We start from the raw sequence: 144,179 nt of genomic DNA on the forward strand, positions 1-144,179 counted from the left end.
CTCGCCTAATCCAAGGCCCTAAAATCCTAAACTTGTTGGTGTAACTGACTAAAACAAAAAAAATTCTAGTGGATTTTAATTTAGCGCTTGATTTTATTAGGCTGTTCTTTAAGTCACAAGGTAATGGAGATGAAACATGTGGTGTTTTTATGGATGCAAAAGAAATTAATAAAACTTAGCTACATGCACATGCACTTTTTGTTTTCGATGAAGAGCAATTTCTATGAGGTTCAGAGGTACTTCTAATATAAACAAATTTTATTTTTCTTTTCAGACTCCACCCTCACAAAAACTAACAAAACTAAATATGCCTAAAAAGAGATGAAAATCTATGCTAATGCAAGAACTATATGTGGATGCAAGATTTAAAGACTACTTCTAAAAACAAAGAAGGAAAGTTGCTGCTTTACCAAATTTTGTCTTGCCACTAAACTACTTAGATAGAAGATGATGTGTTACCAATCATTTCGTCCAAACAATAAAAACAAGTTATAAGATAAAAACAAAGCACTTTCACTTTGCAAAAAGGAAATCAAATGAAAAGCAAGTTTAAGAAAGCGAAACTCAAAACTTTCAAAAGATTTTCTTTCAATCAAACCAAAAAGTCTTTTTCAAAGGAAAGCTCTCAAAAATACTAACACCAATGATTGATAAATAGGCAACCAAACACTTTTGTGAATTGACACCTTTCAAATGATGAAAACTCAACAAAAATAAATGTGTTTGAAATCGCTTTTGACAATCAGAAGCAGCAATGAAAGTCTAAAAGATCAAAAGACAAGTTTCAAGAAAATGATAACAAACAACTTTCCCGAAACGAAGGAGCAAATGGTCACAAAAATGATTTCGTTAAGCAAACAAAAGTGTCATCAAAGCAAAAATGGACACAAATATTGAACCCAATATTCCTACTCTGCCGAAACAGAGCAATCAAGATTCTTAAACAGAAATCTTGTGTGTCAAAAATCAATGACGCTTGCAATCAACGAAAACAAGACTGATACTCCTTATGACTAGAGAGAGTTCAGAACAAGATGCCCCATGTTAAACAGAGGACTGTTACTGGAAAATGACTGCTTGAAACTGACCCAAACCACCAGACAAACATTCGGCAAAAAGAAAATTTATAAATCTTGAAAATTATGTAATATACGCGCCTACAATTATGTGCAGAATGCGTGTACACGCGACTGTAACTAAGGAAACCTGCGTATACGCGGGTTCACTTAGTGCAACTTGCGTATATACGCTTCTGTAATCCAGAAAAAGAGCGTATCTGAAGTCTTTCAAGAAAAATAAAAAAACACAGACTGAAAAACTGGAAAAGCTTGGAGTTCAAGAACAGATCAGACAGTCAGAGCCAACAAACAGAGGGGCTGAGCCTTGATTGGCTTGAAGACTACCCAAACTAGGAACAACAAGAGTGTTGTCCCCAGCGGAGTCGCCAATTCTGGTTGAAGGGAAAGTACCCCTAGGGTCCTTTGGGCTAAGACTCTACCAGACTGAAAATTGCTTATTCAAAGAAACACACACACAGCCATCATTTTTACTTTTAAGCAAATTCTAATGTTAAGGGTACATACCTAAGGTCCTACGTTCGAGAAGGCCTTTAGGGTCCAAACCCTTCTTGGAGTTCCCTTCTTCTTCCTTTGACCTGCAAGACAAACAAATCAAAGAACACAACAGTACATGTACAAATACTTATGTATAAACCATCTTTATGCTATAAAGTTAGTTATAAAAATCTTTAAGTAACTACTTGCATAAGGATTCAAAACAAGAATCTCATAAGCATAAAGAAAGATTGTTTCGGGAACAAAGACGTGTTTCTTTATATATAAAGGAAAATAAAGTACATATAACGGAAAGATATCACCTGAACACCTTCAGCAGGCTCCAATCAAAGATTCCTCCCGGATTCGTTCCAGCCTCAAGCCTCCAACAAGAGCTCCTTCCAAGTCTTACTCAATGATGATATCAAGGATGAATGATCACCAATACACATGGAAACAAGGGTTTCCTATGCAAAATGGGGGAAGTGCAGAAAGCACCAAGGACTTCAGACCTGGTCTAAGGGGAAAATCTCAGCATAATAATCTTGCTCTCTTTTCTCTCTCCCTTAGGCCTTCCCTTTGATGTCTTTTTATACCATCTCCAAAGTAGTTTTTTAGTTAGGAGTTGGTTGGGAACAGTTGGGCCACGGGCACTAACAGGTGATCCAGCAGGTAAAACCCGCGATCTCCGCCTGAAAATAAGGAATTATATATTTTTTTAAGTGTTTTAATACATACACGCGGGTTGGGTATACACAGACCCGTGTGTACACGCGTTTAACTCAGGGCAATGTCACGTATAGGGAATAAAACACTGTTTTTTAAATTTTTGGACCAGGTCTGGAAGGAGGGGTTGCCCTAGGCCATGAGTGCAGCATCACAAACCATAAGAGTGAGATTTGGAGCTATAACACTAATATAATTTTAACCCTTTTCCAAACTGGGATAGACTAATTATGAAAAAGGAATACCCTAGTCTACTATGGCTAGGAGGTTCTCCCTTGTATACTTCTATCTCTTTTTCGGGCTTGGGGGACAACTTTACAAAAAATGGACTTTTAAAAAGAGAAAGGGAAGGGAACATTTATATCTGTTAGTCATAAAAATGGGAACGTCAATCACATCGCCCTTGAACATGGCATCCATCTACATCATTATTTCACAGTTGGGTTTTAGCTTGCCTAGGAGCCATACCATCCATATGAGTCTCTTTACTCCTCTAGTTGGTTACTCTTCTAGTCATATGGAACATGTCCTAATGCCTACTACGTTATTGCATGATATCAAATGGTGCTCATTAGTAATGCTTCCAAATCACTTTTGTGTTGTGTTGTTATGTGTTCAAGGGAAGTCTCAGCCTGTGTCAGCCATCTGCAATAACCTGTTGACCTTTTTGAGTCATCCATCCCTATGTTAGTTTTACTTCATCATCTCATGATTTCATCCATACATCACATCATCTTGGTCTGTTCCATGTTGATTAACGGGGGATACATCAAGGAACTCTATTAATGAATCTTCTCCTATCGAGTTCAGCTCATTATCCGAGAGCTTGATGTAAGAACTATTAGTACCTTAGAGATTGCAAACCTTAGTGGTAATCTTCCTTAGGATCGACAATGGGTTTACATCACTAGCTCCTGATTGGTCGAGTTCACTGGTGTTTTATATCAACTAATTTATTCACACTTGGTGAATTGTACTAGGTACCTTGGGGTCCATTTTCCTCATTGGTGGATTCCCTCACATCTATTACTAGTTTACCTCATTATCTGGTAATCAAGCAATTTCTAGCATGCTCGACGTTAGCTCATCTATTCACATGATGTAGATTTGCACCATCATGGTTATGCCAAATACCCTGGGTTAGGGACATCTCACTCTTATATGGCATCCTTCTAAGGCTATGCTAGAGTTATGTATAATTTATGTACTTTGAGGATTATCCTAGGACAATTCCTATGTCTATCATGTGTCCATAGTCCTACTGATGTATACTATGACATAGATCCACATTGTATTTGCTAGTGGCTATGCTCTATCTATTTAGTCACATGGATCCATTATGTATTTATTCATGGCCATATCTAACATTCATGTCATCGATCCATAGTGTATGTTTTGGTGGCCATGTTTAGTATTTATTTATGACCGAGAATGGGTATGTCGACCTCGGGGATGTTATCAATAGAGTTGATACTTCAGCACTTGAGTTACTTTGATGTAGCTTTGTAGTCTTGGCTCCTTCCTCCCATTTCTATCTTTGAGTATTATTGTAATGCATTTCATTCGTTAGTTTTTCTTTTGACCTCATGCATTAGGAGGCATATGTTATAACCCTATTGGCCACTCCATTATAGTGAGAGAAACCTAAGTTCAAATTACATCACTTGTTTGACTAAAATGCATCCCTTTTCACCTTTTCTTTTACTTGTGTGAGATTTATCCCATGTTAAAGGAGTGAAATTACATAATTGAGAATTTTCTCATAATTATTTTGCCAAAATTTTATAATTATGAGATAATATTTATTTCATATTTGAGATAATTGAGAAAAATCTCATAATTGTAAAGAGTTTTCCAGATTTTTCCATCCCCAAGGAGATCAACTTCACCCACTTGTGTATGAGTTGGGTAGGGGTCCGTTATTGTAGAAATTAACTAACTTCTCAAGCCCCTAGGTTTCTAGATACATTTTCCCAAACGATAGAATGAACCTATATAATCTCACTAAGAGGAAAGGGGGTTAGATCAAGTATCCACATTATAGTTCGAGAGCTTTGTTGTATTGGGAGAGGAGACCATGATACAAGCTTGAAGAGAGGATATCCTTTACTGGAAGGTATATTGAAGTACTTTCACTTATATGGTTAATAAAAATCTATGTTCCTTCCCCTTATATCAGTTTTGCAGTAATTTATATGTGTGATTTCTAGATGTTTTGTGTTGATGATCTTCTGCAAAAGATCATTTTCCATCTTTGTTTGATTGTATTTGGGTGCAGGATTTGGATCGGGAGTTGATGAAAGAGATTGCTTGATTGGAGCACAAGGATTTTTCATGAGGCCCAAAACTCTTCACCAACCTACGAGGAGGAAAGGTACTTTCTCACACTTTGTAGCATTAGAACTTGCATTGAAACTGTATGCATGGCCATCTAGATCGGGGATTGTTATTAGATTGTCTTAACCATTATTTTTTTGTTGTCTGGAGAGGTCAACCGGGTATGAGATCGCAGAGAAATATCTCCTTGGATGTAAATTTCATTGCAATAAAATTGGTGCTTTCAATGATATTGTTAGGATTACCAAAAAAGAAAGAGAATGGCTAAGGCAATCTAATAACAATCCCCAATCTAGATGGCCATGCATACAGTTTCAATGTAACCTCTAATGCTACAAAGTGTGAGAGAGTACCTTTCTCCTTGCAGGTTGGTGAAGGGTTTTGGGCATGATGCAAAATCTGTTGGCATGATGATACAAGTATTTTCCTTGATGGCAATACTACAGGTCAACTCAATTTTGATAAGAAGCTAATAGGAATATTCAGAGGTAATAGGGCAGTGGTACAGAGGATCAGGAAGATGGAACTAAGGTCTATTGATTAGGATAAAGAAGTTGAAGGAAGAAGAAGATGTAAGAGAAGTTTAAGAGATACACACAGGTTCACTTAGTCCAAGTAGCATATACACGCAGGTACTCAGAACATAAATAGCGTATAACATACACACACACTCCCATAGAAGGAAAATCACATACATGTTGAAAACCATGGTTTTGGTCTGAGGTATTTGGTCCAAGGTATCTTTGGACCATGATATTGACCCTAGGTATTTAGTCTGAGGTATTCGGTTCATGGTATTTGATCCAAGGTATTGGTCCTAAGTGGATTCGGTCCATGGTATTGAGAAAGGCCATAAACTATATAAAGAAGAGAGGATCATAAAGCTAGATGTGCAAGTGAATAAGATTCTAAGGAATACTTCTATCTGAAGTATATTTTATGTTGCAGGGTTATGTTTGGGACTAGATCTGAAATATTTATGTGCACCTTGAGTTCAATGTTGGATCAAGATCATGAGACCTGAAATGAATTATTCTTGAATGATCTAATATTGGTTGAGTCTAGATCTGATGTTTTGCATCTGTTTTATTCATGATCTGGGTTTGTCTAAAGTCTAGAATTGCAGCAAAGATCTGAGTCAATATTTGCATATCTATACATAGGTTTGTCTCGGAAAAAGAGTGTATACACGCATGTTCTGTTATTTCAAGTAGCGTATACAAAAGAAAGGCTTGAGGTTAAGAGATGACTGATATATCAAATCCGTGTTACTGATTTATTGCTGCTGCTATTTTACTGTTGTCTATCAATGAAGTCTTCTTATATCTGAATGTAAATCTGAATGCATAAGGAGGTTGATATTTGATTGATTGTATAAGTGAGAAGAAGTGTTTTATGTTGCCTGCCTGTGTATAGTTTTGTAAGTTGACAATAGATGTTCAGTACACTGCTGGTTGGTACAGTTTGTGATTCAGAGATTTAATTATTCAGAATATTTAGAGGTATACGCAGGTTTGGCTGAAGGAAGTAGTGTATACATGCATGTATTATTCATTGAACTAGCATATACAATCTGACACATGAATTTTTGAGGTTTCAGTTGGTTCTAAATGTTAATATAGGTTTCTGGGTTCAGCACAGTGTTTTGATGACAATGATCTGATTGTTTCAAATTAACTGCATGTTGGTTGATGAAGAGTTTCTAAATTTATAATGGGTTATTGATGAGTCAAGATCTTCATATGTCTTGATATGTGCCAGGAGCATCGAGTTTGAAAATTCATGAAACGTGGTCCCTGGTGGAAGAGTGGAGTTTTCTGTAGGCTGGCACCTATGTACGAGTAAACATATTGGCTAGTACAAGAGCTAGGGGGTTATAGCTCCCTTCTAGTAGAAGCTAGAGAACGAGAGAAGGTTGTAACCTTCTGCAGGTAGAAGCCTACATACTAGTATGAGTTTGCACCAGTACAAGATTGTAAACAAATTTTCTTATTGTTAAAAGAAGATAGAGATGACAGCAACATGTGCTTCTCACCCACATTGGGTTTCCACCTTAAATGTTTGTGCAGGTGTGTTGCTTATGTGTAATGGTTTATTATGTTTATATTGCACATGGTTATTGTTTAATGATTGATGAAGTATTGATGCACTGATTAAATATCAGCATATGATGAATTAACTGAATCATAACTTTACTGCATAAATGTTGGTTGCCTTAAAGACAATTTCATGTACACTCTAGTTCCCCCCCCTGAAGTAGCGTATATAAATCTAATTATTAAAAAGAAAAATTCTTGATATGATAATATTGATTCACCCCCCCACTCATTATTATTTCCAACAATTGGTATCAGAGCCAAGTTCTTCAAAAGAAGCTTGATCGCTTGAAGGAAGATCCATCAAGATGAATAATCACGAAAGCATGGGATCCATCAGAAAGCCAATCTTCAATGGGAGCAACTTTTTTTATTAGGAAATAAGAGCCACAACCTATCTACGGTCTCTTGGAGTAGACATTTGGGAAATTGTGGAAGGAGGATATAAATTTCCAACAACAATTCCTATAGACACGACAGGTAAAACGCAATATGAAACCAATGCCAAAGGTGTCAATACTTTATAGGGAAGTTTATCACAATCAAATTTTGTCAAATTCATGCATCTTAAATCAGCCAAAGAGATATGGGACAAAATTGTTTAGGGCTACAAAGGAGACTCTTAGGTAAAACATGCTAAGCTTCAAACTCTCATAATTCACTATGAAACTCTTAAGATGCATGGTGATGATAATATAGCTAGTTACTTCTTATGTATAGATGAGGTTGTTAATTGTATGAAGAATCTGGGTGAAGAAAAAAAAGGAAGTTACCTTAGTTGAGAAAACTTTGAGATCCTTGTCTGTTAAATTTGAATCAAAAGTGTCTACCATAGAAGAAAAATAGGATCTGCAGAATATCACTATGACATAGCTTCACGGAATCCTAACTACTTTTGAGATGAGAAAAGGAGGTCCATTAGATATGAGAGACAGCACATTTAAAGCTTCAACAAAAGGAAAATAAAAGGTTAAAGTTGGAAATGTTATGTTTGTAGATGGTTTAAAGCATAACCTATTGAGTGTTAGTTAAATGTGTGATCAAGGAAATGAAGTGGTGTTTCGATCAAGCAGATGTGTTGTTTGTGAGCTTGATACAGGAGAGACCATGATCAAAGGTACAAGAACTCCAAACAGCTTATACATAGTCAAACGAGGACAACAATAGTGCTATCTAGGAAAAAATGATGAAAACTGGCTGTGGCATAGAAGATTGGGACATCTAAGATTTTCTCAAATAAGAAAAGCATGCAGACTCAAGGTTGTTTGTGATCTACTAGATATCAGCATCCCAGAAAATACAATATGCAAACCATGTCAAATAGGTAAGCAAACAAGAGTTCACTTCATGGAAAAAGAACGGTCAGTTAGTAAGCCTCTTGAAAGTATCCATACTGATTTATGTGGACTAACAAGGAAAAAGTCACCTTGCGGAGAAGAATACTTTATTTTATTCATTGATGATTTTTCCAGAATGTTTTGGATATGTATTCTAAAGCATAAATATGAAGCATTCAAAAATTTCCAAGCATTCAAAGCTTTGGTTGAAAATGAATCAGATCGAAAAAACAAATGCCTCAGATCTAATCGAGGAGGGGAATTTATATCGGATGAATTATTTGACTTTTCTGAACAACATGGAATAAAAAGGGAATTCTCCACTGCAAGAGCACCACAGAAAAATGGTGTAGTAGAAAGGATGAACAAAATAGTTCAACAAATGGCTCGAGCCATGCTAGATGAATCTGGAACTACTGCAACCTTTTGGGGTGAAGCTGCATTCGTTGTCATGACTATTCTCAAGAAAGAAAATGTTTGGGTAAATAACACTCAAACTCCCCATGAACTTTGGTATGGTACGATTCCTACTGTAAAATACTTTAAATTTTTTGGAAGCAAATGTTTTATCAAAAGGATTGATGAAAAAATTGGTAAGTTTGAACCTAGAGCAGATGAAGGGATTCTTCTTGGTTATTCTTCCAGAAGTAAAGGATATAAATGTTATAATAAAAGGCTTGGGAAAATTGTTCAAAGCATTGATTTTGTAGTTGATGAAGCATGTAGAAATCCAAAATAGATAAAATCAATAGAAGATTATGACAATGAGGAAGATGGGGATTACTTTCCCACATCAAATCAAAATTATATTGAAGAAGAAACCAATGAAGCACCAGAAGAAGATATAATGGTAGAAGAAAAGACTCTGTCTAGGTATGTTAAAAAAAATCATCCAGAAACTCAAATTTTGGGAGAAAGGGAAGCGGGTGTATAGACAAGAAGAACTATTACACGAACCTCAAGCTATCTAGCATTACTATCCTCCACCGAACCTCAAAATGTAAATGAAGCATGCAAAGATGAATGTTGGGTCAACGCCATGGATGAAGAACTTGAGAAAATTGAAAAGAATGACACTTGGGAATTAGTTCCTAGACCTCATGATAAAAATATTATAGGAACTAAATGGATATTCAAGAAAAAGCTGAATAAGAATGGAGAAGTCATTAGAAACAAGGCCAGCCTTGTTTGTAAAGGGTATGCTCAACAAGAAGGTATAGATTTTGAAGAAACTTTTGCACCTATTTCCAGACTTGTTTGTAAAGGGTATGCCCAACAAGAAGGTATAGATTTTGAAGAAAATTTTGCGCCTGTTTCTAGACTTGAAGCCATAAGAATGTTTCTTGCTCTTTCTAGTTTTTGAAAATTCAAAGTATACCAAATGGATGTAAAATCAACCTTCCTTAATGGAGATTTAGAAGAAGAAGTTTATATTGAACAACCAAAAGGATTCATTCTTGGAAATGATGCAAAACTTGTATGCAGACTCAAAAAGGCTATCTATGGTCTGAAACAGGCTCCAAGGGCTTGCTATTACCACCTTCACAAATATCTGCACCAACAAGGTTTTACAAAATGTTTTGTAGATAGCAATTTATATACAAAGATTGAAAATGATAAATTGCTAATTATTATTATTTCTGTTGATGATATAATTTTTGGTAGCAATGAAGAATCCATGAGTCAGAATTTTTCTTCAGTAATGTAGCAAGAATTTGAAATGTCCTTGCTTGGTGAACTTACCTATTTTCTTGGTCTACATGTTTAGCAAACTAAAGATGGTATTTTTCTTTCACAAACCAAATATCTCAAGCAGATCTTGAAAATGTGCGGAATGGAAGATTATAAACCTGTATGTACTCCAATGGTAACAGGATGCAATCTAAGCTCAAATGATGAATTAGCAACAATACATCAACCAACTTGCAGATCCATGATTGGTAGTCTACTTTATCTAACAGGTACTCAACCTGACACCATGCATGTAGTAGGAATAGTTGGAAGATTCCAAGAAAATCCAAAGGAATCACACTTTCAGGCAGCCAAAATAATTTTCAAATATATTCAAGGAACTTAGGACTTTGGACTATGGTATCATAGAGATGCAGATCTTACTCTTCATGCATATACAGATGCAAATTGGCAGGAAGTGTTGATGATAGAAAAATCACTAGTGGTGGTGCAATCTATATGGGTTCCAGGTTAGTGTCTTGGTTCAGCAAGAAACAAATTTCAATTGCTTTATCTACAGCTGAAGCAGAATATGTGGCTACTGAATCTTGTTGTACATAACTACCATGGATGATGCAAACTTTGCAAGACATTCAGATCACTTGTACTCCACCCATCTCCATTCTATGTGATAATACAAGTGCCATCGGTATTTCAAAGAATCCATTCATGCACTCCAAGACCAAGCACATACCCATCAAGTACCATTTTCTACGAGAACAAGTGCTTGAACAAAAGGTCAAATTGGAGTATGTCCCCTCCAAAGAACAGGTTGCTGATATACTCACTAAACCAATACCTAGAGAAACATTTGAATATCTCGAACAAAAGCTGGGAGTTGTTGCTACATCATCCCGTTGCTAAATCCATTTTTCAGAGGAAGTTTACTACACGCTGGTTTCATGAAGTATATGCGTGGGTACACGCAGTATGCCTTGGCTAAAAGCGCGCATATGTTTTTCTAGCAAAAAAAAAAAAACAGTGGTAGCACAAGTTCAGGGGGAGCGTTCACATTCCACATTGTTGGCATTATGGTTGCTGAACTCAGCTATTTATTAGTTGCATCAGTCATTAGTGTGATATAACTTCTTCTGTTATGGTCTATATTTCAATAAGTTATGTTGGTCATATGATGTCATTTATTTCCCCAATATCCTTTGGATGGATGATGTAATAATTGCTGTATTTTTGTCATGTATAAACTTTGGTATATCCCCACTTGGTTGGGTGATTGATCTATGCATGAGCTCGTGGTCATAGGGAAGTCATACTCACTTTGTTGAGTTATCATGTCATGTTATTATATTGAATCATCTCTTTGCAGAGTTGGCATGTACTTAGGGGGAGTATGGATAGCATCATGCAAAGGAGGAGAGTAGAGTGGTCCGCCCTTTCCCTTGATGTCAAAGGGGGAGAGTATTTTGGTATTTTTGTGTTGTATGGTATCTCTAACAGTCCTTATAGATTGCAATATTCAACACCATCATGGTTTCCTTCAAGTCCAAAGGGGGGGATTGTTGGCATTGTGATACAAGTATTGTCCTTGTTGGCAACTCTACAGGTCAAATCAATTTTGATAAGAGGCTAACAGAAATATTCAGAGGCAATATGGCAGTGGTACAGAGGATCAAGAAGATGGAACTAAGGTCTATTGATTAGAATAAAGAAGTTGAAGGAAGAAGATGATGTAAGACCAGTTTAAGAGATACACGCAAGTTCACTTAGTCCAAGTAGCATATACATGCAGGTGCTTAGAACAAAAATATCGTAACGTACACACACACTCCCACAGAAGGCAAAGCGTGTACATGTTGAAAACCATGGTTTTGGTTCGAGGCATTTGGTCCAAGGTATCTTTGGACAATGGTATTGACCCTAGGTATTTAGTCCGACGTATTCGGTCCGTGGCATTTGATCCGAGGTATAGGTCCTAAGTGGATTCAGTCCATGCTATTGAGAAAGGCCATAAACTATATAAAGAAGAGAGGATCATAAGGCTAGATGTGCAAGTGAATAAGATTCTAAGGAATACTTCTAGTAGAAGTATATTTTATGTTGTAGGGTTATGTTTGGGAATAGATCTGAAATATTTATGTGCACCTTGAGATTAATATTGGATCAGGATCATGAGACCTGAAATGAATTATTCTTGAATACTCTAATATTGGTTGAGGTGAGATCTGATGTTTTGCATCTATTTTATTCATGATCCGGGTTTGCCTGAAGTTTTGAATTGCAGCAAAGTTCTGAGTCAATATTTGCAGATCTGTTCGCAGGTTTGTCTAGGAAAAAGAACGTAGACACGCAGGTTCTATTCTTTCAATTAGCGTATACAAAAGAAAGGCTTGATGTTCAGAGATGACTAATCTATCAGATCAGTATTGCTAATTTATTGTTGCTTCTATTTTACTGTTGTCTGTCAATGAAGTCTTCTTAGATCTGAATGTAAATCTAAATGCATAACGAGGTTGATATTTTATTGATTGTACAAGTGAGAAGAAGCGTTTTCTGTTGCTTGCCTGTGTAAAATTCTATAAGTTGACAGTAGATGTTTTGTACACTACTGGTTGGTACAGTTTGTGATTTAGAAATTTTACGATTCAGAATATTTAGAGGTATACGCAGGTTGGGTTGAAGGAAGTAGCGTATGCACATAGGTTTTCTTCATTGAAGTAGCGTATACAGTCTGACACATGATTTTTTGAGGTGTCAGTTGGTTTTGAATGTTGATATAGGTTTCTAGGTTCAACACAGTGTTCTGATGATAGTGATCTGATTGTTTCAGATTAATTGTATGTTGGTTGATGAAGTTTGAGTTTCTAAATTATTGATGGGTTATTGATGAGTTAAGGTCTTCATATGTATTGATATGTGCCAGGAGCATCCAGTCTAAAAAATCATGAAACGTGGTCCTTGGTGGAAGAGTGGAGTTTTTTGTAGGCTGGCATGTACATATTAATAAACATATTGGCCAGTACAAGAGCTAAGGGGTTGCAGATCCCTTCCAGTAGAAGCTGGAGGATGAGAGAAGGTTGTAACCTTCTGCAGGTAGAAGCCTGTGTATTAGTATGAGTCTGCACCAGTACAAGATTTTAATCAAATTTTCTTATTATTAAAAGAAGATAGAGATGATAATAGCAGGTGGTTTTCACCCACATTGGGTTTCCACCTTAAATCTTGGTGTTCATGTGTGTTTCTTATGTGTAATGGTTTATTATGATTATATTAAACATGGTTACTATTTAATGATTGATGAAGTACTCATGCACTGATTAACGATCAACATATGATGAATTAACTGAATCATAAGTTTAATGCATAAACGCTGGTTGCCTTAAAGACAGTTGTGTGTACATGCTAGTTCCCCTATCTGAAGTAGCATATATAACTCTGATTATGAAAAAGAAAAATTCTTGATCTAATAATACTGATTCACCCCCCCTCCCCCACCAAGTATTATTTCCAACAATTGGTATCAGAGCCAAGTTCTTCAGAAGAAGCTTGATCTCTTGAAGGAAGATCCATCAAGATGAATAATCACGAAAGCATGGGATCCATCAGACTGCCAATCTTTAATGGGAGAAACTTTGTTTATTGGAAAATGAGAACCATAACCTATCTACGATCTCTTAGAACAGACGTTTGGGAAATTGTCGAAGGAGGATATAAATTTCCAACAGAAATTCCTATAGACACGGCATGTAAAAAGTAATATGAAACCAATGCCAAAGCTGTCAATACTTTATTGGGAAGTTTGTCACAATCAAAGTTTGCCAAATTCATGCATCTCAAATCAGCCAAAGAGATATGGGACAAAATCGTTCAGAGCTACGAAGGAGACTCTCAAGTAAAACGTGCTAAGCTTCAAACTCTCAAAATTCAATATGAAACTCTTAAGATGCATAGTGATGAGAATATAGCTAGTTGCTTCTTACGTATATGTGAGGTTGTTATTTGTATGAAGAATCTGGGTGAAGAAATAAAGGAAGTTACCGTAGTTGAGGAAATTTTGAGATCCTTGTCTGCAAAATTTGAAACAAAAGTGTCTTCCATAGAAGAAAAATAGGATCTGCAGAATATCACTATGACATAGCTTCACAGAATCCTAATTGCTTTTGAGATGAGAAAAGGAGGTCCATCAGATATGAGAGAAGTCGAATTTAAAGCTTCAGGAAAAGGAAAATAAAAGGTTAAGGCTGGAAATGTTATGTACGTAGATGGTTTACAGCATAACATGTTGAGTGTTAGTCAAATGTGTGATCAAGGAAATGAAGTGGTGTTTTGATCAAACAGATGTGTTGTTTGTGAGCTTGATACATGAGAGACCGTGATCAAAGGTACAAGAAATCCAAACAACTTATACATGCTCAAAGGAGGATAACAACAGTGCTATCTAAGAAAAAATGATGAAAATTGGCTGTGGCATAGAAGATTGGGACATCTAAGCTTTTCTCAAATAAGAAAAGCATGCAAACTCAAGGCTGCTTATGATCTTCTAGATATCAACATCCCAGAAACACACTATGCAAACCATGTCAAATTGGTAAGCAAACCAAAGTTCACTTCATGGAAAAAGAAGGGTCAGCTAGTAAGCCTCTTGAACTTATCCATACTGATTTATTTGGACCAACAAGGAAAAATTCACCTCGTGGAGAAGAATACATTATTTTTTCCATTGATGATTTTTCCAGAATGTGTTGGATAGGTATTCTAAAGCATAAATATGAAGCATTTGAAAAGTTCTAAGCCTTCAAAGCTTTGGTTGAAAATGAATCAAATCAAAAAATCAAATGCCTCGGATCTGATCGAGGAGGGGAATTTATATCGGATGAATTCTTTGACTTTTGTGAAAAACATGGATAAAAGGGAATTCTCCACTAAAAGAACACCTCAGCAAAATGGTGTAGTAGAAAGGATGAACATAATAGTTCAACAAATGGCTCGAGCCATGCTAGATGATTCTGGAACTACTGCAACCTTCTCAGATGAAGCTGCATTCGTTGCCATGACTATTCTCAACAAAGAAAATGTTCAGGTAAATAGCACCCAAACTCCACATGAAATTTGGTATGGTAAGACTCCTACTGTAAAATACTTTAAAGTTTTTGGAAGAAAATGTTTTATCAAAAGGACGGATGAAAAACTTGGTAAGTTTGAACCCAGAGCAGATGAAGGGATTCTTCTTGGTTATTCTTCTAGAAGTAAAGGATATAAATGTTATAATAAAAGACTTGGGAAAATTTTTGAAAGTATTGATGTTCCAGTTGATGAAGCATGCATAAATCCAAAACAGATAAAATCAATAGAAGATTATGACAATGAGGAATATGGGGATTACTTTCCCACGTCAAATCAAAATTATATTTAAGAAGAAACCTATGAAGCACCAAAAGAAAATATAATGGTAGAAGAAAAGACTTCGTCGAGGTATGTTCAGAAAAATCATCCAGAAACTCAAATTTTAGGAGAAAGGGAGGCTGGTGTATAGACAAGAAGGACTATTACAAGGACCTCAAGCTATCTAGCATTACTATCATCCACTGAACCTCAAAATGTAAATGAAGCATGCAAAGATGAATGTTTGGTCAAGGCCATGGATGAAGAACTTAAGCAAATTGAAAAGAATGACACTTGGGAATTAGTCCCTACACCTCATGATAAAAATATTATAAGAACTAAATGGATATTCAAGGACAAGCTGAATGAAAATGGAGAAGTTATTAGAAACAAGGACAAACTTGTTTGTAAAGGGTATGCTCAACAAGAAGGTATAGGTTTTGAAGAAACTTTTGCACCTATTGCCAGAATTGAAGCCACAAGAATGTTTCTTTCTCTTTCTAGTTTTCAGAAATTCTAAGTATACCAAATGGATGTAAAATTAGCCTTCCTTAATAGATATCTAGAAGAAGAAGTTTATATTGAGTAGCCAGAAGGATTCATCCTTGGAAATTATGCAAAACTTGTATGCAGAGTCAAAAGGGCTCTCTATGGTCTTAAACAGGCTCCAAGGGCTTGGTATTACCGCATTGACAAATATCTAGACCAACAAGGTTTTACAAATGGTTTTGTAGATAGCAATTTATATACAAAGATTGAAAATGATAAATTTCTAATTATTATTGTTTATGTTGATGATATCATTTTTGGTAGAAATGAAGAATCCATGAGTCATAATTTTGCATCAGTAATGCACCAAGAATTTGAAATGTCCTTGCTTAGTGAACTTACCTATTTTCTTGGTCTACAAGTTCAGCAAGCTAAAGATGGTATTTTTCTTTCACAAACCAAATATCTCAAGCAAATCTTGGAAAAGTACAGAATGGAAGATTCTAAACTTGTATGTACTCCAATGGTAACAGGATGCAGTCTCAGCTCAAATGATGAATCAACAACAGTACATCAACCAACTTACGGATCCATGATTGGTGGTCTGCTTTATCTAATAGGTACCCAACCTAACATCATGCATGTAGTAGGAATAGTTTGAAGATTCCAAGCAAATCCAAAGGAATCGCACCTTCAGGAAGTTGAAATAATTTTCAAATATCTTCAAGGAACTCAGGACTTTGGACTATGGTATCCTAGAGATGCAAATACTACTCTTCATGCATATACAAATGTAGATTGGGCAAAAAGTGTTGATGATAGAAAAAGCACTAGTGGTGGTACATTCTATATGGGTTCCAGGTTAGTGTCTTAGTTTAGCAAGAAACAAAGTTCAATTTCTTTATCTATAGCTGAAGCAGAATATGTGGCTGTTGAATCTTGCTGCACACAACTACTTTGGATGACGAAAACTTTGCAAGACATTTATATCACATGTACTCCATCCATCTCCAATCTATGTGATAATACAAGTGCCATCGGTATTTCAAAGAATCCAGTCATGCACTCCAAGACTAAGCACATACCCATCAAGTACTGTTTTCTACAAGGACAAGTGCTTGAACAAAAGGTCAAATTGGAGTATGTCCCCTCCAAAGAATAGGTTGCTGATATATTCACTAAACCACTGCCTAGAGAAACATTTGAATATCTCAGACAAAAGTTGGGAGTTGTTGTTGCATCATCTTGTTGTTAAATCCAGTTTTTGAGAGGAAGTTTACTACACGCTGGTTTCATGAAGTATATGCGCAAGTACATGCGGGTTGCCTTGGCTGAAAGCGTGTGTATGTTTTTCTAACAAACAAAAGAAAATAGTGGCATCACAGGTTCAAGGGGAGTGTTCACATTCCACATTGTTGGCATTATGGTTGCTAAACTCAGCCATTTCTTAGTTGCATCAGTCATTAGTGTGATATAACTTCTTCTGTCATGGTCTATATTTCAATAAGCTCTATTGGTCATATGATGTAATTTATTTCCCCAATATCCTTGTGATGGATGATGTAATAATTTTCGTATTTTTGTCATGTATAAACTTTGGTATATCCCCACTTGGTTGGGCAGATGAATCAAATATGGTGTATCCCCACATAGTTGGGTGAATTATGTATGTATGAGTTCGTGGTCATAGGGAGGTCATACTCACTTTGTTGATTTATAGAGTCATGTTATTATATTGAATCATCTCTCTGTAGACTTCGAATGTACTCAAGGGGAGTATGGATAGCATCATGCAAAGGGGGAGAGTAGAGTGGTCTGTCCTTTTCCCTTGATGTCAAAGGGGGAGAGTATTTTGTTATTTTAGTGTTGTATGGTATCTCTAACAATCTTTATAGCTTGCAGTAGTCAACACAATCATGGTTGCCATCAAGTCTAAAGGGGGAGGTTTTTGGCATTATGATACAGGTATTGTCCTTGATGGAAACTCTACAAGTCAACTCAGTTTTGATAAGAAGCTAACAGGAATATTTAGAGGCAATAGGGCAGTGGTACAGAGGATCAGGACGATGGAACTAAGGTCTATTGATTAGAATAAAGAAGTTGAAGGAAGAAGATGATGTAAGAGCAGTTTAAGAGATACACACACATTCACTTAGTCCAACCAGCATATACACATAGGTACTCAGAACAGAAATAGCTTATAATGTACACACGCACTCCCACAAAAGGTAAAGCACATACATGTTGAAAACCATGGTTTTGGTTCGAGGTATTTGGTCCAAGGTATCTTTGGACCATGATATTGACCCTAGGTATTTAGTTTGAAGTATTCAATTCGTCGCATTTGATCCAAGGTATTGTTCCTAAGTGGATTCAGTTCATGGTATTGAGAAAGGCCATAAATTATACAAGGAAGAGAGGATCATAAGGCCAAATGTGCAAGTGAATAATATTCTAAGGAATACTTCTATCTGAAGTATATTTTATGTTGTAGGGTTATGTTTGGGACTAGATCTGAAATGTTTATGTGCACCTTGAGTTCAATATTGGATCAGGATCATGAGACCTGAAATGACTTATTCTTGAATGATCCGATATTGGTTGAGGCTAGATCTGATGTTTTGCATCTGTTTTATTCGTGATCTGGGTTTGTCTGAAGTTTGGAATTGTAACAAAGTTTTGAGTCAATATTTTCATATCTGTACACAAGTTTGTCTCGGCAAAATAACATATACACGCAAGTTCTATTCTTTCAAGTAGCATATACAAAAGAAAGGCTTGATGTTCAAAGATGACTGATCTATCATATCAGTATTGCTGATTTATTGTTGTTGCTATTTTATTGTTGTCTGTCAATGAAGTCTTCTTAGATCTGAATGTAAATATGAATGCATAAGGAGGTTGATATTTGATTGATTGTATAAGTGAGAAGAAGTGTTTTCTGTTGCTTGCCTATGTAAAGTTATGTAAGTTGACAGTACATGTTTAGTACACTTCTGGTTGGTACATTTTGGTGATTCAAAGATTTTATGATTCAGAATCTTTAGAGGTATACGTAGGTTGGGCTGAAGGAAGTAGCATATACACGTAGGTTTTCTTCATTGAAGTAGTGTATACAGTCTAACACATGAATTTTTGAGGTTTCAGTTGGTTCTGAATGTTTATATAGGTTTCTGGGTTCCGCACAGTGTTCTGATGACAGTGGTCTGATTGTTTCAGATTAACTGCATGTTGATTGATGAAGTTTGAGTTTCTCAATTTCTGATGGGTTATTGATGAGTCAAAGTCTTCATATGTCTTGATATGTGTTAGAAGCATCTAGTCTAAAGATTCATGAAATGTGGTCCTTGGTGGAAGAGTGGAGTTTTCTATAGGATGGCACCTATGTACTAATAAACATATTGGCTAGTACAAGATCTAGGGGGTTGTAGCTACCTTCCAGTAGAAGCTGTAGAACGAGAGAAGATTGTAACCTCTTGCAGGTAGAAGCCTGCGTACCAGTATGAAGCTGCACCAATACAAGATTGTAAATATATTTTCTTATTATTAAAAGAAGACAGAGACGATAGTAGTAGGTGGTTTTCACCCACATTGGGTTTCCACCTTAAGTCTTGGTGTTCATGTGTGTTGCTTATGTGTAATGGTTTATTATGTTTATACTACACATGGTTACTGTTTAATTTATTAAAGAAGTACTAATGCACTGATTAAAGATAAACATATGATGAATTAGTTGAATCATAAGTTTACTACATAAACACTGGCTTCCTTAAAGACAGTTGCGTGTACACGCTGGTTCCCTTCTCTGAAGTAGCGTATCTAAATCTGATTATGAAAAAGAAAATTTTTTGATCTGATAATACGAATTCACCCCCCTCTCAGTATTATTTCCAACAAAATCCTTATGCTCCAATCACGTTATCTCTATCATCCACTGTCGATTCAAATCCCGCACACACAAAAAAATCAAACAAAGATGACAAGTAATCTTCTACAGGAGATCGTCAACTCAAAACATCTAGAAATCACACATATAAACTGCTGCAAAACTGATATAAGGGGAAGGAACATAGATTTTTATTAGCCATACAAGTGAAAGTACATCAATATACCTTTTGGCAAAGAATATCCTCTCCTCAAGCTTGTATCATGGTCTCCTCTCCCAATACAGCAGAGCTCTCAAGCTATAGTGTGGATACTTGATATAACCCCCTTTCCTCTTAGTGAGATTATATAGGTTCATTCTACCCTTTGGGAGAATGTATCTAGACATATAGGGGCTTGAGAAGTTAGGAAACTTCTAAAATAACAAACCCCTAGCCAACCCATACATAAGTGGGTCGAGTTGATCTCCTTGGGGATGAAAAACTCTAGAGACCTTTCTACAATTATGAAAATTTTCTCAATTATCTCAATTATGAAAAAAATATTATCTCATAATTATAATAGTTTGGAAAAATAATTATGATAAATTTCTCAATTATGTAATTTCACCCTTTTATCATGGGATAAGTCTCACATAAGTAAAAGAAAAGGTGAAAAGGGATGGACTTTAGCCAAACAACTAGGGTAAGTTGAACGTGGGTTTCTCTCACTATAATGGAGTGGCCAAGAGGGTTACAATACAAGAAGATAAAATGGACCGCATGTTTATTTGTACTATGTTGGGATGATGTCTCTTAATTCTGAAAATGTGTTCGAACATTTATAAGATAAAGTCATCACACTCCAGATCAAGCATGATGTCATAATATCTAACCAGGGGCATGAATTATAGAATCTCAAGCTTCTTCCCAAATGTGGGGCCCTCACTGTTATCCAAATCCTCAAAGGTATCTACTATTAGTCTTAAGACTATCCTCATTACATCATAACTATAGCAAGGTATAGGTGTGGTCAACGTCATGATATTACTGAGATAGGAGGAAACCAGAAGTTAGACCCCTACACAAGGGTTCTCCAAATACTTCTATTCTATTAAGGCAAGCATGGCTACTTTTAGAGCCCAATTCAATTCTTCCCATCTAATTGATGCACCCTAGAAAGGAGTGAAGCAAGTGATTCCAGTTTGAGAAGGGATTTTACTGTAAACCCCATGAATCTGAAATGTGTCCCAAGTGTATAGATTTTGGGTCCCAACTCATGTTCTTCATGTGGCTACTCTTGTTGTATTATAGAAAATACTCCCTTGGAAAAGGATTTGTTGATTGTTGGTGTTAGTTTATAAATGGAATTTATGAAATTTCGAACCGTGTTTTAGTTTAATGATGATAATTATATCAATTTGACTTATACAAGACTTGGACTGATAGTGTAGTAAAACTATAGAATAAATGACCGGTTGACCCAATACATAGACTTCTCACATTTTAATAGTAGCACACTAAACCAATAGTATAATAGGGATAATAAATATGATAGTCTGTGCAACCCACAATTGTATTAGTCCTTACAATGAAAACCCACAAGTTGTCATAATCTAACAAGTTTTTCTTTTTTCTTCAACTTAGTGAAATTACCTTACTGACATATGTACTCATCTACATGGACAACAAAAACAAAAATTGATAGTCGAACCTTGGAAATATCCACAAAATACCAATAAATTTTTGAGTTTTACTACTCTGTCTTAGTGTGGTATTTTGTCAAACACGTCACAAACACACTATTGTGGGTGAACTATGTTTATTGGTGCTAATTAAATATGCATAATGAAACAGATATGAAGGACCAAACTCTAACTAGTAACTGATATGTTATTCCAAACTCATAAAATTAACAAATCCACTGATATAACTTCGTAGGAGTGATATTCTAGACAAGACATGGCATTCATCTTTAATATGTTAAGAAATAAATACAAAATGGAACCTAGTATGTAGTAGCTTCTAGGATAAATGCATGTTACAAAGATATGGTGCTCAAGCATGAAAAAAACAATTCATCTAATTTTTGCAGGTTCAAACCACCTAGAATGGCATCCCATGATTTATGACCAACATAACACCCAATGAAAGAGATGCGCACACAAGTGAGAGAGAATTCAACTTCCATAAAACCTATAAATTGTGAGTCCAATGGATTGATACTAAAAACAAAGGTATGTTGTCACTACTTTGCTTCCAACTCAACAAAATAAGTTTTAAAACTCAGTCTATTTATGAAGTGTATTTACCCAGTTGTGCTAAGAAATAATGCGTTCAGTTTTCGTCACAAACTTGGTGTCTTTGTAGAGTAAACTCGACCAGAGGAAATGTTGGAATTCCATCATTATATGAAGCTAGAAATCATCCTTCGAGAACAATTTTTTTCCCATAAACTCAGGATTTTGATCAAGATTTAGCCACTCAAAATTCAGAATTAGGCCCTAGGAATTATATTGATCTTCTACTCTTAATTTCATACTGAATAAGTAAAACCTTAGAGGAATTAAAACTTAATAAAAATTTTCAATCGATCTCTTTTATGAATGAAATTGATCTTTGAATATCTCGTGAATTCAACTTTCACAAAAAACTATAATTGTGACGAGTGTCGCCATGAGTTTAAGAAATTTCAATCCAATTGAAATTAATTCAGATGCTCTAGCCTATGTGATGGTTCGAAATCTAGTTGTATCCACCCTTAATATAACCAAATTAATGTGTCCTTATACAACTTATTCTTAAGGGATTTATGCAAATGTAGATTCTGATATTGGCTATCTTCTAGTCCTGTGGGCATTTCAACTTTGCCTTGTTAGATAATAGGCGTGACCTCCAAATATCAACCTTGGAGTTTGAAAATAAATTTTGTCTTGAATGATTCTCCCAATTAATTAATTCAAACAAATAACACATGGATTGTTTAAAATTAAATAAAATTTTCCACCCTTTCGAATTATTCATGACCCTTTTCAAATAATAGTTTTCAGGACCCCACTTGGAAATAATATTCCACGGATCTTTTTAATAGTTTGTCAAAATGAATAATATTTCACCTTTCAATAATAATATTTTCCAATTTAATAAAAAAAAATCTGAAGAATTAATATTTAAGTGAAAAAATTTCCATTAACTTGTATGCAGAAGAAAATTTGACGACTTAGCTTCAAATGATTCACACATCCTACAAAATAAATTAATCTTCAAGAAATTTGACCTTTAGCTTCTCCAACAAAATATATTTTACTACAACCCTGTCACAACTCTGACCAATTGAATAATTTTATCTTGCTTCCTTGGAAATAATTTTCTTTTGAAACCTCCAACAAAATCTTGAAGCAATTTACAATTAAAACCCTCAGGTTGGTAAGAAAAGCTAGCTTTGATACCACTGTAATGTTTCAAATTGTAAATTTTGTAGAATTTTGGTTTAGAATTTTTCATAGTTAATTTCACAAATAATTTATGCAAATCGAACCATAAATCAATGACAAACTCAAAATATAATGTTGGACAGTTGGTATTGCCTAGATGGCTAGTGGCAACAAGTGAGCTGGCATTGATTTCTACAACCATCAGGGAGATGTATTGGACAGTTGGCATTATGTAACAGTTGGAAAGTGCATTGGCATTGATTTCAACCATACTAGCATGGATGTAGGTGGACAAATATATTAATATTCTTAGTGTGTCAAGCTCAGGGGGAGTCCCATGTTTGTTGAAGTTTCTTATAGAGAATCATCATAGAAGTAGGCTTATTGGAGAAACCATAATATGATGACTATGATGATTAGGAGTCTCATTCTTTGTTAGGTCCCTATAATAATAGTGTATCCCCATTATAGTTATTGTTTTTCCCTTGTAGTCCCCATATTGTTATTGTTGTGCCCCATACAAGCTCATTATTGTTATTGTTGTGCCCTTACATTATTATTTTTATGTAGGATTTGATTATATTCTGACCCCTTAGGTTCCTATATATAGAAAGGAGACCTTGTTATTTGTATCATCCAAGAATTATTCATTTATGGATTAAAATAAGACATGGAAGGTTTGAAGGAAGGTTTGACAAAGTTTCTACAAGAAATGCTTCCTAATTGTGAAAAGGTATTCCATGAAACTCATGATAGAAAAAAGTAAATGTTAATCATGGTTTCAGAGACTCTAAATTTGGATTGAAGACCCACCATATTCCAAAGATCGATGTGAGGAAGTTTGATGGCAAGGATATGGTAACTTGGATACTAAAGATGGAGCAATATTTTTATCTCCATAATGTGAAACACACACAAAAGGCATGCATTGCATCTTTATATTTAGAACCCAATTAGTTTGTATGGTATTGATGGCTTCGTTCTCGTAAACCACTTGTCACTTGGTCAACTTTTATGGAGGAAATGATAGCCCATTATGTGGATACAAAGAGCAACACATTCTTTAGTCAATTGATAAATCTCAAACAAAAGGGTTCAATGGTGGAGCACATTAAGGACATCCCAAAATTGAATATAAGGGTAAATGATATTCCAGAGGAGCATAAGATTGATGTCTTCATAGGGACTTTAAAGGATAACATCCAACATGAGGTTCAACTTTGGGAACCTAATTCTTTGGAGAACACATTAAGGGTGGCAATAAAAGTTGATTTTTTTTTTATGGAAACAAGGAAGTCTACCACTTAAACTACAAATATGGAAGTGTTTCTTCTCCTAGCCATCCACAACCTACAAGGTTGACACCCCAAAAAATTGAAGAGAAAAGAGTAAACGGGCTTTATTACAGTTGTGATAGAAAATACACTAAAGGTCATAAGTGTGTGGAGAAGATTTTTTTACATAGATTGTGAAGAGGAGGAAGAAAAGGAACAATAAACATCAAAAGAAGATGATATACACTAGGAACCAACACCAGAGAAAAAATAAATGAATCTGACCATATCTTGTAATACATTGGTAGGTATTACCACTACTAAAACAATCAAGATAGAAGGACATATCAAGAAGAAAAAGGTAATAGTGGTAATTGATTCGTGTAGTACCCATAATTTTATTCATTGTAAGATAGCCAAGGAATTGAATTTCTTCTTATATCCAAAACCGAAGTGTCAGGTGATGGTTTCAAATGGAGGAACTATAATTTTCTCTATAAAGTTCCATAATATCAAGCTAAACATGGGGGAATATGTATTGAATAGTTCAATGCTTTCCATTCCAATGGGTGGTGCTGATGTTGTACTAGGAGTCTAATGGATACAATCTTTGGGTATGATGGCTTTTAATTTTCAAGAAATTTTCTTGATTTTTTTTTGGAAAGAAAGTAAATTAAATTAAGGCACATCACAAGGAAACTAGGAAAGATAATCATCTCTAATGGCATGACACAAATTTGGAATAAAGAACAACGGGGTGTAATTGCACAATTGTGCTCACTAGAGGTTCAAACATTGAAATCATCTATTTATCCATATCTCCAAAAAGTCTTGGACAATCATTCCAAGGTATTTGAGACTCCCAAAGGTCTCACACCTATTTGCGATTATGATCATGCTATTCACCTGATTCTAGGAAGTGTTTCTCCAAACATCAGGCCTTATAGATATCCCTATTCCCAAAAGAGTGAAATTGAACGTATGGTTGTAGAAATGCTAGAGGCTGATATAATTCAACCAATTCAAAGTTCTTTCTCTACTCTAGTAGTATTGGTGCACAAGAAGGATGGATCATGGCTTATGTATCTAGATTATAGGGAGCTCATCAAGTTCACTATTAAATATAAATTTCCCATTCTTGTCATTGATGAATTGTTGGATGAATTACATGGAGAATTTTACTTCACCAAGTTGGATCTTAATTCAGGATTTCATTAAATTAGAATGAAGACTGAATACATTCTGAAAACAACATTCAGAACTCATGAAGGGCATTATGATTTTTTTTCATGCCTTTGGCCTTACTAATGCACCTTCCACATTTCAAGGTTTTATGAATTCCATTTTCAAACCCTTTCTTAGAAAATTTTTGTTAGTATTTTTATGATATACTAATCTACAACAAGTCTTGGAAGGATCATGTTCAACATTTTGACCGGGTGCTCAAACCATTGGAAGAGAAACAATTATATGAAAAAACCTTAAAATGTTTCTTAGGACTAGAGGTGGAATATTTAGGTCATATTTTATCTCATGAGGGTGTTAAGGTAGACCCTACAAAATTAAAGCCATTAAGGAAAGGAAAATCCCCACAACCATAAAGCATATTCGAGTATTTCTCGGGTTGACATGGTATTATCACGAGTTTGTTAAGAATTATGGGAGAATAGAGAAGGAAATGTTGGAAATATGACATGCACTAAAGCAATGGTGACCTTACCTAATGGGAAGGAAATTCAATGTAAAAATAGGTCATGATATTCTTAAATATAATTTGGAACAAATATTATCTTCATAAAAGAAGCAAAAATGGGTCACAAAGATGTTCGGTTATGACTTTGAAATCGTCTACAAAAAAGGGCAGCAAAATGTTATTGCAGATACACTCTCAAGAAAGGATGAGGATGTGGAAATATTTCTTTGTTTCATTTCTATTATCCCACCAAATTGGATAACTGAAGCAAGGTATGAATGGAAGAATGATGAAGAATTGTGGACACTCATTCAATATTTGCAACAAGATCCCAGTACATCTAATACATTTAGATGGAAAAATGATTCATTATGGTACAAATATCACTTATATCTTTGTCACAATTCCCAACTCAAACAAAATATTCTTTTAAAATTGCACACCTCTCCCTTAGGAGGTCACTCTGGATTTTTAAAAACTTGCGACAGGGTGAAGAAGGATTTTTTTTGGCATGGCCTTAAATATTATATTCAAAATTTCATAGCAGAATGTTTGGCTTGCCAACAAAATAACGCTGAGACAATTAAGACCCTGAATTTGTTACGACCTTTAGCTATTCCAAGTAAATGTTGGGAGGAGGTTTCAATGGATTTTTCCACAAGTTTACCCAAGTTTGAACGAAAGAGTGTCATCATGGTGGTAGTTTAGACTTACCAAGTATGCAAACTTTTGTGCATTATATCATCCATGTAAAGCCAATAAAGTTTCTATTTCAATTATGGAAACAATTCAAAAGCTACATGGAAACCAAAAGATTATTCTAGGTGACCGAGATCCCATTTTCACTATAAATTTTTGGACAATTATTTTCTTGCCTCGGTACTCAATTAACTCATAGGTTATCTTATCATCCTCAATCTTATGGAAAAACTGAGATTGTGAAAAAATGATTGGAAGGATATCTTCGTTGCTTTGTATATGATAAAAAAACACAATGGGTCAAGTGGTTACCTCTAGCTGAATGGTGGTATAACCCTTCCTTTAATACTGTAACAAAAATGACCCCATTTATGGCACTTTACGGATATCATCCACTGTCCATCACATCATCTTTAAGAGAAAATTATAAGGTTCAAGTAGTGGAAGATCACATCAAGAATCAAAAACAAGTTATCCAACTCTTAGAGGATAACCTCACTTTGGTGCATAATCGAATGAAACAAAAGGAAGATCAACATTGCAGCGAAAGAAGTTTTGATGTAGGCGACTTTGGAATTTTTATGACTACAACCATACAAACAATGTCCCTCGAGCATGATATTAACGACAATAAATTATGACCAAAGTACTATGGTCCTTACAAGGTGTTACAAAATATTGGTACTATTGCATAGAAATTGGAGCTTCCCGCATCTTCCTTAGTGCACCTAGTTTTCCATGTTTCATGATTAAACAAGGTTATAGGTGACAAGCTCCCAGTTCAAACAATATTTCCAGAATTTTATGAAGAAGGAAAAATCATATTGGAACCTTAAAAAGTCATGGAAACAAGAACCTAACATCTATGAAGTTGATCAATTTCAGATTATCTCATCAAATGGAGGAACTTACATTTTGAAGATTCCACATAGGAGGATGATAATTTTATACAGAAGCATCCATAACTGCTCAAGCATAGAGGAAAATGTGTTTTTGAAGGAGAGGGGCATGTTAGGCCCATATAATACTAGTGTATCCCCTTATTGTTATTGTTAGTGTATCCCCCTTATTATTATTGTTGTGCCCATGTAATCCCCATATTATTATTATTGTGCCTCGTAGAAGCTCACTAATGTTATTATTGTACCCTTACATTATTATTGTTATGTAGGCTCTGATTATATTGTGACCCCTTAGACTCCTATATATATAAAGGAGGTATTGTCATTTGTATCATCCATGAATTATTCATTTATGTGATGTAAAGGATGTTTCCCCCTCGAAGAGGCTAATTCTGATGTTGTTGATCTATCTTTTCTTCTATTTTATGAGTTGGTTGCATAGTAGGATTTGGAGAAGATTCTTCCTTAGGAGATCAGCATAAAGGTTCTTGGAGATGGAATATTTGGATTTTTCTTGGAAAGAGCCTTCTAGTGGCATGTGGAAGTCTGCAAATTGTCCCATAGATCGAGAGTTATTGCTAGTCAAAGTAAAGGCCCCAAAATTAAAAGTTGTAGTGTTAAAAGTGGCTAAAGCACCCTTTAATGGCATTATAGTTTGGTGGCCTTTCCAAACAAGGAATTTTTTTTTAGTGGAGCCAAAAAATGATGACCAAGCTTACATGGGCATACATAGCAGTAGCAGGGAATGTTTTAATTAGCTAGTGGAGGTCCCACCATACACATAAGCCCATAGAAGCTACCTCAAAGAGTTCATCCTAGTGGAAGTATAAGGGAGAACAAAGGAGTTTAGAGGGATGATGGTGGTCATATGGTTAGCATTGGAAGCCAAAGGAGGAATAGGATAATGTGGCCAAAAATGCAGCAATGGGAGAGTTTTTTATTGGCTCAGGTGGATCTCACCTTGCAGAGTTACCCCTACGGATGCACCCTAGAAGTTTGTAAAGGGAACACGAATTAAAGTATCAGGATGTAATAAATCGGGATGAATTGGAGTGCCAACAATGCAGTGGAGATATTTCTTAATGGCGCAAGTGGAGCCCACCCTATGGAGGCAAGCCCATCGGTATCACCCCAGCGTAACCCTTTTGTGCACAAAAGTAATGAACTGGGAGATAGTCATCGAGACACGGTAGCAGAGGACAGACCAACGAATGTGAGAAGGATGTCCCCACTCCAACAACTCTTCTTGCTGAAGGCTAGCCCTATGGTGTCAATGTAACATCATCCTAGTAGTCATAGCCTAGAAGACATAACAGAAGTGCACATGAGATGCATCGAGAAAGAGGCAACAGGCTCATGAGGCTTGTGTAAGAATTGACTCATCCTGGGAGTGTTTCGATTGGCTCTCGGTAGCAGCTGGTGGACCCTATCGAACAACTCATATCAGAGTTATGGAGCTTGACAGTGATTAATGGTATGCAGAGAGGATGGGTTAGGTGGTAGGAAACTGTCTCACATGGTGTTGTGGTAGAGCATAAATCAATCACGAAGGTTCTAGGAGAACCTCGAAGGATAGCTAAGCCCGTAAGGTGTAGTCCAAAAGTTTATAAATAGGAACAACTCCAAAAGTGGCAGGCTTGGGAGCTCCAACCTTAGCTCTAGGAACATTTCATTTCACATAGAAATGAGACCAAGGGTGTAGAGAAAATAAGAAAGGGAATTCATTTTGTGAAGGGCGTAGAGTGGCTTAGCACCTAAAGGCTTAGCTAGTGATCACAGGGAGTGGTACTATAGTGGAAAATTGAAATGGATCTAGTGTGAAAGGGGATTAAGGAAAAAACGGTATTTGGTAGCACTGTTTAATAAAATAAAAAGAACCCGAAGAAATTTAATTCGGAAACGCAATTTTGGAAAGGCGTCTGGGTCTATAGAAAAGTGCGTAGGAACTTGGATGAATGTGCAAATAGCTAAATTTTTTAATTGAGTCAGTGGGGAATGCTGAGAGCTCTAATTCAAGATAGTGAAGGACGAAAATGTCTAGGAGAAAATTCATGGAGCCTATATTGAAACATAATTAGCCACTCTTGGTCCTCCTGGATTGCCATGAAGAATTCAAGTGAAAATATTGTTGAATGGAGAAGATATGATCATAGACCAGGTGAATAATTCTTGTAGTACACTTAGATATCTGTGGGAAATAAATAAGCATGAAGAGCCTTATTGTAGCCTGCAATTTTCTAAGAATTATCTCTCATTGTGGAGAAACATTCAGTAGCCCATTCCCAATATTTAATGTTGTTGCAATGGCCATGTAATTAGAAACAACAACAAGATGGAGTTCCATGTTGCTTGTATAGGAAAATCTCAATGGAGGTACCCCTTGAGTGTGCAAGTAAGACTAAGATTTAAACCACCATATGGAGAATGAACAAGTTCCCATCCTCATGTTTAATGTAGTTATATCGACTAGGAAAATTGATGCTACAAAAGGAAGGAAAGCCATGCATAGAGTACTCTTGGGAAGTATGGAGGATATAAGAGATAACATCATTCCCTATGCAGCAGTGAAACAAAACCAAGGATTTCCGTTCTACAATTTGGGGGAATGCAACATTGTTGAGGGAGCTGAGTGGGGACCTCTATGTGTGAGCACTGTTAAGGAGAAATTCTACAGAGTGAGGTCGAGAGATAATTTTTTCCTAATGTATGAGGGCCCAAAAAATAGAGCTACAATAGTATGGAAAGAGAGAGCATGATGCTGAGTATGAATGAAGGTTGTTGAGCATAACAACGAGCCAAAATGTAGAGGAGAATAAAGGGATTAAAATAGGTAGAGAGGTTTTCATTTACACTGAACATTAGTTCCTTATTAAGAGTGTATTGGAGACTGGAAACTAGAGAGTTGGTGCTTCCATCTAAGTGTGTATCTAAATATAGTTCGAGGGTTGGTGCCTCTTCCAAGTTGGTGCTTGCATAAATCTAAGGAGCTACAAGTTAGTGCTTCTGGTAAGCTGACCAAGTTTATTCAAAAGGAGGGGGTTGGTGCTTCCTACTGCTGGTGGATAAAAAAAAATTGATGTAATAGAGTAAGTTCTCTTATTTCCATCAAATACAAAAGAAGATTTGGTGGTTTTTCTCCTAGAATGGTTTCCATGTTAAACCTCTCTATCTCATGTCTTTACTACTCCTGATGTGTTTTTTTGTGTTGATTGATACAACTATTGTTATGATTTGTTAAAGTTTTCTCATGTAATGAATGCCAAGTTTGAATGTTGAATATAATTTGGAATAAAAGCTTAAATTAGCCTTAATATTGGTTCCCCTTCCCCCAAGTATTAACATTATCTCCAAAAATTGGTATAAGAGCCTGGTTCCTTCAGGAACAACTTAACCACTTGAAGGTGATCTAAAGGAAACAATTTCTAATCAAGTTGGCTAACACAAGAGAGAGTTCCATTTTTTAATGGATCAGACTATGAGCTCTAAATGATTAGAATGGGAGGATATTTGATGATCAATAATGAAGATGTTTGATTGTCTATATAATATGGAGAGATGAATGAATTTAATAAAAAATACAAGAAGATTATCATGAAAGGGATGTCTAAGCTAGATGTTGACAAATTAAGGCATTATGAGACAACAAAGGAAATGATGAAAGACTGTAATGTCTATATGGAGGAGAAAGCTACACAACAACAAATGAATTTATTGAACTGTGTTGCTCAGGTAGTGAACCATAACTGATCTGAAAATGGGGCACTTAGGATTCTTTTCTAACTTACAAGAACCTCTCCCACTTCCAAAGCTTTAAATATTCCCAAATCTTATTGATTAACCAATGCGGAAAAGATAATATGCTTGAAATTATAGGTGTATGCTTATATTTATTGTTGGTTATTTATGTGCTTTAAAATCTATTGTGTATGTTGATATGTAAATACATACAATAAATACTAATGCAACAATAAATACAAACACATAAGACAACAATTTAATTAGGATTTCACCCAAAACTCTTGGGCTACGTCTCCGTGAGCTCTAGTCAACTCAACTAGGCTCTCTGGGATTATGGTATAAGTCCTTTTTACAAGCTCTTGGCTTAACTCCTTTTTTTTTACACCGAAACAATGGGTTCATACACCATTTTATCCTTGGCTCTTAAAGCTCTCGGATTTTTGGCTCTCGGCTCTGGCTCTGGCTCCCGACTTCGGCTCTTAGCTTTGGCTCTTGGCTTTGGCTCTAGCTCTAGCTCTTGGCTCTAGCTTCTTTAGCTCTTTGTCAATTTACAGCCCTTTAGCTTTCCACTTGAACTCCAATTGACTCCCTTGGCTGTGTGAACTTCATCTTTTGCTTTCTATGCTGCTTGTTTTGCTACTGCCTTTTTGCACTGCTCTCTTACACCTTAGCTTCATGCTTTGGGTTCGCTTTCTACTTATGCTCAGTTTCAAAAACAACTCCAACAACAACTCTCTCTCTCTGACATTCATGGCTTTTAAGCCAATCAATGCTGGTTGGTTTGTTTTCCCCTTCGGGCTCTTCGACTCCAGGCTTTTGTCCACTCAAATCCACTTCTCAGCATTAGCAATCATTGCTAAATTGTTTCAGGGATGGTCACCAATTGTTATGGAGCTTGACAGTGATTAATGGTATGCAGAGAGGATGGGTTAGGTGGTAAGAAACTGTCTCACATGGTGTTGTGGTAGAGCATAAATCAATCAGGAAGGTTCTAGGAGAACCTCGTAGGATAGCTAAGCCCGTAAGGTGTAGTCCAAAAGTTTATAAATAGGAACAACTCCAAAAGAGGCAAGCTTGGGAGCTCCAACCTTAGCTCTAGGAACATGTCATTTCACATAGAAATGAGACCAAGGGTGTAGAGAAAATAAGAAAGGGAATTAATTTTGTGAAGGGCGTAGAGTGGCTTAGCACCTAAAGGCTTATCTAGTGATCACAGGGAGTGGTACTATAGTGGAAAATTGAAATGGATCTAGTGTGAAAGGGGATTAAGGAAAAAACGCTATTTGGTAGCACTGTTTAATAAAATAAAAAGAACCCGAAGAAATTTAATTCGGAAACGCAATTTTGGAAAGGCATCTGGGTCTATAGCAAAGTGCGTAGGAACTTGGATGAATGTGCGAATAGCTAAATTTTTTAATTGAGTTAGTGGGGAATGCTAAGAGCTCTAATTCAAGATAGTGAAGGACCAAAATGTCCAGGAGAAAATTCATGGAGCCTATATTGAAACATAATTAGCCACTCTTGATCCTCCTGGATTGCCATGAAGAATTCAAGTGAAAATATTGTTGAATGGAGAAGATATGATCATAGACCAGGTGAACAATTCTTGTAGTACACTTAGATATCTGTGGGAAATAAATAAGCATGAAGAGCCTTATTGTAGCCTACAATTTTCTAAGAATTATCTCTCATTGTGGAGAAACATTCAGTAGCCCATTCCCAATATTTAATGTTGTTGCAATGGCCATGTAATTAGAAACAACAACAAGATGGAGTTCCATGTTGCTTGTACAGGAAAATTTCAATGGAGGTACCCCTTGAGTGTGCAAGTAAGACTAAGATTTAAACCACCATATGGAGAATGAACAAGTTCCCATCCTCATGTTTAATGTAGTTGTATCGACTAGGAAAATTGATGCTACAAAAGGAAGGAAAGCCATGCATAGAGTACTCTTGGGAAGTATGGAGGATATAAGAGATAACATCATTCCCTATGCAGCAGTGAAACAAAACCAAGGATTTGCGTTCTACAATTTGGGGGAATGCAACATTGTTGAGGGAGCTGAGTGGGGAGCTCTATGTGTGAGCACTGTTAAGGAGAAATTCTACAGAGTGAGGTCGAGAGATAATTTTTTCCTAATGTATGAGGGCCCAAAAAATAGAGCTACAAAAGTATGGAAAGAGAGAGCATGATGCTGAGTATGAATGAAGGTTGTTGAGCAGAACAACGAGCCAAAATGTAGAGGAGAATAAAGGGATTAAAATAGGTAGAGAGGTTGTCATTTACACTGAACATTAGTTCCTTATTAAGAGTGTATTGGAGACTGAAAACTAGGGAGTTGGTGCTTCCATCTAAGTGTGTATCTAAATATAGTTCGAGGGTTGGTGCCTCTTCCAAGTTGGTTCTTGCATAAATCTAAGGAGCTACAAGTTAGTGCTTCTGGTAAGCTGATCAAGTTTATTCAAAAGGAGGGGGTTGGTGCTTCCTACTGCTGGTGGATAAAAAAAAATTGACGTAATAGAGTACGTTCTCTTATTTCCATCAAATACAAAAGAAGATTTGGTGGTTTTTCTCCTAGAATGGTTTCCATGTTAAACCTCTCTATCTCATGTCTTTACTACTCCTGATGTGTTTTTTTGTGTTGATTGATACAACTATTATTATGATTTGTTAAAGTTTTCTCATGTAATGAATCCCAAGTTTGAATGTTGAATATAATTTGGAATAAAAGCTTAAATTAGCCTTAATATTGGTTCACCTTCCCCCAAGTATTAACATTATCTCCAACAATTGGTATAAGAGCCTGGTTCCTTCAGGAACAACTTAACCACTTGAAGGTGATCTAAAGGAAACAATTTCTAATCAAGTTGGCTAACACGAGAGAGAGTTCCATTTTTTAATGGATCGGACTATGAGTTCTAAATGATTAGAATGGGAGGATATTTGATGATCAATAATGAAGATGTTTGATTGTCTATATAATATGGAGAGATGAATGAATTTAATAAAAAATACAAGAAGATTATCATGAAAGGGATGTCTAAGCTAGATGTTGACAAATTAAGGCATTATGAGACAACAAAGGAAATGATGAAAGACTGTAATGTCTATATGGAGGAGAAAGCTACACAACAACAAATGAATTTATTGAACTGTGTTGCCCAGGTGGTGAACCATAACTGATCTGAAAATGGGGCACTTAGGATTCTTTTCCAACTTACAAGAACCTCTCCCACTTCCAAAGCTTTAAATATTCCCAAATCTTATTGATTAACCAATGCGGAAAAGATAATATGCTTGAAATTATAGGTGTATGCTTATATTTATTGTTGGTTATTTATGTGCTTTAGAATCTATTGTGTATGCTGATATGTAAATACATACAATAAATACTAATGCAGCAATAAATACAAACACATAAGACAACAAGTTAATTAGGAGTTCACCCAAAACTCTTGGGCTACGTCTCCGTGAGCTCTAGTCAACTCAACTAGGCTCTCTGGGATTATGGTATAAGTCCTTTTTACAAGCTCTTGGCTTAACTCCTTTTGTTTTACACCAAAACAATGGGTTCAGACACCATTTTATCCTTGGCTCATAAAGCTCTCGGATTTCTGGCTCTCGGCTCTGGCTCGGGCTCCCGACTTCGGCTCTTAGCTTTGGCTCTTGGCTTTGGCTCTAGCTCTAGCTCTTGGCTCTGGCTTCTTTAGCTCTATGTCAGTTTACAGCCCTTTAGCTTTCCACTTGAACTCCAATTGACTCCCTTGGCTGTGTGAACTTCATCTTTTGCTTTCTATGCTGCTTGTTTTGCTACTGCCTTTTTGCACTGCTCTCTTACACCTTAGCTTCATGCTTTGGGTTCACTTTCTACATATGCTCGGTTTCAAAAACAACTCCAACAACAACTCTCTCTCTCTGACATTCATGGCTTTTAAGCCAATCAGTGCTGGTTGGTTTGTTTTCCCCTTCGGGCTCTTCAACTCCAGGCTTTTGTCCACTCAAATCCCCTTCTCAGCATTAGCAATCATTGCTAAATTGTTTCAGGGATGGTCACCACTTGTTCTGTAATGGAATGGATCATCAAGCCTTTGAAATTCCTGAAATGTTCGTTCTCTATTTACACAGAGAAATACATTCAAACATGGGAAAAATCCGTAGAACCAATATTTTATCAGACTTCAAATATCATGGATTCTACCTTATTTTCCACCAGGTCTGCCTTTATGTCACTTATCGCATCTCCATTGTTGATCTAGAAGATCTGGATCCAATGGTTGTGGTTCATTTGGGGCGGCCCATGCATATGGGATTTAATTGCTCGAAAAGAGTGGTTTTCTCTCTCCAGGGCCTAGACATGTGGCAGTCAATGTACGAGTTCAGGCGGAGCTCGGCCAAAACCTCTTATTGCCTTCGGTCCTCCCAAAATCCTGCTTGTTTTGTACTTGAAATAATGTATTTGCATTCCTAAACCCTTTCAAGTCCGTTTTCATCACATCGATGTTTCCCTTCGTATTTCGTTTAATAAACAAAATACATTAAAATACATAGAAAACTGTCGTTTGACGGATCTAAAAATATATCAACTATTGCCTATAGCCTTGTTTGCTTTGGCTATAGCATTGCACATATATATGTGTAGCACCGCTCCATTGTGTAGCTCTGATGCGATATTGCGATGCGACTTGTCGCAATCGCATATCACATAGACCCAAGGTTCTGTGCATATGGCATGGCCTTTGTTGACGCTGATCAACCGATTTCGGCAATCGTAACATTGCTCGGCCCGGGGGTCCCACCTTAAGCCCCATGCTATCGGCCAATGCCGATCCACTGATTTTGATGATCGAAGTATCACACGGCCCAGTCCCTTATGTTATATCACATAGCTGCCTCTGACCCGATATGTCAGCGATCAGTGATCGAGGGTGGCTTCCCTTTTTTTACTTAAATCTGCCTTGGACCTCCTTCGATGTGATTTTCTTCATAAGGCCTTTTAGGCCATTTTTTTGAGGATTTACCTCTTATATGAAGTCTTTTAGACTTAGAGGTTTATCCAAGATCCATTTTTGGATCATGCCTTCCACTAAAAGAAATTTTGGTCTCCAAAAGACTGATATATTGATCTAAATAGTAAATGAGAGTGACTCACCCTCCTCTTTTAGCCTCCCACACTTGCCTTGCATAGTGCCTCTGAACTAAAGTCTCTGACCACTTCCCTTCTTGGATGGGCTAGTCTTCCTGGTAATAATTGTCTTCCTCCTTGCCTTCCTGCAGAACTTTTACCGAAATGGTCATAGAAGGTGGTTTGAACTTCTTGCCTTGATCATTGATCCAAGGTGGCTCAAACAAATGTGAAGTACATTTGCTCTACAAAACTTTCATTTGTACCTGTTGGACAAGCTGTCAACAATAACTGTTAACAACAACAAAAACATAGAAAACAACTAGATGGCCTAAACTCCTATTTCAACAAAAGAAATAGATTGTCACATCTTGTGACCACCTCCATGTATTACATCTACATACAAATGATGGACTAGATAACAAGCCCACAAAACATGCCTTTAAACAAATGACCCTTCAAGTCAAGCATGTAGAAAAAGACCATTAGGACTCTTTTTCAAAAGATGAAACACTTCATCATTATCTCCATTTGGAGACCAAGTTAACTTCTCCCAAGTCAACATGGCATCACATGCATGTCAAAGCAATCAACCATGAAAGTTAATTACACATACATGTTCAAAAACAAGGAAATCATCAACATCCCTGTGTTCATGGATCTCCTACTCATGCATGCATTTCATACTTCAATTTTCACTTAAGCACACTGTACTTTCGAAGCTGAAATGAAATATAATGTAGATGCATCAATAGACATGCAATCTTAATCAGATAGGAACTCTACCCGTTTCTTACCAATCCCTTTCAAAGGTACTACCTTTGTTTGCACATTAGCATCATCATGTGAATCATCCTGAGACTCATCATTCATGGAATCTTCCTTTCCATTTCTGCCATCTTCTCTTTCCACTTTCTTCAACTTTTGTGGAAGCATTGCTGGATTCAGAGTCCAATATTTTGTAGCAAGATGTCCTTTCTTATGGCAGTAAGTGCACTACATGTGCATCCTCTTAACAACATGATTTGCCTTATCCAATGGACCTTTGGCTTCTTTCTTCTTTTCCTTCAAAAGTTTCCTCTATGTGGCCATTCTCTTTCAACTTCTAGAAACATTATGGTTATCCAACACACAAAAGGAACATGCAATTCTTTTCCCATACATATGTGGAAATGTATCATGCTTTGCACAATCAAAGGGAAAACGTTTAGAACCAGATTTATGCCTTTCTCTTTCACCTTTATTTCCTTCATGAGGAGGTGAATGAAATGAAGAAGTGGCTCCCTTTAGAACACCATCAATCTCTTCAAGGCTGTTAGAGTCTCTGCAACTCTCTGGTTCAAGTGTGTGCTTTTTAACACTTGCTATGCAACTCCCTCTTGGAGCTGTTTCAACGGCCTTCATGGCAACTTTGGAACTTTCTCCATAATCTTGTCCATAGCCAAGACCCAAATACTTAGGCCTTTCCTCAATCATTATTGGTTCAACAATACCTTGTGCATGTCTACCCAAGCCTTTTCCTTCATAGCCCATCCTCGACATTTGCTTGGAACCTATGCCTCTAGTATGTTTTTCAAAAGAACCAATATAAGCATCCTTAGAGGAATTTAAAGACAAACTGGAATGGTTTACCTCTTATTCAAGTTGATACTTGACTAAGGCTTCTTGGGAAACAAAGAGCTATGTCTCCAACTCATGCATCCCTTTCAGGTTCATATTTACAATATGAAGTTGCCTCTCCATTTCCTACAATTTGTCAGAAAGCAACTGCTTCTCTTCCTTCATGGAATTCAATTGCTCTCTAAGTTTGATGCTCTTCCTTCCATCCTCATACATTTCTCTCACCATATCCATCATGGTGGACAATTCTTACTTCATGTCTTCATCAAATAATCTTGTGAAGAAAGCAGAATTTGAGGACCCACTTGTAGAAGTTGTCATTATGCCAATGAACAAAAAACTTCAACAAGATAAATAAAGAGCTTATTCAACAACCTTTTGCAACAAACCTCTTGTGCTCCAAGGATTTCCTTGGGGTCTGGATAAGAAGAGTGTCTTGAACTCTCTTTCCTTCTTGTCCTTCCTGGACTGAGATACTAATAGCTTTCCCTTTACCTCTGCAAACTTAGAAAATAGTCAGTCTGCAAAACAAGCATACAATTAGTGTCTTGTTGTTCAAACACCTTTCAAATAAGCAGTCTTTGATTTGTCAATCAAGCATTCTGTTATAACCTTATTTGAAGGTGGGGTTAACCAATCTTAAGCTCTAATACCACCTAATCTAAAAATGGAGCACCTAGGCTTCTTGTCTAACTTACAAGAACCTCTCCCACTTCCAAAGCCTTAAATATTCCCAAGTCTTATTGATTAACCAGTGTGGAAAAGATAATATGCTTGAAATTATAGATATAGGCTTATATTTATTTTTGGCTATTTATGTGCTTTAAAATCTATTGTGTATGTTGATATGTAAATACATACAATAAATACTAATGCAACAATAAATACAAACACATAAGACAATAATTTAATTAGGAGTTCACCCAAAAATCTTGGGCTACATCTCCGTGAGCTCTAGTAAACTCAACTAGGCTCTCTGTGATTATGGTATAAGTCCTTTTTACAAGCTCTCGGTTCAACTCCTGCTATTTTACACCGACATACTGGGTTCAAACACCATTTTATCCCCTGGCTCTTGAAGCTCTCGACTTTCTGGCTCTCAACTCTGGCTCTGGCTCTTAGTTCTATCTCTTGGCTCTAGGTTTTGGCTCTAGCTCTGGCTGTCACTCTTGGCTTTGGCTTCTTCAACTCTCTATCAATTTACAGCCTTCTGGCTTTCCACTTGAACACTAAGTGACTCCCTTGGTTGCATGCACTTCAGCTTTTGCTTTTTGTGCTGCTTGTTTCGCTGCTGCCTTTTTGTACTGCTCTCTTATGCCTTAGCTTCCTTCTTTAACTTCACTTTCTACTTATGATTGGTTTCAAAAAAACTCCAACAAAAACTCTCTCTCTGACATTCATGGATTTTAAGCCAATCGACACTAGTCCGTTTGTTTTCCCCTTCAGGCTCTTCAACTCCCAGCCTCTGTTTGCTCAAATCCCCTTCTAAGCATTAGCAATAATTTCTAAATGCTTTCAGGGATGGTGGCCCCCTGTTCTATAACAGAATAGATCATCGAGACTTTGAAATTCCCAAAATAGCCATTCTTTGTTTACACAAAGGAATACATTCAAACACAGGATAAATCCGCATAATCAATGTTTATTGGACTTCAAGTATTATGGATTTCGCCTTATTTTCCATTGAGTCCACCTTTATGTCACTTATCGCATCTCCACCATTGATCTAGAATATCTATATCCAACGACTGTGGTTCATTTTAGGCGGCCCATGCATACGGGAGTTAACCACCCAAGAAGAGTGGTTTTCTCTCTCCAGAGCTTGGACATGTGGCAGCCAATGTATGGGCTTTGGTGGAACCCAGCCAAAACCTCTTACCACTTTTGCTTCTCTTGAAATCCCACTTGTTTCAGACTTGAAATAATTTATTTGCATTCCTAAACCATTTTGGGTTTGGTTTCATTGCATCGGCACTTCCCTTTGTATTCCGTTTAATAAACGAAATACGTGAGAATACATAGAAAATTGTCGTTTGACAAATCTTAAGATATATCAACTATCGCCTATAGCTTTGTTGGGTCTGGTTATCGCATGGCACATATATATGTGTAGCATCGCTCCATTGTGTAACTATGATGTGATAGTGCAATGTGACTTGTCGCAATCACATATCGCATAGACCTGGGGTTCTATGCATATGGCATGGCCTTTGTAGACAGCGATCAGCCAATTTCAGTGATCACAACATCGCTCGGCCCGGGAGTCCCACCTTAAGCCCCATGCTATCGACTGATGTGAATCCACTGATTTCAGTGATTGCAGTATCGCACGACCCGGTCCCTTATGTTATATCACATCGCTACCTTCGACCTGATATGTCGGGGATCGGCGATCGCGGGTGGCTTCCCTTTTTCACTTAAATCTGCCTTGGACCTCCTCCGATGCTATTTTCCTCATAAAGCCTTTTAGGCCATTTTTTTGGAGATTTACCTCTTATATGAAGTCTTTTAGACTTAGAGGTTTATCTAGGATCCATTTTTGGATCAATAACCTGCAAATTCCATTGGGAGTGAAAGAATGAACATGGAGAAAATTGTAGATCTAAAGATGATCTGAGGTCATCATTGATGTATACCCCAACAGCACTAAGGGCTACCCTGATCTTGCAAGGTAATTTTGACTTGACAAGTTAATCTATTTTTAGTCAAGGATCTTCGGGATAGATTCTACTTGTCGAGATGTTTCTGTTGATATATGGCACACCAAGTAATTCTTCACGGTTTGAGATATATTTTATATGTTTGAAGCTAGTAACCCCAGTTAGTGGGCTAAAACACTATGGGGTTGTGGCATGGCACTCATAACTAGTTTTTGTCATTGAATAGTCAATAATTAATAATTTTTCAACATTCTCTATATAAGCCCCTCTCAACACTATAAAACGAAATCTCATATATCCTCCAAATGTAGTGATCGTGGAATTTTCACTACACTTTAATTTCTGAGAAGTCTTAGATTCTGAAATTAAAACCCATTTGATTCACAATCTTGATGAACATGACCACATTTTAGATTTTATTTCGTTATATGTTGGGAGATATGATTTGTGGAAGTTATAGTTTTTGGAGGCTACCGAATTTCATCTCACAGAAGTGACCTTGGGAAAATCGTCATAACTCTCTCTCAGAGAAGAGGATCGGAATTATGTAAAAAGTGGCACACTGTGCATGGACTATAGTTTTATGTGTATCAATTTCATATCCAAAGTAGGAAACAATGACACATGGTATGTCGTACAAGTTCGCTCTACTAAACTAGTCCATAATTAGGTCATTGTGAGAGATTGGGCATAACTTTGTCTTGAAGAATCCAAATCGAGTCAGATTTGTGGCATTGGAAAGAAGACTCGAAGGGATTCTATAGGACCAAAGATCACATGTTGGGGATCTAAAATCATAGAGATACATTAGATTAAATATCATGTTCCTAGAAGGCAATAAAAACTAGATCAAGTGTTGTCAAGGGGTGCAAAGGACCAGACTTTCTAGGGCAGCAAAGAGCAAGGTGCAGCAAAATGATGCAACAGAGGTAAGCTATAGGTAAGTACCTTCTGTATATTCATGTTCATATCTTAATTGCATTAGTTTCTTTGTATTCTAATTTGTTGTTTTTGTTTAGCACTAACATATGTTATGCAGGATGAGGTAAGTTTTGCTATTATCATGTCATGGGTAATTCTTTGAAGACTTTTTGTAGGTATTATATATTCATCAAGAGAATACTCAATGCATAATCTAATGTTCTGAAGAATGAGAAAGGGTAGCATGACAAGAGCAGCAATCAAGGTGCAGAACAACAACAAGAAGTTCACCACATGAAGTCTTCAAGTGGGTAGCACTGCATACAGACATTGTAAAAGTATCATTGTACAAAGTCATTGTGAAAGCATCATTGTAAAAGTTGTACAAGTGTCTATCTACCAAGAGTTGAAGAGGCAGTGTCGGGAGGTCTAGGATCATCATTATGTCGTTGTTTCATAGTTGGGGTTATGGTCTAATGCGTCTTGTTCTTCTACATCATTTTATATCATTGTAAACTGAACCATTCTCCCTTGTATGGGAGTCCATTCTTATTTTATTCTTTTATAGGGTGGTAGGGTGGTGCTAGGCTGGTGCATGAAGTCACCAATAGGTTCAAGCCTGTGAAAAATTTAGGGCGTTAGGGTGGTGCTAGGGTGAGTTGTAGCTCATTGGGTGTTGGGGCATCCATTTAGTTGACTACTGAAGAATCTCGGGCATTGGAGCGTCCATCCAGTGGAGCTGGTGAAAAATGATTTTTTAGAGTTCTAGGAAGTTTTTGCTTTCATTTCAGTTGGGGCTAAAGATTAAATAATTTATTAGAAAAGTGTTCAGTGGTTTTTGACCTGGAGGGGGTTTTCCACCTAAAATATTTGTGCCTCTTGGGTTCTTTTAGTTACTATTATTACTGCATAAAGGTTAATAATAATTGAAGATTAACTAATGATCTAAAAAGATTTAAAAGTTCTAACTGCTAAGGAATACTGATTCACCCCACCCCCCCCCCCTCCTAGTATTTTCCAACAAAAACATCCCAGAAAAGAGATGATGACAAGATTGAAGAGTTTCCATCTAACATACAAATTTCTGCTCATCACTCTCGAGATGGTGATGGATAATCAATATGTAAGATACTTCTTAGTGATAAATGTAATGAGACAAGTCATTTTTCTTCTAGATGTTCATATGGAGTTTCTTAAGAAATATATACAAGTTCAACTAGTTGTAGTAATGAAGATAGACCCACTTCAGTAGTAGTAGGAAATGAGGGATCCTCTCAAGATGAAGGGAGTATATCCCAAGAAGAGAAAAGGAGTATCCTTGGTAGTGATAAAGATGGAATACTCCTCAGATTATAGTGAATAAAAGGATATGAATGAAAGGATATACTTTAGAAAGAAATTGATATTTTGATCCAGGTGGATATTGGTGGCCACCTGCCACGTCCACCTGGACCCCCACCATTGTCTTTCTCAGCATTTTCAGTTTCCTTAATTGTAGCACAACTTACTATTTTTAGCAGTTTTTCGGGTCCTGAACTTCCGGAGCCGTTTTGAGGCCCTAAACGACGTTTTTTGGGAAATCTGGGGGCAACATGGGTCCATGGACCTATGTTGCCCTTCCCAAAGTGGTAGTGCTCGGATAGATCTTTCTAACGAGCTATTGTACGCGTCAAACAGAGATCGTATGCCAAAGTTACGACCCCGGGAAGTTGATGTACCAATTTACCCAAACGGGGCCCACAGTTTGGCGTTTCATCTCCTAGGGTTAGGTTTTGGAATGTTAAGGGTTGTCCATTGTTTCTCAACAATAAATAGGCCTTCGAGCCTCATTGTAACACAGTTCAGAGGCATGTAGCCATCACATCTCTTCTCAGAGATAAGCTACCATCGCCCTAGCTAGTTTATTGCCATTTCTGTTTGTAAGCATATTTCAGTATTTTCCATTAATGAAATGAAGTATTATTTCCGCTGCATCTTTGTGTATATGGTTATCTCTGTAATTTGTTGCGTTCCTGTTTAAATCCGGATCAGTGGTATCAGAGGGTCTGCTTTTTCTCTGTTTTTCTTTGCATGTCCCCAACAAGGTCGGGATATAAGGAGTTAGGGCTTGAACTAGTTGAACCTTTGCAAGACCAGCCTCGCAAATCCCGACGGCCTCCCATGGCGGACGAGAAGAAAGACGAGGGGGCAGGAGATCCCATCAAAATCTTGCTCGAAGAAGCGCTCGAGCGACAACGGAACGCGATGATGGACAGCTTTGCGCAGATCCTTCAGCGGCTACCCAGAAGCGGCGCATCGGCTTCCAGTAGCTCCTCTGGAAACACCACACCCTTTAAGGTACAAGTTAATTTTGAAATCCCCATATTCGAGGGTCAGATAGACGCCGATGCCGTAGATAAATGGTTAAATCTGCTAGAGGGTTATTTTTCTGTTCATGAATTTTCGAGTCGGGAAAAGATTGTTTTTGCTCTTCTCAAAGCAGCCCCCCACGTCAAGGACTGGTGGGAAACCTACTGCGAGCAGAAGGATGAAAGTACTGGCTCACTATTTTCAGCCGCACCCACCTGGGATTCGTTCCGGGATGCCATCAAGGAGCAGTACTACCCTGTCGGAAGCTATGAGGATGAATACATAAAGTGGACCACGCTGCGGCAGGGAAGGGACCAAGACGTGCCGGAGTTCACCAATCTTTTCCATACCCTTCGCACAAAGTTGGGTATCAAGGATTCAGAGCAACATTTGATACTCAAATACCGTGGCTGCCTGCACAAGTACATCCAGGAAGAAATACAGTTCTAAACATCCCCTCGCTCGGCGCAGCATACCGGTATGCCGTCAAGGTCGAGCAGAAGTTTAAACAAAAGAAGCGAGACTTTGGATCTGCGAATCCAAAGCAGGGGAAAGGTGCCCCTAAACCACAGAACAAAGGACAAAGCCAAGGCGGGACAGCCCAAGACAACCAGCCGAAGCTGCAAGCAAAGAGCAACGCCGCGAAGCCGAGAAAGGACACTGGAAAATGGTGCGAGTTCCATAAGAGCTCCACTCACAACACAAGTGAGTGTCGGGCCAAGCAGTCACTGGTGGCTGAGCTAAAGGTTTTAGAATCAGATGCATGTTCCGACTCTGAGTCAGAACCCGATAAGGGGTATGAAAAAGGGAAGCAGATCATTGATGCGGATCCCAGCGCCACTGTTGCTACCGCAAAGATCCAGAAAAATGAACCCGAAGATCCAGAGGAGGAGGAGCGTCTCTTCCACTCCCAGATGTGGGTAAAGGGCTCCCCGATACAGTTCATTGTTGATAGCGGGAGTCAAAAGAACCTCATTTCGGCAGAGGTCGTGAAGCGGTTGGGCTTACCGACCACAGCACATCCACAACCATACACCATTGGGTGGCTTCACCAAGGGCGAGATCTTCGCGTGAGCCAGCAGTGTCGCCTTCCATACAACATCAAGCCCTTCACGGATGAGGTATTGTGTGACATTGCTCCCCTTGAAGTTTGTGATGTATTACTAGGACAACCATACTTGTGGAAGCGACATGCTGTGTATGAATCAAGGCCCCGTGCTGTTATTATTACATTGGGAAATAAGTTGTTCAGGATACCAGAGGTAGCACCACCTGCCGCCATCTCTTTGATTACTGCAAAACAATGCAGTAAGATCATTTCCAAAACCAGGAAATTTGTTTTCCTGATGATACGCCCTCAAGGGAAGAAGAAGACAGTGGCCACGGCCTCCAAACGGGGTTCCTCTGCACGGCAGCTACAGATGGACAAGATTGTGGAGGAGTACGAAGACATCTTCACCTCCCCGGCAGGGGTTCCTCTGCACTGTCAAGTCAAGCACTCCATCGATCTGACCCCAGGTGCGCCGCTACCCAATGGACCAATTTATCGGCGCTCCGTTCTGGAGAACAATGAAATCAAGAGACAGATTCAGGAGCTCCTGCAGAAAGGTCACATCCGTCCGAGTTCTTCGCCCTGTGGGAGCCCGATAGTGTTGGTACAGAAGAAGGATGGGACGTGGAGACTCTGTATTGACTATCGGGCACTGAACAAGATCACTGTCCGTAATAGGTACCCGATCCCGCGGATTGATGACCTCCTAGACCAACTAAAGGGGGCGAAATATTTCAGCAAGATCGATCTGAAGTCAGGATATCACCAGGTACCAATTGAACCCTCAGATGTGTGGAAGACTGCCTTCAAATCCAAGGAGGGCCTCTTCGAATGGTTGGTCATGCCTTTCGGATTGACGAATGCTCCTGCAACCTTTATGAGGCTAATGGATGACATCTTGCGGCCATTCACCAACTCCTTTGTAGTAGTATACTTGGATGACATTCTGATCTTCAGCCAGAGTTGGGAAGAGCACCTCCACCACATCCGACAGGTTCTCCAAACACTGCGGCAACACAAGCTATGTGCCAATTTGGAGAAATGCACTTTTGGCATGACCGAGGTTCAGTATCTGGGATACATCATTGATGAACAGGGGGTGCATGTCGATCCAGCCAAGGTCCAAGTCATTCGGGATTGGCCCTCTCCAACCACTCTAACAGAGCTCCGCAGCTTTCTAGGTCTTGCCAACTTCTATCGCAGGTTTGTGTTGGGATTTTCTCATATTTCTTGGCCCTTGAGTCAAGTCACCAAGGGCGGGGCGAAAGCAAAATTCTTTTGGTCTGAATCTCAACAGAAGGCATTCAGGGAGTTGAAGGATCGCCTCTGCACGGCACCAGTGCTCGCGTTACCAGATTTACAACAACCATTTGAGGTCGAGACAGATGCCTCTGACTATGCTATTGGGGCAGTCCTTACTCAACATGGACATCCAGTGGCATATCACAGTGAAACACTTTCAGACACAGTCCGGAAGTACCCCACTTATGATAAAGAGATGTATTCCATTGTACAGGCCTGCCGACAATGGAAGCATTACATTTTGGGGAAGGAAACGGTCATCCACACAGACCACCGACCTCTGCAGTTCATACAGACCCAAGGGAAATTGCAGAATGATCGCCATCAGAAGTGGTCTACATACCTGCAACAGTTTCACTTGAATATCAAGTATAAAAAGGGCAGCACCAATAATGTTGCAGATTGCCTCAGTCGACCACCGATCATGGCGCTAACCACCGTGCTCAACTCTTGCGGGCACGAGACTTCTGATTGGCCACTTCTCTACAAAAGCGACCCAGAATTCGGCCACACATACCAGACACTCTTGGAGGGTCGGCAAGTTGCAGATTTTCACCTCCAGGATGCCCTATTATGCCACCTCGGTCACCTCTGTGTTCCTTCAAGCGAGCGTGCCAAGATGATTTGGGAAGCACACTACAGTCGGGCTGCTGGGCATTTCGGGGTCGAGAAAACAGTGGCAGTACTGCAAAACTATTTCTATTGGCCGAATCTTCGACAGGATGTTGGGAAGTACATCCGATCATGTACTGCCTGTGCCATTGCCAAACCGACCATTAAGAAGCAAGGCCTCTATACCCCGTTGCCTACCCCTAGTCGACCTTGGGAATCCATCTCCATGGATTACATGTCAGGCCTTCCTTCCACTAAGCATGGAAATGACTGTGTTTTTGTGGTCGTCGACAGGTTCTCAAAGATGGCCATTATGATGGCCTGCAAGAAGAATATCACAGCAGAAGCCACTGCTAAACTCTTCTTTGAACGAGTGTGGGTGCACTTTGGGATCCCACAGTCTATCATCTCAGATCGGGACAGTCGGTTTCTCAGCACCTTTTGGTCCAGTCTCTGGTCAATGCTGGACACCAAACTCACGAAGTCCACAGCCTTCCATCCTCAAACTGATGGCCAGACGGAGGTTGTCAATAGGATGATTGTGCACATTCTGCGCATGTATAACTCAAAGCATCCACGCACATGGGACGAGAGCCTCCCCTACGTTCAGCACAGCTACAACCGAGCTCTTCACAGCTCCACTGGCCATAGCCCTTTTCAGGTGGGTTTGGGATTCCAGCCACTATGCCCCATTGATGTGGCCATGCCACTTGCAGCTACTCACATGAATTCAGCTCATGTCCAGTCCGAAACAGATAAGGCCACCAGCTTCATTGAGCGCATCCAACATATTCGCCAGCAGGTCCATGACATTCTTGAGAAATCAAATGCCAAGTACAAGCAGCGACATGATCAACATCGGGTGCCACACAAGTTTCAGGTGGGCGACAAAGTCTGGTTGCATTTGCAAAAGGAACGCCTTACTGGAGCCTATCGAAAATTGAGACCACTCCGATATGGTCCTTACACCATTACTAAGGCTATGGGAGACAATGCATTTGAGCTCAGCATTCCCCCATTCCTTGGCCTGCACCCAGTATTTAATGTGGACCGCCTTCGGCCATACTTTCCACCATTGTTAGACACATCCGACATTGCAGAACAGCTCAAACCCACAGAATTAAATCCAGATTGCATGGAACAAGCTGCAACTGATCGGATCATGGACACACAGATCAAGAACACTCGCCAACAGAATATCCAACTGTATCGAGTTGTCAAAGCGGGCCAACTCCTTCAGCAGGGCAAGTGGCTCACCAGGGAACAAGTTCAGCAGAAGTTTCCTCATCTCATGGAGGAGCTCAACGCAATGGGGACCATTGCTTCCTAAGGGGGGAGGAATGATCCAGGTGGATATTGGTGGCCACCTGCCAAGTCCACCTGGACCCCCACCATTGTCTTTCTCAGCATTTTCAGTTTCCTTAATTGTAGCACAACTTACTATTTTTAGCAGTTTTTCGGGTCCTGAACTTCCGGAGCCGTTTTGAGGCCCTAAACGACGTTTTTTGGGAAATCTGGGGGCAACATGGGTCCATGGACCATGTTGCCCTTCCCAAAGTGGTAGTGCTCGGATAGATCTTTCTAACGAGCTATTGTACGCGTCAAACAGAGATCGTATGCCAAAGTTACGACCCCGGGAAGTTGATGTACCAATTTACCCAAACGGGGCCCACAGTTTGGCGTTTCATCTCCTAGGGTTAGGTTTTGGAATGTTAAGGGTTGTCCATTGTTTCTCAACAATAAATAGGCCTTCGAGCCTCATTGTAACACAGTTCAGAGGCATGTAGCCATCACATCTCTTCTCAGAGATAAGCTACCATCGCCCTAGCTAGTTTATTGCCATTTCTGTTTGTAAGCATATTTCAGTATTTTCCATTAATGAAATGAAGTATTATTTCCGCTGCATCTTTGTGTATATGGTTATCTCTGTAATTTGTTGCGTTCCTGTTTAAATCCGGATCATATTTGCTCTAAACGAGATCAAGGACCTATCAAAGGAAAATCTCAAGAAAAAGGACCAGTTGCATGATTATGATCTTGAGAATGATGAGTTGAGCAAAACAATTATATATTTAAATTCTCAATAAGAAGAGGCTAGAAAGATGAATGGAATGTTAATGTCACAGTTGAATGAAAGAGAAACCCTTTGTGAGAGACGACAAGCTGAAGTAGTCTCATTGAGAGATGATTTAGAAGAGATTGATCATAAATTGTCTTAATATCAAAATATTAAAAAGGGTTGTTGGGATGGGGTCCACTGGGTTAGTTTGGGCTTAGATAACCCAAATTTTGATACAATTTTGTAAATGATGTAAATACTTCGTGATTTTTGGATGCAAAGTGCATAGATGATTAGGAGTAAAAGGGGATTAGCCCTTTGTTTTGGATAAGTTTTGAGTCGGTTTTTGACAGTCACCCATGGTCAGCAGACTATGGCATTGTATGAAAAACGTCTATAAATAGTGTCTTAGCGAAAGGAAGAGAAAAATAGATACAACTAATATATAGAATTGGGTTGAAGAATCTTGGGCAGGAGCTAAGGTAGGAAGGCTCTACTTCCTGTGCTTGGATAGAGAAAGAAAGGTTCCACTGTTGGGTGCGCATAAGCCTAGGTAGAGTCCGCAGTTGAGTGCACAGACCCTTGCAATTATGTGTGTAGGGAAATTTGAGTCTCCAATCTGTGAATTGAGATTAACAAAGACAAATTTCTGAAGAATTATTGAGTATTTTTGTTCATGTCTATTTATGTTACATGCCACTGATGAATAACTTGTTTTATGAAATATTGATTAAATGTTACACAATTCTCTTGAATAAGTTTTAATAATGTATGCAATGCATGTTTAAATACTTTTGTAAAGACTCTGGTGATTCCTCTTATGTTTATTAACGACTTAAGTATATCTATGTGAACACCAATTTAGGATTGCTTTATAATGCGCGTAAGTAGGTAAATTGACTATAAAAGGTCCACAAGGACTAATCGTAGACCTTTGTGAAGGTCTAAAGGCTATTTTAACAGAGTTGGACTAAAATGCCTTAAGCGTTTATCGATCTACATGAAGGAAGATCCAAGGCGCTGGAAGACATCACAGTAGTCTCTAGATGTAGAATTGCATCCCCCCATACTGCTTCGGGTGAGACTGCAGCCTGTGCTATGCGGGTTATTGCCGAAAGGGCTAGTAGTGTAGGGTTTTGTTGGTTGGTACAACTAACTCTGAACCTGGGTCAAGATCCCCTAGGTGAAAAAATGGTTTCGTTGCCGGGAGCAGGATCTACTTGAAAGAGATGTGTGATGTTGCATCACTAGAATTAGACTAAGAAAGAAATTGGAAGATTGTTGGATCACAAGATTCATGAGTTCGAGGCTCAAAAAAACAAGAACCCACACCTATCAAAAGAAGAGTGGTTGAACAAGTACCTGTATACATAGATACATGAGATATTCTTATGCACCTTCCCTATTGAATTGTATGAGTGGTTAAGCTAAATTAACAGATAATCAAGGAAGGTGGAAGCTTGATAGTCCTATAGTGTGGACTCCAAAATTAGTGCGACGACTAGAAATCTCTAAAAACAAGATCATGTGGGCTGTCAATCGTTGTCTTGATCGAATTCTAGGAGGATTTGTTACAGAATTTACAGTTGATACATCAGTCAACTATATCGAAGATTCTTCAAAGGACCACAAGGTAATTATTTAAGGTCATTAAATACTTCGATTAAGATGTTTTTATGTGAAAAACAAGTGATCCCATTACCTTGGTGCTCAGAGCTATGTGAAATGGAAGATTCTTTAGAAATCATGAAGGATCAGGACTAGAGTATAGTCCCTTGATTGTAGCTCTTTCAAGTGACGATGAAGTAGTGGGGCACACTATGCCGCGCAATGTTGTTCAACTAATCACTCAGGGGATTCCTAGAAAAAACAATCCATCCACCCCACCACCACCTTCACCTCCACCGCATACACCTTCGCCCACACCTCCACCTCCCCCACCACCTTTCAAAATGGAGAATGCAATGAAAATGTCGATCTTCAAGGGAATAGGAAGTGAAGATCTTGAGTAGTTCTAGTTTGTTGCGAATGCTGTATAGACAAATCAACAGATCACCGATGATAATATAAAGAAAGTGCAGTTGGCTACTACTTCGCACGATCACGTGCTAACGTAGTACATTAAGTATTGCTCTGATAATCCTCTTGTGATGCTAGCAGAGAATAAGAAAACTTTCAATAAAGAGTTTAGTAAACCTAAATCTAACTCACAGTCAATAAATTTGATTTAAAGAGATCATGATAAGGGTTAAGGAGACACCTTGGGAATTTGACCAGAGGTTGAAGTGTCATATCAGAGAGGCTAACATGCAGTTCACAGATAGCCAATATCGCGAATGGTTTATAGTGTCGCTTTTGCCCCACTTAAGAATTTCTCTATCACAACAGAAGATAGAAACACAAGAAGAAGCCATGGAGATCGTGATGAGGCTGCATGCCTCAACTATTTAGAATACAAACCTAGGAGTACAACATACCCACTCTGAGTTAGAAATTTTACACTTAGAAATACAGAGTTCGAAGAAAGACAAGGAGATTAAACTAGAAGCATGCACAAAAGTATGGTGTTTGAAGTGTAAGTGCCATGGGCATGATAAAGATCATTGTCCCATGTATGCGAATTATATTACAGGTGGTGGGATAATTCCCTTGAAGCTAGAACCCCCAACATGGCTGAGCATGGGGATTGCGCTATGGTGCGCCATTTGTCAATTTACTGGGCAACATGCGGCGAACAATTTCCATTTACTTCAGAAGTTCAGTCAGACACCCCAACATTTGTTCTATAATTTTTGAAAATCCGTGGGCCACGATGAGCGCCATTGTCGAAGCTATGAATTGATGATGGAAAGAATTCCTGCATACCAGATGCAAGTAGAAACTCGACCTCTAGATCAAGGTGCCAGAGGAGTGCGTGAAGGTTATCAGGGTCGAGGACAGGGCCAAGGAGGAGGAGGACCTGGTAGAGGTCGTAGTTAGATTATCTGCTACAACTGCACACATCTGGGGCACTATTCGTGAGACTGCCAGAATCCTACTCACCCATCATGTCAATAATGCAGACAGTTTGACCATACTATAGAAGAATGCCTAGTGCTAATAGTAAAAATGTAAGAGAAGAAAACGCACCCTCAACAACCTATGCAGAATTTACAAATGATGAGGGCTAAGCACCATGAGGAATATCAAAGCATTAATATTGTGCTAAGAAGTGGAATAATGACTGGCACTAATAAAGGTAAATAGCCTGAAGAAGAGGGACAGGTCTGTAGAGTGTCAGAGAAAGAAGTTAGCTTTGATTTAGATCATGCTAAGGAAACATTAATGGAAGCGAAGAAGAGCTTCACGAAGGATTCCACCTCAGGAATCCAGGGAAAGATATAAGAACTTAGCATGTCTGTAGCTATTCATCCTTCTATACTCACTACAATTTTGGAGAATTGCATGAAACTGTTACACAATACCAAGGCTATGGAAGGCCTGTAGGTGCTAATAAATAAATGTGCTAGCAAGGAAAAGGCCCCTGGTGAACACTTCATGGTCAGAAGGATTGGCAAGCACAAGCCATGAATAGGGCAAGAGATGAGGTTAACTGCATAGATAGGTGATTATAAAATGGATTAGTTCATCTTGGATATGGGATCTGATGCGAACATATTGTTACACTAAAAAATGTCACCATGACTATTTGTAGTTAGTATGGCTCCATCCATTGTCATACTATCCTCCTTGGCAAGTCTCATGCCTCTGCTCTCCATGTCAAACTTCAAGAAAGAGAGAAAAGTCATTTAAAGTCAAGTTATCTCTGGTACGCAGTTTCTCTTAGCCTTACCTGCGGGTACGCAACCCAAGTTCACAAAACCTGCGTACTTGTACGCTCTGTATGTAAAGGGATGGGTGCGTACTCCTGTAAAGGTCAAAAGGCGCAAGTTTCACTCCAAAAAAGTTAATTGTGGTCATTTCTAGAGGCTTCTAGAAGTATGTTTGACGTGTATGAAGCGCCTCCAGATGGTTCATGTATCCCTATCAAAGAGGAACTTATCCCATCAATAGGGGAGCTATCCCATCCAAAGAGGGACTTATCCCATTGATGGTGGACCTGAATAACTTCCTCTAGAGCACTATAAATACAGGCATTGGGCCAAAGGGAGGGGAGGTTGAAAGCTGAACATTCCTAAGGGTAGATGCTGCTGGAATTAGGACTTCCTTGTAGAAGCTTGTGAGGAGAGATTACCATCTTTACTTGTTTCCATTGGGAGGTGGGTGAGCTGATCAGAGTAAGGGAGAACTCTTGTGGACCCTGGGGGGAGCTTGCACAACACCAAGGCTCAGGTTGTAATGGTTCCTTTTGTTACCTTTTAATACAAATTAGTCCATTCTTCTCAACAATTTGTTATTAATGAGTTGTTTCATGTACTCCTTGGTCTACATGTTAAATATGTTTTATTTTATGTGATATTCAGGTGCTATTTAATCGTTTGATTGTTGGTGAATGCAGGTTTCGAAGGGAAGGAGGAGCTCATCTGGATCAACGAAGCTGGACTACTACAACAGCGTTGGATTACAGGTAGGATCTAAACACTTGATTTCTCATATTGTAAAAGCGTATTTAGGGAAGGATTGCTCTTATTTGTCTTGTTTGTCATTAGAGAGTCTTAGGCTTTCTAGGAAGGTCGGTTGTGTCCGCACTAACGACTCTTTCCGCGTGACAAAATGGTGACTCCACTGGGGACTCCATTAATGTGTTTGAGTTCTTTGTGATTTGATATTTTTGTCTGAGAAAAATTGCTTGTTTTCTGATTTTTGGTTGTCTAGCTGTGTATTTGGGTGGGTTAGCTTAGAGTCAATTTAGTTTTTTATTTTTCTTAGTCTTGCCAACAGTACGCAGTCTCTGGGTTTAACACAGTGCGTACTTGTACGCACTGCGTCTTTGTGCACAGTGCGTACCCGCGCCTGTGTAAACAGATGACCTGCGTACCCTTGTCAATTTTGAGAAAATTTCAATTTTTGTTTTTTGCTCTTTTAGATTTTGCTTTTACTTTGTTTTTACTGCCCAGATCCATCAGTTTACTGTCAAAGATCTTCACTTGAACTTGTCCCGTTAGTGTCGAGGGTTTTGGTGGAATTCATAGGGATTTTGCCTTAGGGTTTGATTTTTAACTGGTCCTGTAGTGACTTTGGCGTTAGGGGTTGTCAAACTTTGGATCTCCCTGGTTTTGATCAGTCCTCTTAGGAGTCGGACCTCTCATAGAAGTCACCCAAGTGAGAGACCTACCTTTGTGTCTTCTCTTTGCGAATCTCAAAAAGTTTGTTTGTTAAAGCCTTGAATTCCATTCTTGAGAAAAAAGAACAAAAAGATTTCGATTTTGTTTTTTGGTTAGTTTATGATTCTGCATGAACTGATCCTTAGTTGCATTTTGACTAAGTAAAACATCCGGGAATCATCCTTGTAGGCTTTTGTCCTCATTATTTTTACTCTTAGGTAAATTTGCTTTTGATTTGCTTTTGAATGAATTTGATTTGATTGTATTAGATTTGTTAAATTCGATTTGATAAAATAGTTTTACATGCTTTATTAACATAGAAAAAACACAAAAATTCTTTTGGAAAAAGTTTGCTTTGGTAGCATTTGTAGACTTTTGGGAGAAAAAGGAAATTTCGTAGAGTAATTAGTGGTCATGAGTTGTGTGTTTTGAAAAGATAAAGAGAATTGTTTCTTTGATTGTCTTTACTAAGAAAGTTGTTTTCTATAAAATTTGCATTTTCCAACTCTCTTAGTTAGGAGATTCATTGAAAAAGAAAAGTAGTGTAAATCATCTTAGGTGCATCTTTGTAGTGGTTGCGAGTCGAGTCTACAAACCACCAGTTTCATCTCCATCACCTTTTTGTCTTTAAGAAAAACCATAAAATTAACGCTTAAAGTAAAACCAACGTAGTAACTTTTATTTACTAGGGCTCTGAAACACCAATTTAGATCAGGCTAGTGTCTTGGAGTAGGAGAGTAATTAACTCTCCAAGACAACAAAACCAAACAAGTAGCTTATCTTGTGATAGAATAAATCCAATTGTCTCATTTGTACTCTGGGAAAGCTCCTCTTAAAGGAGAAGCACGAGCTCGTGTCCGAACCAGTGAGGGGATCAATCCTCCCTCGTTGGGAACGACGCCAGACATGCACGTATTACAAATGGTAAACCTCGGATTAACCATTGTCGAGGAGCCAGGGGTCACTTGTCGGTAAACTTTGGATTATTGTCAAGGAACCGGCAAGGGGATTGAGCTTGATACTCTGCCCTTACGTGCTGTCGGAGTGTAGACTGTTCCCCCAGGTGCATTTGTTGCGGTTGGTAACCTTAGTGACCATTATCTTTAGGATTCTACCGAGGTGACGGTGGAGGGAAGATCCCACTGTACCTGAAGCAGACGTTAGCTAGACTCACTTGGATTTTCCGGGGGGTTCACTTCACACGAGACGGTTAAAGTGGAGGAACTTGTGCCGGTCTATTCATTAAGCAGGTTGCCGGGGTAACTGTTCCACCCGCCACTTCTGTACTGAATCTGGCGATGTTGGGTTTCATCTCCAACTAGCGTTTTCGGTCTGGAAGGCTACTGTTTGTGCTTGGTTTGACGCCCTAGATCCTTTAGGTGTATGATTCAAATTTGTTTGGTTCTTTAGAGACTTTACGTGGTTTGCTTTGAGATTTTACTTTGTTTACATGTGCAGTAGTTAAAAGTTTTTAACTGTGGCGGAATTACCGAGACAATCCCGTAGACTTCGGGGCAAGTCTCCTGAGGTTGTTTCTGTGGCCGAATTGTTGAGAAGATCCCGTAGACTTCGGGGTGAATCTCCTCAAGAGGTCCCAAGTCATTACGAAGGTTTAAAGGTCCTTGTAACTCCTCCTAGCGGCAGTAGAGTAGGTTCACCAGAAGAAGGAGAGTCTTCGTTGGTAGTCCATCAAGATTACCAAAGTCTAGAAACAGGTTATAATCCTGAAGCAGTTGAAGTTTCTGAGCTTGCTGGTAGTTTTTCATCTACTAGTGATATAGGCGAAGAACCTGAAATATCTGAACCTGTTACTCCAACTTCTAGTGTACCAGATTCACCTAGGGTAGAAAGAGTCATCACCAAAAATCTTCCTACTGGTTTGATAGCTATTGAAGAACTTGCTCCAGAGGAAGAATTAGGCGTGTCTACCCTTGAAGATCAACCTACTATTGATCTAAGGGAGCGTGAATCTATCTTTTACAGTCCTCCTAGAAGTACTACTTGGTACCTTTCGTTAACGAATTATTTAGACAACTCAGGGGTAGGTTTTTCTCCACCTCATACTCCTTTTCCACCTGGAGGTATTTATACTCCTGTAAATATGTCTGGTCAGTCGTCCGTGTTTACTCAATCTCCTGAATCTTTCTTGCACGGTGGTCCTTCTGTTCCCACCGGGTATCAATCACTTTCTGGTACCTTTGCGGGGGCATCTCCTCAACCCATTGATCATGGGTTATTAGCTGGAAACAATGGTAATAAACCATTGGGTGTAGGGGACATTTACATGATTTCAGGTTCAGTTCCCGTTTCTCAACCTCAAGGTGGTCAATTACCGCCTGGGGGGCAGCCTCAATTAACGCCTGGGGGGCAACCTCAAGGTACACAAATCGTGTCTGGGGGGAAGCTTCAAGGTCAGTATGTACCCATGGTACAATACATGCCTCAGGGTCAACCCCAGCCTCAATATGTACCCCAAGGTCAACCTCAGTATCAATATTTACCTCAAGGGTATCAACCCCAAGGGTATCAACCTCAAGGGTATCAACCTCAAGGTCAAGGTCAACCCCAGTATCAGTATTTACCCCAAGGTTATCAACCTCAAGGTCAATACTCGAGTCAAAGTTATCAACCACCTCAAGGTCAGTCATATGTTCAAGGTATGGGAACTATGCCTTTCAGTTATCAATCCTATCCTCAATCCGGTTATGGATCTCAGTATCCTCAACCTGTTACGGGTCAATACCCCGGAATGATAGTGTGGGATCCATCACAAGGTCAACAGGTGTTGCAGCCAAGTATATAGTTGGTACCTCAAACTGGACAACCCGTAGTTTCTGGTTCACTCCAGCAACCGCAACCTGTCTAGTCAAATGTTCAAACTTTTGTAACTTCGGTAGTTACTCAGCCACCAATCGCACCTAGTACTCCATCTCAAACGGCTGCTGCAACTACTGCAACATCTACCGCACTTACTTCTGGAGTATCGACAGCTCCGGTTTCTACTGTCTCTGCAACCACTCCTCAGACATCTTTACCGTTGTCTGGATCTATGATTCAAACGACGGTCCAGATGCTTGTAGGGCAGCCTGGTTCAAGTACTGTTGTAACAACTCAACCTCAATTTACTCACCAATAGTACCAGGGACAGTATCAATTCGGTCCTGCTGTCCAACAACCGGTTTATCAGTATCAACCGTATCCTGGGTACACTTATCAACAACCTCAACAACCCCAGTACGGTCCGGTTAATCCTGGTCTTCCAGGAGGATATAATATCCCTAATGCGATTCCTGTTCCTAGTTATCCTAGATATCCTCCTCCTGGGACTGGTCTTGTGACCCAGAGTTTTAGAGATCCTAACCGGCAGTTACCGTTTATCGCAACTTTGGATTTACCAAACTTGACGCGCCTAACGAACGATCCAATTCAATATCTTCCATTCTGGCCGCCAATGCCAAATAAGTTTCCCAGTGATATACCCAAGTTCGAAGGTAAGTCTGGAGAGGATCCGTCCAATCACGTGATGACTTACCACCTCTGGTGTGCTTCAAATTCTATCTCGGATGATTCGATCCGCTTACGTCTTTTCCAGCGTACGCTCATTGGTCTCGCGGCCAAGTGGTACATTGAGTTACCACGGGCCTCTTTTTACAATTTTAGCCAGTTAGCTACCTCGTTCCTAACTCATTTTCAGTTGCCGGTCAGATACAATAACGGCACGGAGCTATTAACTTCATTAAAACAGTCGACCTCCACTTACATTTCTGATCATATTCATGAATGGAGACGTCGAAGACGTTTAGTGAAAGTTTTTATCCCCGACCAAATCTTAGCTGAATGGTTTGTAAAATCATTATTACCGAAGATTACTGAAGATGTAGCTAAGGCCGGAGTAGTTACTAAGGAGCAAGTCATTGCTCAAGCCCAGTACCTTGACTTAGTTTACACTCAGTCGGGTACGTTGCACGAGAAGATCCCAGATCTTCCTAAGTCGAATCAAATTGCTGCTCCTCCTTCGGGGTCTCATGCTGCTGATGGCATGATTGGTACGGTGAATACTAAAAGTAAGAAGAAATCCTCAAAGAATTCTTCTCCAATAATAACCTTACCGGACTCCCCGACAGGAGAATCTTCTCCTGAAATTACTGCCGATATTCATGCTGTAGAGTCATCTACCGCTAAACCAAAAAACGGTGGTAAGAAGAAAGGCAAGAAGAAGGATAAAGCAAACAAGGCTCCAAAGGAGAAAAAAGAGAAGTCGGAATCTAACGATGAAAAGCGCAAACCTCGCTATCCTTGTTTAATTTGTGAAGAAGATCATTTCACAAGAGATTGCCCTCATCGGGCAGAGGTTGTGAAAATCGTTAAAGGTTCCCCAACTCCTGCTGTTTTGAAAGATCCATTTCCAAAGCAGGAGAGTAAAATGATAGGTTCTTCCTCAAGTGCCAGTGAAGAACCCATATTGATGATGTCTCATGTACGGATTGCGATTCGATCGCAAGATTATGGTAGTAAGAATCCTGTTGACGGTAAAGAAGCAGAATCTTCTCATTCTAATCCATCAACCTCAGCTCCCGGTTCCGATCCACTACAGATCGAGAAACCTAACCCGGACTTGATAATTAAACCACCCGCCAAGGGTATACTTCGAAAGTCTGCTTTCAATCCACATGCGAGAGCAACTCAGAATTATAACATTGTTGAGGATTTAGCTGTTTCACCCTCAGCAATGTCGGCTTTGGAAGTGCTGTAATCATGCCCAGCACAACGAAAATTACTCTTGTCAGCTATAGGAGCTGTTGATATTCAGGACCCGAACCTGATAATCTTTGATCTAGAAAATAGTACACCGCGTCTCCCTCATCAAATGGCTTTCCAGATTCCAGTGATAGTCAAAAACAGGCCTATTCATCGGACTGTAATTGATGAAGGAGCTTCTACGTGTATTATGTCGATTCAGTGTTGGAGATCGCTTGGTTCTCCTTCACTGAACCAATCCTCGATGATTCTTAAGGCCTTTGATGGCCGTGGGTTCCATCCGTTTGGCATTCTACAGGATTTGCCTATAGGGGTTGAAGGAAAAACCGTTAGTCTGGATGTGGAAGTGGTTGATGCCCCTCTAGACTAAAACCTTCTTTTGGGTCGCAGTTGGTCTTATGCAATGACAGCGGTTGTGTCATCGGTCTTCAGAGTTATAAAGTTTCCACATAATGGTAAGATCGTGACGATAGACCAGCTGGCTTACTTTTCATCCGACCCAGCCTCTTCAGAGAGTATCCAGCATGTCGGTAAAACGACTATCCCTTACAGGGATGTTGGTGTAGGATTGGTTAAAGATTCTGGTTTACTGGGAACTTTTCCCTTTCCTTCCATCAATGCAGACCCTTCATTCGCATCCATTCATATGATTACTTCAGACACTATTATTTACGATGATCCTTGGATTGTCCCATCTGAATCTGAAATAGACTCCTTCAGTAATGCAATGCCTTTGAGTCCATATGAAATTGCTTATGAGGCCGTGCAGTCTTTTTCCGACTCCAGTTCAACCCAATTCGACCAAATGAATGTGGTCCGTGAAGAATCATTTTTCACATCAACCTTAGAATGGATAATGTTTCCCGAAGTTGTGTCATCTGACGAACAACTTCGCGAAATCTTAAGTGTAGACGATCTACCATGGGAAGATATTCATCATAGATCTTCATTTTTACCTGAGGGTGATGACTTTGAAAATGATTTTTCATCAATTTTTACAGCTGAATATGTCAAGGACGCTCAGAATCCCATGAAACATCCTGATTCAGAGTTGAATTTGGGAAACATTTCCCAAACTATTGCCATCGACATTTCAGTCAAAACCGGAGTTATTGAAAACATTCATATAGGTGCCTCGTGTAGAGATAACGAAATTCAAACATACAAGGTCCTATTTCAAGAATTCCGCGACGTGTTTGCCTGGTCCTATGAGTAAATGCCAGGAATTGATCCCTCCATTGTTGTTCATGAAATCAAGACCTACCCGGACGCTAAACCCGTTCAGCAACATCTGCGTCAGATACACCCTAGGAAAGCGGCTGCGATTAAAGCAGAAGTCGAGAAGCTGTTGAAAGCAGGTTTCATTTATCCGATCCCGTTAACGGATTGGGTATCGAATATTGTTCCGGTTAACAAGAAACAAGGAACAATAAGAATATGTATCGACTATAGGGATATAAATTGTGCTTGTCCAAAAGACAACTATCCTACACCCTATATCGATCAAATAATTGATGATTGTGCCGGCAGTGAAATATTTTCCTTTATGGACGGTTTTTCCGGTTACAATAAAATCAATATTCTACTTGTCGATCAACCAAAAACGGCTTTCATTTGTCCTTGGGGGACATTTGCTTATTTCAAATTACCTTTCAGACTTAAGAATGTCGGAGCCACTTTCCAACGGGCAATGTCTTACGCGTTTCACGACATCAAGCACATTGTGCAACCCTATCTCGATGATTTACCTGCTCATTCTTTACATCGAGCTGATCACCTTGTCCACTTACGCGCTATTTTTATGAGGTGTCGGCATTATCGAATTCGGTTGAACCCACACAAATGTGTCTCCTGCATAGAAGTGGGACGATTGCTAGGATTTGTCGTTTCAAAAGCCGGTATCCCCGTCGATCCCTCGAAGGTCGAAGCCATCATCAAATTGCCTCCTCCTTCGAGTTTGCGCCAACTCCAAAGTTTGCAAGGGAAAGCAAACTTTTTACGTCAATTCATTCCTAACTACGCCGAGGTTACAAAGGGTTTCACCCAGTTGTTGAAACAAAACGCTCAATTTTCTTGGGATGAGATAGCTCATAAATCTTTTGATGCACTTAAGCACGCGTTGACCCATGCACCGTTGCTGCATCCTCCCAACTACAACCAGGACTACTTTTTGTATCTCGCCGCCTCCCACTCCACCATTAGAATGGTCTTAGTTCAGGAAGATGAATTCGGAACGGAACATGTGATATATTATCTTAGTAGGATGTTAAATCCCACTGAGCTAAAATATTCGCATGTGGAGAAATTGGCCCTGGCAGCTGTTCAGGCTGTCCAGCGTTTTCGTCATTACATTCTTCTCCGTAAAACTACAGTGATTTCGGATTGCAACCCTATGATCTATATTTTGACAAAACAATTGCTAGGGGGCAAGTACTCCAAATGGATTGTTATCCTGCAGGAGTTCGATTTGGAGTTTGAGAAGTCCAAGTCTAAGAAATCCTTAGTTTTTGCGGAATTGATGTGTGACTTCCCGCGTGCTGACACAGAGACTGTGGCAGAGGAACCCATTGCAGAAGAATCTCTGTTTCTTATCAGCACTTTAGATCCGTGGTATGGGGATATAATCGTCTATCTCCAAACCCAATCCTTTCAGCCCGAAGCTTCAAAGTCGGAACGCCAGAAAATTCGATTCCAGTCCCAACAATACAGAATTATTGGAGATACTCTTTATCGTCGTGGGGCGGACTTGGTTTTTCGTCGTTGCTTAACTCATGAAGAGGCAAAAAGGGTTTTGAATGACTGTCATTCTGGAGCATGTGGTGGTCATATGTCTGGGTATGCCACAGCTCAGAAGGTGTTGCGTGCTGGCTATTTCTGGCCGTCGATGTTTAAAGATTGTATCATTGCGGTCCGAAAATGCCACAACTATCAAGTGTTTGATCGCAAGATGCGCACACCACCTGCTCCTCTCCACCCTATAATTTCCGTTGGTCCTTTTGCTAAATGGGGGATCGATTTTATTACTTGTAACCCTCACTCGGCCAGGGGGCATGCGTATATCATCCTTGCGGTTGATTATTTTACTAAATGGGCCGAGGCGATGCCTACATTCGAGGCAAGCGGCAAAACAGCAGCGATTTTCATATTCAATCTTATTATTGCTAGGTTTGGTGTCCCACAAGCGATCATCATTGACCATGGGCGCCATTTTCGAAACATTATGATGACAGAACTTACAAGCCAGCTTGGTTTACGCCATGATAGTTCTACTCCTTATTATCCTCAAGCAAACGGTTTGGTTGAATCCATCAACAAAGTTCTCGTTATCATGATCCGACGAATCATTGGTATTCATCGGTCAATTGGAATAACATGTTATTCCCAGCGCTTTGGGCGTATCGAACCTCAGTAAAAACATCAACAGGGTTCACTCCTTTCCAACTAGTTTATGGTTTGGAAGCAGTGTTGCCCATTGAATGCGAAATCCCATCACTTCAAATGGCTATCGAATTACTCCTAGCTACTTCTGAAGAGGAGAAGCGTCTGTTATACTTAGCTAAATTAGATGAGACTCGACATGACGCTGCTTTGGCAATCGAGACTCACGCAAAAAGGATGAAAGCTCAGTATGACCGTAACATGACCCCTCGTAATTTTTCGGAAGGAGACCTAGTGCTATTATATGATCAAGCTAACGATAAATTAGGTGCTGGAAAATTCGTTCCCATGTGGCATGGGCCCTACATTGTCAAGCGAAAGCTGGCAAAAGGGGCCTATGAGCTGGTAGATTTTGATGGGGACTCTTTGGGTAAGCCCAGAAATGGACTTTACCTAAACAAGTATTATGCTTAAATGGTGGGTATGGAGATTTAGTTAGTCCTAGTTAGGTTAATTTTCTTTTTAACTAGTATGTTTGCTTAGTTTAGGCTGTGTGCTTAGTTTAAAGAGTGTGTTTTTGTCGTTATTCTGGCTTATCTTGGTTTTACTCTTGACATTGCAGATGTCGACGCCTCTCCAAACGTACATTGGATTTGCTGATGGTGCTTGTCATAGTACACGGAATATCTCTTCCGCAGCTTGGGTTATCTATTCGCCCTCTGACCAGTTAGTTTCTATGCATGGGGTGAGCCTCGGTCAAACAACAAACAACATTGCAGAATACAGTGCAGTGATTGAATTATTATCTGAATCTATTTCATTTGGGATTCGGAGTTTGATAGTGAGGTTAGATTCTGAACTCATTGTATTACAGCTTAATAGAGTCTATGCCATTAGAAATCCAGTGTTATTAAGATTTTTTTTGAGGGTGTGTCTCTTGGAACGTGAATTTGATTACATTGAATATCAGCATATTCCAAGGTCTTTGAATACATTAGCAGATGCAATGGCGTCTCGAATGTTAAATAGACATTTGTAACAATCATAAATGTAAATTTATAAACATTTCATCACACATGTTTTAACAAAATAAGCCGGTAATAATGATATATATAGATAGGAGTGTGTCAAAAATATACATTGTCTTCGATCATAGGTTGAAAAACACCTTATGATCAGCAAAAATGATAAGTACAAAAAACCAAAAATGTCATATGTGTCTACAAAAGTGACTAGCCAATCACTGGTGGTGCTCTCTATATGAGACCACTGCCCGCGCTACCCTACACAGGAACCTCCTAAAAGGTCCTGGGACTGTGAGGACGTAGCGCTGAAGCCGGATAGGAATGTCATCTATAGTGGTCTCTGATATATCCGCCGTCAGACGCTCTAGATCCTGTTCCAGCTCGGCTAAGGTCTCTGCGGCCGCATCCTGTGGGGTCGATGCTGGTACAGCTGGTATTCTCCTCTCAAAAGCCCGGAGGTTGGCCAGACGCCGTGGACCTACATCTGCATTTTGAAAATTTGTGCTGTCAGTTTTGAAGCGATATATAAAAAAAAAAAAAAAAAAAAAAAATACATAATTTAAATACTTGTGAAAAATGAAATACCTCTGTCATCCCATTGTTCTCCCTGTGGAAGAACCATGTCCGGATCATTGCGAAAATCCATTCCGGCATACGGAAAATCCTGAATCGCAAAGACCTGGCCCTCTAGCCAGTGAAAGTAACCGTCAGGAAATCGAACAACTGCTTCTCCCTCATCAGGATGGCGGGCCATTACCGCAACCCATCTCGTCAACTTAGGCTCCCGAGGAGGCCCAACTGGAACTGTAAGATGCTGGGGGATCCGCATTGGAACTCGCTCTAGGGCAAAGCTCACAACTAAAGGCCCATATCCAAAGGTCTTCAGTTGTCCTCTCTTTGCCCTGGTTAGTTGGCCCTTCATATTGGCCAACACAGCATCGCACCAGTTGAAAATGGTGCCTTGGAAGCAATCTATAGCCATCCGCATTTGGGACCCGGTGGCATGGTGCAAAGCGGCTGTGCCGCAAAGTCTGGTAATAGTAAAGGCTATCACCATAAGTTCAGGTTGGGATATGTATTTGATTTCTATCCCCTTCTCCTGGTTTTGATTGTTGCACCACTCTAGCCGGAGACTAGTAAGGGATTGGCCACCCGGCCTAGTCCCGAATAGAGAAAGTTGCTCGCCCCTGTTAGGCAAGCCAGTGAGAAAATATATGTCGGAGGGCTCTATCTCGAGCTGGTGCTCTCCGATGTAGAAGCACTGATCCTGAATGTTCCACCTTTCAACCAGCCACTCTAAAAATGGCACCTGGGCCCTCATGCCAGGTATGGCCCAGTACTTGTAGAGACCGCATGCCTTTAACACATCAATAGAAGGTTGATGACCTATTGCGGCCAAATCAACGTCCTCGTGTTCTCTTTCATGCCAATCAAGCATGGTGTGCACCCTGCACATCATAAAACATCTGTTAGAGTCCATAAAATTTTAAAATTTTGGTCCATTTTGGAGAAATGAGGGTTTCAAAACGCGTTTTGCGGGGTACGCACCCCAGCTTTTAGGAACAGAGCGTCTGGATGCAGCTCCCCTTAAGGTCGGGTGCGTACGCCCGGTATTTTCCCCATTGAGAAAATATCGGGGTACGCAGGTCAGCAGTGCATGACCTGCATACCCTGAAGGGCGCATCTTGAAACCCCAAGACCTCCAAAAAATCAAATAAAAACCTAAAAATGAATTTTAAACGGATGGAAAGCAAGAGAAGGATGTTGTAGAATACCTGATGAGACGGTGTTCGGTTATAATGGTCGGATTCTCCGCAATATCCACAGGAAGTTTCTTGTCAAAAGCCCTTTTCTCAACCTCAACAGTAAAATGGTAAAAATGACATGGTAAAAAGTCTTTTTATAGGTTTTTCGGATGAATGAATGCTAAGTTTGTTTATTTTTCACCATGAAAGGATATTTTTCAATGTATTTTTGCCCATCTTAAACAGGTATGAGTAATGTGTTGTTTTTGTGCAGGACAAAAGGACTTTAGAGTAAAATCATCATTTTTCACGAACCAAAACATCAGAGTCATCTTTTAAGCTCTTTTCTGACTCCTAAAACATGAAAAGATTGCCAATCATTTCTTTTACACTCGTTAAAACGGAATTAAAAGACGGTCCCCTTATAGCTCTTTTCTGACCGTAAAAACAGGAAAAGATTGCCGGGTTTTTGTCGTTTCAAACTCGATACGGAAATAAAACGACGTGTCCTTGATCGCTTTTTACTTTTCAGGTCAGAGACACTAATCATGAAAGTACTCCTTGGTCGCAAGATCAAGCGGTTCTCTCAGGTATTATTTTATACTTTTTCGGGCTTGGGAGACACAAATTTACGAAAAAGTTCACCGTGGAGTCTTCTTTAGTTTTTTCAGACTCTAAAAATGAAAAACACCGAGTTTCTCCTATACTGGACTCGTTAAAATTTCACAGTAAAGGACCTGTTCGATTACAAACAGGAACGGACCACTGCTTCTTAGGGTCTGAATCTAAACTAAGTTGGACTCATCTGAAGGATGAGCTTACAATCAAGCATATGTTATCCTCCTCAAGCTTGTAAAAAATAAAGAGGTACTTGCCAGAAATGGTGGGGGAAAAGAGAGAAGAATGAACTGATTTGTCATCCTTTGTTACAGAAGAACCTTATCACCGCTCTTGAACACGACACTTTTCATTCACCTGGGTTGGGAAATCCTTTGCCTTAAAAGTTGATCAAACCACTTTGAAAGTCTTCAACCGTTTCCGGGAATTAACTTTGGGTCAATCGTCACCAAACCATCTGTCGTGTCGTTATGTGTTCAAGAGGTCTCTGCAAATAAACCATTCATATGCAAAATACTTGTCATCCATTTGACCATCCCTGAGTCAGTCCTTACAGCAACATTTCTTCAACTTGAACAATGATTTCTTGTTGTGGGCTTGCCTGCAACGAGTCGCTTTCTATCGACATCAGCACATTATCTAGAAAGATGACTTAGAAATCGACAGTACCTTGAAGTCTGCATGCATCAATGGCAGGTTTCTCGCCTTTGACGACAGTTTACATCATTGACTTTCGATCGACGAATTCCGTGACGTGTTCGACATCAACTCATTCATTCACATTTCATGGATTGTACTGGGTACTTTGAGAACCATTGACATCACTAGTGGTCTCTCTCACACTTGTTAACAATTTACATCATTGACTGGTAATCAAGTGGTTTCTACCATGCTCGACATCAACTCATTTATTCGCATGGATAAAATCGTACCAATTCGGGAAGTAGAAATGAAGACCCTGGATCTAGGTTCCACCATCCAGGCTGCGAGGAGTTTTGTATTCATTATACAGTAGACTAATCATAAACAAATGGCTGCATCCATACTGTGTCTACAAAAGTCTATGATTGTGATGTACTGCAAAATCATTCTTGTATCAGAGCAGTAGTTAGATTGTTAGTTAAAGTTTTCAATCTGAGTATGGGAATGCCTACCTTAGCGATGATATCATCTTATATATGTATTTTGTGTTGAATATTTGCAGGTTCTGACCAGGTCCTCCACAAGATACTCCTTGAAATGATAAAGTACTTCACCCTTCCTAGATCATAAAAACCCTAATCTACTACAGGCTTCTCACTTTAGGGGGCAATCTGTTACACTAAAAAATGTCACCATGACTATTTGCAGTTAGTATGGCTCCATCCATTGTCATACTATCCTCCTTGGCAAGTCTCATGCCTCTGCTCTCCATATCAAACTTCAAGAAAGAGAGAAAAGTCATTTAAAGTCATCTCTGGTACGCAGTTTCTCTTAGCCTTACCTGCGGGTACGCAACCCAAGTTCACAAAACCTGCGTACTTGTACGCTCTGTATGTAAAGGGATGGGTGCGTACTCCTGTAAAGGTCAAAAGGTGCAAGTTTCACTCCAAAAAAGTTACTTGTGGTCATTTCTAGAGGCTTCTAGAAGTATGTTTGACGTGTATGAAGCGCCTCCAGATGGTTCATGTATCCCTATCAAAGAGGAACTTATCCCATCAATAGGGGAGCTATCCCATCCAAAGAGGGGCTTATCCCATTGATGGTGGACCTGAATAACTTCCTCTAGAGCACTATAAATACAAGCATTGGGCCAAAGGGAGGGGAGGTTGAAAGCTGAACATTCCTAAGGGTAGATGCTGCTAGAATTAGGACTTCCTTGTAGAAGCTTGTGAGGAGAGATTACCATCTTTACTTGTTTCCATTGGGAGGTGGGTGAGCTGATCAGAGTAACGGAGAACTCTTGTGGACCCTGGGGGGAGCTTGCACAACACCAAGGCTCAGGTTGTAATGGTTCCTTTTGTTACCTTTTAATACAAATTAGTCCATTCTTCTCAACAATTTGTTATTAATGAGTTGTTTCATGTACTCCTTGGTCTACATGTTAAATATGTTTTATTTTATGTGATATTCAGGTGCTATTTAATCGTTTGATTGTTGGTGAATGCAGGTTTCGAAGGGAAGGAGGAGCTCATCCGGATCAACGAAGCTGGACTACGACAACAGCGTTGGATTACAGGTAGGATCTAAACACTTGATTTCTCATATTGTAAAAGTGTATTTAGGGAAGGATTGCTCTTATTTTTCTTGTTTGTCATTAGAGAGTCTTAGGCTTTCTAGGAAGGTCGGTTGTGTCCGCACTAACGACTCTTTCCGCGTGACACATATTACTGAAATAGACATGGGAAAGGATGGGGAGACTAGTACTGCAGTGGTCTCTGATTCAGCTCAGGATGGTGAACCAACATAAAATCATCCACATGGGATGGTTATATGGAGTAGCAGTTGATGTTGAAGGTGTGAGCGCAGTGGAAGACTTTAAAGTGATAGAAATTGTTGATGACAGTAATCCCTACCTTGCGCTCCTGGGAATTGATTGGGCTATTGATATGACTGGGGTCATTAAGTTAAAGAAAAGAATGATGTCATTTGAAAGAAAGTCACTTCGGGTTATAGTTCCACTGGATCCTGCAGAAAGGGCATGCTATACTGAACCAGTCCGCGGTAATGAAGAGAATGATGATGAACTAGAACAAATTTACAAGATAATAGTGCAAGATCAAGACTGGATCAATCTTCTGGTAGATGGATGGATTGCATGGGACCGGGAGAGTTTCTGCACCTTTGATTCAGACGAGGAGTTAGAGAATTGGCATAATCGCTTACATGAAGTCTCTACATTGTGATGCAGTATGATGAAAAAGATTTTGCACTGTGTTTCATAAGAGGTAATAAAATTACCCTATTATGATGGTTTAACTGACATAGATATGTTTTTGGATGAATTTGAGCATGAAATCCCTAATGAACACCACTTCCAAGCATTAGAGTTGGCACTACGTGCTACGCTGCACGATGGTGGGGTACGCATAATGATAGTTTTTCTAGATGGCGTGATTATATAAGAATGATGAAGCTATGGTTTGGATGTGTTAACACTAGAACAACTGAGAAGTATAATGGAAAGGATGATATGTACGATCACCTGGAAAAATGGACTAAGGCATGGGACACAAAACCGCGGCCAGAGTGGTACACATATTTTTTCATACCTTGGATACAATCCCCATGAAATGGTATCTTGAAATAGAGCTCTACAATGGCACTGCAAAATGGGATGTATTGAAGGAAGGGTTCTTATTGACTTTCAGTTTTGAGGACAAATTTGCAAGCATCAATGAAGCACTGCAAGAAATTGAAGCGGTTATCTTTAGAAAAATGACAGAACCTATGGAATGGACCCAACCATACTGGAGCACCCAACTATGCCATGCACTAGAGTGATATAACGTGACTACTGTAGAGGAAGAAGAAGACCCCATGAACATCAATATTCTAAAGGTGGAATGGCATCATGAAGTCGAAGGCCCGCAAATAGAAAACCTAGACATCTCTGCACCTTTGAAAACAAAGCAAGTAAACATTGGCACTAAGGAAGAACCAAAGTTCGTGAAAATTGGAGATTACTGGGATGACACTACCGTAGCTAAAGTTGCTAAATTACTCCATGAATACCAAGATCTCTATCCAACAAAGTTTTCAAATCTAAAGGGCATAATCGATTATTTGGGCATTATGAAGATCATATTGAAGCCAGATGCAAATCCTGTTAAACAGAGGCCTTACTTCCTTAATCCTAAGTATAAGGAAAAGGTTCACGAGTAACTGGATAAGATGTTGGAGGAATAGATCATAGAACCTATCAAAGAATCTAATTGGGTGAACCTAATTGTGGTTTAAGAAAAGAAACAAAAGGGAGAAATAAGGATATGTGTTGATCTACGGAAGCTTAACAATGCATGTGTCCATGATTCGTTTCCAACGTTGTTCATAGAAGAAGTACTAAACAATGTTGGAGGGTAGGAGGCCTATAATTTTACTAATGGGTTTTCAGGGTATCATCAAATCAAGATTGTGCTAGAGGATAGAAGAAAAATGACCTTCGCAATGGAGTGGGGTTATTTCCAGTACACTATGATGTCGTTTGGACTAAAGAATGTGCCTACAATATTTTCCCGAGTAGTCATAACAATGTTCAAGGAGTTCATTCATAAGTTTTTGGAGGTATACTTTGATGACTAGATGGTGTTTGTATTAGTGAAGTGCCATGTAGCAAGTATGCGCCTGATGTTGGATACATGTCGCAGATACCAGATTGCGTTGAATTTTAAAAAATGCATATTCTATGTTCCTTTTGGGATCTTGTTGGGTAATGTTATGTGCAAGAAAGGATTGATGGTGGAACTTACAAATATTATGTTAATTGTAAACTTGGAGGCCCCTAGGAATGTCAAGTAGCTGCACAAAACGCAGGTACATACAGGATACTATAGAAAATTTATCAAAGCTTATGCTCAAATTACTGTGCCCATGGAGAAATTGCTAAAGAAGCAAGTGACATTCTGTTTGGGGGAAGACTTTTAGCACAAGTTAGATGTGTTGAAAGAAAAGGTGGTCATTGGGCTGATCTTGGTATTTCCTGATTGGAAAAAGGAGTTTCATGTACATGTGGATGCCTCTTACATTGCTAATAGAGGCCGATGAAGGAGAACTTGACCATCTTATGGCCTTTGCAAGTAGGAAGTTATCGACAGCCAAGAAAAATTATTCAATGACTGAGCACGAAGGGCTGGCAATGGTGTACACGTCGCAAAAATTCAAGCATTATCTGTTTGGTGGAAACTTCAAGATTACACAAATCATTCTTCCTTGAAATACCTGGTCAAATAGCCTATGTTGGGGGGGGAATTTGCAGATGGATTTTATTATTTCATTAGTATGACTTTGAAGTTATTGTGAAGCCAGGGAGGTTAAATTATGAACCTAACCATCTATCATGAATCGAAACAGGAGAAGAACCTAATAATCTAGAGGAAGGGTTTCCAAATGCAGAGCTCTTTGCAGTACACGTAACGGATGACCATTTTGCAAACATTATTCACTTATTAACTACGGGGATGGCACCAAAAGGATATACAAGTTAGCAGAAGAAGGAATTAGTAGTGTGAACGACAGATTTTTTAGTTATTACAGTACATTTATATAAAATGGGTGTAGAGGAAATATTGCGACGATATGTGCCAGACTTCGAGAGGGACAACATTCTCACTGAAGCTCATGGGGGAGCTACGGGAGGTCATTATGCAAGAAAGGAAACTTCGTAGAACATTTTTCACATAGGTATATGGTGGCTAACATTGCATAAATATTTCATGGCATACTGTAAGGGGTGTGATGCATGTCAAAGAACTGGGAGACCATCACGAAGAGATGAGATACCACTACATCCTTAGGTATCGTTACAACCCTTTGAGAAGTGGGTGATTGATTTTGTGGGGCCAATTCATCCCCCCAGAAAGAAACTAGGTGCATGCTATATTATCACTATGATGAAATATATAACAAGATGGGTAGAAGCACAATCAGTTAAGGATTGTACAAGGGCTACGAGAACAAAATTTTTGTTTGAGTATGTCTTAACTAAATCTGGATGCCTAAAAGTATTGATGAGTGACAGGGGTGAACACTTTCGGAATGAAACGATTAGTGCATTGATTGATGAGTTTCAAGTCTATCATTAGAAGAGTATACCATATCACATGTAGGGAAATGAAACTGTTGAAGTCTTTAACAAGATTTTAGAGATACTACTAACGAAGATCTGAAATACGCAGTGAAATGATTGGGATGTGTGCATACCTGCAATACTCTGGGCTTATAGGACTACTTGTAAGAAGCTAACAGGGAAAATGTTGTTTAAATTAGTATATGGGGTCGAAGCCATAATACGGTTGGAATACATTGTGCCTAGTTTTCACATTGCATCTTTGATAAATATGGCGGGTCACGAGGCCTTGGAGGAGCTGTTCATGTAGCTGATGGAGCTCGAAGAAGATCGCTTTTTGGCGGATTCTTCCAACAAGTACAAAAGGAATGCAAAAAATCATGGCATGATCGCCATATCAAGCTTCGCACATTCAAGGTAAATGATCTTGTCCTATTATATGATAGTAAATTCACTAAATTTCCAGGTAAATTCCAGATGCATTAGTTAGGGCCATATATTGTCAAGGAAATTATAGATGGAGGTGCAGTTCAACTCACAAAGCTGAATGGGGAACGCTTCCTGGGAAGAGTGAGTGGGAGTAGATTGAAGTTGTATATAGGGGATCCTACACATTGACTATATGGTGGTAGGATAGTCTTAGTGCTCTAGGCAGTTGTAAGGGAGCGTGAGACTATAAACTAAACTGCCCAGCTTGGTGGACAATGTAATGAGCAGGCTGCGCAGAGAGTGATGAAGATGCAACTAATGAAGTTGCACTCAGGAAGCTGCGCCAAAAGGGAAGGTACCATGCACCCCAACAGGAAAATGACCATTGGAGTTACTATTCATGAATTTACGGCCAAAAAAAAGTTAAGAGGAGTGGGGTGGTGGCAACTAAGGAAAAAATATTTGAAGATCTATTGCCAAAACAACATTTATTACTAGAATTTCGGGGGAACGGTCAGATTTGAATTCAAAACCCCCTGATAAATAATGCGTTCCGGTCCAACAAAGAACACCTCGTGATAAGACTTGTTTCTAAATTTCACTATCTGTAGCCTATGAGCTGCATGTTTTGTGAAGATTTCGTTGCGAACCTAGCATTTGCCAAATTACCTGAGATAAACCAAAAGATTATTCTTGAGAAAATGTCTTCCACAAGCCCTGGCAAAACTGTTAGTGGTGGTGATGTTGTCTTTGATGCAGCAGGCCCAGAATTTGTAAGTATGGAAGCTCCTGCTATTGTGCCTATGGTGCCGAGGTTGCCTATGCCGCAAGACACCCGTACCAAAGAAAGCCAACAAGCCAAGCCAAAACAATTTGTGAAGGACAAGCAGAAGAGGGTGTCAGTGTGCACATCACCAAGGAGGCCTACCAAAACACAAGAAAAGCATAAGAAAGATAAGCAACCAGGAAGAGTAGTGGACTTGGAGGCGGCATAATTCCAGGGAATGGAGGATATTGATGCCAAAGGGGTGGAGCCAATGACAAGGCTGCCAAAGTATATCCCTTCGTGGAAGGGAAAAGCAAAGGTAATGGAGGACCCTAATACTGGGAAGCTACAGTATCCATGCCCCTGCTACTTGAGCAGGTCCCCTATGAAGGTCCTCGCTCGCACGGATCCCATTGTTAAAGATGGAGGATTGGGACCTTGTGGACCACACTAAGTATCCATATTTGGTAACTGATAAATATATGCGACAGATCTATTATGAAGAAATGAGTGTTACAACATTGGAGTCAATGAAATGGGTTCACAATGTTGAGCAATCAAGGTTGCTCAATCTGCTGTTGATGCCACATTATCACCGCACCCCCGTTAATACGATATGGGTGCACCAAATCCTCATGCTAGTGCATAATGGGTATTTATGGATAGGAGAGCCTATCCCCATCATGGACATATTGATTCATGGAATCACACGGCTACCTTACAAATGCATGAACCCTGCCAAGGAGTTTGGAGGGAAGACTGGGGAGAAAGAGCTTGCATACAAGGTGAAGAAGGATTACGACCTCCTCAAGAAGCCGCGACGGTATTCCATTCTCTCTATTACAGACCAGGGTGTTCAATTTACTACCCAGATTTTAGCAGGGAAGGTTATGAGTAAATGCCATGCGGACGAAGTTCTAGTGTGAGCAGTTTCACTTCCTGCACAATGCGTGAAAGGCGTGCAATTCAATTGGGCTAGATACCTTTGTCATGAGTTCCTAGGAAACTACCGAGAATCCCATGAGGAAACCAAGCCATTCCACTACACCTAGTTGCTACTATCAATTGTGCTTGTTGTGTGTAGATTGTTGGAGGATAGCCAATTTCCTCCTCTCAAGGAAGGATTGCCAGAGGCAGTGCAATTCAACTCTTTATGGTCTACAAATGATGTTGTGCAGATTGGAGAAACAAAGATATTTTGGACTCTTATAAAAATGGATATCCATATGGTGCTCAATCAGTGTCCAAGGTTGTCCCCAACCTTGTTTACATAGTTTTCCACCTACGCGGTGTTCAAGGCTGACTTCCACAGAGTCTATATCCAAGCATGGAAGGATCCACGATAGAAATGGCACCGGTTGCCCTATTTGGTGTCAAAAATAGACGTACAGGAGGTCATAGGGTTATGGCCTCCATAATGGTGTGCCCCGTTAGAATTAGATGTTGGAACAAGCACGAGCGCAGAAAGTTTTGATGTGTAGAAAAGAAAGGAGGTCACTAAGAAAGTTGTACATACCCTAGCAGAACAGAAAAAGAAGGAAGCTACAGAAAAGGATCACATAGAGCAAGAACGTGTTGCTAAGGAGCAGGTGGAAAAAGAACATTGTGAGTCACAGAAAGGTGATAAGTCACCTTCACCAGAGACAGAGGAAGAAGATATTTCAGGCCAAGGCGGAGGTGGTGATGAGGGGCAGAGCACCCCCTTTATTTGAAAATACGTGGCATGGAGCAGAAGGGTGGAATGTGAAAAAATAAGAAATCTGATAAAACACAGGTTAATGCCATGGTATTGACAAAAAGTGATCTTGATGATATTGGTGACAAAGTGAGGGATACAATGACTGAAGTGTTGCAGCAGTTTGAGTAGCAATACTTGTAGATGTTGGGGAGCATCTAGAAGGATTTGGACGAACTACAGATCCAAACAAGAAGAATACAGGTGGGAATTGGACAAGCAAGCATAGATCAAGCGAGCCTGAGACCTGGGACAAGCCAAGCAGCAACACTAGTAGGGACCCTGGATCTTCGAACCATACGATTGTCAGATGGGTCCATTCACGCAGAGTCAGTCGATGATCATATTATGCTTAGTAAAATCAAGGATATAGGATTGAATATAGTGGCTCTCTCCAACAAAACCCTCCATGTGTTACATAAGGGGGTGATAGATGTAGGTTTTAACCCCATATAGAAATTACTTGCATACGAATCCTAAAACACAGAAAATAAACAATGCAAGAGCATAACACATAAAACACATATACACAGAGATTTCCCCTGGATCCCAAAACCAAGACTACCAACTTGATTTTTTATTATGTTCCTTTTAATGTTACAATACATATTTATACATTCCAAAGCATCCAATACAATGGACCGAAAACCATTACATCCAAAACCATGTGCGAAAAAAATGCACAAAATCATAGGTAGGTCCACCCAACCTAATATAGGGTCCAAAAAACGAAATTTTCTAGGGTGCTACCCTGGACCCCATAGAGGGGGGTTACCTACACCTCTCAAACCCCCTGTGACCCCCTGCTATGCAATTGACGAAACGAAGGGGGGGGATCTACCCCCCCCCCCCGGCCCCCCTTTTAACCCCCCTCGGTTAACTACGTGGGCTAGTCATGGAAAGAATATAGCACAACCCAACATTCTCCCCCTTGTTGTTTTATTTCCCTAGGGGGCCACAAGAGAGCTTAGTCAATTATCCAACCCTGCAACACCCATTGTTTCTATACACCAAGAGAACTTCTAAGAGCTCATAGATTTTGTCAATGCATCTGTGGTATTCTTTAAAGTGTCCACATTTACTAGTAATACCTTTTTGTCTTCTATCATATCCCTCACAAAGTGATACTATACATCAATGTTCTTTGTCTTTGAATGATATGCAGGGTTCTTTGCCAAGAAAATTTCACTTTGGCTATCACATTCTATCCTTATAGCTCCCTGTGCTAACCCCATACTTGAACACAATCTCTACAACCAAATTGCTTCCTTGCTTGCATGAGTGGCTGCCATGTATTCTACCTCTATAGTTGATAGTGCCACTACAGATTGTTTCTTACTCATCCAACTGACTGCACCTCCAAATAGGTTAAACACATACCCACTTGTAGATTTTCTCTGATCCAGATCTCCAGCCTAGTTTGCATCAACAATGCCATGAATATCCAACACGTTATCCAATCCTGGTCTTCCTTAGTAGCACAGACCATAATCACTAGTGCCAGGCAAATACCTGAAAACTCACTTCACTGTTGTCCAGTGATCCTTCCCTAGTTTTGACATATACTTGCTCAATACTCCCACTACATGTGTAATGTATGGTCTAGTACAGACCATTGCATACATTAGGCTACCGATTTCACTTGCATATGGCACACAGGACATGTCCTCTTCCTCTTCTTATGTCTTGGGACACTGTTCAACAGATAACTTCACACCTACAAGAATAGGAACCTTCACTGGTTTACTATCCTGCATATTAAACCTTTGCAGTATTGTCTCAACATACTACCTTTGGTTTAACTAGAGCTTCCTCTTTGCCCAATCTCTTTTAATTTCCATGCCCAAAATATAGTTTGCAGCATCAATATCTTTCATGTTGAATTTGGAGGACAATTAGGTCTTCAAATCCTGGATAATTTCTTTGTCATTTCCAACCAGCAACATATCATCCACATACAAGAGTAGATAAACAACATGGTCACCAATTAATTTAAAATACACATACTGATCTTCTTTGCTTTTGGTGAAGCCAAGTCCCCGTATAAATGTATCAAATTTCTGATACCAAATCCTTGATGACTATTTTAACGCATACAAATACTTCTTTAACTTGCATACCACTTCTTTCTTACCCTTCACCACAAAGCCTTCAAGTTGCTTCATGTAGATTTCCTCTTCCAGATCCCTGTGAAGAAATTTTGTCTTCACATCCATCTATTTTTCCTAAAAATCAAAAGCAGTGGCAACAGATAAAAGTAATCTAATAGAAGTTACCTTGGAAACAGGAGAAAAAATATTACCAAAATCAATTCTCGGCACCTGGTAATAACCTTTTGCTACCAACCGAGCTTTGTATTTCTCCACCTTTCCTTTTGCATTTGTATTGTTCTTGAACACCCATTTGTTGATAATGGGTTTCCTTCCATCCGGCAACTCCACCAGATCCCAAGCCTCACTTTTGTGCAAAGATGCCATTTCATTAACCATGGCCTCTTTCCAGAGTTTTCCATCCTCTGAATCTACTACTTCCTTCACAGTTCTGGGATCATCATCAATAATAAATAAAACAAAATTTTAACAGAAAGCAGATGGATTATACCTTTCTGGCTGCCTTCTTTCTTGAATTTATATTCTCACACCCGGAGTTTGTGGTTCTTTATCTTCTGATTCCTCCTCTATTGTAGAGTCTGATTCTTCCTCCTTAATCTCAAACTCTATCTTCTCAGGTTCCTTTGATGGGACTTCATGTTTAATAACATCTTTTACCTCTCTAAACACCACATCTCGGTTGTACACAACCTTCCTTGTTGTTGGGTTCCAAAGCTTATAACCCTTTAAACCATCCTTATACCCAATAAAGATGCACTTTTCAGATTTACTATCCAACTTGGTTCGTTTCTCATTTGGAAAGTGTACATATGCATCACATCCAAATACCCTTAGATGTGAAAGAGAAGGTTTCTTACCAGTCCATATCTCTTGTGGAGTCTTATCCTCCAACATTGATGAAGGTGATTTGTTGACCAGGTAACATGATATCTCCACCGCCTCTGCCTAGAATTCATGTCCTAACCCGGCACCACTGAGCATGCTTCTTGCCCTTTCCATCAACATCTTGTTAATTCTTTCGGAAACTCGATTTTTCTCAGATGTGTATGGAGTAGTCTTCTACCATGCTATACCACACTTCTTACAGACTTCTTCAAAATCCTTACTACAAAACTCTCCACAGTTATCTGTCCCCAACACCTTTATATTCTTCTTTATCTCATTTTCCACCAGAGCCTTAAATTCTTTAAACCTGTCAAAGACTTATGATTTTTTCTTAAGGAAATATATCCATGTATTCCTTGAGAAGTCATCTATAAATGATACATAGTAGACAGACTTAACCAGTGATGGAACCTTCACAGGTCCAAACACATCACTGTGCACAAGTTCTAATATCTGTTTCGCCCTCTTACCACCAAAGGGGAAACTCACCTGATTCTACTTCCCATATACACAATTTTCACAGAACTCAAAATCCAAAGAGCTATTACTCTTACCTTCTACCATACCTTTAGCATGAAGTATTCGAAGGCCCTTCTCTCCATTATATCCAAGCCTTTGATGCCACAACATGGTCTTCTCTCCAGAGACCACTAGATTTTCTGCTCCACTTTCAAGAACCACAGAGCTGTTGCACCCATCAATGATAATGCTACCTTGCAGCTTATATAGAGTTCCATTCTAAACTCCCCACATCAATACCAGTGCTCCCCGAACCATCTTGCAAGTATCCTTCTCGAACACTGTTTTTACACTTGCATCATCTAGCTTGCTTACAAAAATCATATTTCTAGCCAATGCAGGAATATGCAAAACACCCGGAAGTGTTCTAACCCTTCCACCTTACAACTTCAACTTTACTTTTCTGTGACCAACGATTATATTCTTCCTATCATCCCCTAAGAAGACATCACAACCATCGTATTTCTCATACTCATGGAACCACTCTCTATGGGGAATGAAGTGAAAGGATGCACCTGAGTCAATCAACCATGCCTCATGATCTACATGTGTACTTGAAGAAGCCAAGTACACATCCCCACCTTCATATGAGGTGGTTTTTGCCTTTGTAGAAGGAGCATCATCAGATCCCTTTCCTTTATCGGGAGCTTTATATTTACATTCCCTTTTGTAGTATCCTTCCTTTCCGCATTTCCAGCACACCACCTTTACAGGTTTTCCTATAGATTTGGATCTCCCACTCGATGACTTATTTTTGTTTCTATTCTAGGACCATCCTCGTACAGACAAGGCATCACCATTCTGGCTCTCCATATTTTTCCATCTCATTTCCTCCGTTAGCAAGGATGAGACTATTTCATCAAACTGGAAGGTGGTTACATTGCTACCTATTGCAATAACTAGACTATCCCACGAATCTAATAGAGAGCACAACAAACTAATGCACTTATCTTCATTTGAAGTTTTAATATTAATAAATAATAACTAACTTACCATAGTATTAAATGCATTTAGATGCTCTATCACTAAGTCTCCATCTTTCATCCTTAGGTTATACATATTTTTCCATAGGAACGGTTTATTCACTAGAGACTTAGATTGGTACAAAGTCTCTAACTTGTCCCACAAAGCCTTCGCCGTAGCTTCCCCTGATACATTCAGCAATACTGAATCTGAGACACACAATCGTATTGTTCTCTTTGCCTTTCGATCCAACTTCTTCCATTCTTCATCGAACACTCTGTTATCACAAAATCAAGCACTGAAGGGCTGCTGATCAGGTAGACTCTGTGTAACTGTTTCAGACCAATCTTTTGACTAAGGATTAGCCTCCCTAGCCTGAGAGGGCTCTCTCAAAAGGTTATTGATTTTGAATATTGATAAGATGGCTAACTCTTGTAAGGTGAATTTAACAAACATGCTGGCTGGACAGACATTACAAAGACTTCCATTGGGCTTATGGAGTTAATCACACTTCAGTAAACTATAACACTACTCATACATAGAAGTCAGGGCATGTAATGTTTAAATACTCAAAACACATCTCATAGAAAACCTCAGCTTACAAATACACACAGGAAATCAGAGCAGCATAAGTGAATTCTGAGTGATTGTGTATTTATACAACTGTAAAAACTTTAAGGATAAAGCAAAACCACATATCTTGAGCATTGAAACACTGTATGAATCCTGAGAAGAAAAGCAGCAAATTGTATTACTGAAACTGAGTTTATACACAAGCCAAAACAATACTCTGTTTTCTCAAATATCCAACCCTCATTACATAGATGATTCAGCTATATATAGAAACATAACTCTAACTACTTGGAGCTTCCTCCTCCAGCATGAGGGGAGCTCGATGACTGCCACTAATTACACCTATCTGCTTTGCAACAAACTATTTAATACAATAACCACTAACTGAAGTTCTAAAGAGTTCTAATTTAATTATAACTCTAACTCTATCTCCTTCGTAGAATGATTCCTCCTTACAGCTTTGACACCTGGTTTCCTTTTCGTTTGGCTGAGATGGCATGAGATGAGCAGTTAATGCCCCATGTTGGCTTTGGATACTGAAGGCTTTAATCTGCTCCGTGTTGGCTGAGAATATCCCTTACTTTTCGGTTCTGGTCCCCCATCACTTCGAATATGCAGCAGCATGTACTTTAAGTCTCTTTAATAACCCAAAAACAATAGAACACCACCATGTTTCCTGATGAGTTGGAGGCTTCGTTAATGGACAGGTGTGCAAGCCAAAATTCCATGTAGGCAATTCATTCAACACCCTATGACCGGCAATAAAGTGGCTTTATAACTGACAAATTTACACTAAGGTTAACACATTTCACCTTTTTGAAGGCACACCTGTCTTGATCAGAATGGCTGGGATGTCTTCATTTGATATTTTACATAACCTTTAGGTGTTCCCTTTTGAAAATTCCCGCACATATTACCAAACTGTTTATTTGCTTTAAAAACGCCACCTACAGCAGTTTCGTAGCGCGTTACGAAACTGCTGAATTTGTTAAAACAGCTTGTATTTGCCCTGAGGTATTTACCGCTTATACCTTTAATTGCTAAAACTCCTTTACATATGGTAGGGATCTAGATGTCCTCAAAATAATGAAACTAAGTAAAATTTTACAAAACTTAGAACAACACCTTTCTTTGAACAGCAACTTCATTTATCAGCTAATTGGTCTAGCTGGGCTTTTAAGTCTTCAACCTTCTTCCACTGACCTAGCTGTGCTTCCAAGTCTTCAATCCTCTTCTTCATAGCTTTGTTTTCGGCTCTTAAACATATATTTATCTTTCTGATGAATTTAGCCTGTTTGAGAGCTGGAACTGTCCATGTGTAAACATCAGCTACTGAATCCACCTGGCTTACTAGGTTTTTACTTCCTTTCAATACAGCTTTTCGATAATTTGCATACCTGACTGCAAACTCCCTAGTGGCATTCTTCACCTTAGCAATTTCATTTTTTGCTGCTTCTAACTGGTTCCTTATGGCTATAATATTACCTCCTTGGGAAATGATGACTGTTCTATTTGTGCCTTTTTGCTTGATTTTCTCTGCTACCTCTGTTCTAGGCAATTCCTTAGCTACCTCTGTTCTAGGCAGTTTCTCGTCTTCCCTTACTTGCTTTCTTGTAACAGGTCTTCTTGGTTTGAAGATGAATTCATCACCTGGTTCATCAAACCTCAGTCTTTTTGAAACCCTAGATTTCTTGGTGCTTTCCGGTGATGACTGTGTCAAATCAATGTGCACTGGTTCAATGTGCACCGGTTCAATTTGCTCAAACTCAATGGCCTCCAACAAATCACTCAGGCTGGCCTTAGATATCGGGCTTTCCTCAACAGCCAATGCTTTGCCTTTTTCTTTGCTTATTTGACTCCTTGTCCTCACTCTTGACACTGTTTCAGATCCACTTGGTCCAAGCACAATCTTCTTATGCTGAGCTTCTTTTTTTGCTGATGGCTGAGGTTGTTCTTTAATGATCAGTGGCTTCACTGATTTTCTTAACTGTGACTTGACCTTCTTTTTATCTTTTGCCTCCTTTTGAAGCTCAACTATCGTGGGTTCTTCAACTGATTGTTCTTTTTCTCTAACTGGTTGTGGAGTAAGACCTGTTTTACTTTGGAAACCCGCCATGAAAATGAACGAGTTCCAGTCTCTACCTATTTTCTGAAGACCATCCAAAACTAACAATTTAACCAAACCATGGTGAAATAAAGATGTTTCACAATCTTCCTTTCTTAATTGCACTTTGTCACACATTTTGCTCAGACTGCGAAACAAGTAAAAGGGAATGTCTATGGATGCTTTACCAGTAAAATGTAACAACAACTTGAAGTGATAAGAGTAGACCTTATTATATCTTCCCTCACAGGTCAAGTACTTCTGAATACAAGTGAGAAGAAGGGCATAGTGCTCCTTAACATAGTTTCTAGGCACTGCTTTTGTTAGGTCTTCATTCACATATGCCTCTTTTAAAAACTCTTTGCAGGGGTTCATATCAAACTTAAAATTCTTAAACCATTCTTGCCCCCTTCTTGGGATCTCAGTTACAGCAGCTATTGCCTCCAAAGACACTTGAACTTCTAACATAGCTATTTTAGAATTCAAACCGGTGAAGTTTAAAGCAAAATCTTTTGTTACCTGAGCATGGCCACCTTGCAGCTTCTTACAGAAATTCCAACACCCAGCATCTTTGAATGCCTTCTTCACGCCTTCATCTCTTAATGCGAGGTATAAACCTTCAGGTTCTGTTCTCTGACATCTTCCAGATCTATGTTCTTTCCTCTCCATTTTGCTTCTGAAATCTTCGCACAGACAATGAACAACAACTTCAATTAAAATGGTGATTCAATTCTCTTTGACTCGGCCTCGCTTGTAATCAGGCTCGCTTGGAAACAGGCTCGCTTGCAAATTCAAATATATCATCACACAGGCTGGTTACTTATGCATCATTTACGATCATCATAAAGATCCATGCACGGTAAACCCATTTGAAAAATATTTATGTGCATGTCTACAAATCTATTGGTGGAGTGATGGTTAATGAGCGTTTGGGAGGTACGCAAACTGACATGAGGGGACGGAAGTGGTGACTCATCAACAGACTTGACCCTTTGAGAAATATTCGCTACAAAACGTACGAATCTGCGATTTCGCAGCGTGGTTAGTTTCGAATTGTCATAATGAGCTGCGAAACGGCTTGATGATGACGCGCTGCGGAATGGCTAAACAATGATTACGCTGCAAAACTGACCAATAAGAGACTGCGCTGCGAAATTACGAAAAGGATCGGTGACATGGATAAGACAAGACATGGCTTATGAAACCATGATGGTGGAGGATGACCAATAGGATTAGAGTACAATTTACATCAAACACCTTTAAAGCTCCAACCCTAAGTAAGAAACATAGAACAAAAACAATTTGACACCAACTTTTGACATTGAACTTGGACAAAGGATTATATACAAATGTTTATAGTTCTAAGTGATAACACACTCCTTTTGGTTTAGTACCTAGATGTACCGCGATCCACTGATCTTTATCCACCAACATATCCTCCATCTTGAGTTTCCACAACTCAAAACTCTGACCATTAAATTTCTCGATCTCTATCCTTCCACTGCTCGCCATCTTCTTTTACCACCAGAATCGATCTTACAGATCTCCCACTGAACAGGGTCTACCACAGGCTTGAGCGAAACCCCTCAGTAACAAAGGCATACCCTTGAAGCCAAAACACCTCTAATACCAAATGTAGGTTTTAACCCTATACAGAAATTACCTACATACGAATTCTAAAACATAGAAAATAAAGAATGCGAGAGCATAACACATAAAACTCATATACACAGAGATTTTCCCCTGGATCCCAAAACTAGGACTACTAGCTTGATTTTTCATTATGTTCCTTTCAATGTTACAATACATATTTATACATGCCAAAGCATCCAATACCATGGACTGAAAACCACCCACAGAATTTAAAGAACCTAAAGGAGCTACTTGGTATCGACCCGAATTTATGCTTATAGTTAGGGATTATACGAAGGGGTAGAATAGAAGTTGTCCCCGGGAGAGATGGCCGAGTGGTTAATGGCTCCGGTCTCACGTCCAAAACCATGGACCGAAAACCATTGCGTCCAAAACCATGTGCGAAAAACATGCACAAAATCATAGGTAGGTCCGCCCAACCTAATATAGGGTCCCATAGAGGGGGGTTACCCGCGCCCCTCAAAACCCCTATGACCCTCTGCTACACAATCGGCGCAATGAAGGGGGGGATCTGCCAGCCCTCTAACCCCCCGGGTTAACTACGTGGGCTAGTTGTGGAAAGAATATAACACAACCCAACAATAGATGAGTTGAGAACCAGGGAACGACGCACCCTCAACCTCATAAGAAAGTAAGAAGAAAACAATGAACAAATATTCATTGAAAATACGTAGGCTCTGAAGGAAAAGGAGGCACTATAGGCACGTAGTTCAAGTCTGGATTCAGTAGTAGCAAAGGCCTATAAGACAGTACCTGAAGTTCACATCTTGGAGGATGCACAGCTTGAAGCCAAAATCAGAAAATTAGCCACTGGTGTGTGGGAGCCTAGAGAAGAAGTTGGACGAGTAACTTTCAAGTTCAACATGAAGATTGTAGAGCTGCGATTGAAGTTGCAGCCCATGACTCTTCCTGAGGTCCAGAAGCAGTGCAGACTCACAATGAAGAAGGGCATGGTTACCTTGGATACCATAGTCACTGACTATGCATCACTATTTGAGAAGGCTATGGAGCTATTGACCAATCTGCAGGAGGATTTGAAACTACAAACATTGAACACATAGGTAAGGGAGATGCAGTGCCAATATGATGAGGTCATGGTGATTGCACTCACCTTAGCACCAGCGCAACACCTTGCCAAGTTATAGGAAGGAAAGTAGCTACTGGCATAGGTAGGGGAAGCACAAAAGAAAGAGGCTTTTCTAAAGGCCAAGTTGTAGCCTTAGTTGCATGATGCTTATTAGATCACAATCTCCATTCAAGATAAGCTTAAGGGACTATAGTAGATGCAGTGGACGATGAGGCTGGTTTTAGACAGACCAACCACTAAAAAATTGGTCGAGAAGGTTCGATAGGCAGTAACACAAATCATTGTTGAAGTTGCAGTGATCTAGGTGGAGTTGGGTTATCTTCGCAATAAGATCGCAGAGCCAACAAAGTGACTCAAGGGTGAGTCATGATATATGTGTTGGGGGCCTTTTGAGATTGGGTCCCATGGGTTAGTTTGGGGTTAGATAACCCAAATTTTGATACAATTTTGTAAATGATGTAAAGTCTTTTCTATTTGTGGATGGAGATCCCATAGATGATTAGGTGTCAAAGAGGATTAGCCCCTTGTTTTGGATAAGTTTTGAGTCATTTTTTGAGAGTCTTAATGAAAGGAAGCAAAAACTAGATAGAACTAAGATATAGAATTGGGTTGAAGAGTCTTGGGTAGGAGAGCTAAGGCAGGAAGGTTCTACTTCCTACACTTATATAGAGAAAGAAAGGCTCTGCAACTGAGTATGTGGAGACCTAGGTAGAGTCTGCAACTGAGTGCACGGACCCCTACAGATATGTGCATAGGGTAGTTTGAGTCTGTAATTTTTGAATTCATATCAATAAAGGCAAGTTTCTAAAGAATTATTGATTATTTCTATTCATGTCTATTTATGTTACATGTTGTTGACGAATAACATGTTTGATCAAATATTGATTGAATGCCACATGATTCTCTTGAATAAGTCTTAATAATGTATGCAATGCATGTTTAAATACTTTCTCAAAGAATTTGGTCATTCCTCTTATGTTTAATAATGACTTAAGTATATTTGCATGAACATCAATTTAGGATTGCTTTCTGATGTGCGTAAGTAGGTAAATTGACTGTGAAAGGTCCATAAGGAATGATCGTATACCTTCACAAAGGTCTGAAGGTTGTTTTAACAGAGTTGCAGTAATGTGCCCTGATATTTTATCGATCTGCATGAAGGCAGGTCTAAGGCAATGGAATACATCACACTAGTCTATGGATGCAGAAACTTGGTTTTTTTCATCCCCCCATACTGCTTCAGGTGAGACTGCAGCCTCCAATATGTTGGTTGTTGCCGAAAGGGCCAGTTGTGTAGGGTTTTGTTGGTTGGTGCAACTAACTTTAAACCTAGGTCAAGAACCCCTAAGCCAATAAAGGCTCCAAGATTTTGAATTACATTCTTGGCAAGAAAAATACCTCTCCTCATCAAGGCTAGTTTGGGCTTAAATGAAGTTTGATCCTTGAAAAGGAAAAGGTTAGAGGAGAAGATAACTAGGATGATGTAATGATGAAGTCCCACATCAATAAAGGAAAGCAACATCAAAAGAGAGCTAAGAAGCAAAAAGGAAGAATGCAAGGCAACAACTCAAATAGCCATGGAAGGGATATGAAGAACCAACAAATTCCCTTCTCCCTCAAGGAAATAGACCCAAAAGAAAATGTATCTTTTATTGTCAAAAGCCCTTTTATGACTATTGTTTTTCTTACAATAATTTTGGACATAAAGGCATGGATTGTAGATTCCATGCAAGAAAACAAAATGTCTTAGGGAGAAACAACCTAAGAATGCACAAAGTGGTCAAGAAAAATCATGAAGGAAATCATAGCAACCTTGACAAGAATTTTGTAAGATATATAAATTATTTTTATGCATTCATGAGTGTAGAAATGGAAAGAAATTTGTGGCTGCTAATGAATTCAAACTGAAAATAAGATACACAAATTTCTTCTACTATTCTATAGAAAGGAAAACACATGATAGAAACACATTCAATAACATGCAACAAGAAAAAAACACAAGGAACACAATGATTTTACAGGGGAACCCAACTAGGAAAAACCCCTTCATTATTTTGCATTAATTCAGATGAGAACATGGATCAATTACAATGATTGTTTCATAGATGAAGCACACCCTGCATTGCAATTCTGATCTCTTGTTCACTAACCCGCTCTGACCAAAATTTAACCAAAATAGGCTTCAACCATCCTCTTATTTCCTTTCCCAATCCTTGAGGAAATTAGCTCCTAAAAATAACAGAATTCCCTATTTTCTTGCGCAAATCCTAAAGGAACTAATCACCTTTCCAATGCAAAAACTTGTTCACTCAACTAGTATACAATAATAAATACATTGACGCATTTTTCCTCCACTCAACTAGGAAGTTTGAATTCCATGCATGACTGGGACAATTTTTAGTAAATTGACTAGTTAACTTAGAAATGAGTGAGTTAACAACATTTACAACTACTCAATTGAACTCCTACTGACTTTATTCATGACTAGAGCTCAGATAACTATCTTTAACTAACAATAACTCCACCATATTTCTAGATTTTTGAAATCAACCCATGAAAAAGTATACTTCTAGCCTATCAACTCAAATTTATTGATTTAACTGGGAGACAAAGCCATGTCACTCTAACTAACTATAATCCAAGTCATCATGCTGATGTGGAAAATTGAATTTCTCCATTTGACTAAGGCACAAATCAAATGAAGCATTTTCTTGCTATAATTTCAACACTCCCTCTTAGCAAGAAAATTTTTCTTCCCAACCCAAATCCTACTCATATGGAGGAATGTACTATAAAAAAACTCCCTCTCACTATTTTCATTTAAACTGCAACAACAAAAACTGAGAAATATCTAAAATATTGAATCAACTATCTCTCTATGCTGGAACTATCTCTTGAGTCTCTGACTGCTCCTAGGCTACAACTATCACCTACAATCTAATTGTGTCAACTGACATTGATCCTTATGATACTGAATACTATGAGCCCCTATAGCAAGGGTAGTGATCCATGAGAAGAGTATAATGTGACTATTTCTTCTCTCCTATGGACCTTGCCTAATTATTTGCAACTCTAGGACTAAGGCTCTACATCGTCCAAACTCACTCCTAGAGGTATAGCTACATGCATGGTGAAATATACCTCTATCTTGTAAATATTTTTAACTTGAACACCAATTTGTTTTACTAGTCTAGTAGAAACATGCTCCAAAAAAACTTTCCCCTTAGTGAACATCACATCATATCCATGGCCTCGAGTAAAACTACAGAAAATAATTTTTTCTTCAAACCAGGGACATATATTACATCCTTCAGGTGAAGATGGGAGACCAAATCCCTCTTCAAGGTGATAGTTCCAATCCCTTTGGTACTATACCTCCCATCATCTCCAAGTTTTATGTGTAATTACAGGTCCTTCTCCTCTTGGCTGCTAAAGAACTCCTTACTTCCTATCAATTGATATGAGGATCCAAAGTCTAATTACCATACACTTCCTTGTATAGTACTTTCCATGCATGAAATAAGGGTGAAATCCAATTAAAATTATAATGTGAGTGAATCACATCCTACTCCTCTGGCGAGATTCTTCCTAGATTTATTGTGCAGACACTTGATTGCATAGTGTCCATACTCATGCCAGTGAAAACATTTAATTTTACTAAGGTATTTCTTCTTTCCATGGTTCTAGTTGGATTCCACCTCACCTTGGACCTTCATGCCTTTGGCCTTCTTTCCTTTACCAACTAGAGAAAAATATTCTTCCTCATTAGATCTAGATGTGACACCACCTCTAGTTTTTCTTTTGATTTCCTCCTACACCAAATTAGACCAAAGTCTCTCCAAATTTGGAAGATTATCTCTTTCATTAACTGAATCCTGATAGCTATGCCAAGACTTCAAAAGATCAAGGAGTTCTAAGCTCACAAGCTCAGATGGTGGTAAATTTTCTCCTACTCCTCCAAGTTCATCTCTAACCTAAGTGAATATGGGAAGGTACTGAACAATGGTTTCATTTTTCTGCATTCAAATGTTGTTGAGCTTACCTTTCAATGCTAATTTTCTCGCATCACTACTACTTTCAAATAACTCTATGAGGGTTTTCCACATTTCATAACTAGTTTGATTTCCATGTAAACTCGAAACCACATGGTCTTCGACTCCCTCTAGGATATTCCTCCTGGCTTTGGTAGTGTCTTTCTTCCACTATGCTAGCTGATGTGCATTTGACGTTGTTGGTTTTGGGATATCATTTTTTATGTACTCCAATACTCCACTACCATCTACCATAACTTCCATTCTATCTTTCCACGCTATGAGACTCGAAGTACCCTCTAATGCATACTCAAGCCTTAATCCATAGAAAGACATTATTCCTTCACTAAAGAGAATATGCACCAAAAAATCTGCAAATCGAAGTTTCTCTGAAAGAATATTTGGAGAAAGGTTTCTATGTAGTCTTTCTTGGCTCTAATACCATCTAGAAATGGAAAGAAATTTGTAGCTGCTAATGAATACAAATTGAGAACAAGAGACACAAATTTCTTCTACTACTTTGGAAAAAGGAAAACACATGATAGAAACACATGCAATAACATGCAACCATTAGAAAACAAGAAACACAATGATTTTACAGGGGAAACAAACTAGGAAAAAACCCTCCATTGCTTTGGATTGATTCAGATGAGAATATGGATCAATTATAATGATTACTTCACACATGAAGCATACCCCACATTGCAATTATGATCTCCTACTCACTGACCTCCTCTAACCAATACTTAGAAAAATTAGGCCTCATACATCCTCCAATTTCCTTGAGTAATCCTTGAGGAAATTATCCCCTAAAAATAGGAGAATTCCTTATTTCCTTACACAAATCCTAAAGGAATTGATCACCTGTTCCAATGAGAAAACCTGTACACTTAACTAGTATACAATTATAAATACATTAATTCCCCTTTCCTCCACTCAATCAGGAAATTCGAATTCCATGCATGAATAGGACTTTTTTTAGTAAATTGACTAGTTATCAGAGAGATCGGTGAGTTAACAATAGTTATAAATACTCAACTGAACTGCTACTAATTTTATTCATGACTATATCTTAGATAACTAAGTTTAACTAACAATAACTCCACTATATTTCTATATTTTTGCAATCAACCCATGCACAACTCTACTTCTAGCTTACAAACTCGAATATATTGATTTAACTATGAGACGCAACCATGTCACTCCTGTTGAAATATGAAAATGAGGTCAAACTCCACTTTAGAAATATCACCTGATGTAGATGATGACTGCATTGAATTCCTCTTTTCGAGAGGACCAAAACTGACCTAAAGATCACTCAAAATGGATAAGAGAATGTGTACTTACAAAGGAAATCCCGCATGTGCACATTTGACAAGGTGAACCCTAAATAAAAGTGGACACCCTTGGAATGATATAAATACAAGTGACATCTACCACATTTCGGAACCATCATGCGACACTTTTATCTTGGTTTTGTCTCATATAGGTTTGAGGCTCATTCTAAAAGAAATAGGTTCACTCTAAGGTGAAATTGCAGGGTGCGAAGCACACATCTCTGTTTTAGGGTTTTGGGCCATAGTCACAGACACAATGTAGGAAGAAATCGAGCACAATTGCTCACATAGAAGCACATTTGAGTGATTGGAGACTTCCAATTTCATGTACAACTATCCTTCCATGCAACTTGGAGTTAGGGTTTGAGAATCTCGATTGCAGACCCTAGTCACTCGCATGCTAGATTTAAGGGAGCAACTAGGAAACTATAGTTGCTCACATGACTCATCCTCTATGTGAATAGGACTTAAATGATGGAATATCAGTTGTTCAAATATTTATATCAGTGATTGTAGGGTTCGGAAATTGACTGTAGACAATGACAGTTCATTACAGACTTTAGAAACATATTGTATAAGCTTTGTTGGGTTCATTTAGGGATATTGTAGTTGTTTTTTCTAGTTAGTTACATAGATGAAGTTATGGATCATTTTACTCTCTTTTCTGAATCATTTGATGACAATCTAAAAAGAATAAGAACTTTAAATGGTTTTCCTCATAGTGAGTTTTTCCCTCATCTCTAAACAATCCTGGTGTCTTTATGTGTGAATGACTTTATTTTATTGTTCCTTTATGTTCCACTGCATTAATGATGATCATATTGTTCTTTCTACATATTTGGATATGCTATTGAATAATGATTTAAATATGAATAATGTTATGATGTTATGGGGTGAACTTAATGTGAAAATGAAGAAATGCAACTATCAAAGAAAAGAAAAATATAGCCCTATGAAAAATTAGAATGGTTTCAGAGCTAGTGTTGGGTATGGAATCCCCCCACGGATTGTTTTCAGGCTCAAAGCCCAAGTTTTGAGTTGATATTGTTGTAAAGATCCACGAATCACAGGAATGAAATATATGTTAGAATCATAGGATTGTCCACCCTAGTCTTGAATGTAAGGTCGGCCTACCCATGGTCCATAGACCATCGGATTGGATAAATGAAGTGGGCTCTATGTTGTAAAGAGAGATCCAATATATTAGAGAATGGGCATGAAAGGTACTAGAGATTAAGTTGAAATACAAAGTGTGTCTTGGGTCATAGAGTAGGAAAAGGCTCTGCAGCTGAGTGTGCAGAGGCCTAGTAGAGTCCGCAGCTGAGTGCACGGACCCCTGCAACTGAGTGCGCAGGGTGGAGTCGAGTCTGTAATCAAAGAAGAGATTAATAAAGAAAGGTTTTGTTACCAATTCTGTGTATCTATTCTGAGTTATTATATGTTTGATATCATTTTTGAATACATTTTTTTTTTACTGCATGCACTTGTATGAATTGTGAATATTGTTAAGTATAACTGAAATCATACAAATAAGCTAAGTTAACCAACTAATATCATATTACTAGTAAGGACTTGGGTAATAACACTGTTCAGCCCCCGAGTAAGGCTGCATGAAGGCAGCACCTCAGGCTATGAGGAATGGATAAGTGTGTGCAACGACGTCCATGCAGAGTCGAATTGCGGACCACTTGAAACCATCAGACATCTCCAGGGTGCTAAAACCTAGTTCTAGCACCCTCCCATACTACTTCAGGTGAGACCTCAGTCTGCGCTTTGCAGACTGTTACCGAAAGGGCTAGTAATATCGGGATTTGTTTGGCTAAATCACCTCTAAACCTGGGCCAGGCCCCAACAAGCCAACAAATGGTTCCGTTGTCAGGGCCAGGATCTACATGAGGGATGTCTGATGTCCTGTCACTAGAATTCAATGAAGAAAGAAATTGAAGGGTGGTTGGACAGAAATATTCATGAGTTCACAGAGCAGGAAAATAGGAATTTGTGAGTATCAAAGCAACAGTGGTTAGAGCGCTACTTATACATGGAAATCCATGAAATTTTATTTGCAAACTTCCCCTCTAAGTTGTATGAGTGGATCACCAAGCTAGAAGACAGTTAGGGAAGGTGTAGGCTCGACAAACGGATTGTGTGGACTCCAGAATTGGTGCACAGACTAGAAGCATCGAAAGATAAGATCGTGCCCTATGGACCATTGGCTTGATCGAATTATAGGGGGGTTTATCACCAAATTTGTGATAGATACTTCTGTCAGCTACAGTGAGGAAGAACGACACTTCCTCAAAGGACCACGAGGTAAGTACATTAAATCTTTTAACACTTGGATTAAAATGCTATTGTGTGAAAAGAAGGTTATGCAAATAAATTGATTTTTGGGGCTATGCGGAGTGGGAGGATCTATAGAAATGAAGGTAGCACAGAGATATAGAATAGCCCCGTGATTTTTCCTCAGCGAGAAAGTGAGGAAGAGATCGTGAAAGTTTCACCAAGAAGTGCGATCAATCTAATAAGACAGCGAATCCCGCGCATACCACCTCCACCTATAACACCACCAGTCTCACCATCTTCACCCCCATCTCCACCCACACCACCTTCGCCATCGCCACAATTCAATATGGCAAGTGCGATAAAATTTCCAGTGTTCAAAGGAGTAGGGAACGAAGATCCAGACTAATTTTGGTTTGTAGTAAAAGCGTCATGGGAAGCACAAGGAGTCGTGGATGACAATATAAAGAAGGCAATGCTGGTAAGCATGTTGCAGGATCGCGCATTGACGTGGTACATTAAGCATTCTAATTACCATCCAAATTTTGGGATCATAGATATCTAAGGTGCATTGAACAGATAATTTAGCAGGCCAAAATCAAAGACACGATTGATTATCGGGTTTAAGGAAATCGTGATGCTTCCAGGCAAGACCCATTAGGAGCTGAATCAGAGACTGAAGAGTATGATTCATGAAGCCAACATGACTATGATGGATGGACAACACTGTGCATGGTTTGTAGCCTCACTAATGCCGCATCTAAGGACTGTGTTGTCACAACAGAAGTTATCCACCCAGGGCGAAGCTTTGGAGGTTGCAATGAGACTACACGAGACCTCGATACAAGATCCTGGCTTGGGAGTCCAACAAATCCACATGCAATTGAAAATTTTGTGTCTAGAAATATTTGAAATAGGACAAGACAACTAGCCTAGAGGCGCGCGAGGAGGTATGGTGCATAAAGTGCAAGGGATAGGGACATGATAAGGACCATTGTCTAGTCTTCGTGAACTACTTGGCGGTAGGAGGGTCGATGCCATTAAGACTAGGAGCACAAGCAGGACTGAGCACAATGCCTGCATTATGGTGCGTGATTTGTCAGATAGGAGGAAAACATGCTACAGATAATTGTCATCTATTACAGAAGTATATGCAGGCGTCCCACCAATTGTTCTGTAATTTTTGCAGATCAGTAGGCCATGATAAACACACCTGTAGAAGTTATGAACTGATGATCGATCAGACTCCTGCCTACCAAGTTCAGATCGAAACACGAGCCCTTGATTAAAATCAGGACTGGTGTGCACTGGATTCTAGGGGCATGGATGAGGTTGAGGCAGAATGGGACCAGGAAGGGGTCGAGGACAACTGATTTGTTACAATTCTGAAGGGCCAGGGCATTATGCCCATGATTGTACAAATCTAATGTGAGCATCATGTTTATATTGTACCTAGTTTGATCATGAGACAAAGGACTACCCTACACTGATAGCGAGGTTGCGTGATAAAGGAATACTCCAGCATCCACTGACGCAAAATCTACAAATGATGAGGTCTAAGCCGCACGAAGAGGACCCGAATGTAAACATCGTGCTTCGAAGCAATATCACAAAAGGAGATGACAAAGGTAAGTAGCCAAAAGAGGGCATGTGGGTTCGCAAGGCTCCAACAAAGGAACCAAAGCTCGAATTGGAGTGCGTGAAGGAGACATTCATGGAAGCTAATAAGAGCTTCATGAAGGCCTCGAATTTAGGTAGTAAGGATCAACTAGAACTGGAGATGGATCCTTCAATGCTCACTACCTTTCTAGAGACATGCATGAAGTTGTTGCATGATAGCAAAGCAGTGAAAGGACTGCAAGAACTCATCACTAGATGTGCTGGATCAGGGGAACTGCGTGTAGTCCGGAAGCTCAAAAAGCACACATCGCTAACAAGAAGGGAAATGAGTTTGACTATGCAGTGTGGGGAGTATGAAATGGATCAAGTAATCCTGGATCTAAGATTGAACACGAATGTACTGCCAGAGCAGACATGGCAGTGCATGGGTTAGCCCACATTGCAGTGGTACCCTATTCAATTACGAATGGAGAACCAGCAAAAGATCCTACCCATGGGAAGATTGCAGGGAGTAACGGTGGATATTGAAGGTGTGAGCACGCTGACAGATTTCAAAGTGATAGAGATTGTTGATGACAACAATCCCTATCTCGTGCTACTGGGAATAGATTGGGCCACTGATATGAATGGGGTGATAAATCTCAAGAAGTGAAAGATCATTTTTGAGAAAAAGTCACTGCGCATAGTGATACCTTTAGACCCTAAGGAAGGATCATGGTACATGGAACCAATGCATGATGATGAAAGAAATGATGATTTAGACTGTCTCTACAAGATAACCACTCTAGAACAGGATTGGGTAAATCCTACAATGGATGGGAGGATTTCGTGGGAGTGGAAAAGATCCTGCACATCAAATTTGAATGAGGAAATAGAAGACCCTTACACTTTATGCACCATACCTCCTCGTGCACCTCTGGGTGAGTTGTCTTGTCCTATTTCAAACATTTCTAGACACATAATTTTCAATTACACATCGATTTGTTGGACTCCTAGGCTAGGATCTTGTATTAGGGTGTTGTGCAGTCTCTTTGCAATCTCCAAAGCTTTGGCCTGGGTGGATAAATTTTGCTGTGACAACGCAGTCCTTAGATGCAGCATTAGCGAGGATAAAAACCATGCGTGGTGTTGTCCATCCATCAAGGTCATGTTGGCTTCATGAATCATACTCTTCAGTCTCTGATCCAGCTCCTAGGTGGTCTCGCCTGGAAGCATCGTGATTTCCTTAAACCTGATAATCGACTGTGTCTCTGATTTTGGCTTGCTAAATTCCCTGTTCAGCGTAGACTGGATATCTGTGATCCCCACATTCGGATGGTCATTCAAATGCTTAATGTACCATGTCAGTGTGTGATCCTGCAATGTGCTTACCAGTGTTACCTTCTTTATATTGTCATCCACGACTCCTTGTGCTTCCCATACCACTTTTACTACAAACGAAAATTGGTCTGGATCTTTGTTCCCTACTCCTTTGAACACTAGAAATTTTATCACGCTTACCATATTAAATTGTGGTGGTGGTGGAGGTGGTGTGGGTGAGATGGGGGTGAAGATGGTGAGATTGGTGGTGGTGTACGTGGAGGTGGTATGTGCGGGATTTTCTACCTTATCAGACTGATCGCACTTCTTGGTGAAACTTTCGTGATCTCTTCCTCACTTTCTCACCGAGGCAAAATCAATGGGCTATTCTCTATCTCTGTGCTACCTTCATTTCTATAGGTCCTCCCACTTCACGTAGCCCCAAACATCAATTTATTCACATAACTCACTTTTCACACAATAGAATTTTAATCCAAGTGTTAAAATATTTAATGTACTTACCTCGTGGTCCTTTGAGGAAGAGTTGTTCTGCTTTGCTATAGATAATTGAAGTATCTATCATGAATTCAGTGATAAACCCCCCTATAATTCAATCAAGCCAATGGTCCATAGGGCACGATCTTATCTTCCGATGCTTCTGGTCTGCGCACCAATTCTGGAGTCCACATAATTGGTTTGTCAAGCCTACACCTTCCTTGACTATCTGCTAGCTTCAAAATCCACTCATACAACTTAGAGGGGAAGGATTCAAAGAAAATTTCATGGATTTCTATATATAAGTAGCAATCTAACCAGTGTTCCTTCGATACTCACAAATTCCTATTTTCTTGTGCTGTGAACTCGTGAATATTTCTGTCCAACCACCCTTCAATTTCTTTCTTTGTTGAATTCCAGTGAAAGGACATTAGACATCCCTCATGTAGATCCTGGTCCTGGCAATGGAACCATTCGTTGGCTTGTTGGGGCCTAGCCCAGGTTCAGAGGTGATTTAGCCAAACAAATCTTGGTACTACTAGCCCTTTCGGCAACAATCCACAGAGCGTAGATTGAGGTCTCACTTGAAGTAGTATGGGAGGGTGCTAGAACTAAGTTTTTATGCCCTGGTGATGTCTGATGGTTTCAAGTGGTCCGCAATTTGACCCTGCGCGTATGTCGCTACACGCACTTACCTGTTCCTCGTAGCCTGAGGTTCTACCTTCGCATAGCCATACTTGGGGGTCAAACAGTGTTATTACCCAATTCCTTACTAGTAATCCGATATTAGTTGACTAACTTAGCTTATTTGTATGATTTCAATTATATTTAACAATATTCACAATTCATACAAGTGCACATAGTAAAGAAATAGTGTATTCGAAAATGATATCAAACATATAATAACTCAGAATAGTTACACAGAATTGGTAACAAAACCTTTCTTTATTAATCTCTTCTCCGATTACAAACTTGACTCCACCCTGTGCACTTAGCTGCAGGGGTTTGCACACTCGGCTGCAACTCTACTAGGCCTCTGCGCACTCAGCTGCAGAGCCTTTTCCTACTCTATGACCCAAGACACACTTCGTATTTCAGCTTAATCTCTAGGGCCTTTCATGCCCATTCTCTATTATATTGGATCTGTCTTTACAACATAGAGCCTTGCTCTATTTATCCAACCCCATGGTCCACACCTTACATTCAAGACTAGGGTGGATAGCCCAAATATTCTAACATACATTTCGTGCCCATGATTTGCAGATCTATACAACAATATCAACTCAAAAATTGGGCTTTGAGCCCGAAAACATGCCATGGGGGGATTCCATGCCCAACACTAGCTCTAAAACCATGCTAATTTTTCATAGGGATATATTTTTCTTTGCTTTGATAGTTTCATTTCTTCATTTTCACATTAAGTTCACCCCATAACATCATAACATTATTCATTTTTACATCATTATTCAACAGCATATGCAACTATGTAGAAAGAACAATATCATCATCATTAATGCAGTGGAACATAAAGGAACAATAAAAGAAAATCATTCACACATAGAGACACTAGGATTGTTCGGAGACGAGGGAAAAACTCACTATGAGGAAAACCATTTCAAGTTCTTCTTCTTTTTAAATTGTTATCAAATGATTCAGAAAAGAGAGTAAAATGATTCATATCTTCATTTATGTAACTAACTAGCAGAAACAACTACAATATCCCTAAATGAACCCAACAAAGCTTATACTCAAAAATATGTTTCTAAAGTCTGTAATGAACTGTCTTTGTCTGTAGTCAACTGCCGAACCCTGAAGTCACTGATATAAATATTCGAACAACTGAGGTTCCATCATTTAAGTTCCATTCACATAGAGGATGAGTCATGTGAGTGACTATAGTTTCCTAGTCACTCCCTTAAATCTGGCATGCGAGTGACTAGGGTCTGCAACCGAGATTCTGAAACCCTAACTCCTAGTTGCATGGAAGGATAGTTGTACATGAAATTGGAAGTCTCCAATCACTCAAATGTGCTTCTATGTGAGCAATTGTGGTTGTTTTCTTCCTACGTTGTGTCTGCGACTGTGGCCCAAAACCCTAAAATGGAGATGTGTGCTTCACACCCAGAAATTTCACCTTAGAGTGAACTTGTTTCTCTGAGAATGAGTCTCAAACCTGTGTGAGACAAAACCAAGATAGAAGAGTGTCTCATGATGGTTCTGAAATGTGGTAGATTTCACTTGTATTTATATCCTTCCATGGGTGTCCACTTTTCTTTAGGGTTCACCTTGTCAAATGTGCACATGTGGGAATTCCTTTGTAAGTACACATTATCTTATCCATTTTGAGTGATATTTAGGTCAATTTTGTTCCTCTCGAAAAGAGGAATTTAATGTAGTCATCATCTATATTAGGTGAGATTTCTAAAGTGGAGTTTGACCACATTTTCATATTTTAACAGGAGTGACATGGTTGCGTCTCATAGTTAAATCAATATATTCAAGTTTATAGGCTAGAAGTAGAGTTGTGCATGGGTTGATTGCTAAAACATAGAAATATAGTGGAGTTATTGTTAGTTAAACTTAGTTATCTAATATCTAGTCATGACTAAAATTAGTAGCAGTTCATTTGAGTATTTGTAACTGTTGTTAACTCACTGATCTCTCTGATAACTAGTCAATTTACTAAAAAAAGTCCCATTCATGCATGGAATTCGAATTTCCTGATTGAGTGGAGGAAAGGGGAATTAATGTATTTATAATTATATACTAGTTAAGTGTACAGGTTTTCTCATTGGAACAGGTGATCAATTCCTTTAGGATTTGCGTAAGAAAATAAGGAATTCTCCTATTTTTAGGGGATAATTTCCTCAAGGATTACTCAAGAAAATAGGAGGATAGATGAGGCCTATTTTTTCTAAGTATTGGTTAGAGCAGGTCAGTGAGTAGGAGATCATAATTGCAATGCAAGGTATGCTTCATGTGTGAAGTAATCATTATAATTGATCCATATTCTCATCTGAATTAACACAAAGCAATGGAGGGTTTTTTCCTAGTTGTGTTCCCCTATAAAATCATTGTGTTTCTTGTGTTCTAATGGTTGCATGTTATTGCATGTGTTTCTATCATGTGTTTTCCTTTTTTCAAAGTAGCAGAAGAAATTTGTGTCTCTTGTTCTCAATTTGAATTCATTAGCAACTATACATTTCTTGCCATTTCTACATGGTATCAGAGCCAAGAAAGACTACATAGAAACCTTGTTCCAAATATTCTTTCAAAGAAACTTCGATTTGTAGATATTTTGGTGCATATTCTCTTTAGTGAAGGAAAAATGTCTTTTTATGGATTGAGGCTTGAGTATGCATTAGAGGGTACTTCGAGTCTCATAGCCTAGAAAGATAGAATGGAAGTTATACTAGATGGCAGTGGAGTATTGGAATACACAAAAAACTATATACCAAAACCAACAACATCAGATGCACATCAGCTAGCATAGTGGAAGAAAGACACTGCCAAAGCTAGGAGGATTATCCTAGAGGGAGTCGGAGACCATGTTGTTTCGAGTTTACATGGAAAGGTCACTATTCATGATGGGATGTGTGATCTGAGGCCAAATGGAGTGGGCGGAGAACATTTAAGACGCAATTTATGGGCAAGATTTGGGAAAATTTGTTGCCAAGAAAGCAATAATGGCCCGAAATTAGGGGGAATGGTTGAATTCGAATTCAAAAGGCACTATAAAACACAAACGGATGGCTAGCGAACAACACTTGGTCATTTGAGAGTTGGGAATTTGAGTAGAGCACTGAGCATTGAGAGTCGAGCGATAAGTGAGCCCCTAAGTTCACGAGTGATAGAATACAACCTAGATACAATGATAGCCACTAAAGATGGTTTGGGAATCGAAGAGGTAACCACCGGCGAGGCCACGCAGACCCCAATGGTGGAGGATATCCCAGAAGGTGTCGGGGTTGTGGCAGAAATCCCCAAATCACCGTGATTGCCGAGGCCTAAGAAAGATAAACAAGCAATGGTCCCCGTACGCATGTCCCTAAGGAACCCACTACGCAGTAAGCTATCAATGGCAGAAAAGGGGAAAGCTATCACGATTGACACAGATGAGGAGGAAGAAGATTTGCAGGCTCTTATCATCATAACAGAAGAATAAGAAGACATGGAGGAAGACATTCAACCTATACGCTCTGTAACAAAACTACCCACGTATGTCCCTCCACAGAAAGGGAAAACCAAAGTGCCGAAGGACTTGGATGAAACCAAGAGTTCACTCCAGACCTCGCTCCTCCCAGATGGAATAGTGTTTGAATGCGCACACCTGGGCCGTGTGCCAACCATGAAATTTGAAGACTGGGACCTCGTTGATCGTGAGAAGTTCCTGCACCTAAATACAGGGAACCTAATGAAGCATAATACTGCGAGGGAGGTGATAACGTTAGAGTCACCGAAGTGGTTGTGTGGTGTTGAAAAGGCCTGGTTGCTACACTTATTATGGATACCACATTTCCACCGTGTGCCCATCACCATTTTTGTCATTAGGTAGCTGCTCTACTTGGTGCATCATGGGTATCTATGGCTGGAGGAGCCTATCCCCATCATGGCAGACCTAATCCACCGCATTTCTCGGCTCCCCTACAAAGGAAAGGACCCCACGACCATAGCCAAAGGGAAGGGTAACTATTTGGCTCTTGCAGAAGCCATGAAGGAAAAATACAAGCTAGAGAAGAAGAAGAGGGGCTACACCATTGCTAGCATCAAGGACAAAGGGGTATACATAGCAACCCAACTCCTGGCTTACAAAGTTATGAGGGAGTGCCATGTTGATGAGGTACGGGTGATATTGGTTGCATTGGCTGAGCAGTGCATAGAGGGGGTCCAGTTCAACTGGTCTGAACTCCTCTACAAGGAAATTTTGCAAAATTGTCGCGAAGCCTAGGAGCAGGGTAAAACCTTCCACTACACGTATTTGTTGTTATCCATCATGCTCTTAGCGGGGGAACTACCAGAAGACAGTCAACTCCCAAACAGTGACAGAGACTTACCATAGGCTAAGAAGTATGCTTCAATCTGGGCCACAAAGGACGCGAAACAGATACGTGATACGAAAATCTTCTGGGTGCTCATGGAGAAGAGCATCTGGATGTGGATCAATCAGAGGTTGTGCCTGTCACCTACAATGTACAATAGTCTGAAGAGTTTTGCAGAGTTTAAAGCCAACATGCATAATGTCTACATCAGGGCACGCAAGGATACAACGAAGCAGTGGACGAAGCTCCCATTTATAGCCACCGACGATGCCATCTTCACTATCTTAGAGACATGGCGTCCGGAATGGCGTGCCCCAAATCTGGCAGAACTAGAGAAGACGACAAAAAAGAAGAAAAAGGATGATGCCAAGTTGCATGTCACCCAATTAGCTGAAAAAAGGTGGTAGGAAACAACAACAACTAAGGAAAAGGCAGCGCGGGAAGTGACACAAAAGGCCATAGAGCAGAAAAAGGTTGCAGAAGCAGCAACAAAAACATAGGTGGCAAAGGCAGCAACCGCGAAGGTGGATGAGGACCAAGAAATGTATTTGCAAGGGCAGGAGGCAGAGGAAAAAGGAAACAACAAAAGGGAGTGTGGACCCAGGGACCACATCCACACAGTTGAAGTGGCCACACATCAGAGAACGAGCAGGACCAAGGAAGAAGGTTAAGGCCTCGAAGTTGGAAATTGACCTGATCACCTTATCTGAAGGTGATATCCATGACATCAGCGAGACATTCTGCGATGTCACGAATGAAGTGCCTCAGGATTTTATGAAGGAGAATTAGCCTATGTTGGGGGCCCTCAGGGTGCAACTGCAGGAGTTACAGGTGCTGCCCCTTAGGTGGGTCTTTTCTACCTACCTCGTAGCAAGATCCTCGGCGATAGAGCAGATGCTATGCGCATGGATGGGAAACACGATAGTGTTACTGGAAGGGGCCCTAGTCACAACAAATATGACTGATAGGTTTTTGGTTAACATGTTGAAAGGCCTTGGCCTTAATTTGGCTGCCCTTCTGCAAGAAACGTTGTATCAGCTACAGGATGGGATGATGATAGAGTTGTGCACTAGGGAAAGCTGCGTGATCCAAGTTCTTAGCAAACAGAAGATAAACACAGAATAACTCACCTTGCAACATGACGAATTGGTGTCACAAAATCAACATTTGGAGAAGATGGTAGATGACGCTTGCCGACGTGTCCTGGAGCTAGCCATCCCAGCAGATCTACCGATAGAGGTGTGGATCCACCAATTGGCAACTGGAGTTCGCAAGGCTAAGGAAGAAACGACAAAGTTTCAGCTAGAGCTGAATCTTCAAATCGCTGAGTTGTGGTTAAAGGCGTAGCCTTCCACTCCCTTGGAAGTGAGAGAACAGTGTGCTAGTGCTATCACAGCAGGATTGGAAGGAATTGGGGATGCAGTGCAAGACTATACTAGCATGTTGGAACAAGCACTTGAGGTCCTCACGACTTTGCAGGAGGACCCCAACATCCAGCGCCTGGAGACAAAGGTGCAATAACTCCAAAAGAAATACGACAATGTCCAAGGAACTATGTAGACAGTCGTCCTCACTCAGCGGCTTGTGAGGATGCAGCAAGCTAGGGAACTAAAGGAGCAGGTGGACACTGTGCGACACAAGGAGACAACTCTCAAAGTGCGTGTTCAGCCATGGATTGACGAGGCCTTCACGATCACGGTGCATATAAAGGGAAAGCTTGCGCACATACAGGGGATGCACACGCAGATGCAGGGAATCACACCAGACTATTCGAGAACAGTTAGAGGGACTCCACACCAAGATCACTGCACCATCAGAGTGACTTGAGGGCAAGTCATGATGTTTGTGTTGGGGGCCTATTGGGCATGGAATCCCTCCACGGCATGTTTTTGGGCTCAAAGCCCAAGTTTTGAGTTTATTATTTTAAAGCTCCGCAAATTGCGAGCGTGAAATGTATGTTAGAATCATAGGGTTGTCCACCCTAGTCTTGACTATAAGTTTGGCCTACCCATGGTCCACGAACCATGGGATCGTATAAATAGAGCGAGGCTCTAATTTTTAAAGTGGGGTTACGGGTACCCCTGAAACCCCCTGTTAACTACGTGGAAAGAATATAACACAACCCAACATTCTCCCACTTGTTGTTTTCTTTCCACAAGGGGCCACAGGAGAGCTTAGTCATTTTTCCAGCCCTGAAATGCCCATTGTTTCTCTACACCAGGAGAACTTTTCAAAGCTCACAGATTTTGTGAATGCATCTGTAGTATTCTTCAAAGTGTCCACCTTTACCAGCAACACCTTTTTGTCTTCTATCATATCCCTCACAAAGTGATACTGAACATCAATGTGCTTTGTCTTTGAATGATATGCAAGGCTCTTTGCTAAGAAAATTGCACTTTGGCTGTCACAGTCTATCCTTACAGCTTCTTGTACTAACCCCATACTTGAACACAATATCTACAACCAAACTGCTTCCTTGCATGCATGAGTGGCTGCCATGTATTCTGCCTCTGTAGTTGATAGTTCCATTAAAAATTGTTTCTTACTCATCCAACTGACTGCACCTCCAAATAGGTGAAACACATACCCACTTGTAGATCTTCTCTGATCCAGATCTCCAGCCTAGTCTGCATCAACAAAGCCATGAATATCCAACACTCTGTCCAATCCTGGTCTTCCTTGGTAGCACAAACCATAATCACTAGTGCCATGCAAATACTTGAAAACCCGCTTCACTACTGTCCAATGCTCCTTTCCTAGTTTTGACATAAACCTGCTCAATACTCCCATTGCATGTGTAGTGTCTGGTCTAGTATAGACCATTGCATACATCAGGCTACCGACTGCACTTGCATATGGAACACTGGACATATCCTCTTCCTCTTCTTGTGTCTTGGGACACTATTCAGCAGATAACTTTACACCTACAGGAATAGGAACCTTCACTGGTTTACTACCCTGCATATTAAACCTCTGCAATATTTTCTCGACATACTTCCTCTGGTTTAACCAGAGCTTCCTCTTTTCCTGATCTCTTTTAATTTCCATGCCCAAAATATAGTTTGCAGCACCAAGATCCTTCATGTCGGATTTGGAGGACAATTGGGTCTTCAAATCCTGGATAATTTCTTTATCATTTCCAACTAGCAACATATCATCCACATACAAGACTAGATAAATAACATGGTCACCAATTAATTTAAAAATACACACAATGATCTGCTTTGCTTCTGGTGAAACCAAGTCCCCATATAAATGTATCAAATTTCTGATACCACATCCTTGGTGACTATTTTAACCCATACAGAGACTTCTTTAACTTGCATACCAGTTCTTTCTTACCCTTCACCGTAAAGCCTTCAGGTTGTTTCATGTATATCTCCTCTTCTAGATCCCCATAAAGAAATGTTGTCTTCACATCCATCTGTTCTACCTCAAAATCAAAAGTAGCAGCAACAGGAGAAAAAATATCACCAAAATCAATTCCCGACACCTGGGAATAACCTTTTGCTACCAACCGAGCTTTGTATTTCTCCACTTTTCCTTGTGCATTTGTCTTCTTTTTTGAACACCCATTTGCTACCAATGGGTTTCCTTCCAGCCGGCAACTCCACCAGATCCCAAGCCTCATTTTTGTGAAAAGATCCCATTTCATCAACTAGGGCCTCTTTCCAGAGTTTTCCATCCTCTGAATCCACTGCTTCCTGCACAGTTCTGGGATCATCATCAGTAATAGATAAAGAAAAATTTGAACAAAATGCAGATGGACTATACCTTTCTGGCTACCTTCTTTCTTGAATTGATCTTCTTACACTCGAAGTTTGTGGCTCTTCAGCTTCTGATTCCTCCTCTACTATAGAGTCTGATTCTTCCTCCTTTAGCTCAAACTCTATCTTCTCAGGTTCCTTTGGTTGGACTTCATGTTTAATAAATCTTTCACCTCTCTGAACACCACATCTTGGCTGTACACAACCTTCCTTATTACTGGGTTCCAAAGCTTATAACCCTTCAAACCATCCTTATACCCAATAAAGATGCACTTTTTAGATTTACTATCCAACTTGGTTCATTTCTTCTTTGGAACATGTACATATGCATCACATCCAAATACCCTCAGATGTGAAAGAGAGGGTTTCTTACCAATCCATACCTCTTGTGCAGTCTTATCCTCCAACGCTGATGAAGGTGACCTATTGACCAGGTAAAATACAGTATCCACCACCTCTGCCCAGAATTCCTGTCCTAACCCAGCACCACTGAGCATGCTTCTTGCCCTTTCCATCAATGTCTTATTCATTCTTTCTACAACTCCATTTTTCTAAGGTGTATATGGAGTAGTCTTCTGCCATGCTATACCACACTTCTTACAGAATTCTTCAAATTCCTTACTGAAAAACTCTCCACCGTTATCTGTCCTCAACACCTTTATCTTCTTCTCTGTTTGGTTTTCCACCAGAGCCTTAAATTCTTTAAACCTGTCAAAGACTTCAGATTTCTTCTTAAGGAAATATATCCATGTATTCCTTGAGAAGTCATCTATAAATGATACATAGTACACAGACTTACCCAGTGATGGAACCTTCACAGGTCCAAACACATCACTGTGCACAAGTTCTAATATCTGTTTTGCCCTCTTACTACCAGAGGGGAAACTCACCCGATTCTGCTTCCCATATACACAATTTTCACAAAAATAAAAATCTAGAGAGTTATTACTCATACCTTCTACCATACCTTTACCATGAAGTATCTGAAGGCCCTTTTCTCCAATATGTCCAAGCCTTTGATGCCACAGCATGGTATTCTCTCTAGAGACCATTAGACTTTCTGCTCCACTTTTAGGAACCACAGAGCTATTGCACCCATCAATAATAGTGTTACCTTGTAGCTTGTACAGAGTTCCAATATAATCTACCTGCATCAATACCAGTGCTCCCCGAACCATCTTGCAGGTATCCTTCTCGAACACTGCTTTTACACCTGCATCATCCAGCTTATTAATAGAAATCAGATTTTTGGCTAATGCAAGAATATGTAGAACACCTGGAAGCGTTCTAACCCTTCCACCTTGCAACTTCAACTTTACTTTTCCACGACCAATGATTCTAGCCTTCCTGTCATCCCCCAAGAAGACATCACCACCATCATATTTCTCATACTCGTAGAACCACTCTCTATGGGGAGTGAAATGAAAGGATGCACCTGAGTCAATCAATCATGCCTAATGATCTACATGTGTACTTTAAGAAGCCAAGTACACATCTCCACCTTCATCTGAGGTGGTTTTCGCCTTTGTAGAAGGAGCATCATCAGATCCCTTTCCTTTATCAGGAGCTTTAGATTTATAGTCCCTTTTGAAGTGCCCTTCCTTTCCACATTTCCAGCACACCACCTTTACAAGTTTTCCTAGAGATTTAGATCTCCCACTCGATGAATTTTTTTTTTTTATGTTCTAGGACCGTCCTCGTACAGACAAGGCATGACCATTCTGGCTCTCCATATTTTTCCATCTCATCTCCTTCGTCAGCAAGGATGAGACTATTTCATCAAAGTGCAAGGCAGTTGCATTGCTACCTATTGCAATAACCAGACTATCCCACGAATCTGGTAGAGAACACAACAAACTGATGCACTTATCTTCATCTGAAATTTTAATATCAACAGATGCTAACTGACTTACCACAGTATTAAACGCATTCAAATTATCTATCACTGAGTCTCCATCTTTCATCCTTAGGTTATACAACTCTTTCCATAGGAACAATTTGTTCACCAAAGACTTAGATTGGTACAAAGTCCCTAACTTGTCCCACAAAGCCTTTGCCGTAGCTTCCCCTGATACATTCAGCAATACTAAATCTAAGACACACAATCGTATTGTGCTCTTTGCCTTTCAATCCAGCTTCTTCGATTCTTCATCGGTCACTCCCGTTGGTTTAGTACCTGGATCTACAGTGATCCACTGATATTTATCCACCAACAGATCCTCCATCTTGAGTTTCCACAACTCAAAACTCTGACCATTAAATTTCTCGATTGCTATCTTTCCACCACTCGCCATCTTCTTTCACCACCAGAATCGATCTCGTAGATCTCCCACTAAACACGGTGTACCACAGGCCCGAGTGAAACCCCTCAGCAACAAAGGCGTCCCCTTGAAGCCAAAATAGCTCCGATACCAAATGTAGGTTTTAACCCCATACAAAAATTACCTGCATATGAATTCTAAAACATAGAACAATAAACAATGCGAGAGCATAACACATAAAACACATATATAGAGAGATTTTCCCACTAGATCCCAAAAACAAGACTACCAGCTTGATTCTTCATTATGTTCCTTTCAATGTTATAATACATATTTATACATGTCGAAGCATCCAATACCATGGACCAAAAACCATCGCATCCAATACCATGGACCGAAAACCATTGCGTCCAATACCTTGGACCGAAAAACCATCGCATCCAAAAAGCATGTGCAAAAATCATGCACAAAACCATAGGTGGGTCCGCCCAACCTAACATAGGGTCCAAAATCAAAATTTTCTAGGGCGCTGCCCCGGACCCCATAAAGTGGGGTTATGGGTACCCCTCAAACCCCCTATTAACTACATGGAAAGAATATAACACAACCCAACAAACACAACCAGTGTCTACAACATCTACATCATAAACAGGTACATCAGGTGATGAAGCAGCAAAATTGGTTAAATATATGGAAGAAATGTCCATACAAACCACAGAAATGAATAATCTCAAAGAGAATGTGACAAGCTTGGAAACTGATTACAAGCTTGCCAAAATCATGCACAAAGAAGAAGTACAAAAGGCTGCTAGGATGAGTGAAAGATTGAAAGCCCAAGAAAAGGACTTAACACTAAAAGAACCCCTTGGGTAGGCTAAGGAACAACTATGGGACAATATCATTGACTCTGTCAATGATATTTGTGTTGGGTTGTGTTGTATTCTTTCCACAGCTAGCCCATGTACTTAATCGAGGGGTTAGAAGGGGGGTGGAGCCTGGTCTTCGTTGCGCCGATTACATAGCAAGGGGAGTCACAGGGGGTTTGAGGGGTGCAGGTAACCCCACTTTATGGGGTCTTGGGCAGCGCCCTAGAAATTTTTGTTTTTGGACCCTATATTAGGTTGGGCAGACCTACCTATGGTTTTGTGCATGATTTTTCGCACATGGTTTTCGATGCGATGGTTTTCAAACCATGGTTTTGGACGCGATGGTTTCTGGTCCATGGTATTGGATGATTCGACATGTATAAATATGTATAGTAACATTGAAAGGAAAATAAGGAAAAATCAAGCTCGTAGTCTTGGTTTTAGGATCCAAGGGAAAATCTCTGTGTATATGTGTTTTATGTGTCATGCTTTCACATTGTTTATTTTCTATGTTTTAGAATTCATATGTAGGTAATTTCTGTATGAGGTTAAAATATACAGACACAGGAGGGTTACAACAAAAAAATGAGATAGGTAGCAAGAGATCAAGTAAATGCATCATCAATGAAGGCATTGCCAATAGGCAGAGTACTCTACCAAACTTTTGAAAACTTGTTTTACCTCCAGCATGAGGTAAAACACTTGTTTATCAATAAGCTTACTTTTTCCAAATACACAGAGGCAGATGAAACATATAGAAATATGTTGAAAATCCAACTACCTGATGCTGAAACATGGGCAAAATTAACTGATTTACTATAGTAAAATGCAGTAAAAAGGTTAATGTAAAGTAAAAATAAATCAGCATGGTAAAAGGATGTTGATAGATCATCAGAGTCAAAGCATATTAGAGTCAAAGTGTATTAGATGAAAGGCTAAATTAAATGAAGCATCCAGCATGAAAAATCAAACAACAAAGCAGATTAAGGAGAAAAATATCAAAGCCAGCATAACCAAAATAAAAGGGACAGCATGAAATAGTTCAATAGCTATCTCTATCTTCTTGCAAGAAGATATTTTTATTCCCTAGATTAAATCTTAAATTAGTTTGAGATATTTTGTAATAAACTTATGTATAAATACTTCACAATTCGAAGTATGTAGGGTGGATTCTATTAGACATTTCTGTAGGATTTTTTATCAGAAGACCCATAGGGTTATTTTATCATTTCCTAAGCCGGCAAGTTGGATTGATAAACATAGATCAGAAATTTCCAAGGATTCATGTGTTGAGCGAATTTCAAACAATTATTTTCATGTGTTATTGCTATTTTTCTCAAAGTTATTCATAATCTTTAATGTGTTTCTCAAACTAAATGTTATAACGGGAATAATACTTCAGAACTTGTTTAATTACACTCCATCTTAATAGTTATGCATTTAAATGTTTTCTTCTGATATTTAAATTAAAGAATTCTTAATATCTCTTTAGTTTAGATTGATTTCTTCATGTTGGGTACCAGAGGGCCCGTGAAATAGTTTTGGGACTCAAAGCCCGCAGTTTTGGGAAAAGGTATGGTAAGGACTCTGCGAAGTGCGTGGAGGGCGAATTGTAAAGGAGTCAAGTCAAAGGGTTGTCCACCCAGTGATAATGTAAAATAATAGGAAGTGAGTCAGCCCACCCATGGTCCACGGACCATGGAAATGTATAAATAGATCAAGGCTTTAGAGTTAGAAGTCAATTTTTTTTGGTATGTACTTTTGGATCTGGAATGTAATGGGTTTTTGAAGAGAGAATTCTTGGAGTGTCTGTAAGTCTGAGTCAAGGGTGTTGGTAGGTAGATAGAGGCTCTGCAGCTATGTGCACAGAACCCTGTAGCTGAGTGCACAAGGCGGATCTAGATGTATTGACAAAAGTATTGAATAAAGCTAAGTTGGTTCGGAAATACTGTGTTAAATCTGAAATATTGTGGATCTGGTTAATTTGTGATTAATATATCTATTTGATCTATGCACATATGCTTATATTATGAGTTTATGCAAATCTATAACTTTTCTGGGTGTGCGAACTGGTTATATTTATTAAATGTTAGCTTAAAGACCGTAAAAGGTAGATCTGATCTATAATAACTCATTAGTAATAAGTATCAAGGAATTGATGTATCCTGGATCTACACAGAAATAGAGTAGCGCAAGGCCATAGAACGACGCGCGAAACCTCAAGACCACATCAGGATATCCCAAGGGTGCAGAAACCTAGTTCCAACACCCTCCCTTGCTACCTCGAGTGAGACCTCAGTCTGCGCTCTGTGGGATGTTGCCGAAAGGGCTGGTAGCTGCGGGATTTCTTTTGGCTAAATAACTATTCTGAACTTGTGTCAGGCCCATATAATCCAACACTTCAATATCCAGGTTAAAGGATTCTTAATTTCCCTTTGACCTTGATTATCCCTTCATTCATCATTCATTGTGAAAATCAATTTGAAAGAAGGATATAATTTTTCTCTTTGTTTTCAAAATGGTCTTTTTTCCCTCTTATTTTTTTGGATCAACTAGATATTTATTAAATCCTTATGAAAATAAGTCACTGGTGATCGTATCAATACATGACCCAACAGCCCGATCCGAAGTGAGCTATGGGATCGGAGGGAATTGATGAAGGTGAGTGGAAAAGTTTTTATCTGAGTATATAAGGTATCTTAATTTGGTATCATCAGGTGGAGCAAGGATAGAACTTCTGTCACAAAAAATGGAAAGAGTTATACAAAAATTGGATCAATGATAGCAACCCAAAAACATGAAAAAGAAAAAGGGGGATACTTTTTATCGAAAACTTATAGCAGCTTTCCAAACAAAGGCTAAGAGAAAAGAGAGTGTTGTCGCCACAACCACCAACCTATTAAAACCTACTCTGGTAGCATATTTAAATGGACCCCCTAGAAGTTTGATCTTTTATTTCTCATAATGATAACTCTTTGAATGCTTTATTTTTATCCTAGGGATTTTAACTCTCTGCCGAGTCAAATCTTCAATTCTTAATGGTTAAGGCCCTCTTAATAAATCCCTACCGAATGATTCATTGGTAACCCAGTCTAGCCCTTCATTCATATATTTCATTGGGACATTTTCAACCCTCATAAACCATCACCAACCCCCCACTCTCTACTTGCTTGTTTTGGGATCCAACCTGCAAAACCTTCTATCGCATCTTTATTTCTATCTTAACAGTTTTGCAATGGAAACACTGTGCAAACCTCCTTAATTTACCTTTTCCATGCTTTTTCAGTCTTTAAACATTTCCCTATGCCTGCCCTTATTGCTATCGAAATATCGCAATTTCCGCAGTCACACTACGCATTCTCCTCTTGCATCTGATATGCGATGACTTTCTGGACTCCAAATACAATTAATCACATCTATATCCTTTTGGGTCCACTGTTACATCACTTACCACAATCGCTTTCCCACCCTATCCCATATCACGGTCACGCTTCAATGAAACCCAAGGTCCATTCACTCACCATTGAAACATTGCGATGCGATACGGCAGACCCGCCAACAGTGTTAACCACAACGCATATATATTTGAAGTCCAGCCTTATGCTCGGATCCATGTTTTCCTATGTATTCCCATGGTTTCGATAAAATGTTGTGGTCTAGGTTTTCAAAGGAAAATCCCATATCGCAGACCCACCGGTGGTATTAACCATAACACATATATGTTTTGTGTCTGGCCTATCGCTAATCGCAATCGGCGGAGCACATGGCCCATACATAAAACATGATGTGATATGGTTGACCTGCAGGCATTATTAAATGTGGCATATACATTTTTTGGGTCCGGCCTATTGTTAATCACAATCGGCAGTCGACGAAATTGAAGCCCATGTAACATTTTAAGGGGTGATGAGTGGACTCGGTGATAATTATACGCTAGGTACATAATATTTGGAGTCTGGCCTTGTGGTCCGGTCGTGGGTTTTCTCGTGTTTTCCCGTGTATTTCGGTAAAGTGTTGGGGTTCGGGTTTTCAAAGGAAAGTCTTATATGGTGGATTCGCCGGCACTATTAACGTGGCACATATATTTTTTGGGTCCGGCCTATTTCAAAGCACAATCGACAGAGCCCAAGGTTTAAACACAAAATGTGATGTGATTGGTAGACCCGTCGATGATTATATATCCGAGGGTATATTATTTGAAGTCCGACCTTATGGTCCAGCCGTAGGTTTTCCCGTGTTTTCCTGTGTATTCTAATAAAACGTTGTGGTAGGGGTTTTCAAAGGAAAATCCAATAGGGGTGATATTGCATGTGATTGCCCATTGCAGTGTGCAATTGCAACTCGATCGCATCACAACCTTGGCTGAACCAAGGCTGATTCTTTCACACTCACTCCTTTTGATTTCAATTCACTTTATCATTTTGTAAAGTTTTAATGAGGGAAATATTTGTTCTTAAGAGTTTCTACCATATGTTTCATAATCATAAAATTAATGTTAATTATCTCTGTAGGTGAGGAGTAAAAGATGCATGAGCGGATCCGAAGAGTTCATATATGCGAGTGTGTTTTGTTTAAAGATCCGGCCTTAGGTGTTCTCGGTCGGGGTTCCATGCATTGCCTGTGTATTCTGAAAGCAAAGTTGTCCTAGGTTTCATCATGGGGAGATGACACACAGTCACCCTTTTTTAATCAACATCTATTCATTTTCCCCAGGAAATGAAGTGCTCTAGCAGTTATGCCTTCTACGTGTCAGCGGTTACACTGACGGTTCTATCTCTGTATATTTTGATTTGCATATTGAAAACAGTGGTGAGGGGAAAAGTTAAGGGAAGACCGAGGGTCATTTCCTCCTGCATAAGTATTACCTTCGGAGATGAGGGCAGGACTTTTTCTTTGGCAGAACAACTTTTAATTTATTGTGAATAAAGAAGACTGTTTGGGTCAAGAAGGAGCCTTTTGTTTCAGATTTATTCTCCTCTTTTCTCATGTCTTTAGAATCAAAGTGTTGTTTCTAGCATAAATATAAATGTGTTTTTATTTGTGCATATTGATAACATAGCATTCATCATTATTCTTGGTTATTCGAATATAAGTCAATAGCATGGTTAACTCATGAGTGGTTGTTGATTCAAAACCATATTAAACATCAGTTGCAAGTTTTATTTGTATGGAAAGGAATGTGTATTCCTATATGAGTAATTAGATTGCAATTAGGATTTGATGCAGCCATGTTCAATTGTGAACCAGTAATTAATTCATTCGGACTTGGAATCTTTATATGATATTTGATCTCTTTTGTTATGCTCCTACAAGATAGATTAGAGTAGTTAGAATTAGCATAGATAGGATTTAATATACATAGGTTAGTTGTTTCTCTTGTTGCTTTAATTGAAGGCTTCCCCCAGGGAGCAATCTTTCAACACCTATAACAGTTCACGGGATCCTTTAAAACTCGTTGGAACTAGCCACTTTGAATGAAAGCAGATCTAATTAGGGCCTGCGATCGGGTCAGCTCCCCTCATTAGTATAGCGAAAATTCGCCCTGTCAACAAATTGGCGCTAGAAGGGCCTAAACCACCGCCCATAGCTTTTCATGATCTCATCTATACATGTCACGTATGGATTCAAAAAGATTAATGCATGGATCATAAAGGTCTAAAAGATCCCTCCTCCCATTTGGAAAAGCCTCATTTCGAAGAAGCAAAGGAAGGAAATCTAAGTCCCGTGTTTGGGTCACCCAAGGAAGAGAGAATGTGGGAATACCTTGTCACTCAGGAACAACCAGTCAAAATACTTAGTCATGCTTATTCTCGTTCCCTATCACAGCTCCCTATCTTTCAGTCCTTACCTCTGACAGCTAAAAGAAAGCCAAGGATCTATCACATAAATGAAGAGACATCTGCAGCCCCTTCTCTTGAAGATATTGTGCTAGAGTCTTTGCAAAGTATCGACTCTCCTTGGGAAGAAATTCCTGAGGATCCCCCTTCTAAAGGCAATCCCTGGCCTGATTTGGAAAATCCTAACAAAGAACACCCAGGGGAAACCTTCAACTAGAACCTCCATATCCATAATATGGCTAATGTTCCCCCTCTAGGTGGGAATCCACCTCTACCACCTCCTTCGGGTGGGAATCAACCCCCACCTCCTCCAGAAGAACTCCCTCCCTGGCTTGCACAGGATGCTGTAGCGGAACCTGGGCAGCAGCATGCCTTACCCAAGAATGCAAAAATAGTATTGCCTAAATTCGACCCTGAGCGGGGGGACACTGCTGATAACCATATTCACTCTTTCTTCCTAGCTGTGTGCATGTTGGGGGTAGCCGACGAGGATGTGGCATGTCACTTATTCCCTTTTACTCTGATTGGTGCAGCCTCCACATGGTACTTTAGCTTGAGAATAGGACCGATCACCTCATGGGGTACCTTTCAGCAGGCATTCTTAGACAAGTTTGGTGATGACAAAACACCTATGGCCTTAGTTTTAGAACTATCCTGTTTGAAAATGGAAGCCAAAGAAAAGGTCAAGGATTTTAACATCCGGTTCAACACTTCATTCAATAGAATCCCAGCCAATGATAGACCTACTGATAAGGTGCTCATGGAATTCTACATCACTGCTCTCCCTGTCCCTACTGTGATGTGGGTCAAGAAATGTAATGGACAAACATTACAAGGTGTTATCGATGAAGCAATAAAATTCGAGAATGAAATGATCAGTCTCACAACATGTCATCATACGACCGAAGGAAAGAAAACCTCTCAATCATCCAAGAAGAATAATGGGAGTGATAAAAAAGTGGCTAAGGGCAAATAAAGGGACACCACAGATGTGGAAGGTTTGCATCAGATCATTAATAAATTGACAAACATAGTCATCGATATGAAAAGGAATTTAGGAGAGAGTGGAGGAAAGCATAACAACAGAAAACCCTTCAATCCTTTCTATCGTAAGAGGACAGAAGGTGGTCATGGTCAACTTGTGTTGCCTACTCCACCCAATGAAGGGAAATTAAATATGGAAGAGTTGGCTCTTATCGGATCGCTCCTTAACAAAGAAGAACCTATAGTGGAACTGGAGCCAAAATAAGAAAATGAGGAAGAATACGAAGTAGAAGAGCCCTTGGACGAAGAATCTCAAATCAATGTACTGTGGGATTTCTATACAAATGAGAATGATGACAACACAGAAGATAATACAACAAAAATCCACACTAATGAAATACACACACGAAGTAAAGGGCCACTTGTGGGCATAATGAAGCCTGTAGACCAGACAAATAAATATGTTCACCCTGTGAAGGAATCCACTCCCAATGTTCCTGTTGAGAAAGGTAGACCTAGTGGTGAGTCCACAAATACTCCAGTTGCAAACTATCCAGAGAATGGTAACACATCTCCAATAGCAACAAAGGCGACTAAAAATGGTAAACCCCCACCTAAGAATGGAAAAATCGGCATGTTTACTCTACCCTACCCAGTTTATAACATTGATTACAACATTGTGGATGATCTTAAGAAATCTAGGGCTAATATCACATACTTCGATTTGCTAAAATTAATGCAACAAAGAGATCTACTCTTGAAAGCTATGAATGAGTGGAATTGCAAAACTCCCACCATCTCGAGCAGCCAAACCAAGAAGTCAATGTCCAGACCTATTAGTACCTCCAGTATAGCCCAAACACCATCAGCTATGGAAGCCACTCTTTCAAAAATGAATTGAACCCCCCAAGATGTCAGTGCGACCATGATAGGAAGGAAATCAAAATCCATGGCTCCACCTTTCCTTATCACATTTGAAATATTCAACATGAAAGTACACAATTGCTTGGTAGACTCAAGTTCCTCATCCACGGTGATGCCTTATGCTGTTGATAATAGAATTCATGCGATACCCGAAAAAACTGGAACTTGAATTATGCAATTGAACAGAATGAATGTGAAAGTAATTAGGGAATTGAAAGATGTGTTGATTCGGATGGCTACCAAACCATAGTACTCACAAGTCATTGACATAATGGTAGTCAACATACCCGAGGCTTATGGAATGTTGTTTTAGTAGGGACTGGTCAGCAAAACTGAATGGATATTTCTCAATTGATTGGTCCCATCTCTTGTTGCCTCAGAAGGGGAAGGGTGATATGGTGAGAGTTGATCGATAAAGATACATGAAGTATGTGGTGACAGAATTAAACAACCCTAATGAACCTATAATGTCTACCAACTCTATCCTTGGGAATTATAGTTTCAATGTCTGTGCCATGGAAACCTGTCTCCAAGAATTCCATGTAGAGACAATTGAAGAAATTGTAATAAACACATAGTTGGAAGCTCTCCCCTGTAGTCCAACTGATGAGCCACCATGTAATATAGTAGATTATAGGACTAATTTCGTAGAAAGTAGTTCAATTGATGTAAAATTAGGTTCTATATTTTGGACACTCTATTTTGATGGCTCTAACTGCTTTGAAGGTGCAGGTGCTGGGAGCATTCTCATTGACTCGCAAGGGAACCAACATCTGATGGCCAGCCGGTTAGAGTTCACGTGCACCAAAAACATGGCAGAATACGAAGGCTTGTTGTAGGGCCTAAAAAAAGCCATTGATATGAAGGTAAAAAGTCTTAAAGTTTTTGGTGACTCACATATAATTGTGGACCAGGTAAGGAAAAGGATACACTGCAATTCGCCACACCTGGTAAGATACCAACTTGAGGTATGGAGCTTAATTGACAGTTTTGATTCTTTTAATATCACATACATACCTCGAGGGAAAAACGAAGATGACGATCTGATGGCTGGTATGGATGCAAAACTTCTGCTTGATTTTAGATTAAAGAAGAATAAATGTTATGTTGAACTGATTTTCGGACCATCTGTGTCTGATAACATCTCAAATTGGTAGGTGTTCGAAGATGACGAGCAAATCCTTGAGTTCTTGCACTACGAGAAGACACTCAAGAATGCAGTCATTGATGAAAAAGAGCATGACAGGTTTATGAATGAGAGGGAAGATGAGGAAAAGGATTAGTCCAATATAATTCCCAAATCAGTTATCAAGATGGAGCACTTGTATGACCTGCATGATAAATTCAAGAAGCCAACTAATTGCAAAATGCATAGCTAATCCATGAAGTATGAGTCGGTCAACCTTGGAACCAAAGAAGACCCAAAAACTGTTAATTTGGGCTTGGGGTGCTCTCCACAAGAAAAGGCTGCATTTTTTAAGTTGTTTAAAGAGTACAAGGATGTCTTTGCATGGACATATGGCGACTTAAAAACCTTTGATACCAGCGTTATGCAACATGTAATTCCTTTGGAAAAGGAGGCTAATCCTTACCAACAAAAGCTTTGTAAGATGCATCCAAGCCTAGAACTATTGGTGAAGAAAGAATTAAACAAAATTCTGGATGGTAAAATCATTTTTCTGGTCAGACACACTCACTGGGTAGCCAATCTCATGCCAGTAAGGAAGAAAAATGGAGACATCAGGCTATGTATCGACTTCAGAAACCTAAAAAAAGCATCACAAAAGGATAACTATCCTGTCCCTTCTATGAAACACATTCTTTAGTGTGTTTCTGGGTCTGAAATGTTGTCCCTATTAGATGGGTTTTCAGGATACAATAAAGTTTTGGTATCTAATGAAGATCAGCTTAAGACAACCTTCAACACTAAATGGGGCACTTACGCATATCGCAAAATGTTGTTTGGACTTATTAATGTGTGCTCCACATTTTAGAGAGATATGGACATAGCTTTCCGAGGGTTGATTAACAGATCAGTAGTGGTTTACATGGATGATGTTGTAGCTTATATTGTGCTTGAGGTTTATTTATCAGTTATATCACTATCAGGAGTTCAAACTCAATAAAACTACTTTATATCCTTTACCCTTCCCGAAAAGTCTAAAAGAAATGAAATATTTTGTCTGTTATATATCGACATCGCTAAAGGATGAAATGTAAAAGAATCAGATATAAAGGGTTATATGGAGCTATATGTATATATGGAGAGATATGTATATATATAAGTGCATATCGAAATGAGAAATAAATAAAGAAATATGTTGGATTTACAAAGGAAAAAGTGTTAAAACATATACAGCCGAACCCAAAAGGTATATACAACGTGGTTTTAAGTCCTGTCGAGTCCGCCATATCAAAAGGTCCCTCATATACATTATGACTACACATTTTTATATATTTATATTATAAAGGGATTATAACAGAAATAAGTGCTGATTGCAATATGGGTAATTTGGACCCGATATATATTGCGTTTTATAATTACGTCGAGTCCGCAAAGCCTTTATGCATATAGAGGTTGGCTCTGCCGATTGCGATATGCAATGGTCGGGCATGATGTTACATATATATTGTTTAAATCTCCTGTCGGGTCTGCGATATCGCATAAATCTTAATATATATATATGTGTGTGTGTGTGTGTGTGTGTGTGTGTGGCTATGCTGATTGCGATATAGGTGGGCCGGACCCAAAATGATATATAATGTGTTTAATAACTCCAGCGGGTCCATAAAGCGCCTTATTTATATGTTCACAATGCCAATTACAATTTTGGATAAAGTTTCTGAATCCGACAGATTTATTAAATTGGTTTAATTCCTTTTCAGTTCCACTTTACGTGTTTTATGTTGATTTTGTTGTGTAAACGGAAAAATTACTGTTAAAGTTGAATCCAAAGAAAATGCAGATTTTAAGTTAAAAGGAAGAATTTTGGGCGGATGCAAAGTGGTAAGAGGTTTTTAGTGGGCTCACCCGACTCCAGTTATTGTTCGACACGTAGCAGCTGGGGGAAAGAGAAAACCACCCATTTCGAGCAGGTATTCTCAGGGCTTATGTCTCGCTCGAAATCTTTATAGACTGTCTGATCCACTAAGCACAGATCTACGGTGGGATCTATCGGGAAAATATGTTGCCTAGAGAACTATGCAGAGGCTTGGAAAAGTGCAGAAAAGGTATATTATGCATGCTTTATGGATGTGTTCATTATAGATGGTTTATAATGAATTTAGTGCCGATATAAGGGTTTATAGGTGAAGATCATGATATAATTATTGTTAAGGAGTGACTTAAGCAGGCGTATATATATTTGGGTTAATAAAGGGATATTGAAGGTTTAGAAGGGTTGATTGAATCCCGATAAGTGAATGTGACTAAGGGTTAGTGTATGTTGGGTTTAATAAATCATTTCACATAGGGGTTTAAGAAAGGCGCCTTAACCATTATGGATTTAAAGTTTGACTCAAAATATCATTAAAGACATAGGTCCCGATACATGCATAAGCTCAGGTTTACACAGGTCAACATAGTTAATTACCTCTAAAGTGAATTAAACACCATTAATGTATTTACAGAGGCAGCAGATTAACGGAGCAAGCCAACAATTATCATCCCCTTTTGAATCTAGTTATGTTCTTGTTATTTCATGTTCTTTGAGGTGTCTTTTACCCTCTGTAAAATTCTGTAATAGTTTTAACTTCATATAGTTAGAAAAACAGTTAGATAATTTGGGCAGTTTCAGAAATCAACAACTGTTCCACAATGTATAAAAAGAGGAAATTTTACTAAGAAAGGGTTTGAATTTTGGAGAACCGGAGACTAGGCCACTGTATTCCTGATATCATCATTGATTAATGAAAGGATCAGAAGTTTCCATAAGTTGTTGCATATAATTTTGTAATCCTCTCTGTCATGTATCATGCGATGTTTTCTTCTTTTCAAGTATGGTAATGAAGCTGCATGTATTTATTTTCCTATGTAGATAAAGTTAAAATTCCTTAAAAGAGTGCTCCTATACTTGAAGTCCTCACTTCCTTTCTAAATTATAGATAATAGTTTCTGTGAAAGACCAGCATATTGTCTATGATACAGTTCTCATTATCACAATTCTTCTAAGTTAGAAATAGTAGTTTTTGTGAAAGATCATCATATTATCTTTAACTTCTCCTTCAAACTTTCTTCATTCATCATTTATATCTAGCAACAAATGGCATTCTGAGATATTCTGGTCATATATGTATTAAGAGTTAAAGACCAAATTTTCTAGGTCCTTCATTTGAGAATACAAGCAATAAGTGACAGTAAATAAATATTTATTAATGTCTTAAGTACAATTTCCCCACAGCCAGGAAATTGGTTTCTTAAGAAACAATAGATGGCATCACTGTGTATTCATATCACAAAAGGGATCATATTTATCACCTGAAACATATTTTTGAAAGATGTCGAAGATACGAAATATCATTGAGTCCCAAGAAGAGTGTCTTCATAGTTACAGAAGGGAAACTACTGGGTCATATCCTCTCTAAAGAAGGGATTCTTATTGATCCTGAAAGAATAGAGACCATCATGAGAATACAGCCCTATGCAAATAAAAGGGCGATGCAATCTTTCTTCAGGAATATCAATTTCATTAGGAAATTTGTCTCAGGTTTCATAGAAATAGTGCATCCCATGCAGCTAATGATGAAGAAAGACATTGTGTATAAGTGGAGTGATGAAGCTAATAAAACATTTCAGTGAATTAAGGAGGCCATTGCAAAAGCTCCTGCATTGGTTAGCCCCAATTTCGACAAGGAATTCTTCTTGTACACTTTTTCTTTTGATGTTTCATATGCCGCAATCCTCACTCAAAAAAATGATGATGGCAACAAAGTCCCTATTTCTTATATGAGCTCTAATCTTTAGGGAGCAGAATTAAAACTTCCCAGACGTGGAGAAACAAGGCCTTATGGTTTTTAAAGCCGTAAAACACTTCCTCCCTTATTTATTGAAGGCCAAGACTAAAGTAATCATTCCCCATCCTGTTGTAAGAGCCCTCTTCATGCAGAAAGAAATGGGTGAACGGAGAGGGAATTGGATAACCGCACTTCAAGAATTCGACCTCGAGATTAAGCTGGCGAAGATAGTTCAAGGGCAGGGATTGTGTAGGCTAGTAGCAGAAGCCTTGGTAGATAAAGAAGGGGTGTTCGAAGAACCAGAAGCGTAGAGCATGCAAAATGCACAAGTAGAATTTAGGGAGGAGCCCCTATGGATTAATGAGATGCTAATGTGTGAGCGCAAAACATCGAAAGCCCTTTTGGATCTTGAGTTGTGGTATTATGACATACGCTTTTATCTCACATGGGGATCATGTCTTGAACACATGGATGCATCACAAAGGAGAGCACTTAGATTGAAATCTAATCAGTATCACTTGGTCAATGACACATTATACAGAAAAAATTATAATGGAATGTGGTTGAGGTGTTTGGAAAAGGATGATGTCGATCATGTCTTGAAAGAAATGCACATCAGCCCAGCAGGTGGTCACTATGGTGGAGAGACCACTGCTTACAAAATATTAGGAGCTAGATATTATTGGCCCGCAGTGTTTAGTGACTCGCATGCCTATGCTTGGAAATGCAAGGTATGTCAAACTACCACAGGATGAGAATGAAATCCATTCATTCCCCTTAGGCCCACTATGATTTATCGCTCGTTCCAGCAATGGGGCCTAGATGTCATAGGAGAGATCACTCCAAACTCTTCCACAATAGCATAATTATATACTCACGGTGACCAACCACTTCATCAAATGGACCGAAGCCATCCCGCTTCGGAAGGTAAATGAAGACGAGGTAACATTAATTATCGAGAAATTTATTATCAATAGGTTTGGCATCCCCGATGCTCTCATATTTGACAATGCTTCTTACTTTTCATCACTGAAATTGACTAAATTTGCTATTGATAAATCAATTCAAATAAGGTATGCATCAAAAAATTACCCCCAGGGAAATGGAATTGCAGAGTCCTCAAATAAAAACCTCATTCACATAATCCGTAAATCTGTCACCGACAACCAAAGGAATTGGCACAACACTCTAACAAATGCCCTCTGAGCCGATAAGATCACCCCAAAAGCGGCATTAGGAAACTCCCCATAGTTCCTTGTCTATGGACAAGAAGCCATCCTACGTCCCAACATTACCCTTCCCTCTTTACAGCTCTCCCAAGCCTCAAGAGGGACCACTTCAGCCTTACTTCAAGAAAGGATCAACCAACTGGTGAGGTTGGAAGAATTAAGAGATAAAGCCAGAAATAAATTTAGAAATCACCAAATGATTGTGAAGAGATGGTTTGATCGCCATCTAGTAGGAGATAAATATTACCAAGTAGGAGAGCTAGTCTTGAAATGGGACAAGTTGAATGAGCCAAAAGGTAAACACACGAAATTCCAACACTTATGGCTGGGCCCATTCCATGTTGTGGAAAAAATTGGTCAGGGAACTTATAGATTGAAAACTTTACAGGGAGAAACTGAAAAACTCCCTATTAATGGCCAACATATTAAGAGATATTTCCAGTAGCCACCACATGGTGGCTACCTCCTGAGTAGGTTACAATTCATTTTATTTTGATGTTAGCTTAGTTATATTTTTGTCCCTTCCATTCTTCTTGTTCTGCAAAGTTTATTTTCCTTCTGTTTTGAATTTCAGTCCTTTTTATCCAACTGATTTTGGTCCTCCATTCTCGTTTTCACCTTTTATAACATTCTTTAGATTTCCCTCATTCACTATCTTCACTTTTTGCCTCCCTCATTAACCTGCTGATGAGTCTGCTGATCCTAAATTCATCGTTACCTTGCAAATCAAACAAACTTTCAATGAGCATATGAGAATTGGAAAATCAGTTGTGAAATTCAAATTGAAGCCACTCATTAGCATCTATTGGGAACTAGGTAGGATTTGTTGATAACCTAGATACCTAGAGCATGTAGGGGCATCTTTATAAAACGAAAAGATGTGTAACCACAGCTGGATTGGCATGGCAGAACGCTGCATTTTTAAAATCCTACTCAGAGCTAGCCTATACTTGCTTGTAAGGTTTGCAGTCATTCTTCATTAGTCCCATCCACTACACTAAGTTTTCCAATACCTGTCATCTACAAGTAAACCTCCTTTCATGGGCTAAGCTCATTGTCATATACCCTATGGCAAATCCAATTGTGCTTTAGTCCTTGTGCCTAAAACTGGAAGGACTTATTTAAAAGAAAATGAAATGTTGATTCCTTGTGCTAATCTAGAAGGACAGGTTGTTTGGGAAGCTGGTTGGAGTAGGGACTGTTGCTAGGCTCAGAGTACCAGTTGACACAGCAAACCCAACCTTGCTTGAGAGGTTTCAAAATATGGCATGATCATGACTGCACCCCATTCAACCTTATGAAAATATAGCACTGAAATTCTTATATAAGGTGCAGATAAACATATCTACATCAAGTTTGATGAGCGATAAAGAGCTGAGGTACACACCTAAATAGGTATTGACATACTAGTGATGGCCCCGAAAGGATTTTTGAAAGTAGAAAACAGGTAAAGGAGGGTCAATAAATCCCATAATACTACCATTGGAGAATGCCTGTCAAAACCCTATCAGTAAGTTGAAGCTATTTGTCTTTATCCCACCTGAAGTAATTAATGTTGACATGGAACCCATGCTTTTCCATCTATACAGTTTACATTTCAAGTTTATCTTACCACCCTGATGTTCTATTGATCCAAGGTTTATTTGGAAACACAGATAACTGGTTCACCGAGTGGTTCGCCATTTGTTGTAGCCACAACCACCACCCTACTAAAACCTGCTCTGGTAGCATATTTGAATGGCCCCCCTAGAAGTTTGATCTTTTATTTTTCATAATGATAACTCTCCAAATGCTCTGTTTTTATCCCAGGGATTTTAACTCTCTGCCAAGTCAAATCTTCAATTCTTAATGGTTAAGGCCCTCTTAATAAATCCCTATCATGTGATTCATTGGTAACCTAGTCTAGCCCTTCATTCATATCTTTCATTGGGACTTTTCAACCATCATAAACCTTCACCAACCCCCCACTCTCTACTATGGTTGTTTTGGGATCCAACCCACAAAACCTTCTATCGCATCTTTATTTCTATCTTAACGCTTTTGCAATGGAAATACTCTGCAAACATCCTTAACTTACCTTTTCCGCACTTTTTTAGTCTTTACACATTTCCCTATGCTTGCCTTTATTGATATCGCAATATCGCAATTTCCACAGTCACACTACACATTCCCCTCTTGCATCCGATATGCGATGACTTTCCGGACTCCAAATACAATTAATCGCATCTATATCCTATCGGGTCCGTCGTTACATCGCTTATCGCAATCGCTTGCCTGCCCCATCGCATATCGTGATCACGCTTCAATGAAACCCAAGGTCCATTCACTCACCATTGAAACATTGCGATGCGATACAATGGACCTGCCAGTAGTATTAACCGCATCGCATATATATTTGAAGTCTAGCCTTATGGTCGGATATGGGTTTTCCTGTGTATTCCCATGGTTTCGATAAAATGTTGTGGTCCGGGTTTTCAAAGGAAAATCCCATATGGTGGACCCACCGGCAGTATTAACCATAACACATATATATTTCAGGTCTAGCCTATCACTAATCACAATCGGCGGAGCCCATGGCCCATACATAAAACATGATGCGATATGGCGGACCCACTAGCATTATTAAATGCGGCATATACATTTTTCATGTCTGGCCTATCACTAATCGCAATCAGAAGTCGGCGAAAGTGAAGCTCATGTAATATGCGAAGGGGTGATGAGTGGACCCGGTGATAATTATACACCCAGTTGCACAATATTTGAAGTATGGCCTTATGGTCTAGTCGTGGGTTTTCTCGTGTTTTCCTGTGTATTTCAATAAAGTGTTAGGGTCCAGGTTTTCAAAGGAAGGTCTTATATGGCGGATCCGCCGGCATTATTAACCATGGCACATATATATTTCGGGTTTGGCCTATCGCAAAGTGCAATCAGTAGACCCCAAAGCTTAAACACAAGGCACGATGCGATTGGCAGACCCGACGATGATTATAGATACTGGGGTATATTATTTGAAGTCTAGCCTTATGGTCTGACCGTGAGTTTTCTCATGTTTTCCTGTGTATTCTGATAAAACATTGTGGTTAGGGTTTTCAAAGGAAAATTCAATAAGGGTGATATTGCATGTGATTGCCCATTACGATGTGCGATTACGACTTGATCTCATCACAACCTTAGCTGAACCAAGGTCGATTCTTTCACACTCACTCCTTTTGATTTCAATTCGCTTTATCATTTTGTAAAGTTTTAATGTGGGCAAGATTTGTTCTTAAGCATTTCTACAATATGTTTCATAATCATGAAGCTAATGTTAATATCTCTACAGGCAAGGAGTAAAAGATGCAGGAGCAGATCCGAAGAGTCATGTAGGTGGGTGTGTTCTGTTCAAAGATCTAGCCTTAGGCATTCTCGGTCGGGTTTCCACGCGTTGCCTGTGTATTCCAAAATTTAAGTTGTCTTGAGTTTCATCATGAAGAGATGACACACAGTCACCCTCTTTTAATCAAAATCTATTCACTTCCCCACGAAATGAAGCACTCCAACAGATATGCCTTCTACGTGTCAGCGGTTACACCAACTGTTCTATCTCTGTATATTTTGATTTGCATATTGAAAATAGTGGGGAGGGGAAAAGTTAAGGGAAGACCGAGGGTCATTTCTCCTGCATAAATATTACCTCCAGAGATGAGGGAAGGACTTTTTTTTAGTAGAACAACTTTTGATTTATTGTGTTGGGAAATGGATCCCCCACGTAATGGTTTTGGGGCTTAAAGCCCACAATTTTGGGTAATAGTGTTGTAAAAGCTCCACGAAGTGCGTGGAGTGAAACTAAAAATAGTCAAGTCAAAGGGTAGTCTGCCCTAAAATATTGTAATTTAATATAGATTGTGTCAGCCTACCCATGGTTCGCGGACCATGGGAATGTATAAATAGAGTAAGGCTCTAAGGGTAGAAGGAAGCTTTTGGGTATTGATAGAAAATATTATGGGTTGTTGAATGTGATAATTGCTCGAAGTCTGTAAGTCCGAGTCTAGGGTCATAATAAGAGTAAGAGGCTCTATAGCTGTGTGCGCAAAGGCTTGTTTGATTCCATAGTTGTGTGCGTGGACCCCTGCAACTGAGTGCATAGGGTGGAATTGGATTGTACTGGAACAGAAGTTAATAAAAAGATAAGTTGATATTGAAATATTGTGCATTTATTCGTAGATCTAAATATTTTTGTTTCTGTTATATGTTATGCATCTTGTTATGATTTATGATTGCGCACACTGATTAAATAGGTTAAGTAAGTAAATAAGAATACGGGGCCCCTAAAACTAAGTCAGATCTATAATAATACCAAATGGAGCTAGGCCTAGCCTCAATGCACTCTGCACTGAGCTACGCGGAGGTTAGATAGCTGCACAGAACAACGTAAGCACGCAGGGTAGTTCGCGATTGTTCCAAGCTTCATCAAGACATCCCTAGGGTGCGGAAAACTAGTTCCAGCACCCTCCCATACTAACTCAGGTGAGACCTCAGTTCGCGCTCCATGGATTGTTGCCGAAATGGCTGGTAGTGTCGAGATTTGTTTGGCTAAAACACTTTTGAACCTGGGTCAGGCCCCATCAAGCCAACACATGCTTCTATTTCCAAGACTGGGATCTGCCTAAGGGATGTCTGATGTCGGAACAGTGGAACCCTACGAAGGAGGAAATTGAAGAGTGGTTAGATCAGAAGCTTCATGAATTCGTGGTACAAGAAAATAAAACTCCACATATATCCGAGAAGAGGTGGTTGGATCACTACATATATACAGAAATCCACGAGATCTTCTTCATGTCCTTCTCTTCTAAATTGTACGAGTGGATCACGAGGCTAGCCAACAACTAAGGAAGGTATAAGCTCGATCATCCAATAGTGTGGACTCCAGAGTTAGTGCATAGGCTAGAGGCATCAGAAGATCAGATCACGCGGGCCGTAGACCATTGACTCGATCAGATAATAGGGGGGTTTATCACTGAATTTGCAATAGATAGAACTATAAGCTACAACGAAGAAGAAAGACATTTTCTCAAAGGACCACGAGGTAAGTATATCAAATCCTTAAATACCTGGATTAAGATGTTGTTATGTGAAAAGAGGGTGATGCGAATCCACTGATGTCTGGGATAACGTAGAGTGGAAAAATCTACAAAGGGATTGAAGGATTAGAGAACAATCCACTAATTTCATTTTTGTGAGAAAGCGAGGAGGAGCTCACTGGGTTCTCCTCGGGAAGTGCGGTCCAACTGATAAAGTAGCACATTCCGTAGCTACCAACCCCACCCATGCCATCACCCACTTCACCTACATCAACCCCTTCTTCACCCACCCCACCTCCACCACCCATGCGGTTTAGCATGGCAAGTGTGATCAAGTTACCCGTATTTAGAGGAGTAGGAAATGAGGACCCAGAGAAGTTCTGGTTCGTGGTAAAGGCAGTGTGGGAAGCACAAGGAGTTACAGATGATAACATTAAAAAGGTTACTTTGGTGAGAACATTACAGGATCGCGTGTTGACATGGTATATCAAGCACTCTAGTGATCACCCAAATGCTGGAATAGTGGAGGCCCGGGATGCATTGAACAAAGAATTCAGCCAACTAAAATCAGAAACATAGTCAATCATCGAATTTAAGGAAATCGTGATGCTTCCATGTGAGACCCCCTGGGATCTAGATCAGCGACTGAAAGGTATGATCTGCAAGACTAATATGACACTTTAAGATGCGCAGCACCACGCCTGGTTTGTGGCATTCTTCACATTGCACCTAAGGACAACATTGTCACAACTGAAGCTCTCAACCCAAGCAGAAGCATTAGAGATAGCAATGAGATTGCATGAAACTCCAATACAAGATCCTAGGTTGGGAGTTCAACAAATCCATGTGCAACTACAGAACCTATGTTTGGAGATGTAGAGTCTGAAGCAAGATAGGGCATCAGGACTAGAGGCGCGGAAAGAAATATGGTGTATAAAATGTAAAAGCCCGAGTCACGAAAAGGATCATTGTCCCGTATTTGCAAATTATTTGGTAGGAGGAGGACCAGTGCCATTAAGACTAGAGGTACAGGCAGGGCCAAGTGTGGCACCTGTTCTCTAATGCGCGATCTGCCAGGTGGGAGGAATGCACACAACAAACAATTGTCATCTGTTACAGGGCCTACAACAATTGTTTTGTGAGTTCTATAGTTTTGTGGGACATGATGAGCATACTTGTCGCAGCTATGAACTAATGATGGATAGGACTCAGGCATATATGGTGAAAACTGAAACGCGAGGCCTTGACCCAGTTGCAGGAATGGCACGCGGTGGATTTCAAGGCTGAGGATGTGGACGAGGAGGAATGGGGCTAGGAATGGGCTGAGGAAAGTTAATTTGATACAATTGGGCAGACCAGGACACTACGCACGTGATTGTACTAACCTGATGAGAATGTTGTGTTCATATTGTCAGCAGTTCGATCATGAAATGGTGGATTTCCCGACACTAATCGCACAAATGCATGAGAAAGGGGTGCTACAGCCTACCCCGACTCAAAATATCCAAATGATGAAGTTTGAACCATGCGAAGAAGACCCCAATGTGAATATGATGCTCAGAAGTGGCGCTACCATAGGGGCAGATAAGGGGAAAAAACCTGAGGAAGATACATGAGCTCACAAGTCTCCTACGAAGGAACCTGAGTTTGACAGGAAGCACGTTAGGGAAACGTTTATGGAAGCTAAGAAGAGCTTCATGGAGGCCTCTACATCAGGTAGTGAGGGTCAACCTGAGACAGGAGTGGATCCTTCTATGCTTACTACCTTTTTAGAGACCTGCATGAAGCTATTGCGCGATAATAAGGTAGTTAAAGGGTTACAAGAGTTGATAACGCGATGCGCAGGATCGGGTGAACCCCGCATAGTCTGGAAGTTGGGAAAGCATGCATTGCACATGGGGAGAGAGATAGATTGACAACATAGATCGGTGAATATGAAATGGATCAGGTTATCCTAGACCTGGGGTCAAAGGTGAATGTGTTACCTAAGCAAACCTGGGAATGCATGGGGAGGCCCGTGTTGCAGTGGTCCCCTAAAGATCATGCCCATGGGAAGATTGCAAGGAGTGACCATTGATATTGAAGGCGCTAGCACACAGACAGATTTTGGAGTAATAGAAATTGTCGATGACAGCAATCCTTACCCCACATTATTAAGAATCGACTAGGCAATGGATATGAATGGAGTCATCAATTTGAAGAAGAGGAAGATGATATTTGAGAAAAAATCCCTTCACGTAGTAGTTCTGCTCGATCTAGATGAGGGTGCGTGCTACACCGAACCTATATGCGATGATGGAAGTGATGATGAGCTGGATTGTATTTAAAATATAATTATGCGAGATCAAGATTGGGTAAATTTGACTGTAGATGGAAGCATCGCCTAGGAGCACACATGTTCCTACACCTCAGATTTTGACGAAGAAAACGAATGTTGGCACAATCGGTTGAATGAAGTAACAATGCTCTTTTGTAATATGATGACTAAATCGCTGCATTGCATAACAACCCAAGTTCGAGATCTACCGACATATGATGGGTTGACAACGGTGGATGAATTCTTGAACAATTTTGAGAGCACAGTATTGAAGCATCAGTGGTTTGATGTGTTGAAATGGGCGCTGCATGCGACACCTACACATTGGTGGGAAACACATCAAGGAAGCTTTGAAAACTGGTGTGGATGTAGGAGGATGATGTGGCTACGATTTGAGGAACCGGAACTATGGATAGCCGAGAGATACGATGGACACGATGACCCATGCACGCACCTCGCAAAATGGACCAAGGCCTATGGAGAAGAACCTCAGCTTGAATGGGTACACTTATTGTACCATACCATGGATGTCATACCCAAAAACTGGTACACTAAGACAAAACTTCAACATGGTACAGGTGAATGGTATGTCTTGCGCAAGAGATTTTTGTTAACATTCTCAATTGAAGACCCATGGTTAGATACTATTGACAACACGCTGCAAGTTGTGAAAGTCACCATCTTCAAAATACCACAGGAACCACAGGAAGTAGTTCAACTAGTATGGTCGACCCAATTAATCCATGCCCTAGAATGTTACAACTTACAGGTAGAAGAGGATGGTGATGACCCCATAAACATTAATATTCCAGAAACCGAAGGGAGTCATGAAGTTCAAGGATCATCAATTGAGGACCCTCACATCACTCTGCCACTAAAAGCCAAGTAGGTAAACATTGGTACTGATGCAGAGCTAAACTACGCGACGCTTGGGGACAATTGGGACGATGCTACGGTGGATAAGGTCATCGAGTTACTCCGTGAGTATCAAGATTTGTTCCCAACCAAAATCACAGACTGAAAGGGCATCATTGGAAATTTAGGGATGATGAAGATTACTTTGAAACCGTATGTGAAGCCAGTTAAGCAATGACCTTATCGGTTGAATTCGAAGTATAAAGAAAAGGTCCATGAAGAGTTGGACAAGATGCTTACAGTGGGAATAATTGAACTAGTGGAAGAGTCCGAATGGGTAAGTCCTATGGTAGTATAGGAGAAAAAACAGAAGGGCGAAATTTAAATCTGCATGGACCTCAGGAAGCTCAATGACGCATGTGTTCACGATCCCTTCCTGACCTTGTTCACAGATGAAGTAATGGAAAATTTTGGCAGAAAGGAGGCTTACTCATTCATGGATGGATTCTCAGGGTACCATCAGATCAAGATCACACTGGAAGATAGAAGCAAGAAAACCTTTGCAACTGAATGGGGCTGTTTTCAATACACTATTATGCCTTTTGGATTGAAGAACGTGCCAATGATATTTTCACGCATAGTGGTGGCGGCGTTCAAGGAATTCCTCCACAAATGTTTGGGGGTTTATTTTGATGATTGGATTGTATTTGGCTTAGTTAAAAGTCACATAGCAAGATTACGGTTAATGATCGATATGTTGGAAATAATACTGAGAGGGGGGGGTGAATCAGTATTATCAAATTCTTTTCAATATATCTTCCAAATTTATACTTTAAGTTATTCTTCAGATATTGATCATTAGTGTGTATGTTAGTACCATATAATAATGAGCAAGAACAGGAAAAACAGATAATCACACCAAAGAACACCAGATATAAGGTGGAAACCCAATGTGGGTGAAAACCACCTGCTACAATATGTCTCTATCTTCTTTCAATTAGAAACTTCTTTTACAGTGATTTTGTACTGGTGCAGTCCTTTACCAGTACGTAGGCTGCAACCTGCAGAGAGCTACAACTCTCTCTTGTTTTCCAGTCTCTCCTGGAAGGGAGCTACAAACCCTACTTCTTTTAAGGACCACGTTTCATTAATTTTCAGACTGGATCCAAGAAGATCAAATAATCATCAAGTGCATGTGAATCACCCAATCGCATTATACAATCAGCCAATGAATCACCCAACTTTTCAGAATGCTGTAAACAGAGAAGTAACACTAGAAAAATAAACCCAGAACGCTGTAGTAATAGATAAAATGCAGTCAATAATTATTTCAAAAGGAGACCGCAACTTCACCAATATCAGCCTGCGGATATCTGCAGCTCGTCTGTGCCTTGACTGCGTAGATCCACACCTTATCCTCTTGTGCTCTGCGTACCTCCGCACTTATCCTTCTGCTTCCCTACATACTTCTGCTCAGATCCGCAACTATACTGTCTGCCTGACAGCGTACCTCCACATTGTTCTTTCCTCTCCCCTGCTTACCTCCACACCGTGCCTTCTTGTGCGCAGCATACCTCGCACTACACCTTCTTCTGAGCTGCGTATCCCAGCACTGTGCCTTCTGCTGCACTGCAGACCCCCACACCTTCGCTGTAGATCGCCTGCGGACGTCTGATTAGGGCCAAATTAACAGTCCTCCAATGTGCCACAGAAAGTCAGATCCATAGATCTAATCATGCGCCCGAGAGATCACGTCCTATCAACAAATCCACCTTACACTTAACAAATTTCACCTTGATTTAGATCTAGCTCATTAAACCGATTACCAAAAATTCAGATCTTAAGATATTCAATTTTCACAAGTGTCTAGGCAAGTGATCTCCTCTCCTTTTTATAGGCAAGCCCTTATTCACACCATGGGACAAAACCATCGAAAACCAATACAAGGGACCCAAACCAGGGTTCAATAATTTAGATCCTATACCACGGGCTAAAACCATAGGATCATGAGCGACAGGCTAAATACTAAGGGCCAAACATAAGAAACCCCACGTGAGCGTGCTTCTCTGCATTGGAGTGAGTGAACTGGGGGACCGCACCTTCTGAACAGATAACCTGCGGGTATGTTCGCACTTCCTGAACAGCGAACCTGCGGGTCCGCACCTTTTGAACGATGCACCTACGAACCTCTTATTTTCCATCATTTTGAGAGCCTGAACATATTTTTGCCACTTGAGTGAGTTGCCATCAAGTACAACACCTGTACCATAGAGCCAAACTAGAATCATAATGCCAACAATCTCCCCCTTTGGACTTGATGGCAACCTCAAGATCCTCAACGTCATTCTCCCCCTTTGACATCAAGGGCAAAGGGTTATGCTCCCCCTGAGAACATGCTTAAGCCTTTGCTTTGCTGATCATGCTCCCCCTAACTATAGATCAGATCTACAAAAGAAAAATTACTTCAAGAAGAACCATAATCCACCATACACCATAAATGACCGTGAAAGAGATAGAGACATATTGCAGCAATATTCAGATCAGCATCCATGTTCTCCTTCTGTACTTCCTCCAAGATCTTCTACCATAATGCCAACAATGCATTATTAGAAGAATACATGCTCCCCCTGAACCTGTGCCATTCGATCTTCGACCAATCCGCAACCCAGCAAATGTACGGGTATACCCCATATGAAACTTGCGTACAACCAACAATATCTGGAACAGATGAGATTCAACAACAAGATGATGCATCAACAACCCCTAGCTTGTGCCTGAGGTATTCAAAGGTCTCCCTGGGCAATGGTTTGGTGAGTATATCAGCAACTTGTTCCTTAGAAGGAACATACTCCAACTTGACCTTTTGTTCAAGCACTTGTTCCCTGAGAAAGTGATACTTGATCGGTATGTGCTTGGTCTTTGGATGCATGACTGGGTTCTTTGAAATGCTGATTGCACTTGTGTTATCACATAAGATGGAGATAGGTGGTGTACAAGTGATTTGAAAATATTGCAAGGTCTGCATCATCCAAAGGAGTTGAGTGTAGCAAGATGCAGCAGCCACATATTCCGCTTCAGCTATAGATAAAGCAATCGAACTCTATTTCTTGCTGAACCAAGATACTAATCTGGAACCCATAAATAATGCACCACCACTTGTGCTCTTCCTGTCATCCACGCTTCCGGCCTAATCTGCATCTGTATAAGCATGAAGTGTGAGATCTGTATCTCTAGGATACCATAAGCCATAGTTTTGAGTTCCTTGAAGGTACTTGAAAATTCTTTTCGCTACCAGAAGATGAGTTTCCTTTGGATTTGCCTGAAATCTTCCAACTATTCCCACTACATGCATGATGTCTAGTCAGGTACCTATCAAATAAAGAAGACTTCCAATCATATATCTATAGGTTGGCTGATGTACTGCTGCTGATTCATCATTTGCACTGAGGCTGCATCCTGTAACCATGGGGGTACATACTAGTTTTGCATCTTCCATGCCATATTTCTCCATGATCTGCCTGAGATACTTGGTTTGAGACAAAAAGATACCATCTTCATTTTGTTGGATTTGAAAACCAAGAAAATATGTCAATTCTCCAAGAAAAGACATTTCGAATTCTTTCTACATTACCAAGGCAAAGCTTTGACTCATAGCTTCTTCATTACTGCCAAAGATAATATCATCTACGTACACAACAAGTATTAGAAATTTGTCATTTTCAACTTTTATATAGAGATTTCTATCTGCTGAACCTTTTGAAAAACCTTGTTGATGAAGGTATTTGTCCAAGCGGTAGTACCAAGCCCTTGGAGCTTGTTTAAGACCATAGAGAGCCATTTTCAGTCTGCATACAAGATTTGGATCATTCCCAAGAATGAAACCATCTGGTTGCTCAATGTATACTTCTTCTTCTAAGTCTCCATTCAGAAAGGCTGATTTCACATCCATTTGAAATACTTTGAACTTCTGATAGCTTGACAGAGCAAGGAACATTCGGATGGCCTCAAGTCTTGCAACAGGAGCAAAGGTTTCTTCAAAGTCTATTCCTTCTTATTGAGCATACCCTTTGCAAACAAGTCTGCCCTTGTTTCTAATTACTTCCCCGTTTTCATTCAACTTATTTTTGAAGACCCATTTTGTCCCTATGACATTCTTATCTTTTGGTCTAGGAACCAACTCCCAAGTGTTGTTCTTTTCGATCTGCTCAAGTTCTTCATCCATTGCCTTGACCCAACATTCATCTTTGCATGCCTCTCTTACATTTTGTGGTTCAGTGGAGGAGAGTAATGCCAAATAGCTTGAAGCTTCTGCAATTGTTCTTCTCGTTTGTACACCTGCTTCTTTCTGCCCCAAAATTTGAGATTCTGGATGATTCTTCTGAACATACCTGGATGGAGTCTTCTCTTCTATCCTTATCTGTTCCTCTGGTGCCTCTTGAGGTTCTTCTTCATCATCAGCCTGATTTGGAGAGTAGTCTTCATCCTCTTCGATATTTTCATAATTTACTTGCCTAGGAATGTATCCTTTTTCATCAACCACTACATCAATGCTGTCAACAATTCTTCCAAGTCTTTTATTGTAACACTTATATGCTTTGCTGTGGGGAGAATAACCAAGGAGAATGCCTTCATCTGCTCTAGGTTCAAGTTTGCCAAGTTGTTCATCATTGTTCTTAATATAACATTTGCTTCCAAAAATTTTGAAATGCTTTACCGAAGGAGTCTCACCATACCAGAGCTCATGAGGAGTTTGAGTGTTGTTCGCTCGGACATTTGTTTTGTTGAGAATAACAACCGTAGAAAATGCAGCTTCACCCCAGAAGGTTGCGCGAGTTCCAAATTCGTCAAGCATAGCATGAGCCATTTGTTGAACTGTTCTGTTCATCCTTTCCACCACTCCATTTTGCTGAGGAGTCCTAGCTGTAGAGAATTCCCTTCTTATTCCATGTTCTTCACAGAAATCGAAAAATTCATTTGAGGTAAATTTCCCACCTTTGTCAGAACTGAGACACTTAATTTTGTAATCTGATTCATTTTCAGCCAAGGCTTTGAAAGATTTGAATTTTTCGAATGCTTCGTCCTTGTGTTTCATAAGTCCTAGCCAAACCATCCTGGAGAAGTCATCAATGAATAATATAAAGTATTCTTCTCCTCGAGGTGACCTTGTCCTAAATGGACCACATACATCTGTATGGACTAGTTCAAGAGGCCTGCTGGCTGAACCTGCCTTCTCAGGGAAGTTGGTTCTGGTTTGCTTACCAAACTGACATGATTTGCATATGGTGTTGTCTGGAATTTTGATATCTGGGAGACCATGGACTGCTTGATATTTGCATGCTTTCCTTATTTGTGAAAAGCTTAGATGCCCCAACCTCCGGTGCCATAACCAGTGTTCATCATCCTTGCTCAAATAGCATTGTTGTTGTCCTTCTTCAAATATGTATAAGTTATTTGGAGTTCTTCTGCCTTTGATCATCGTTTTTCCTGTATCAAGATCACGAACATTACATCCATTTGATCGAAATATTACCTCAATTCCTTGATCGCACATCTGACTGACACTCAGGAGATTATGCTTCAAGCCATCAACATACAAAACGTTTCCAGCTTTGACCCTTTCTTTTAAATGAACAGTGCCTTTTCCTTTTATGACTGTAGGGGTATCATTTCCAAAAGAGACTTTCTTTCCCTTTTCTAAAACACTATATGATTCAAGTTTTTCTTTATCACCTTTCATATGCTTCGAACATCCACTGTCGATGTACCATAGATTTTCTTGTCCTTCTGCATAAAAGGCTATCCCACATCTTTCTGGTTGTGGTTCCTTCATTCTCCATGTTCTGGCATTTGGGGTTTGTTCCTTCTGAGTTGTCTTCTGAAACCTGCTCCTGCATTCAGACTCTTCATGACCAAAGTTATTACAAATAGAACATTCAATTTCACTTTCAAGGGTAGAAAAATTGTTATAGGTCCTCTTCGTGATTCCAGACATACTTCTTTGTTTTTGAGCTTCTCTAGTCATGATTGTCTTATAGGCAACACATTGAGCTGCTTTGTGACCAAAGTTATGGCAAGAGAAACATTGGCCATTGAAGAAACTTCTGCGATTATCAAATCTATCATCCAACCGATTGTAGTTTCTACCAACATCCATTCTTGAGGCGAATTGGAAGGATTTTACCTGTGGCTAGTTGTAGCTTCTATTTGTCCTTAAGGTAGTTTGCCTCCGATTTTCTTGATAGTCTTTGTTCGTTCTTGAGATAAGTTTTCCCTGATTTACCTGATGATTTCTATTAGGCCTTTGTTCGCTTCTCCTTGCTGCATCAAGATAACTTTTGGAGGTGGATGCTTGAGATGCTTCTTCATTATATCCCAGACCTGTCTTGATTAGTGGAGAATGCTGCACATTGATAATCTCATCCAGAGTTTCAGATCCTTTAACAAATTTAAGATTAAGAGCTTTTGTTTTCTCAATCTCTTTTCTAAGACCAACAATTTCACATTCCAATTTTTCAAGATGTTTTTGCCTTTTAGCTAGTTGACATTGCAGAGAATCAATAATCACATTTTTCTCTTCAAAGAAAATTTTGAGATTAGAAATCTCTTCATAAAAACCTTCTTCATCTATAGCATCCATGTAATCATCATCTTCAAAAGCCATTAGAAGTTTATAATCATTACCTCATTCATCTTCGTCGCTATTTGAAAGTTCATCACTATCTTCATGAGTGTAATATCTTTTCTTATTTGCATTCTGTTTTTTGTTCCATCTAATAGGTTCCTTCCCCTTGTCAATCTTATCCTTATGAGGACATTTGGCAGTGTAGTGACCGACTCTTCCACAAGCAAAGCATTTGAAAGGTAACTTACCTCGGAATCGTCCAGCACCCTGTTGAAGATTTCTGACAAAATTTGATTCTTCTTCTTCTTCTGACACGTGTCCTGACTCTTAGTAATCTCCTTTGCCGGAAGCCTTGAAGGCAGCTTCTCTTCTATCTGATGGTCCTCCTTTCCTCATTTCATAAGCAGTCAGAATTCCATGCAGCTGTGACATGGTAAGGTTTCGTAGATTCTGCTTTTCTTCTATTGCAGAAACTTTAGATTCAAACCTAGGGGACAAAGATCTTAGAACCTTTTCAACCACAACATCATCTTTTATTTCTTCACCCAAATTTTTCATATAATTAACAATCTCATCTACACGAAGGAAATAGTTAGCCACACTTTCATCATTGTACATTCTGACATTTTCATACTGAATCCTGAGGGTTTGAAGTTTTGCTCGTTTTACCTGTTCATCTCCTTCATAGCTCAGAACAATCTTGTCCCATATTTCTTTTCCGGATTTATACTGCATTACCTTGACAAATTTTGATTGAGATAGGCATCCTAGAAGAGTATTGACAGCCTTTGCGTTTGTTTCATATTTCTTCTTCTCAGCCAGATCTGTATGAGTTGTTGATGGAAAAGTGTACCCTGTATCTATGATATCCCAGACTTCTGTACCAAGAGATTGAAGATAGGCAGTAACTCTTACCTTCCAATATACGAAGTTTGTCCCATCAAAAATCGGTGGCCTAATTGATGCTTCCCTCTCGTAGTTGCTCATGATGATAGATATTCCTTCAAGCGATCAAGCTTCTTCAGAAGGACCTGCTCCGATAACAATTGTTGGAAATAATACTGAGAGGGGGGGGGGGGGGGGGTGAATCAGTATTATCAAATTCTTTTCAATATATCTTCCAAATTTATACTTTAAGTTATTCTTCAGATATTGATCATTAGTGTGTATGTCAGTACCATATAATAATGAGCAAGAACAGGAAAAACAGATAATCACACCAAAGAACACCAGATATAAGGTGGAAACCCAATGTGGGTGAAAACAACCTGCTGTAATATGTCTCTATCTTCTTTCAATTAGAAACTTCCTTTACAGTGATTTTGTACTGGTGCAGTCCTTTACCAGTACGCAGGCTGCAACCTGCAGAGAGCTACAACTCTCTCTCATTTTCTAGTCTCTCCTATAAGGGAGCTACAACCCCCTACTTCTTTTAAGGACCACGTTTCATTAATTTTCAGATTGGATCCAAGAAGATCAAATAATCATCAAGTGCATGTGAATCACCCAATCTCCTTAAACAGTCAACCAATGAATCACCCAACTTTTCAGAATGTTGTAAATAGAAAAGTAACACTAGAAAACTAAACCCAGAACTCTGCAGTAATAGATAAAATGCAGTCAATAATTATTTCAAAAGGAGACCACAACTTCACCAATATCAGCCTGCGGATATCCGTAGCTCTTCTGTGCCTTGACTGCATAGATCCACACCTTATCCTCTTGTGCTCTACGTACCTCCGCACTTATCCTTCCGCTTCCCTGTGTACTTCTGCTCAGATCCGCAGCTATACTGTCTCCCTGACAGCGCACCTCCACATTGTTCTTTCCTCTCCCCTGTGTATCTCTGCACCGTGCCTTCTTGTGCGCAGCGTACCTTGCACTACACCTTCTTCTGAGCTACGTATCCCCGCACTGTGCCTTCTATTGCACTGCGGACCCCCACAACTTCGCTGTAGATCACCTGTGGACCTCTTATTAGGGCCAAATTAACAGTCCTCCAATGTGCCACAGACAGTCAGATCCATAGATCTGATCATGCGCCTGAGAGATCACGTCCTATCAACAAATCCGCCTTACACTTAAAAAATTTCACCTTGATTTAGATCTAGCTCATTAAACCGATTACCAAAAATTCAGATCTTAAGATATTTAATTTTCACAAGTGTCTAGCCAAGTGATCTCCTCTCCTTTTTATAGGCAAGCCCTTATTCACACCATGGGACAAAACCATCGAAAACCAATACAAGGGATCCAAACCGGGGTTCAATAATTTAGATCCTATACCACGGGCTAAAACCATAGGATCATGAACGACGGGCTAAATACCAAGGGCCAAACATAAGAAACCCCATGTGAGCGCGCTTCTCTGCATTGGAGTGAGTGAACTGGGGGACCGCACCTTCTGAACAGATAACCTGCGGGTATGTCCGCACTTCCTGAACAGCGAACCTGCGGGTCCACACCTTTTGAATGATGCACCTGCGAACCTCTTATTTTCCATCATTTTGAGAGCCTGAACAGAGTTTTGCCACTTGAGTGAGTTGCCATCAAGTACAACACCTGTACCATAGAGCCAAACCAGAATCATAATGCCAACACGATACTTGCCGATGACACCAGATTGCGCTAAATCTTAAGAAGTGCACCTTCTTCATCCCCTTTGGGAATTTTCTCAGCCATGTGGTCTACAAACAAGGCCTAATGGTGGATCTTTTGAAGGTTGTTGTTATTCTCAATCTGGAAGCACTGTGAAGTGCCAAGTAACTACGTGCCACGTTGGGGCACACTGGTTTCTACCGAAAGTTTATTAAGATTTATGCACAAATCACAACACCAATGGAACAATTGCTGAAAAAGGACGCTACATATTGTCTGAATGATGAGTGTAAGAAAATTCTGGAGGGTCTCAAGGAAAAAATGGCATCCGCTCCCATCTTGGTCTTTCCAAAATGGGACATCGAATTTCATATACATGTTGATGCGTCGTGTATCGCGTTCGGTGCTATACTCATGTAGGAAGGTGTGGAAGGCATCGATCACCTGATCACGTTTGCGAGTTGGTGGCTGTCCAAAGCCGAAAATAACTATTCTACTACTAAGCGCGAAGGCTTGGTGATCGTATACGCACTCTCGAAATACCACCACTATCTACTTGGTGGACATTTCAAGATGTATACTGATCATTTCGCGTTGAAATACCTGGTGAACAAGCCTGTGTTGGGGGGACACATATGCATATCGTTGTTACTATTTCAAGAATATGACTTCGAGGTCATCGTCAAGCCGGGATGCTTGAATGCAGGACCAGATCATCTATCACAAATTGAGAATGGTGAGGAGCCAACAAATTTGGAAGAAGGATTACCTAATGCACAACTCTATGAAATATGTGTCAAGGATGGCTACTTCAAAGATATAATCCATTTCTTAACCACAGGGACCGCATCGCAGGGATATTCAGTCCAGTAGAAGAAAGAATTAGTGGTACAAGCGGAAGATTTTTCTGTCATCGCAGGGCACTTCTACAAAATGGGAAATGACAAGATATTACAAAGATACGTACTTGAATTAATCAGGATAAATCCTCGTAGAAGCACACGGGGGGGTTGCAGGAGGACACTATGCGGTATGCACGACAACACAGAAGATTCTTCACATCGGGATATGGTGACCAACCCTACATCAAGATTCGAAAGCATACTTTCGGGCCTGCGACGTATGTCATTGGACTGGGAAACCATCGCGAAGGGATGCGATGCCACTCAATCCATAGATGATGCTAAAGCCATTCGAAAAATGGGTGATAGACTTTGTGGGGCCGATCAAACCTTCGGGGTGGACGGGTGCGCGTTACATCATCACCACAATAGAGTACCTAAATCAGTGGGTGGAAGCACAACCGGTTAAGGACTATATGGCTACCATGGCTGCGAAATTTCTGTTCGACAACGTGTTGACATGGTTTGGATGCCTGAAAATCCTAATGAGTGACCACGGAACACACTTCCTAAATGAAACTATCAGCACACTCACCACGAAATTCTAGGTGTATCATCAGCAAATTACATCGTACCACCCACAAGCTAATGGGACAATGGAAGCATTTAACAAGATTCTAGAGATTGCGCTAACTAAAGTATGTAACAGGCATCGAAATGACTGGGACTTGCGTATACCTGCTATATTATGGGCATACAAAACCTCATGCAAGAAATTGACAGGTCAGACACCATTCAGGTTAGTTTATGGAAGAGAGGCAGTTATGCAAATGTAGCACATCATACCTAGTTTGCAGATAGTAGCAATGACAGGTATGTCAGACCGCGAAGCCTTGGAAGAGAGGCTTGCACAATTGGAAGAACTTGAGGAAGAATGGTTTCTGGTGGGATTCCATCAGCATGTACAGTAATAGGGTGAGAAAGCTTGGCATGATCACCACATCAAGTTGTGCACATTCAAGATAAATGATTTAGTGTTGCTATATGACAGCAAGTTCAAAAAATTTCCAGGAAAATTCAGAATTCATTGGTTAGGACCATATGTGGTAAAATAGGACACAGACATAGGCGCGGTCCAGCGATTCAAACTTAATGGAGAGCCTTTCCCAGGATGAGTAAATGGTAGCTACCTGAAGCCCTACATGGGTGGGCCGACTGACTGACTAACCGACCGAAGCATATCTCACCATTCCAACCAGTTCAAAGAGAGTGTGGGACTATAAAACAGACTGTTAAAGAATTGCGCGACAATAAGGGTGCATGCAGGATTGGCATGTCACATGGGTCACAACCACGCAAAAGGGGGTGCATTGCTGCGTAGGGAATTAAGGAAGTGACTGTTGGGGTCACTGTTCATGATGTTAAACACACATGGGCAGAAAATGAATATGAAAGATAAAACATGAGAATCAATTTTTATTAACAAGAGATATACATTTATAGTACATATTGTGACTGTTGGGTTTTAAATCCCAAGGTCTCTTGGACTCCTTTTGTCTATTCGGCTTCCACACTAACCCATTGAGGATTAGGTGTCCAACATTCCCCCCCTTGATCCGAAGGTTTATGTATGAGTCCAAGAAGAGAGCTGTAATACAAAATGTGCAAAAATGCATGGCAGCACTAGGCTGAATGTGCTCTCTGAAATGTTGGTATAAAAGGTGGTGGTTTAAGGATGACCACCAACACTGGAACGCTTAGTGCAGTTCCTAGAACTCTTCCAAAATTGACAAGAAGCTTAAGTCTTCTGCTAGAGGAAGTGCTCCTATTTTTTTGAAGATGGAAACCTTCAACCATGAAAGGGAGGTCTCACCCCGCATAAAAGGGAGAACTTCAACTTGAAAAGGGAAGTCTCAACCTGTGATGGTTTAAGGATGACCAACAACTCTGGAATGCTTAATCCAATTCCTGGAACTCTTCCAAAACTGGCAAGAAGCTGGAGTCTTCTGCTAGAGGAAGTGTTCTCAATTTTGTTCCTAGAATTCTTCCGAAACTGGCAAGAAGCTGGAGTCTTCTGCTAGGGGAAGTGTCCCAGATTACCAACTGAAGGCATGTTCACAGGCATCTTTGTCTCTGGCTACAACTCTGAAACTGGTGTGGCAGGTTGTGGCTCAGGCTCGCTTGATGTGGATTTGAAGCTTGTAGATGACCATCATCTCCCCCCCTATCAGATACAAGGTGAGATGATGGAGAAAACTCAACTGCAAGACTGTTCAATACTCTGGAACAAGTTTTGACATGTGTTTGGAATATCTTCTTGGCTATTGATGCCCATTGCCAAGAAGCGATCCATCCAAGATGAATCTTTGTTCTTGAAGGACGTTTATTTCTAAAGGATCTATGTGAAGAATGACTGGTTTTATGACAGTGCTTACATGGATGAAGATCAAAACAGTGATCTTTCAAATGGCCAACTTGGTCAAAGTGTTGGCATTTCACAATTTGTTGTTGTTGCTGTGAAAGAAGAGCAGAATGAATAGCAGGTGAACTGTCATGAATGAATCCAACACTCTAAAACTGAATGGGCTTTGAGTAGTTTGGAATATGAAAGGAAAAGTCCTTGTCATATCCAAGACCAGTTATGTGCTTGTTGTGGACAAGTTGTTCCCAAGGTCTGATGATGGGCTTGGGAAGTGCAAACTGAGTTTCTGCATTTGCATGTACAACTGCTGCTTTATTGGGTTCTGGATCTGATTCAACCTCAATCTTACTAATTTCATCATTTTTTGGTTGTTGATGGGTGTTTTTTTTAACCTTGAACAACATATTGTTTTGTGCATAAAACAATTTGGAATGACAAATCTGTTGAAGCTCATCTTGCTGGAACTGAGATTCTAGTTGCAAAATATCAATCTTTTCTTGTGCATCATGCAGGCAGGTCTGAATGTCACAAAGAGTGTCTTTGCTGACATTTACCATCCCACCAATAGTGGAGTGTATTAGTGCATTCAGTAACTCTAATACATCATCAAATCTAGCCATTTTCCAAAGGTTTAAATTCTTGAATCCAAATGTACTCTCAAAACCAAATAAAGAATTGCTAACTTTCTTAAAAATAAGATGTATTTGAATGTTACAGAAAGACTGGCACAAACACCAAATGTAAGAGTGGTGCAAGATCCAAATATCAAGAGAAAAAATGCGCTGCAGCGATGGATTTCTGAAATGGATCTCTTACGATTTCAAAACTTGATTGTTTCAAAATAACTCAAAAAACAATGTTGGAATAAAGCTTCAACATTCAACCTTTTCTTGCATACGATACACTGCTTCCTTCAAAGCATACTAACCAGAGGTCATATGCACCAGCAAAAGCAGGACACTGGACCATAAGACATGAGCGACTGAACCAGGCATTATGTGCAAGAAACAAGTAGATGGACCAGCGTTTAGAAAATGAATTTAATCATCTCATAGAAATGGCCATTGTTTAAGCACACCAATGTACCATACCCGACATTATGCTTCGACATGATCGCTGATAGCTTAGCAATACAGATGCGAATTCCGTTGTTCCGGCTTCTTTTGTTGATAAGCCTCAGCTGGAAACTGGTGACAAAATTATAATGCCTCTGTCAGCTGTTGATCGTTTGGCATCTCTGCACATAGATTATTTTTATTTGTCAAAGGTGACACAACACTCTGCATAAAGGTGCAGTACACTTGTATGTTTCCCAGGAGCATTTCCTTGAAAACACCCGCAACCCATTGACAAAGCATTTGTCTGGATCTTATCAAGAATCTACCTAGAAAAATATATTCTCCCGAATGTGATTATGAGTCTGCCTTTTTTTTTTAATATTCTAGAAACCCACACAAGGATTCTCGCAATATCTTAACTGAATGTCATCGTAATACTTCCCATTACCACGAAGCCCCTTTGAACTCCCCAACATATAAATCCGAATAGTGTTTTCTTGCAAAGGAGATCTGCCGCTGAATTTGACTATATGAGAAAATGAGCTGTGACGGTGGGGATGCTGATGCGCAGCGGAAGAGGGGGATGATATACCAGCAGAGGCATACTCTCTGCTTCATAAGATTGCAAGCCAATGGAATGGCATAGTGAATGTGCTTGTCAGAATCTATGGCAATAGCGCCAATCTGTTGTTCGAAAGAGAAAATGAAATTATAACGTTTGAGTGCATGTCTCAGCTGGGTCATGGGCCAAGGCTGCTGGGTCGATTCCCAAATGGTCGTCTCGAGGAATTTCTTGATGCTCGGATGCTTTCAGCAAAAGATTTACGTGATCCGGACATATCTTAAAAGATTGCTATCAAATTGAATGAATTCCATCATTTAGACATTCCTGGATCATCTCATCCACGACTATGGGAGCGCTTGAGGGATTGGCAGATTATGGACAATGCCAGTCGCCTGATCTCACATTTGAGCAATCCTTCCAACCGGAAGTTGCAGGCCCTTGGCTTTGATTCGGTGAATATCAACAGTCCTCAACACAGAAAATAATGGACGGTGAGGAGATAGAGCATTCAATGCACAGCACAGGGAATCAAAGACATATTTTCAGAGGTCGAATCAGCAAACTTCTAATACAGACAATATCCACACACAACCAGAGAATTAGTCGCTCCAACATTCGAATCTCATAGCGAAAAT

Source organism: Pinus tabuliformis, chromosome 2_2 (genome assembly GCF_031772625.1).
Source record: "Pinus tabuliformis cultivar Carrire ecotype Pingquan chromosome 2_2, CPIR1, whole genome shotgun sequence".
Lineage (NCBI taxonomy): Eukaryota > Viridiplantae > Streptophyta > Pinopsida > Pinales > Pinaceae > Pinus > Pinus tabuliformis.